This window comes from Lepus europaeus, chromosome 16 (assembly GCF_033115175.1).
Source record: "Lepus europaeus isolate LE1 chromosome 16, mLepTim1.pri, whole genome shotgun sequence".
Classification (NCBI taxonomy): Eukaryota; Metazoa; Chordata; class Mammalia; order Lagomorpha; family Leporidae; genus Lepus; species Lepus europaeus.
The window spans coordinates 53018594-53162772 of NC_084842.1; the positions used below are offsets into that span (position 1 = coordinate 53018594).

General features: G+C 36.4%; 1 protein-coding gene across 2 annotated transcripts; it reads left to right on the forward strand.

Annotated features, from left to right (window-relative positions):
* Positions 1-547: 547 nt before the first annotated feature.
* GABRG1 (gamma-aminobutyric acid type A receptor subunit gamma1) lies at positions 548-80104 on the forward strand. Of its 2 annotated transcripts, none has more exons than XM_062213024.1 (9): positions 548-651; positions 24386-24534; positions 39400-39467; positions 54973-55193; positions 59825-59907; positions 62562-62699; positions 62790-62942; positions 68176-68387; positions 79835-80104. In XM_062213024.1, exons 1-9 carry the CDS (start codon positions 548-550, stop codon positions 80102-80104), a joined length of 1398 nt encoding a protein of 465 aa, XP_062069008.1. The 2 variants fall into 2 exon arrangements, with proteins under 2 accessions (XP_062069008.1, XP_062069009.1); XM_062213025.1 differs by having other exon boundaries at positions 68299-68387.
* The last annotated feature ends 64075 nt before the right edge of the window (positions 80105-144179 follow it).

Below are 144179 nucleotides of genomic sequence, written 5' to 3' on the forward strand. Positions count from 1 at the left end.
TGCAGAGAAATGAGGCGCCGCCCCATCCCCACAAATTGACAGCGACGGTCAACCAAGATGAGCGGAATCCGCAAGTCCAGGGAAAACCGAGTGGGCACTCTCTGCTTCCCGAGGGTCTGTCGGAATCCGAACGTGGGAACGGACACGGACGGTGGTCCCCACCCTACGCCGAGGGGCGCGCGGGCTGGGAGGGGCTCCGCCTTTCCAGGGAGGGCGTCCGTCCGGGCCCCTCCAAAGCGTCCCCGCCGCGGCGACGGGAAGAGGTTTGTTTTTCTTTCAGAAACCCGGAGCCCTTTTCCCTACTGGGCTCTGTTTCTAGTAGGGGAAGCTCCGCCCCTCGGAGCCGCCGATTGGCCCCGCTCTTTTTAAGATAATCTATGCCTGCATCCGCTCGCTCCGATTGGCTGTCCCGCTCCGCCGCTGCGGGAGTCGTGTCCACCTGGTGAGGAGGTGCAGCGCGGTCCCGCACTCGCCTGGCCGCCGAGGGCTGCGAGGGAAAGTCCTGGCTGTGAGGACAGAGCTCCGCCGCTCCGAGAAAGCCATCCCGATGGGGTTCTGCAAAGCCTTCCTCTCCTCCCGGTTTCTTCTGTGGAGTCATAGTAGAGGGGTGAGGTTGATGTTCTTGTTACTGACCCTGCATTTGGGGAGCTGGTGAGTACATTCAAGGACACGAAACTATTCTTTGCTGATTACCCTCTCCCCCCCCACCCCCTTTATTTCTCCTTCTTTAAAAAAAAAAAAAAAAGCTGTCCAAGTTCAGTAGTTCGCATTGCCCAGCAACATGTGCGATTTGTACCGTCATTCTGTCTTCTGGTTAGATGCATTTACTCAGATAAAATGGAATTGGCTTAATATTGAAGCATCAGGATTAGTTCAGTTTTTTTTTTTCTTCTTTACTTGTAAAGGCTCAGTTACTGGAAGGGGACGAGGAAGAGTAGAGATGACTTTGCTACTAAATTTAGTGAATAGATGTCATTGATGAACTTTCTGGATGGTTCTACATTCAGAAACTTGTTGTCACACAGTGATACATAATGATGCTTTTCTGTATACTAACATGGCTTTTATCTTATTTTGTTTGCTTTGTAACTTTTTGGAAAAAATGTCTTATATCAAGAAAAGATATGGCTTTAAAAATATGTAACATGAAATTGTGTAATATATAAATAAGAAATAAGCATGCATGTTTTAATTGAAACAGCTTTCAATGGTTTTACTTTGTTTGGCTCTTCACAAGTAATCAAGAAGTGTGTGGTGATATGAATGTTTTATGGGAGAGAGAGAGAGAGAGAGAGAGAGAGAGAGAGTTATCCCAATCCTCCAATTGAGCAGGGACAGGATGTAATAGCTTTCAATAAACTTTGGAATCATTTTGATACAAAAATAAATTGTTCAAGTATCATACCTGTATTGTGTGGTAGTAGGTGAAAAGAATTACAGTATGTTGATTAAGGCATATTCACAATAAAGGTTTGTTGCACACTACTCATATCATACAATATATTTTAAATGAATATATATTTAATTATATTTTGTATTATGTAATCCTGCTTAGAACTTGAGCAAAGCAAAATCACTATAAAGATAGAAATATGTCTTTGTAAGTACTTACATCATTGCTAAAATAAATGATTATAATTTTAGCATATAACCAGAGTGAATTTTTTTTGCCATTACCACCAGATGGAACAAGTATATTTTCTCTCACAAAATAGAGATTGGCTTGTAATGTGCTAAGTAATTGACTAGTTAGAAAATTTTTGACATAGTGTTTTGAGGTTCTTTTTTAGTTTTACATTTAGAGTTTATGTATCTTTTTCGTTGAAAATGTTCTGAATGGGCACAAACATACTACTGCTGGTTGAATTATTCCACATAGATGAATATATGACTCTATATGTGTGTATATATATATGTATGTATGATATCAATGGCTTAGGCTTTGAATATATTATAAAGCCTTGTAAAAGATATTTATATAGAACATCTACCTTCTTAATAGTTCAAAAGTAACAACTGATTTACCCAGTTGTTTTCTGAAATAAGCTGTATGTACTTTTACCTTTACAAGTTTCTCTTTCAATGAAATAGGAAAGATGCATAGTAAACAGCACATTGTCTACCCAAAGATACATTTGTTTTAAATTGGAGATGTTTTATTTTTAGAGATATTTAGGTTATGACTATTGTCACTGGCTCCAGAACTCTCATCATGCTACTCAAAGTTAAAGAGCTGTATGGTACTGTAGATGGAGCCCAGGTTTAATAGTCTGGAGACATGAGCTCATGTGTCAAGATCCTTAACTTCTCTGAATCCAGTTTCTTTACTTAAGAAATGAAAAGTTGCAGTAAATGACTTCTTGAGGTTTCATATTCAATACATCTAAGATTTGAACTGAAACATAAAATAACTCTGATATTTGCTTCCCCGGTGTTTCTTAGTAGTTTTCACAAAGAAAATTCCATTGTGGATGCCATGTGTTTTTTTTTTTTTTTTAATTTAGCATTCTGTGTGCATGGGTGGGATGTTATACAGTTAAAAGTGATAAATAATTCATTTTATCATGGAGATATAGATACTCTGGATTATTCTGGCCACAGAATTAATACATATTGGAAAGTGCACTTGCATGTTGCTGTTATAATAGGTTTAGGGCCTCAGTAAAAGAGATTATTTATTTACTTTTTAAAGTAGCTGCAATTGCAGTGAACTTTTCATCCTTTTGATATGTATTTGAAGATAATTGATGTCAACATGCACTAGTCCTGTATAATCATATTTCCCACCCATTTTCCCTTTGGAGGAACAAATGTAAACCAATCATGGCTGGTTCTGTTTGTGAGACCTTTTCTATCTTATACTTGTTTCCAAAAGAAATATTTAAAGTTATCTTGGTTTTACCAATTTGGAAACTATTGCTTCTTATATCTAATCAGAGGGGATGTCTTGTTTGCTTATTAGTTTCCATCAAGAGGATGAAGGAGAGACACAGTATTCATTTTTCATTACTAGACTAAGAAAACTTGTCCTGTTATAACTGAAAGATGTAACCATGGTTCCCATGTTTCATTCTTCAGGAGACTCTACAGCATCTCCACAAGTTGTAAAAAAATATCTTCAACTTGATTCAACTTCCTTTAATGTTGAAAAATAGCTAATTATAGTTAGGCTTTTGAGACAATTGAAAAGATGATTTGACATTTTAGCTGTTCTAAAAGTAATCTACTACAAGCTTTGACTAAGAAGCTGTATTTTGAGAAATCTCAAGAAAAATAATTTTTTTCTAATTTTTAAGCAGTGATAATATAATTTAACATTTAGTTGCTTATATGGAAATATTCAAATACATTTATTTTGCAACATATTTTATTTTCAAGTAATCTCACTAATGTCTTTAGAGAGAGTAGAAGTGAATGAATGATATTTATTCACATGTCTAAATTTTTGGCTGAATTTTTAAATAAAATGCTGCTGTTAACATGAAAACTCAAGAAAAAATAACCCTGTAATGGTGCTCCAAGATAATTACATAGAAAATAAATGAAGGACAAAAATATTTTGACGCTCAGGTTCAAATATCATAATTGCTAAATTCCCTATGTATAGGGTGTTTTAGTTTATGAAAACAAGAAATCCCCTTTGTCAATTCCATTCCATTCTGTACTATGCCACACATATTTGGCTTAACAACAAAAGGAAATGTCTGACATATCATTCAAGTACTGAATATATTAGTCTAATATATGTATTTATATACATGTGTTCCATATGCATGTGTGTATATATGTCTATATATATGCATATGTGTATATATGTATATATATATATACATATGAGAGTGTGTTTGCATGTATTTAAAACATGTCTAATATGATAAGGAATGTGGGGGCCCAAAGGTGAGGACATAAGGAAAGGTAGGGAACTCAAGAATGACTGTGAGCTCTTGAGAAAATGATTATCAACATATGATAAATGACTGGCATGAGAGAAGGGGTATATGTGGTCATAAATTGAATGAGCAGGCTCCAGGGGAATAATTCACAGATGGGAGGGAGCCAAATGAGACTCCTGGGCTTTCCCATCAGGTCCAATTTAGTTTCAGTTCCTCTGTTTCCAACTAGAGTGATATCAGGCATGTATATGTATGTAAATACCTAATATATACATACATATATATATATATATATGGTAAAGAGGCCTCATGTTTGAAAAATAAAGATGTCATCAACATTTCCAAATGTTTTCAAGACCAAGAAAGAAAATTTGTGCAAGTAATCTAGTACTTAATTTTTTGTCTGCAAAGAAAGAATGGCAGTTATTCTATGGAGTTACAATGAATGTGGTATTATTTATCCTACTTAAAGTGGTTTTAGCTATATCAAGCTGTGTATTATTAGATTCCTTTTGTATTTGTGAGATATTATTTTTCTATTTAACAAATATTTAATGAACTTTTACTCTGTGCTACACCTTGTACAATATTCTGGGTTTACTGTGGTGAATAGATTAGATATGACTATTAGCCATATGAAGTTATACTCACTTCTAAAAACTTAGGTTTATGATACTAATCAAACAAAAAATCTTTTTATCAGAATAAATAAATACACCTTCAGAATTTCAAGTATAAAGAGTTATCTAAATTTTTGAAGATAAAATATACTGATGGAATATATAGTATGAAGGAAAAAGAACTAAAGAGTCATCAAAGTTTGCATTAGCAACACCAGAAAACTGTGAGGGAAAATATTAGCAAAATTCTGATGCACAATATTCAGTCTGGGTGATTGTACATAGCCAAAATATCAATCAAGGATTCAGAGAGTGACATTTAGATACTGGTATTCTCTCCCTTTCACAAATTGAAGAAGTTGGGCACAGAAGTTTTATAGGAACTTATTACTGGTCATGTTGTTTGTAAGGGCTAAATTCAACACTCAAATCCGTGTGATCTATGCTGAGAGCCTGAATTTTTACTACCAAATCACAGACAATGAGTGCAATAACGTGAATGCAAGTAACATGAATACAGATGAAGAAAATACAAAAGAAGAGGAGCAGTGAAGGAGAACAGGAGGTAATAGGAGTAGGAAGGGAAGGGAAAGAAAGAGGATGAGATAGTGGCTAATTCATAGATGCAAAGTATGCAGAAAATTCTGTACCTATTATAAACTTTCTGGAATAATGTGTGCAGTTCTGGATTATTTCAGGGAAAACTTTGACCTACCACTTGATCTAGGAGCAGCCTCATAAATAAACTAAAAGCAAGAATTTTTAGTTTAGACAAGTTTTATTGAGGAATTGGATAGTTACCTTATCTTTAATGATGCTACATAAAATCATAGTTTAATATATTGTACATTTATGTAGCAGATAAACAATACCAAACAATACCAAATAGTGAAAGTTACAGGAAGGCAGATTTTCTTCTATCATAAAAGCTCCTTAACAATATAATGGATTCATTATCAATAAACCTATTCAAGAAGAAGCTTCTGAGAATGTTCTTGTACTCAGTAGGAGGTAGATGACATTAATGCATTTTTACATTTTTTTCTTCATCTTAAAATCCAAAACTCTAAGTATGGAAATAATTTAGCTGAACGAAATTTTATGTTTTAAGAAACAGATTTAGCTATTTTTTTAAAAAATATTTATTTATTTATTTGAAAAGCAGAGTTACAGGGAGAGGAGAGACACAAAGAGAGAGAGAACTCTTCACTCCTCCAAATGGTCACAATGGCTGGGATTGGAACAGGCCAAAGCCAGAGCCAAGCACTTTTTCCAACTCTTCCTAGTGGGTGTCAGAGGCCCAAGTACTTGGCCATCTGCTGCTGTTTTTCGGGTACATCAGCAGGGAGCTGGATCTGAAGTGGGCAGCCGGACTTGAACTGGTACTTGCAGGTGGTTTATCCAAACCGTCTCTCTCGCCTCTCCACCTTTCCTAGCCCCTCGTGTTATAATTCTGTGATCAGACTGAGATTTTTTTTTAAAAAAAGTAATTTCCTTTCAAAACTCTCTCAAAATTGCACTTGTTTGACTACTGAAATGAGCAGGATCAGTGCCATGGTATAGAGAGTCTCTGGTGAAGCAGTTCCCCAGGATTTTCCTGCTTTCACTTTGGCTTCAAAACATTTTTCTAAACATATTTTATCATTCTTTGGCCTTTCAGAAGATTAACAAGTATAATAACACTTTGAACATCCCCAAAAAGTGCCGTCATGAACTTGGCTTTTCACAAGTCTATATTTGCTTTGACAGGGCCACTTTTACCTCTTGACAGCCACTGGTTTGATTGTGGTTTATCTTCAGGATCTGACTGGTAAAGCCATCTTTCACCTCCTGTTACGATTCTTCTATAAAATACTTCAAGAACTTGATCTCACTTGCTGAAAACCGGTGAAAGCTCTGTTGTTGCTTGCAGCTGATTCAGGTGCAACAATTTTGGCACCCATTGAGTGTGGTATTTGCTTTAATTTTTCAGTCAAAGGGATGTAAGTTGAATTTACTGAGATGTCTAAAAGTTGACTACTCTTTCTTTTGTTATTGTCAGTCCTTTTCAATGAGAGTATGAACATAATGCACTCCTCACAAATGGATGTAGACAGTCCACTATTGCAAGGCTTCGTTTTCAACATCTTCTTATCTCAAAATAAGTTGCCTGTTTGTAAACTGCTGACTTCTATAGTACATTGTCCTCATACACTTTTTAAATATAGTTTATAGATAAAATTCTACAAACAGTGATACTTCCCTCCCTCCCTCCCTCCCTCCCTCCCTCCCTTATCTCCCTTCCTCTCTTACTTCATTTCCTGCTTTCTTTTCTTTCTTTCTCTTTCTTCCTTTTGTTCTTTCTTCCTCTCTTTCTTTCTTTCTTTCTTTATTTTTCTCTTTCTCTCTTTCTCTCTGCCTTTAATTTTTGAGATAACATACTTGTAATTTACATTATAGTCAAAGATTTATTGCTCCAAAAAATAAATAAATAAATAAATAAATAAACAGTTCAATAAGTGAAAAGTTAAAAGATCATGGTTCAGTAGGAATATAGACAATGACTATAAATGATAATCAAATGTAAATGTTCATTTCACTCGTATAAAATAAATTTGAAAAATAATCATAGATCATTAAAACTATAGAGTAATCATTCTTAACCATTTGTTTGACAAATATACATATGACATTTGACCAAACTATATTTGCAACAATACTGGTACACATAGGCATTTCCTTCTTTTTTGTTTTTGTTTATTCAATTTTTCTTTTTTAAAAAATTTAGCTTTCACATATAAGGGAGAACACATGGCATTTGCCTTTCTGTGTCCAGCTTATTTCACTCACATGATGTCCTCTGGTTGCATCCATTTTGATGCAAAAGGTAGAATTTCATTATTTTTCATAGCTGAATAATATTCCATTTATATATATATATGTATATCCTGTTTTATATATACATGTATACATATATATTATGCATTTAACTGAATATGAACACCTTGTTTGAATCCACATTTTGACTATGGTTAACAGTGCTTCTATAAACATGGTGGTGCAGTTAACTCTTCAATACACTGTGTTCATGTCTTTTGGATATGTACCCAGGAGTGGGATTGTTGGGTCAAATGGCAAGTCTATTTGTGGTTCACTTTTTTTTAAAAATTTTATTTATTTATTTGAGAGGTAGAGTTACAGACAGTGAGAAGTAGAGTCAGAGAGAGAGATCTTCTGTCTGTTGGTTCACTCCCCAAATGGCCACAATGGCTAGAGATGTGCCGATCTGAAGTCAGGAGCCAGGAGTTTCTTCTGGGTCTCCCATGAGGTGTAGGGACCCAAGGACCTGGGCCATCTTCTACTACTTTCTCAGGCCACAATAGAGAGCTGGATTGGAAGAGGAGCAGCCAGGACTAGAACTGGCGCCCATATGGGAAGCCAGTGCTGTAGGCAGAGGATTAACCTACTGTACCATGGCCCCTGTTTGTGGCTTTCAAAGACATCTCCATACTGTTTCCCACAGTGATTTCACTAATTCACATTTCCATCCGTGGTATATTAGAATCCCCCTTTCTCCACATTGTGGCCAGCATTTGTTAGTTTCTGTCTTTTGGATAATAACCCTCTCCACCACCCCTAAACTTTTCATAAAGCATGAAAGATTTTACCATTGCTTCAGCATCCATTTGATGTTTGTTGTTGCTTCAATTTTAACAGAATTCATCTTCTGACAGACACTCTTTAGACTGATGTCTTTTTCTTAGTGCCTCAAAACAGACCCTGTTCAGGGGCAAACATTTGGTGCAGTGTTTAACACATTAGGTGGAACTCCAGCATCCCATATAAATGCCTTGTTCAAGTCCCAGCTCCTCCGCTTCTGATCCAGCTTCTTGCTACTCTGCGTCTTGGGAAGCAGAAGGTGATGGCTCAAGTACCTGAATCCCAGTCACCCATATGGGAGACTCGCACTGAGTTCTGGACTTCTGAATTAAGCCTGGCCCAGTCACAGCTACTACGGGCATTTAAAGAATGAGTCAGCAGGTGGAAGCTATCTGTCTGTCTTTCTCTAGCTTTGTCTGGCTGCCTTTCAAACAAACTGAAGATGAATAAATAAAAACTTGAGGGCCAGCGCCGTGGGACAATAGGCTAATCATCCGCCTGCGGTGCCGGCACACCGGGTTCTAGTCCCTGTCGGGGCGCCGGATTCTGTCCCAGGAGAAGCACCTGGCTCCTGGCTTCGGATCAGCTCGGTGCGCTGGCTGCAGCGTGCCAGATGTAGTGGCCACTGTGGGGGTGAACCAATGGAAAAGGAAGACCTTTCTCTCTGTCTCTCACTGTTCACTCTGCCTGTCAAAAAAAAAAAAAAAAATCTTGAAAAAGAAGATCCTGTTCCAATATGCTATAACAATTTATTATGAGTGTATTTTGGTGCAAAAAATTTGAAACAGCATAATTGTCATATGTGAATTTTCCATGAATTTTTGAGGATCTCTTGATTATACTGGGTGCAAAGAATAGAGGAGTTAAGAGTTCATATTCCCAGTGAAATTTAATTCTGACAGTTTGTATTGAGATGGTTCACTGATATAAATAGAGATAATAAATTACTGTAATTACCAGTTAGAATTCCAAGTGAAGTGGACACACTAAGAAGGCTACTACCAGTGTAACTATGATGAAATATTATATACTGTCAGCTGTCATAGGCATAAATTCAGTTCAATTTTAACGAAGGATAGAGACAGATGGGTGACATTACTGTGGCCAGATCTACGGGTTCATAACTTGATAGACCTCTCGAAATTTGCTTTATCTGATTATCTAACAAGTGGCATTAGGATAGCAATAAACTAAAAAAAAAAAAAAAACTGATATAATTTAGTTTAATAGTGAAATTCTGAAATATGTGTATCCTTTCCTTCCAGAAACAGTGAATTCAAGATGTAACATTCCTCCCTTTTTTAGACAAATATTGAATGACAGAGAAGTAATAGAAACTGCATATAGAAGTAATCTTTTTTTTTTAGATTTATTTATTTCTTTGAAAATCAGAGTTACACAAACAGAGGAGAGGCAGAGAGAGAGAGAGAGAGAGAGAGAGAGAGAGATAGAGATCTTCCATCTGATGGTTCACTCCCCAGTTGGCCACAACAGCCGGAGCTGTGCCAATCTGAAGGCAGGAGCTTCTTCTGGGTCTCCCACATGGGTACAAGGGCCCAAGGACTTGGGCCACGTTCTACTGCTTTCCAGACCATAGCAGAGAGGTGAATCAGAAGTGGAGCAGCTGGGTCTCAAACCAGGGCCTATATGGGATGCTGGCGCCTCAGGCCAGGGCGTTAACCTGCTGTGCCACAGTGCTGGCCTCAGAAGTAATCTTAACATTCTTGGCTCTGTACCTTTTAGCTGGGATGGGAAGAACAAAAGACTGTACTTAAAATATAGTGGGCTTGATATGAATACTTTAAAATTGGTATGATCAGGTTTATTATTTTCCTCATATGGCTTTAGAACTGTTAGAATTCTGACCACCAACTTAATCTTTGAATATATATATATATATATATATATATATATATATATATATATAGGATTATCACTCTGAGTTTGTACAAACAGGAATTTCTTAAATGTTGGCACACTATGCACCTCTTAGTCATCACAGATGAGTGTAATTATCAGAATAATCTTTCAGTGTTGTTTGTAGACAACATGTGTCTTGAGAAAAGGAGCACCTTTTCCACAAAATAACCATGTTGAACAGTGTGCTCACACACACATGCACACACACACGCACAACACAGACTGTATTAAATTTAAGTGTAACTCAAACATCTACATTCTACAAAGTGATTTTTTACTGTCAGACTATCTTATGAGTACATATTTGTTCCTGTATTTCCTTAGTAACAATTCTTTTTGAGAAACTTCAAGCTGGCATAACTGAAATAGAGTAGAAAGAATGCTTGGTTGTTTTGTTGTCCTCATTTGTATTCTCTCCCATGTGAAGTGAATGGTTCAAGAGAATTCTGTCAATGAAAATATTTCACTCTTATTTTAAGTTGCCAAGACTTAGTATTTTTTAAGAAAAAAACTATATGCTTCTGTATTTAAAATTGATCATTATCATTTTCTCTTCAATTTTTAGTTCTTTTAATATGTTTTCTAATTCAATAAGTTTAAATATGATGCCTCCACTTTGCCAAAAGGTTTAGCAACCTTGAAGAATTTATCTGGTGCATCAAAGCATCATAGACTTAGCCAATGTGAATGTCATGAAGGGTTATATTGTTTCTAAATCTAATTTATGTTCTGTCAGGCTCTATGGTTATAAACTGGAGCAACAGATATGTTGGTGCTCATTTTAAGATGCTCTCCACTCAATAGCCATTTTCTAAGTAGAGTAAAATGAAAATTATGGTGTTTTTCCTCTTCGTCCAAAAAAAATACTCACATGGAATTAGCTTTGTCTCTCTGCCATATTGATTACAGATTATAACAATGAAAGGATGATAGTAAAGAATTCCAGGAGAAGACTTTTCCAGTAATTTGGGTCTTCCTGATGAGTTTTACCTGTGCCTCTTACTACTAGTAATAATTTTGGCAAATCACTTAGACTTTTCAGAAAATTTCACATTCATGTATAAAATTAGATCACAAAGACTGACTTTCAGAATATATGTTCCTTTACTCACATGTACGGCAAATAATAGTTAAGTGCTCATTTTGTGCCAGGCATTCTTCAGGGCATCAGCAAACAAACCAGACAAGAACACCCATACTGCTGAATAGTAGCTGGGAGTAGCACAATGTGTTCAGACCTCTAGTACAAACCTTTGCTTTTAAGATCCTGGGTGGCAGGAACAAAACATTTGATCATCACCTCTTGCCTCTCAGGGTGTGCATTTGCAAAGAAGCTTGACTGGAAGTGATGCTGGGACTCCAACTCAGGCACTCTGCTATGGGATTAAAGTATCCCAAGTGACATTTTAACTGTTGTACCAAAATTCACACTTAAAATTATTTGAAAACAAAATAAACTCACTCTTTCACCAGGTGGATTCAACTCTGGTCTCCTGATTTTGGCCTGGTCCAATTCTTGCTGTGGTGTGCATTTGGGGAGTGAGCAAGCAGAAGAAAGATCTCATGTCTCTTTCTGTGTTTCTCTCTCTCCTTTCCTCTTCCTTTGGCTCTTTCTCCCTGCCTTCCAAATAAATAAGTGAGTAAATAAAAATTTTAAATAAAAGAAGTAAAAATAAAAAAAACTTTGAGAGCAGAAATTACCCTTTTAGCTTGTACTTGATTGATGCCTGTTTGGACCTTGGTTATGTAAAGTGACCATGAGAAAGAATTGAACAAAATTGTTTTCCACTCAAGTAACTGAGCAAGTCATCTTTACTCATGAAGAGATTTATTAATACTTAATTTGAATATATATGGCAAAATCTTACCGCATTTACAGAACAGAAACGAAGAAATTGACATGGTGGCAGGCTCAGGGTGCTAATTTCCCAGCTTAAGAAATGCATATGAAAATATAAAATTTACTTCCTCCTGTGATCTAAAGATTTCCCCAATGTGTGTTCTTTTTATTGTTTTTTCATTTTTGCTTTTTACTATTTTCTGCAACTATTTCCAGCAACTGAAAAAATTTTTGTCTTCCTAATACTACTTCTGATACATGTTTAAATATTTGATAAATAGAATATGCAGGAAATCTTTGGATCCACCTTTCCAACTTTTTAAGACTTGTACCCTTACAGCATAGATATCTATCTATCATATTTCAAAAACATTCTACAAATATAAAATTAAATATTTATTTTCTTATCAATATCACCTATTATAACTGAGTTATATCACTACTTGTAGAATATATATTTTATAATAGACAGAGAATAATTAATGAATGGAAAAAGAAAATATAGTTTGTATATTTAATGCATTATTATTCAGCCATAAATGGAAAGAAATTCTTACATTTGCAGCAAAATGAATGAAATTTGAGTTCATTATGTTAAGTGAAATAAGCGAGACAAAGATAATAAAATTGCATGTTCTTTTTCATAGTGGAGATTTTAAAAATTTGATGTGAATTTAGAATAGTGATTACTAGAGGCTGGGAAGGGGGAGATGAAGGAGAGTAGTCAGAGGTTAGTTGTGGGTAGTAAAACAGTGTGATACAAATAAGTTCTAGTGTTTCACAACATAGTGGGGTAACTGTAGCACACATTAAAAAATTATATTGTGTATGAAGGACTGGAATAGAGGCATGGTACGCTGCAAACATAAAGAGAAAATAGGGAAATAGAAATGCTAATTGCCTGATTTGTTCAGTTTACACTATATGAATATATCAAAATATTGCGTTGTATCCCTTAAAGTGTACAAAATTTCATGTAAATTGAATGATAATAGAAATAAAAATATAATCTGTCAAAATTATAGAATATTTTCAGGTCAAATCTTTTTAGTAGATATATTGTTCAATCATAAGATTTGTAGTACATAAGATTCTTATGCTATAATGCAGCTTATTAATAATATATCTAGAGAATATACATTAAAATATGACATGATTGCTGGTCTCTCAAGAGATAACATCAAGGGGCTTGCCATTTCCATTTAATGACCTTAAACTTCATAATTCTGCATGAAAACAGCTGTGTGACCCTAATGAAATCATTTGTATTTTTAGAATTCCAGGATTCTAATTTATTGTGTCAGGAGTAGACTGTGAAGCCTCTAAAATGCACTTCTTTCAAATATCCTGTGTTGCTCAAAATGCTTAGGTTGAGGATGGATCATATAAAGAATGTAGAGCCCTTGGAGATATTATATATATAGCAAATTATGGAAATAAAGAAACTTATCATGAATTTCATTCTTATTTATTATTTATTTGAGAAACAGAAATATACACAGAGTCCAGTCCCATCTACTTGTTCACTCCTCATATGCCTGCAGAGGCTGGGTTAATTTTTAACTCAATACAAGTCTCCCATTGGGGTGGCAGGAACTCAATTACTTGAGCTACCACCTCTGTCTCCCAGGGTCTACACTGGCAGGAAGCTGTCATCAGGAGCTGGAGCTGGGAATCCAGTCCAGGCATTCTGAAGTGGAGTGTCAATGTATTAACTACTAGGCTGAAACCTACTCCTTGACTCATAAATAAAATTATGTAAAATACAAATTTTGAAGCTGTAACTACATGTTTTGTTCCATTATACACATTGCTTTTTTCTCAAATAAGTACATGATTCTTAGGGGAATACCAAAGCAGTCCAGCCAATTGTATTCAATATTAAAATTATAAGAATATAAAATACCTCAATTAATAAAATAACAAGAATAATGGTTATAGTCATGATTTCCAAACATGATTATTTACTTATTTTCTAAATGTAAAAGGCAAGAATTCAGATTCCTTGATTAAATATAGCTACATATTATTTGGTGTTTTGAATTGATTAATTGATTCACTTATTAAAATTTTTGTAAGCAGTACTTATTTCTAAAGAGAAAACTATGATGGCTCAAGTGATAAAAATAAAGGATAATTAAATTTGATATTTACTTTTTAAGAAACAACATGGAAATCTGTGAGGATATAATAATTAACTAGGCTAAATGTGGAAGTGGAAGTAGTAGTCAAAAACTATTTATTACATTCATTACTCAGTTTTATATATATATATATATGTATATATATTCAGTGCAAGTAGCAACAATTGTGCTTTTTGCCTCCAATGAAGCATATAAATGACTTTCCCAGTGCATTCTGCCTGCAATTAAAATATTTTTCTTTCAAATTATGAGAAAAACATTTATCGATACCAATATCAATATCAGTATCAGCATCAGCATTTAGTCACATTCCTCAAGCAACTCATTATTATGTCCTGGGTTTTATTTGCTTTCTGAACAGATTAATGGAATAGATTCCTTTATGTGTCAGAACCAGGGCATTTAAAGCCATCTTTATGTGAACTATATACAGGGTGACTATGTAATTTATCATTCAAAGTAGGACATTTTGTAAATGAAGATTGCTAACAAAAGTTGTTCCAGGACAACAGGTGTACATGAGGACTGTCCTAGGCAAATCTTAATGAATATTTACCCTATGCATGATAAACAGTTAACATTAATTGAGTTGCTATAGGCATTTTTTGCTCTAGTAATAAAGATGATTCATGGCATAGCAAGCTTTGTCTTTACTTAAATTATCTCTTACTTATTACTTTAAAAGCCTCATTTTTAAAAGGTTTATTTGTTTATTTGAAAGGGAGAGTTACAGAGAGAGAGGGATCTTCCATCTACTGGTATATTCCCCAAATGGCCTCAATAGCAGGACTGGGCTAGGCCGAAACCAGGAGCCAGGAGCTTCATCTTAGTCTCCCAGGGGACGAAGCACTTGGACCATCTTCTGCTGGATCAGAAGTGGAGCAGATGGGACTAGACCTGGTGTCCGTATGGTATGCCCCTTGTCACAGTTAATGGCCTATCCACTGTGCCACAATGTAGGTCCCAAACTCTCATTATTAAAAAGAGTAATAAGCAATTAAAGTACCTTTTCACATACCATAATTTCTAAAGATTTATTTATTTATTTGAAAGGCAGAGTTACACACACACACACACACACAGAGTGAGACAGAGAGAGAGAGAGAGAGAGAGAGAGAGAGAGATCGTCTACCTGGTGGTTCACATCCCAAATGGCTACAACAGCTGGGGCTGAGGCAAGCCAAAGCTAGGAACTGGGAACTTCATCCAGGCCTCCCATGTGGGTGCAAGGCCAAGCTCTTGGGCTATCTTCTGATGCTTTCCTAGGAGCATTAGCAGGGAGCCAGATTGGAACTGGAGCAGGTGGGATTCAACACAGTGCCCATATGGGACTTGAAATGGCACCCATATGGCATGCTGGTGCCACAAGTGGGGGCTTAGCATTCTGCACCACTGTGCCAACACCCACAAAATTTTTCTTAACAATGTATAATGCTGTGCCTCCCCTCATAAAAGATCCCATTTTATTTAGTTTTTATGATTAGAAATTTATTTCAGAGCACTACCAAGTATATAAGAAAAGGTAGTTCAATTTTAGGTAGTTATTCCTGCCAAATTAACTGCTTTTCATGTATTTATATTACAAAATTTATACAGGAAGACTGCAGGACATTATTATTATAAAGAACAAATAAATTCTCAGTAGCCTCACTGGTGTAGAATATTGATTGTGTACATTATGCTGTTTCTCTATCAAATCCTTTAAGCTTTTTTATTTTTATTTTTTTATTTTTATTTTTTGACAGGCAGAGTGGACAGTGAGAGAGAGACAGAGAGAAAGGTCTTCCTTTTGCTGTTGGTTCACCCTCCAATGGCCACCGCGGTAGCGCGCTGCGGCCGGCGCATCGCGCTGATCCGATGGCAGGAGCCAGGTGCTTCTCTTGGTCTCCCATGGGCTGCAGGGCCCAAGGACTTGGGCCATCCTCCACTGCACTCCCTGGCCACAGCAGAGAGCTGGCCTGGAAGAGGGGCAACCGGGACAGAATTCGGTGCCCCGACCGGGACTAGAACCCGGTGTGCCGGCGCCGCTAGGTGGAGGATTAACCTATTGAGCCGCGGCGCCGGCTTTCCTTTAAGCTTTTTATATATAAATGTTGATGGAAGTAAACTGTTAAATGCTATTTTTCATATAATATTAAATTCTGAACATAATTTTGTGATTTTATAGAATTCATGACCATCAGTAGACTGGATATAAACATCTAATTATGTGAATATATCATTTTATAAGGTATCCTTTGTTTAAAATTATGCTCTCATAGATAATATTGTGATATACAATTTGTGTATGAGGCTTTTTTTCTGCATCATCCACTTAGTTTTGTCCTTTATCATAAAATAAAAACATTAGATCAGGAATATACTTTGCATTTCTAGGACTTAATGCATTTCAGGACATATGGAGTATCCTTTATAAATAAATTAAAACATCTTTTGGAGACTGAGAAACCATTAGAAACTCTTCTTCACCAAAGAGTGTGTGGTATCCTGAAATTGTCATCAAACATTGTGATGATGGCAAGATTATAACTAAGCTTCCTGGTCATGAACAATCCAAATATTCTTCCTCATTACACACCATAAGTATTGTTATGTCCCAACAAAGCAAGCAATCAAAATTCAACCATCCTGTATTATTCATTAAAGACAAAATGAGATGGTACTAGGGAAACTGCAAAGGAAAGAGCAAATATGTCTTCTAATTAAATCTGTTTTGTTTTCAATACAGGCTTTGTTACTTAATAGTTGTGTATCCTTGAAATTCTAAATTTTTCTTAATTGTAAAATAAGTATGTTAGTTTTTATTGCATGTGACTGTGGGTAAATGATAACAACATGGGAATGGAACCTAACACATGGTCTTGATACTTGCTAGGCATTTGTGATTCATTACATGTATTCAGTCCCTAAAGATAAGAAGGAAATCATCAACCATTATAATAAACAATTAACAGCATTTATAATCAAGGTTTTAACTACATTTCCACAAAGGTTAGAATGATACTTACTTGAATTATATAAAAGAAGTTCTGAGCATGAATTTATAATTTTTTTCTTTTTTCTTTTTTTTTTAGGCTTCTTTTTTTTAAACTTTTATTTCATGAATATAAATTTCCAAAGTACAGCTTATGGATTACAATGGCTTCCCCCCCACCCATAACTTCCCTCCCACCCGCAACCCTCCCCTTTCCTGCTCCCTCTCCCCTTCCATTCACATCAAGATTCATTTTCAATTCTCTGTATATACAGAAGATCAGTTTAGTATATATTAAGTAAAGATTTCAACAGTTTGCCCTCACATAGCAACACCAAGTGAAAAATACTGTTGGAGTACTAGTTATAGCATTAAATCACAATGTACAGCACATTAAGGACAGAGATCCTACATGATTTTTTTAAGAATTGATTAATTTTCACTTTCCTGACTGTTTCTTTTGAAGTACAGAAACTTCTCAATTTGATGCAATCCCAAATGTTAATTTTGGTTTTGATGCCTGTGCTCCTGGGGTCTTTTCCAAGAAGTCTTTGCCTGTACCTATATCTTGCAGGGTTTCTCCAGTGCTCTCTAATAATTTGATGGTTTCAGGTCATAGATTTAAGTCTTTAATCCACGTTGAGTGAATTTTTGTGTAAGGTGAAAGGTATGGGTCTTGCTTCAAGCTTCTGCACATGGAAATCCAATTATTATTATCCATTTATTGAATAGACTGTCCTTATTCCAGGGATTAGTTTTGGATCTTTGATCAAATATAAGTTGGCTGTAGATGTCTGGATTGATTTCTGGTGTTTCTATTCTGTTCCATTGGTCTATCCATCTGTTTCTGTACCAGTACCATGCTGTTTTGATGACAACTGCCCTGTAGTATGCCCTGAAATCTGGGATTGTGATACCTCCGGCTTTGTTTTTGTTGTACAAGATTGCTTTGGCTATTCGAGGTCTTCTGTGTCTCCATATGAATTTCAGCATCATTTTTTCCAGATCTGAGAAGAATGTCTTCGGTATCTTGATTGGTATTGCATTGAATGTATAAATTGTTCTTGGGAGAATAGACATTTTGATGATATTGATTCTTCCGATCCATGAGCATGGAAGATTTCTCCATTTTTTGGTATCCTCTTCTATTTCTTTCTTTAAGGTTTTGTAGTTTTCATCGTAGAGATCTTTAACGTCCTTGGTTAAGTTTATTCCAAGGTATTTGATTGTTTTTGTAGCTATTGTGAATGGGATAGATCTTAGAAGTTCTTCCTCAGCCGTGGCATTGCCTGTGTATACAAAGGCTGTTGATTTTTGTGGATTGATTTTATATCCTGCTACTTTGCCAAACTCTTCGATGAGTTCCAGTAGTCTCTTAGTAGAGTTCTTTGGGTCCCCTAAATAAAGAATTATATCATCTGCAAAGAGGGATAGTTTGAGTTCTTCCTTCCCGATTTGTATCCCTTTAATTTCTTTTTCTTGCCTAATAGCTCTGGCTAAAACTTCCAGAACTATATTGAATAGCAGTGGTGAGAGTGGGCATCCCTGTCTGGTAGCAGATCTCAGCCGAAATGCTTCCAACTTTTCCCCATTCAATAGGATGTTGGCCGTGGGTTTTTCATATATTGCTTTGATTGGGTTGAGGAATGTTCCTTCCATACCCAGTTTGCTTAGAGTTTTCATCATGAAAGGGTGTTGTATTTTATCAAATGCTTTCTCTGTGTCTGTTGAGAGAATCATATGGTTTTTCTTCTGCAGTCTGTTAATGTAGTGTATTACGTTGATTGTTTTGCGGACATTGAACCATCCTTGCATACCAGGGATAAATCCCACTTGGTCTGGGTGGATGATCTTTCTGATGTGTTGTTGCATTCTATTGGCCAGAATTTTATTGAGGATTTTTGCATCTATGTTCATCAGGGATATTGATCTGTAATTCTCTTTCAATGCTGCATCTTTCTCCGGCTTAGGAATTTTCTATGCAATTTCCAATTTAACACCAAGTTTTTTTTTTTCATTTTCAATTATCTTTATATACAGAAGATTGATTCAGTATTTACTAAGTAAAGATTTCATCAGTTTGCACCCACACAGAAACACAAGGTGTAAAAATACTGTTTCAGTACTAGTTATAGCATTATTTCACATTGGACAACACATTAAGGACAGATCCCACATGAGACGTAAGTACACAGTGACTCCTGTTGTTGATTTAACAATTTGACACTCTTGTTTATGGTATCAGTAATCTCCCTAGGCTCTAGTCATGAGTTGCCAAGGCTATGGAAGCCTTTAGGGTTCGTCGACTTCGATCTTATTCTGACAGGGTCATAGTCAAAGTGGAAGTTCTCTCCTCCCTTCAGAGAAAGTTACCTCCTTCTTTGATGGCCCCGTTCTTTCCACTGGGATCTCACTCGCAGAGATCTTTCATTTAGGTCTTCCTTTTTTTTTTTTTTTTTTTTTCCCAGAGTGTCTTGGCTTTCCATGCCTAAAATACTCTCATGGGCTCTTCAGCCAGATCCGAATGCCTTAAGGGCTGATTCTGAGGCCAGAGTGTTATTTAGGACATCTGCCATTCTATGAGTCTGCTGTGTCTCCCACTTGCCATGTTGGATCATTCTTTCCCTTTTTGGTTCTATCAGTTAGTATTAGCAGACACTAGTCTTGTTTGTGTGATCCCTTTTACTCTTAGACCTATCAGTGTGATCAATTGTGAACTGAAGATGATCACTGGGACTAGAGAGATGGCATTGGTACATGCCTCCTTGATGGGATTGAATTGGAATCCCCTGGCACATTTCTAACTCCACCATTTGAGGCAAGTCCGATTGAGCATGCCCCAAATTGTATATCTCCTCCCTCTCTCTTTCCCACTCTTATATTTAACAGGGAGAATTTATACATTTTTGAAGTATTATTTAAGAAAAAGTATCCCTGGTTCCCAAAATGAATAGTAACCCCCAAACTGTAAAAGTTACAAAAATCTGTTACATTTCTTGAAGACATGAGGATGGCAGGTGCACTGTTAATCCTATGTTTTAAAATGACAAGTATTTTGAATCACCAAATATTACCAATATTTAAGTAATTAATGAATATTCTTAAGGCAATTCAGATAGCTTAGAGGTAAGATGTAGACATATTAACTGTAATGAAATTTCCTTTCTGTTATTGGCAAAAATGAGGAAAGATATCACTGTAATATTACTGAAGCTGATTTTTGTATTACTTCTGTGCTACTGGGAAAAGGAAGTAACATTCACGATGAGTATGTGGTTTTGGATTAACAAGATGTTGCTACCAGAAAAGGATGGAAATAAAAGCTTTTATTTTTCATGGGAACTTTCATTTCAGTGTAGTCATATCTCAAGAAAAGATCAACTGCTTGTGTGTACCTGGTACCTGTTGACTTCTCTTACATCATTTCCCTCTGTGTAACAATGAAGGAGCATGGGCTCTGGAGGCTGAGTTATCCTCTGTCTGTTCTAGAGGAATTTGTTGATGTTGTGAGACAACCACATTCTATTTACTCAAAGTATGCCTTCATTTGAAGAGGCTAAAGCTGTTTAGGCATTTATTAAGACTCTATGTTTAATCGGGGTGACAGTCGTGGAAGGAACAGATGACATTTTGGAGTAGTGGAACTACAGTAGGTGTTATTTAACATCTCTCAATTTGTTTTCTTGAACACTAAATGAAAATGTAAAAACGGAACGAAGGCTGTCAACTGAGATACATTAGATTATGGTGTGATAGAAAACTACTCCTTAGGCCAGCGCTGTGATGCAGTGGGTTAACACTCTGGCCTGAAGTGCCGGCATCCCATATGGGTGCCAGTTCCATTCCTGGATGCTCCACTTCGATCCAGCTCTCTGCTATGGCCTGGGAAAGCAGTAGAAGATGGCCCACATGCTTGGGCCCCTGCACCCATGTGGGAGACCCAGAAGAAGCTCCTGGCTCCTGGCTCCGGATTGGCACTCCTCTGGCCATTGCCCCCAATTGGGGAGTGAAGCAGTGGGTGGAAGACCTCTCTCTCTCTCTCTCTCTGCCTCTCCTCTATGTAACTCTGACTTTAAAATAAATAAATATTTAAAAAAAAAAAAAAAAAACTACTGCTACGTCTTTCTTGCCCATTGTATCCAAGCTGTGGCTCTGCCGTGTCACCTTCACTGCAGGAGTGAAGAAATTGAATAGCCTTGGTTTGAGTATGGCTGATCTTCTGGTGGAAGGATAAGAGACACGGTAAACTTTATTGATACTAAACCTTTGCTTGGTAGTGACACAACTAAATTTTATATTCTATTTATCAAAAGCAATCACAGGACCATGACGGAGGTCAACAGGACAGGGCTGTATAATTTTCAGGCAGGAAGGAGTTGCAGGTCACATGACCAAGTTAGACATTAATGGGGTAAGAAGCAATGGAAAAGAGGGAAAATGTTGAAAAATAGCAATGAAGTCATTATCTGTGAATAATACAACTACCAATAGGACTTTGTAAAGATGGAGTGAGATAGTATATTCTTTAAAAGTTAAGTTTTCATGTACAATGGTAATGTCCACTGTAGAAAAAAAGAGAGGGGATACATTTACCAAGATGTTTAGATCCAAAGCAAAAGATATCTAAATGGATAGTTTACAACGATCAAGTAAAGAGCTATTTACTCCATGAAAGAGCACATCTCTGATATATATATATATATATATATATATATATATATTTTTTTTTTTTTTTTCCTCAATGTTAGTGCTTACTCTTTGGAAACATTTTTACACTGGAAACAGAGATTTACTAAACTAGCTAGGATATGTTGCTAAGAGTAGAATGCTCTTACTCAAATGAAGATGAGGTTACTTATGGTTAATAATGAGAACTTTGTTATTTTGATGAATTGTAGATGGGCATCTGTATTTCTCCATGTTTCTAAGACAGATTGGTCTGATTTTTTTGTGCTTGTTAAACACATGGGTGCAGAAAACAGCTAGGAAGCCAGAGGTCACCATTAATTTTGCTGATAAACAGGTTTGTGCTTTGGCTATTTACCTATGGCCTTCTCAGTTAAAAAAAAAATAAATAAAGGCAGGGGTTATTTGATCAATCAAATCTCATTTCTAGTTGAAAATTTGATACTTATGTTCTTGCTGCTCCTCCCAGCAATAAATGGATCAGTGAATCACCCATTCATGTTTTGATGAATCACAAAATCATTCTTAAAATAAAATGCCTGGGTTCTTTGAACTCAAAAAGAATGAGCACAGGAGTGTACAATACTTTCTCCTTTTTTATTCAAAACTTTCCTCACTTGTCTTTTCTTAACTATTCTCTACACATGAATTTTCATACATTTTTTACAAGATTGTTACAATTTTCCAGTACTTATTGACCTTTTAATTTTTATTTTTGGACTTTGTGATTTAGGATCATCATAGGTGGTTATATAGATTGTTTGCAAATCTAGGGGGCAATATTAAAAATTTTTTAAGTAGGTAAATAATTTAATAATACAACACCCAAATTTCTTTAAACACATTTCTTTAACAATACTTTTTTCTTTGGAGTACACATCTAAAATGGTACAAATTGAGTCATGAATTAAAAAATAGAGAATGAAAAAAACCCTCCTGGCTGAGGTTTCCAGTCCTTACTTCCACAGCCTCAGACAGTTTCTGTTGAGGATATTTAGGTAAGCCTTTAATGGACAATTTGCAAAGACCCCAAACCAGAAGGGCTGCTCTGCTGAGCTCCTGGGGCGGTAGATGCTAAAGCAATCTATGTCCTACAGGAAACCAGTCCCATTTGTTGTTTTGTTTCCATCCAGGCCCATGCATAGGAAGCACCACTAGGTGGCTACTGATTAGTAAAGAACGGAGAGAAAACTCAAGTTGAAAAATGGTTTTCTCTTAAACAGCAAGTAGAAAGCAGCTCCCAGGTCCACTCCTGGCCCTGTGCCAGCATCTTCTTGCTTCTAACACTGGGGCTAAGAGCTTACGGTGAGGCCTCCGAGATAGCAAAAAAGTTAAGGAAACCAGAGTTCCTGCAACGTTTCCATTCTGCCAGGAGGGAGAGAGAAACAGGCAAGGAATGCTACTGCTGTGTTAGCCTCTGGCTTCCAGCACCCCACCTGCCTCAGAACACTTTTTATTGCGAGACTCTGCTGGTCTCGGAGCAACATGCTCCAGTGGTTATGAGAATGACCTCCTACACACATGCCAAAGAGTAGCGGCCCTTCTGCAAGCCTGCGGGGATCAGACTAACGGGGTTGGGTGATGGTTTTGGTTGATATAAACATGCAGTTGGCAGAGTTTAATAAGGTGCTTCTATGTCTTATTGCTTATAAAGTCACTCTCCACGTACAGTAACATTACAAGTCACGGAGGACCTGTACCAAAAGTAGGTGTCTCCTTGCTGGGGACAAGTGGCAGGGAGTTACAGACCCAGAGGTAAGCTGCTGGCAAGTCAGCCTGTGGGCAGAAGCCTGGGAGTCTTTCTAATTCTGACAGGGGAGACTATCACCCTCCAGTTCTGTCCCTCAGTTACAGCCAGCAAACAACGACTTCTCTTGGCTTTGGCACTCTGTTCCCTGGAAGGGTTCCCCATCGGTGGAGGCAGAGAGGACAGTGGGTAGTTTAGAGACTATGCTTTTCCTTTCTTTTCTTTTTTAAAGATTTATTTATTTATTTGGAAGTCAGAGTTACACACAGAGGGAAGGAGAGGCAGAGGGAGAGAGGACTTCCATCTTCTGGTTCACTCCCCAATTGGCTGCAATGGCCAGAGCTGCGCCAGTCCGGAACCAGGAGCCAGGAGCTTCCTCTGGGTCTCCAACATAGGTGCAGGGAGGGGTCCAAGGACTTGGACCATCTTCTACTGCTTTCCCAGGCCATAGCAGAGAGCTGGATTGGAAGTGGAGCAGCCAGGAGTGGAACTGGTGCTCATATGGGATGCCAGCACTGCAGGTGGCGGCTTTACTGGTACGCCACAGCACCGGTCCCACATATTTTCAATCCATAATTTGTATGAATTTTAATCTGTATGAGTTGTGGGGATAGTAGAAAATTATTTTTTTAAATTTTTCCTCTTGTAATTCCTGCAGTTAATATTTAAATTTGGGGGATTATACTATTAGGAACGTTCATATGATATGCTGAAAACATTGTCTTACTGAAGGTAACATTTCTGGAATGATTTATTTCAATTTCATCACTCTTTTTTGCCATTATAATGAATTTAAACTATCTATCTATCTATCTATATATGCATATATATACACACACACACACACACACACACATATATATATATATATATATTAGTAGTTCAGCTTTCAGTCATCCAAATTTTTCTTTTAATTATTTAGTGTTGATAAAGCAGATGATGAAGATGATGAGGATTTAACAGTGAACAAAACTTGGGTCTTGGCACCAAAAATCCATGAAGGAGATATTACACAAATTCTCAACTCATTGCTTCAAGGCTATGACAACAAACTACGTCCAGATATAGGAGGTAAGTTTTACTTATTGTGAAATTTTGCTTATTATGAAAAATATCTTCACTAATGCTTTTTTAATCATTCATTTCATATTATTTGAGTATCTGAAGTAAATGAAAGACCTTTCTGGTCTTGAAGATTATTAGTATGAATTGGCACTGTATTTGAGAAATTCATGATCTGAGGTGAGCAAAAGCAACATCTAAGCATATTTAATATACTTATTTTATAAGTGCTACGATAAGAGGTGCAGCAAGAGAGTTTTGTTAAATTGTTTAAAATGTTGAGAATTATGATATAATACTGGAAAAGTAAATAGGACTTCTAGTTGTGTGCCAATTGTGCACTGTTTATAATCTTGATAGTACAATTCATGTAGAAAATCAACTTTGTTCTTCAAGATAATTACTCTCCGTCCTTTGCATTTATGTATATATTTTATAAAATAGTAAATTTTCTGTATGACTCTTTAAAACAAGCAAACATAAATAAGCAGAAATTTTCATTGACATTACTTATATATGTATCTATAGTCAATATATGGAGATTGATATGTTTGCCATGTTTAATTTTTATGACATCAAAATCATGAACATCATATATTCCTATTAAAATGCTTAAATTTTATTAAGATTTTCCATAAAGAAAAATTGTAAATGTGTTTTAGATTTACTTCTGTAGATTTGAATTATTTGATATAAGAGTAGAAGAATTTTTTTAAGTTATATTCCAATTTAGAAGGAATGGATAAGATCTGGTGTTCTATAGCACTGTGGGGTAATTATAGTTCACAATAAAATATTATATATTTTATAAAGCAATAGAATAATAGTGGTCAAAGGCGACAAACATAATGATAAGGAGCTGAAAATATTAAGTACTCTGAATTTTTTAAAAACTTATTTTGATAGAGTTAGACGTGAAAGAGAGAGACAGAGAGAAAGGTCTTCCTTCCATTGGTTCACTCTCCAAATGGCTGCAATGGCTGGAGCTGCGCCAATCCGAAGCCAGGAACCAGGTGCTTCCTCCTGGTCTCCCGTGCTGGTGCAGGCACCCAAGAACTTGGACCATCTTCCACTGCCCTCCAGGGCCACAGCAGAGAGCTGGACTGGAAGAGGAGCAACCGGGACTAGAACCCAGCGCCTATATGGGATGCAGGCACTGCAGGTGGAGGATTAACCAAGTGAGCCACGGTGCCAGTCCCTCTGATTTGATTTTTACATATTGTATACAAATATTGAAATATTACATTCATATTATAAAATAATTCAATACTAGAAAAATTGAAAATTTAGATTAAATCTCTTACAAAGTTTAATCATACCATACTGACAACAGAATACAAAGTTTGAATTTACTTATATCTGATTATAAGCACTATAATTTCCCATCAAAAAGCAAACTCTAAGTAAACAAGACTGAATTTTTAATTTTAATTATTTTAAATAAGGAAAAAGTAGTATACATTTTAACTCAGAAATGAGAAGAGAGGGAAAACATAATTTATTGGTATACGTTAGCATAATATTGATTCCAAAAACTAAAAAAAGTCATTACAGAAAATAAAATAACCATTCAACATCTCTCCAGGACATATATATTCTAAATATTATAAAATAACTACTACCAAGTTGGACACAGTGGTATTTTTAGGGGTTACTGTGTTAGAATCAAGTGGCATTTGTGAAATAGCTAGAAGTTTAGTTTAAATTGCAAAAGTTACTCAATGTTATTTGTAGAATATTAAGCAGACTAATGACCAAAATATAATCTATATGATAACAATAATTTTAGAATCAGAGCTTTTTCTCCTGTTGTCATTCCTGTTATTAGTAATACATTGCTTCACTTATAAATCAATCTTAAAGGGATTTTCCAATTTTATTTATACTGTCTTGGAGTCAAATTTTCACTTTGTTAGTGAATAGTTGAATTGAATAGTTTATCTGCATTGAATTGTTTATCTTAGATTTCATTGTTTGGTGTATTGTCTCAATCAATTTTCCTAAGGTTTCATTTCTTATTTTCATAATTGTTTGAAGCATTGAGTTTCAAAATAAATTTTAGGCTTATAAAATAGGATCTGCACATGGAATTCTCACTAACCCTTACATCTTGCAAAGCAACTACTGATGCAATACTATTAATTAATCCCCAAGCCTTTCTTTATTAGTGACTCACTAATGGCCTTCTGTTTCTCATTTAAAAGTCCAACCAAGAACACACATTCCTTTTTGTCTTCATGTCTCCTCCAGTCTGCTATAATTTCTCAAGTTGTAAGGAGTGTTTGAACAATGACTTTCAATTTGAGCTTTTCTGATGTTTGTGCTGTTATGGTGAGGCTATACATTTAGTAAAAATACCACAGGGCTGATATTGTGTCTTTTCAGTGTATTAGAGCAGAAGGTACAGAGTGTTATTGCTTATTTATTTATTTCCTGTGGTTTTAACTTTGATAATGTGACTAACTAGAATTTCTTCTAATTTTCTCCTCCATAAGGTTATTGGTTTTTCATTTTTGAATAATGGCTATGTTGTGAGGAGATGTTGAGACTATGCATATATTTGTCACCACACTCGAGCATTTCTCTAGTATCCATCAAAGCTCCTTACCTCTGACAGTTATTACCCTTCTGCTTGTCAGATGATGAGTCAGTATTACCATCATTCATTTGACAGATATTAATTGAAATTCTAGCATAAGGAGTAGCTGTAGGAGGGTATTTCAAAAGTTTATATAGAATAGAATTAAAATATATTCATTTTGGTGCAAAATATTTTTGAAATCCATGCATAGTTTTTACATAATACTAATTTCTCATGAAATTTTTGAAGACTGCTCATATTATCCCAACCCTTCAAGTCTCCATTTATTTTAGCAATTTACTATGTATCTATCATATATATACCTATGAAAGCAAATTAACAAATGATATATTCATGTTCTTTTTGTCTTTAGCTTCGCTGTATGTGATCAAAATATTGTTCCCCAAAGTTACCTAAGTTAGTTCTTATACACCCCCTTCTCTCCAGGGTAATTTTTTCTTTATTTTTGATACAGTGTATTTTAAGTATTTCTGATTATGTTCTACCCTGAGCTCAATCCATTTTCTGGTTATTTTTGATAATTTATTTTTGCAACTATTAGATTATTAAAAACAAACATATAATCAGTGGAATGTTTCTTTTCTAACTTGCCTTCTACCTTGTTCACACTCTCATGATAAACTAAAGTCATTGACTTCTGCTTAATTCTTGTGTATTTACTTGCAGAATGGAGAAGATTTTTTTTCTTACTCTTTAACTTATATGGAACATAGTCTACTTTAAATATTATTTTATGTTTTGGTATTTTTCACATAGATCTTCCATATTCTTTTTTAACATATGCATTATAATCCACTGTGAAATTATGTCATAATTTAGTCAGGCAATCGTATATGTATGGTTGTTTCCAGTATTTTTCAAATATGAACAATGAAGCAATGCATAGTTGTGGGCATATATATATGTATATATATATATATATAATATACACACATATAGCATTCATGTTATTGAATGTTTAATTCATAGTAAATTTCTATACATTCAATTGTTGAATCAAAACATATGTACATATGTACTTTGCTCAACAGTGATTGACAAATTTCCACTCCAAAATGGGTATGCAATTTTAATTCCTAACAATAATATATGAAAGTTCTAACTTCCCTATAGTCTGAATAATGGGTTATAGTCTCATGACTTTTAGTTTTGTCCATCCTGATAGCTCAGAAATGGTGTATAATTACTATATTAATTTTTGTTTAATTATAAGTGCTTCAGAATGTTTGTCATGAGCTTGAGGGTCAATTTAAAACCATTTGTGAGAATTTTCTGTTTTTACTAGAGGATATTAAAGTCTTTATCCCTCTATTTTTAAACTTCTTTTGGAACATTTATTTGAGAAGTTGTGAAACAGAGGTGAGGGGCGCAGCAGCGAGGACTTGGTTGGTTGAATGCAGGAGTTTGAAAATCCACCATGGGAGGCAGAAGCTCAGTTCTTTGAGCCACCATGTCTTCTTCCCAGGGTCTGCACCAGAGGAACCTAGAGTCAGGAGCTGGAGTCAGGTATCAAATCCAGGCACTCAGATATGAGATATAAGATGCTGTTATTTTAACTCCTAGGCTAAGCACCTGTCACAAGAGAATTTTATATACAAAAGATTGTAGAAGGCTCAATAGTACCCTGCAAAAATATATGCCCATGTTCTCATCCCAGAATCTCTGCATGTGACCATATTTGGAAAGACGGTCATGCTGGAATTTCTCTGTGATCCTAAATCCAATGATAAGGTTTCTCATAGAAGAGGAGAGATGGACAGAAACAGACAGAACGAGAAGAAATAGATGACAAATGATGAAAGATGAAGGCGGCCCCTTAAGATGAGGGATACTGGTAGCCACCAGCAGCTGGAATAGACAAGAAAAGATTCTCCTCTGGAGCCTCCTAGGAGTGTAGCCTGTTGACACTTTGATTTTGGATTTCTAGCAGCCAGAACTGAGAGAGAATAAACTGATGCTCTTTGAAGCCAAATTGATGGTAATTTTCTTGCCCCATGAATGTTTACTTCTGGTACTTGTGTGATTTTAGTTTTGGTGTTTGGGTCCCTGACCCATTCGGAAATTTTTCCTGTGTGTGGTGTAAAGTGTAGATCTAATTTTACCTTTTCAAATATTTATTATGTAGACTCAGTATCATTTTTTAAAATGTCAATATTTCCCTCTGCTATGTGAGACATCAACTTTGTCATACTTTACATTTTTTGTGTATTTAGTTATTTCTGGTGTTTCTCTTTCATTATCTCGTCCATTTCTGTATTTATGTACCACTACATTATATTAATGGTAATGATTCAATTGAGACGATAGCATTTATGCTAATGTCTTATAAAGTTAATCTCATCCCATAGCTTGATTTGTTTTTTATTCTTTTCCTTGTTTTTGTTGTCATTCTTGTGTTTTTATATTACTACATGGTCTTTATTTTCAGCAAGTTTAGCCTAATGAACAAAGCTAGTCTAGTATAGTGCTGATGAACAATGTAGTCTAGTCTACTATTGAATAGTAGTGGAGATAGTGGGCAACTCCCCCGTTATGAATCTTCGAGGAAGTGGCTTTAGTGTTTTCTTCATATGTGTACTCACCTCAAAAAATTACTCTTCAATCTTCCTAAGATTTTTTTTAAATAAGGAAATGGTGTTGGAACAAAACTCATTGTTATTTATCCTAGAATTGTGTGAAATACACAAATTAACTTGGGGAGAACTAACAATGAGAAGTTTAACACAAGAACAGGAACTGTACTTCCATTTTTCAAATTAATTGTGTGTCTTTCTTCTCTGAGATACTATATCATATACACCTAGATGATCATATTTCTTCTTACCAACTCATATGTACCTAACTGATGTCTCATATGGAACAATATTCACCAGTAGTCTAGTCGAGTATTGAATAGTAGTGGAGGTAGTGGGTAACTCCCCCTATTGTGAATCTTAGAGGAAGTGGCTTTAGTGTTTTTTCATATGTGTACTCACCTCAAAAAATTACTCCTTAATCTCCCTAATTTTTTTTTTAAATCAGGAAATGATGTTGGAATTTGAAAAAGGCTCTTTCCACATTTTTGGAAATAATCTAGGTTTTTTTTTTCCCATTTGGATCTATTAATATTGTATATAACATTAATTGACCACTACTTGCATTCCTAGCAAGACCACACAGTCATCATACATGATATACTTTACATTGTATTGGATTCTACTTGAAAGTTTATTGTTTAACATTTGCAGTTGTGTGTGTGTGTGTGTGTGAATGAGTGATATTAATCTATCATTAATTTTTAAGGTTTAATTATTTAAAAGGAAGAGTGACAGAGAAAGAAAGAGAGAGAGATTTTCCATCCACTGACTTACTCCCCAAACACCAGCAAAGCCAGGGCTGGTCCATGTTGAAGCCAGGAGCCAGGAACAGCATCTGAGTCTCCATTGTGGGTAGCAGAGATCTGGGTCTACCTTGTTGATGGTCATCATCTGGTGCCTTCCAGGCATATTAGCAGGAAAGTTCGCAGCAGCTTTCAGCTCAGACACTCTGCTGTGGGATATAGATGTAATAACCAGCAGGCCAAATGTTGCTCCTTCATTGGTATTTCAGATTTTTTTTTTGTACTTGCTTCATGAAAGGGAGTTATTCTTCATTCTGAAAGGTCTAAGAATGTCGGTGGTATTATTCTTTTAAAGGTTTCATAAATCCTGTGGTGAAACTATCCCAAGATGTATAGTTTTTGGAATCATTAATCACTTCCTTTTCTTTTTTTTAACTTTTATTTAGTAAATATAAATTTCCAAAGTACAGTTTATGGATTACAATGGCTTTTTCCATCCCCATAACTTCCCTCCCACTCGCACTCCTCCCATCTCCCGCTCCCTCTCCCATTCCATTCACATCAAGATTCATTTTCAATTCTCTTTATATACAGAAGATCGATTTAGTATATATTAAGTAAAGATTTCATCAGTTTGCACCCACACAGAACATAAAGTGTAAAATACTGTTTCAGTACTAGTTACAGCATTAATTCACATTGGACAACACATTAAGGACAAAGATCCCACATGAGGAGTAAGTACACAGTGACTCCTGTTGTTGACTTAACAATTTGACACTCTTGTTTATGGCGTCAGTAATCTCCACCTTTTCTTATGAAAATTTGATCATGCTTTCTGCTTCTGAAAGGGTCAATTTTGGTAGTTAAAAATGTCACTATTAACTAGGTTTTGAAGTTTATTTGCAAAATTTTCTAAGCAGTTGCTTAGAATTAAATGACCAGAAAATAGTTTCAATGATGACTTCCCCTTTTGTTATTTCTTATTTTATATTCTATATTACAGAATCACTGCTCTTTTCTTAAAAAAGTCAAATAAAACAAGCAGAATGACCTCTATTTTTTATTTGTATTAAAAATGGTTTTATTTTATTGTAAAGGCAGCGAGAGGGAGGGAGAGAGGGATGAAGAGAGAGAGAGAGAAAGAGCGAGCTCTTTTGTCTGCAGGTTCACTTCCCCAAAATGTCCATGACAGCCAGGGCTGGGCCAGGAGCCTGTAACTGCACCTTGCTTTCCCACACAGTGGCAGGAATCTAAGTCCTTTAGCCATCCCAGGTTGTGTATTCACAGGAAGCTGGATCTGAAATGGAGCAGTGACTCCAACCAGGATCTCCACGTGGGAAATAGGCTTCCAAAGCAAGGTCTTGACTGCTGCACCAACCACCTCAGCCCACTTTTCTAAGTTTTCAATAGTCTTCCACTCCCAGATCGTCCTGCTTTTCAGTTTCATTTATTGATGATGTCTACTATTTTCCCATCCCTACCTCATAGATTTCTATCTTGTCTTTCTTTTAACCTTCATTATATTGTGTTTTGCTTTCTTTGTTTTCTTTCCTTGGCTGAGAATTTATTGATTTCTTCCACTCTTTAATTTTCAGTGTTACTTGCCGTGTCTCCCTTCTACCCTTGTAAATGTTGCCCCCTGAGGGAACCGCATAGCTATTTGGCAGGTAGATATTTTAAATGTTATGTTTTCAGAATTGTGACTGAGCACTGAACATGCGATTTTATTTGTCACATTTAAGACTTTCTGCTTAAATTGTTTTCGTTTGTTATCAAGATTGCTACTCCTGCCTTCATACTGTTTCTGTTTGCCTGGTATTCCTTTATCTACCCAGTTAATTTTTGTCTTTGTGAATTTATGTCTCTCATATGTAGCATATTAATGGATGTTGTCTTATAAGACAAAATGAAAACAATCTTTTAATGTATAAGTTAATTCCTTTGTTATTATCCATCAGATTTACAGGCTTATTCTCAACTGTCAGGAATTTCCCGCCGGCAGAGGTCGCTAGGCGCAAGTACTTGGGGAATCACCCACTGCCTACCCAGACTTATTAGCAGGAAGCTGGATTGGAATTGGAATAGCCTGAACACAATGTGGCACTCTGATCTGGGATGCTGGTATTGCAAGCAGCAGCTTAACTGCCTGCACCACAATTGCTGACTTCGGCACAGCTTTCTCCATGACAGTCTGACTTTTCTCCATCTCATTTATATTCTCTTAATTTTCCCCTTGTATCATTAACATTTTGGTATATTGATTGTTGGTTATCTTGTAGTTTTTACTTATTATTTCAGTTCTGTCCTAAGTTTATTCAATCATCTATCCATTTTTTCTTGTTTGTGTAGAAGGGAGAGGGTCTTAGGATAGGTGCAAATCTCTTTTATTTTCTGAATTTCTGAATAAACATAATTTTTCTTATTTCTAAATGTATATTAGAATATATTTAGCTGATTGGAGTATTTTCTTAGCTTTTTTTTCTTCTATTTAATGTTTTTCTCTGTGGGAATTTTCCACCTTTGATTTGTAGGATCTTGATTTCTCATTTCTTCAGTAACTGTTTTGTCTTATTTACTTCATGGTTTCTGAGCATTTTACAAGCTACTTAGTTCGTTGATATCCTTGTATATCATGATAGCAAAGCCCAGATACATTGAACAGATTCATGGGCAGCAATGGTTTATATTTGTTTTGTGGTGAGGGAGGAATTGTATGACATCCAACTTATTGGTTACATTGTAATTAGAGGAGCAAACCATTGCCCCCTTTACTTCTTTTTGCCTTTTACTATTCAACTTCCAAAGTACATTTTTTTTCTCCTTATGGTGATTTCCTTCGAACAAGAATGTCTTGTTTTAAATACTGCTTTTTCACATGATGTAGCCTTGTAGGTCCCTCTTTTCTCACATCTTCTGCTCCAGGGATACATTTTTAAATATTTGCCAATTGATGGCATGCTTATCCTTTCTAAAGGTCCCTTTAGGTCCACAATTAGCCCATCAGTGAGTCTGCCCTCTCTACCACACAGTGTATCTCGCTCTGCTGTATTCATCAGACACTGATGCTGTGGAGTAGAGGTGACACAGTGCTTAAGAGATTTCTTACCAGGAGGTGGTGTTTTGTGGGAGTTTGTTTTGTTTTACATCTTTACTACTATTTTGCAGCCACTGGACCAATCTCTGTATTCAAGTAATACTGAAGACATGATTTTTGAACACTTCTATTTTTCCTTTTTTGTTGTTGCATGCATTTTGGAGGTGATAGTAAAAGGTGGAGATATAGGAAAAAGAAATAGGTTCCTTAAGCATAGCTGTAGCCATTCACAGTTTATTCCTTTGTCATTACTTTTTGTAATTTTTGTAATTAATTTTTGTAGTTAAATGAACATTAGTTAATTTTTAAAAAAATGGACTATATTCTAGATCCACATTTGTTGTTGACACCTAGTTTACTTCCATTCTCCTGAGAACAGGCACATCCCATTGTCATGAAGGAGTAAACATTGTAGGACTTCCCCTTCTCCTAAGGCACTTCCCTTCTCCATTGGAGATGTGACACTTTTTCCTTGGTGGTCCAGACGTTCCCTGCATAGCTGATATCTGTCTGCGCAATTTTAGATGCATAGCAACTGTTTATATTCATTTTGTCCCCATAACCACACACATGTGCACAATTTAGGAATTAGCAAATGCCTTGAGGGTAAATTGCATGCAGAATATCCTCCCGTTTCTTTTATTCTGAAAAAGCCTTAGCTGTCATGACAGTCATTAAGTGAAATTTTGTCTCTGCAGCCCAATGAGACAGTTGCAAGCTGTGATAACATTCTTAAGCTTTCCTTCATGGGTGGCGTTTAAATTTTAAATCAATCTATTAGATAAATATAGCATTTATGTTAATAAGATCAAGATTCCATTTTAATTATTTTCTCAATTTTATTAACTTGTAACTTTATTTTCGTTCTTGCTTATTTTGAAAAATATTATAAAATCATCATGATTTCTTTCTGATCCACAGATTATTTTTAAATGCTGTTATCTAATTTATAAATATTTTAGGATTATTCAAGATATATTTAATTGTTATTGATTTATATTTTAACATGGTTGTGGTCATAGAATATTCATATAAATTTCAATCTTACATAAGCATGAAACAACCATATAAATTGGAACATGATGTTGATGTATTAATACAAGGGATTTCTCAGCCCCAAGTTTCTGTTGTCCCAAGAATGTATTTAAATGATTAGACTTAAAAATAATCATCATTTTTTTTTAGTTTATTTAAAAGACAGAGTTACAGAGAGAGAGAGGGAGAGACAGAGAGAGATATACCTTCCATCCACTGGTTCACTCCACAAATTACTGCAACAAGCAGGAATAGGCCAGGCTGAAGCCAGGAGCCAGGAGCTTCTTCTGGGTCTCCCACACGGGTGCAGAGGCCCCAAAACATGAGCCAGCAATGCTGCCTTCCTAGGCTTATTGGCAGGGAAACTGAATTGGAAGTGGAACAGCCAGTGTTCAAACCAGAGCTCATATGTGATGCTGGTGCTGCAGGTGGGGCCTAAACTGCTGCACCACAGCATTTGTTCCTCATCATGTATTTTTTTCAGAAACAATCATCAGACCTTTTTTCTACATGGACAAACTCTACAAAATATATAAAATAAAAATGTAAACCTACAAAATCTCTTTCAGAAAATAGAGAAGGATAGATTCTCAACTTTTTTTTTACTATCCTAGCATGATGTTAAAAACTGTATACTCTGGGACATTATCAGAAATAAAATTATTGACTCATGTCTCTCCTAAAAGTATCAATTGAATGCCAGAATTGATGCCTCAGAGGAATCAGCAGACAAGACATGACTCCTTAAGGGAACTTTCAGAATAGTTTCATAGAGCTCTGAACACAGCTTTGTTGTTATTATCATTGAAAGGCAAAGACATAGGAAGAAAGATAAACAGAGAGGAAGATTTCATACCCACTGCCTCACTCCCCAGATGTCGGCAATGGCCATGGTTGGCAAGGCTGAATCCAGGGGCCCAGAAGTCATTCAGATTCTCCCACGTGGGAGGCAGGTACCCAAGACCTTAAGCCATCACCTACTCCTTCCCAGGGTGCATGTTAACAGGAAGTTGGAGCCAGGACTTGAAGCTGAATACTCCAGAGAGGATGTGAGCATCCTGATACAGCTTTATAAAAATAAATCTGTATGTGGGCAAGGACTAGAAGAGAGGCACATCAGTCGGTATATAGAACCCCTCAGGCTGTGTAATTGCTTTCTTTCTTGGATTGTACCTATATCCTTTACAATGATATACTTGGTTTCATAAGATGTTTTGATTGAAATAAAATTCACATACTAAAATATAAAGTAAAACAAAGGCTGTGTGTGAAAACTACAGTATCCACATCAAAGAGACTTTTTCTCTTTCTTATTCTTTTCTTAAATATTCCAATTCTGGAAAAACAAGAGCCTTTAAAGCTTACTTCTTGGAACTAAAATTATTAATTTCTCTGAATTAATTTTAATATGCAAAATGACCAAAAGCTACATAATATGATGCATATTTCTTAGAACAGACTATTCAAGGAAGCATGGTCAGGATCGATTATGAAAAAAATTAAAATCAATTTTTCTTTATATTTTCTGATTCAGAATTTAATTACCTACCTGTGGAGCTGGCTTCCCTCAGTTTTTGCATTTGCCACCTGGAAACGGAAAGTGGAAGCCTTCATTGATTTCATTGCTTTATTCTTTCAACCTTTTTCCTTCATCTTTGCTGGTTGTTCTTGAAGTTACCCTGAATCTCCTTTTTCTATATACTCACCCCCACACTGGGAGTGTATGTACTTGTATTCTTGGGAGCAACTTAGACCAAATTGAATCACAGCACAAAATGAGTTCTTGCAAAAATAATCCAGTGTCATCTTTGCTTGCCTTCCATATCTAAGAAATGTAATTTGCTGTGGCAGTACATGGTTTTCTCATCCATTGTTACACTATTGCAGAGGAAGGGATCTTTGATCTCTGTGTGTATTGGTGAATTAAACATAGTCTGTGCCCACTTTCAAGACATCATTTAATAAGCCTCAAATGACAATTCCATTTTAGTTTAATTTTTCTGACTTTGAATTCAAATATTCTGTTTGCCTTTTTGAACATCAGTATTATCCTTGAAGTGAACAAACTTTGGACTCCAAAAATCACTGTGCTGTAAAAGAGTACTTAACCTATGAAGCCTGTTTTTTAAGTAATTTTCCATATGTATTGCAAATAGCATGAATCAATTAGAGGCAATGAGTCACTATTAAGGAACATTGTCAATCTGTTGTTTTCCTCATAACTATACATGCATACAATCACTAGCTGTAGTTTCAAAATATGAACTATTTCAGTTTACTTTAAGGATTAGTCTTTCTTGTGTTTTTGGGCTGTAGATGAAAGGACAAGGTCAAACATTGACATCCCAGAGTTATTGAATGGGATACAAAATAAGTCAGAGATTTATAATTTGTAAATACATATTTCACAATTATTTAGTGTCTCCTTTATCCAAGGCACCACACTACATTGGACTTACTGATAGAGTTCTTCTTTGCTCCATCCAAGGCACACTTGCTGTATGTTGATCAGAAACACCTGAGTGCTTTAACGCCGTGCAACTTGTAACCTACTGCCACAGCTCCAGCTTTAACATTTTTTAATTCATCTCATAATTGACTAAAAAATGTTGATATCAGTTAACTATGATAGGTTAATCATATCTAAAATTTCCTACATTGTCAAAGTGAAAAGAGTGGCTATAAATAACGAAGTCTAATGTCCAGTACCAAATATCATGCAACATAAGTAGGCATTTGGTATTTGTTGAAATGCTAGTTTAAATGAAAACAAAACAAAAAAAAAAAAAACAAAAAAACTAATCACCCAAGAGTGGCACATCCCTTATACCTACTATAATTGCTTATAACTTGTAATAATATACCAACAAATTGACTAATAAACTTATCTCATTGTTAATTGACTTTCAAAAATATTTTTAAGTCTAGCTATGATTAGTTTTATCATATGCTAATTATTAGCTAAGAGTCATAGCTAGTCAGAAATAAACAGCAAGCCATTAAAGTGAATCATCTCAGAGGTCAGGAGCTTATGTTAAATTGCAAAACCTTTTATATATCATAAGACCTACTTAAGATACTGAATTGTTGGCTAGTATCTCAGATTAGCTTTTCGCATTTGGTATGGATCCTCAAACTTAACAGTTTTGCATACTGAAAATATTTCTAAGAAATTTATTTTTCTACTTTAGAAAACATGTATACCATATTATAAAAGTTGTTCTTGATGAAAAACAAATTCTGTAAATATTATGCATTTTCCTAAGTGTATGCTTTTTAATTGCAAGGGTGAAAATAAACATTGTATAGATACTCTAATGAAAAATGCTTTAAGTGTTCTATTGAAGTGTGGTAGCCTGGGGTATCTGCCAGGCTAGGACAGGACAGGGAGGCTGGGGCTGGAGAGATACTCAACCAGGAAGACATGGCCGCTATGTGTGAGGGAGAGGGAAACTGAACTAGGTCAATCACTTCTGAATGTCAGGAGTGATAAGCACTAGGCCTGAAAGGAGAGGTAGATTAAGTTTCCAAAGAATTGAAAAAATGTGATGAAAACTATCCTACAGTAACAGAAAATTTACAACCTACATGGTGATTTTTCTGCTTTATATCATTTGTTTAGTTCCTATATTATTTCCTCTTAAGTTTATTTATTTCAGAAAGAGCAAAGGAGAAAGAGAGAGAGAGAGAGAGAGAGAGAGAGAGAGAGAGAGAAAGAATCTTCCATCTTCTGATTTCTGATTTATTCCACAAATGCTGAAAAAGCCAGGACTTGGGCATGCTAAAGTAAGGAGCCAAGAACTCCATCGAGGTCTCCCACATGGATGTTAGGGACTCAAGTACTTGGCCATTACTCACTGCCTTCTCAGGCACAATAGCAAGAAGTTGGATTGGAAGCTGAGCAGCTGGGATTCCAACCAGCCCTCTGATAGTAGCTTAACCCATTGTACCACAGTGCTGGCCCCACTACATAATTTCTTGTGAGAGACACCACCAATTTTCTTACTCATTTTTTTATCCTCCTTGCGTAACTTGGAAACCCTTTACTCTGTGCCTATTCCTCAGTATTTTCTCTCTCTCTCTCACACACACACTCACACATACACATATGTGAATCTTTTACATCTTAATTGATAGGGGGATGGGGTAGATAGGAGAAACTATTTGAAAATGTGCTTATAGAAATCAGAAAGCTATACATTATGTGATTTAATTTTCATACTACTTCAAGTTCTAGTGTGTGCAGCAACTGGATCATACTTGCTTACAATTGCCATTTATGATATATTGTCCCACCTTTGCTTTCAGTGATTTCACTTAGTTATCTTTAAATCAGCCCTTGTGAGAGTATTTATAACATGAAACTAACAAAAGCTGCAGGTCAGGACTTCTTCCCACTTGTCTAAGAGCAGACTTGTTAAATATTTATTAGCACACTACTGATTAGCAGTAAATTTATTATATATTATTTAGGATCTGAAATCAACTCCACTCCTAAAATTCTGTAACTATTTCTGAACCAACCATCTAGCATATTTTTATTGAATAAACGACCTTAATCTTAATGGATAATTTTAATACTTATAGGTTGTGTTGGAAGTTTTTTGTTAAAATGTTAATGTTTTCTTATTGACTAATTTATAAACTGAAAAGCTCTTTGGGGTTTTACAATAAATCATGTTTTTGCACTTCACAATGGGAAAGGCTTTATGATTGAAATGACAAAATAATATGTGTCATTAAGATTTATTTAAAACTAAAATTTACTCAAAACTATCTCTGATCTAATTCTTGACCATTCTTTGTGTTGGTATTTTACAGTGAGGCCCACAGTAATTGAAACCGATGTTTATGTAAATAGCATTGGACCAGTTGATCCCATAAATATGGTGAGTAAGGAATATTAAAATATGGAGATCGCAAACATACACTTTCAGAATGAAATGAATATGACAGTACTTGCTGATAGCTAATTTTTAAAGAATTCAGATCAACATGGGAAATTATTATGTGCCAGGTGCTAGCAATGGGGGATAAAATATTCCTTATCATCTAAGAATTTTTAGCCCATTTTTACGATGTACTATGTTTGCAAGCACTATGTCAAAGAATTTTTAAAAAATTGCTACCCAATCCATTAAGAATAAGTCCCTGAAAATATCTGGGAACAGGATATCCACAGGTTTGATTGGGAAAGAATCAGTGAGGGAAAGGAGCTTTCTGGCGGAGAAAGCGGCATGAACAAAAACATAGAGCAATGGAGCAATCTGACATGACTGGGACAACTTCAGCAAATTCATATCACTGGTGTAAAGTGCAGGCTCAGGAATTGAGGCCAAAGGTGTCCTTAAGGGCCTTTTAAGGCAAGTCTTGTAAAAAACTATAATAGGAAGCATAAATGTAGTTTAATGAATTGTATCCTTTTGAATAAGAGAAATAACTGGAAACTTGTCATTAAGAGAGTCTCATAGATGAGTTTATTTCTTCAATGCATCACTCTTAACAGTATAGGAGATGAATGCAAGAGGCCAAGTTCAGGGCTAGGGATATCAGTTAAGTTGGTGCATTAGTCTGGGCAGTAGGTATCTAAGGTTTTATAGAGTGCAGTAGCAATTGGACTGGAGTAGCACATTTAAAAATTTCTTTTTAGAATTTGGTGGCTCATTAATTGTACATTGGGCGACTTTAAGATATAAAGAAATGTTTTCAGGTAGGATGATCTTACAAAGATAGAGAATATGGGCATATGTGCCCCCAGTGCTAATGGTGCATTCGGAAGGAGCTGTTCTGCAGCACTTCGTCTTATTTGCCTACTTTTCAGGTATGAGGCTAGGACTGGGTAACAGATTACTATTAGAAGAGTGACATAATCTCTTAACCACAATACTTCACTCCCTTAAACCTAGAAGCCATCATAGCATATCTAACAGTTGCTTGTGTCTGCTTATTCTTATGGTATTACTTTAGACCCAACTTTTCTCTTACTCAATGTGCTGTTTTTATGACTGTCATTAACTTTCACAGCTGTCTGCACTGATTAATGTAGTAAAAGCATTTTAGCTGTACCAGAACTGACATCTCTTTTACCTTAATGCAAATGAATATAAACTGGCTTTGGATAAATTAAATGTGAGAGGATGGGGGATGTCTTGATGGACTGGCTAGAAGTCAGTCTTAAATGAGAAGCTTGGGGAGATCTGGGTTAAAGCCAATTTTTTTGTCAGGAATTAGCTAAATTCTTTGCAACTGGAAAATAAAGGTATAAAAAAAAGCCTTAAAGTGATGAAAGGAGAAATAAAGAATGAATATCAAACATGTGCATTTAAGGACTTGAATGAGGAAGTTGAGTTAGTAAATGAAACAGCAAGTTTGCCAAGAAATAGGAAGATAAAAAAGTGTCATAGAAACAAAAGGAAAAGAAAATTTCAATGAAATTTCAGTATTAGCTGTGTCGAAAACAAATTCCTACAGCAACCACTGGAGTTTTGTAAAGAGAAAGCATTTTATATACTTGTGAGCAATAATGTCAAGTTTTAATATGAAAATAGGAGATCTCATATATTAATACATCACTAAAATGTTAATTTTTCTCTTCAGGAAAATCTTATAATCTTCAGATTTTTTAAAAAATGGGAACAGGAGTGGGAGGGGGATTAGAAAGTCAAATGAAGATTTATTTACTTATTTATTTATTTATGACTCAGAAAGCAAGCTTCCATGCACTGGTTCATTCCACAAATGCCCATATGGCTTGTGCTAGGACAGCAAGGGACAAAGGCTGAGAACTTTATCTCAGTCTGAAAACTTATGCCAGGAACCCATTTGCTGTCTCTGTATTAGTAGAAAGTTGCACTTAGGAATCAAATCAAGGAATCGAACCCGGGTACTTCTGTGTGGAATATTTTAGTTTTAATTGCTAAGCTATATACGTACTTTAATTTTTAAGTAAATAATACCTACAGAAGATAAGTCTGTTTGAAAATATGGAAAAGTCTCTGTTTTTTAAAATCCTGTATTTTTGTTTGGGGCTTTGTTTCCAGTTTGCATGAAGTCATTAAATGCAAAATATGGTCATTAAAATAATGAGAAGGGGAATTCAATCCTGTATTAGTATTCTAGAAACACAGTGACATGTTGGCTACCAAGAAATTTCTGTGATAATCTTCGTGTTTAAAAGATTCATAGTATTAAAGATTTAGTTTTCCCTATGGAGTAAATTACATACTGGTAACCTTGGACAGTGATAGTTGTAAAAAACTCTAATTAAATGAAATTGCTATTGATAATAATGACGTTAAAACACTCTGTGGAATACATAATATCACTTATTAAAGGGAAGCATTGTCATACTAGGGATTAATGAGAAGCAGCTTATGTAGAAGACTTTAACTAAACTATGAATGAAAATTAGAATTCCCTTTTCATAAAATGTGCAAAATTGCTTGGACTGTGAGTGTAATCAAGCAAGCAAACTTTGGTATAATTAAGCAAGCAAGAGCATAGCTTCTTCCTCTACTTAAGTACTAACACAATCTAAGTTACTGGAAGGAAGACAATTAAATATAGTGGTTTAATTTTTCTTTTTAAGTTAGCTAAAGTTTACTTTGCCAAAAAGTGGATGTTTCTTTTTAAACTTGGCTATATAAAATACCACTTCTATAGATCAATGATAACCTCTGAGACAACATCATTCTACATTGAGATATGTCTTTATCATTTTCAGGATTAGATTCAAGATTTCAATCTTGAGTATTTGATACTCAAAAATTGAGTATTTGATAATTTGATAAATAAATAAATACATTGGTCAATAAATAGAATATTTCCATAGTGTGCATTTCTAGAATTTACAGATATGCTAATAATGGCTGGAATAAAGTACAGGAAGTTGGAGAGAGATTGCTCAATTTTGAGTGCTCTGATTAAAATGATCTTAATTGCAAGTAGAAAAACATATGCAATCAGAATTAAAGGCAAGGTATCATTGATATATGTTATTAGGTGAGAATTAAAGTACTTTCTTAAAATTTAAATCTTAATCTCTTAAATGTTCTGGTTTGAGGAAGCTTTTGTGTGTGTGTGTATGTGTGTGTGTATTTTAAGGACATGTCTCATGATAGTGTCTGACCCACTAAATATTCAAATGTCATATCAAATCTTTGAATTAAGTCAGTCTCAGTAAGACCTATAGGAAATCCAAGATGATACTGTGGATGTCTAACAGGAGCCCACAACACAAGATTATTAAACAAACACATTATTATTAACTTCAGGTATAATTTAGATCTAGATTTACTTGTAAGGACTGGTCCACCCTTATTTGGTCTAATACTAAGACATTAAAAATAAAGAACTTTAAAAGTAAAAGACAAGAAAAATGACTTATAAAAACTGCTCAAGAATAAAATTTCAGTACACATTTGCCTAGAAATTTATAGAATTCTAGTTGTGAAAGAGGTACGTCACATAGTTCTAAAACATGGTTCTTAATCTAGAAATATTCTTCCTGCTTACCATTGTGATTGGTCTTGGTAATGGAGACAGGGCTGAGAAACACGGGCACTAACCATTACAGGACAATGTAAAAAGAAGTGGAGAGCCAGCTGAGTTGTGCTTCAAGATAACTGCCTGTTGCAGAGAACTGCAAGTGGTGAGTGGTGCACAGAGAAGATTAAGTAAATTTAGTGAGGGGCAGCATGCATGGTTTCTAGGGAGCACAGAAATATTTAACAAAACTTCCCCATTTCAGACACATTTTAACAGAAAGGAAAAATCCATTGCCCCCTACAAAGGAAAAAGAAACCATTTTAAACAAAATATTTATGGAACTACAAAAGCAATAAGCATTACTATTCAATAAAAATGGACGAAAGGATTTTCTCAGTGATCCATTTTTTTCACACTCATTTAAGTGGAATGGCTGAGTATCAAACAAGTACTTGGGCAGGAGGAAGACAAAAAGTTGTAGTTAAACATGACATGGTTTTCAGGTTGTTTGTTTTATCTTGTTTCATCAGGATCATTTTGCTAATAAACTCTTTAGTCATATAGCTTGTGTTTAACACTAGAAATACAATGAGAGAGCTGGTGTTCACAGAGAAGTTTCTTTCTCCCTGTATTTCTTTAGTTATACTAGCATTTCTTCAACTGGATCATTCTGGCTCTACTATTTGAGAGGTTTACACTCTCTGTCCCTGCCCCTTCCTCACTCCCTCTCACGTTCTGCTTATATTGCTTCTGTACTTAGTGAGATAAAGCCTTAGACATACTTTTAAATATCAAAGAAACCCTTTTTATTTATTTTTCTGTATTAACAAGAATCAGTCACTCCTTGTCAGATACACTAACTTGAGGAATTATGAAAGTGAAAGCCTGGAAAAGCAGATATCTTATTTTCCTACCCAGATAACAGATCTAGCTGTTATTGAAGGGAAGAAGGGGAAGTGTTTTACTCTTCCTGGATGTGACCAATTGTTGTTCTTGAAGAAATGCCTTTATATTTGGAAAAAACAAATATTGTCTTGATTTGTACAATACTTTGAAGTTTGTCTCCATAGTTTTAATTTTCTTGCTTCTGCATGAGAATTAAAAACTTTTGGGGTCATAAGATACTACAAAATCTATTTTTTCACAAATCTTAAAACAATATAAGCCTGTTATTTTTGATTCAACACTAGCAAAGATGCAATTAAAAAGTAGGAATAGATGCAATATTTTTTATTCTCTGTGTTCTTGGGTCCAGGGTATTCATATTGGTCCATAAAGCAGTTCACATTTTTAGCATTAGAATGTTAAATTAACCTCCAAATCTCTAAAAATATTAAAGCAATCTTATTTCTTGATTTAAATAAACCCTTTTTTGTGTTTACAATGGTGACCCTAATATAATTTTTTCTAAATATTCCATAGTCTGTTTTCTAGTTAGAAATGAATGAGAAATTCAGAAATTTAATTTAGGCTGCAAAAAGTAAAATGTCCTAGAGGAGTGGGTGTATGACACAATAGTTAAATTCCTAGGAAACTGCCTCCAATGTACAAGTGCCTAGTTTGGAGTCCCAGCTCCATTCTCCATTCCAGCTTCCTGCTAATGTGCCCTCTGGGAGGGTTCAAGCAATTTGATAGCTGTCACCCATGTAGGAGACCTATATTGATCTCCCAACATTTTTCTTCAGCCTGATTTGGTAGACATTTAGGGAGTGAACCAATGGATAGGAGCTCTGTCAATTTATGTCTGTCCTTCTTTCTGACTTTCAAATAAATAAATGAATTTTTAAAAATAAACTAAACTTTAAAATCTAAAATAAAATATTATAGAATCTAATTATCTGTCGATTACTATTGTTACTACAATTTTCATAACTTTTTTTGGAAGATTTATTTATTTATTTGAAAGTCTGAGTTACACAGAGAGGTGAGGCAGAGAGAAAGAGAGAGGTTTTCCATCTGATGGTTCACTCCCCAATTGGCCTCAATGGCTGGAGCTGCGCCCATCCAAAGCCGGGAGCCAGGAGCCTCCTCTGGGTCTCCCACACAGGTGCAGGGGCCCAAGCACTTAGGCCATCTTCTACTGCTTTCCCAGGCCATAGCAGAGAGCTGTTTCGGAAGTGGAGCAGCTGGGACTAGAACCAGCGTCCATATGGGATGCCAGTGCTTCAGGCCAGGGAGTTAACCCACTGCACCACAGCGCTGGCCCCTTCATTACTTTATATACATAATTTTATGATATTCTGTATTATTACACATACCCTTTTATATCACTGCATCTTTCCACTTGTTATATCAAGAATGCCATTTTCTTTAACTACAATTAAAAATCATCAAATGTTGCATAATATTAAGAGTTGATTAGTATCATAATATATTTAATAATCCATTATTTTACAATTGGGATGTTTCCTATTTACTGTGATCAAGAAAAATGCTATCATTATATCCTTTCAGCTACCTAATTATTTCTGTATGATATGGGTTCACACACCAGAGATCTCTACTTGATCTCTATCAGATTTTAAATATAGTTGTGTCTATTTTGAATTTTTCCTAATAAGATGACTGAAAGCTTTATGGATTAACAGATATAGAATTTGTACAATGAGCCATTTATTGCCTGGTAACCATGTCAGACATATTTTGCCAATGAGAACATGTAGATGACTCAGTCAGCACCATCTTCTAATAAGTTACAGAATTAGAGCTGTTCAATGACTTCCTCTCTTGGATCCAAACCATGTTCAATGCAGTACACATAACTTCTCAAATGTCTCATGATGTAGACATTTGATATACTCAGCATGTTCTGGAATGTCTTTAAAAATATGTATATAATTAAAAGGCAATATCTTATCCCTTATTTAATGTTTTATTTATTTCTTTAATTTTAAGGTTTATTTTTTATTTATTTGAAAGAGTTACAGAGAGAGGTAGAGACAGAGAGCGAGGTCTTCCATCAGTGGATTCACTCCCCATATGGCTGCAATGGCCAGAGCTGCACTGATCCAAAGCCAGGAGCCAGGAGCTTCTTCCAGGTCTCCCACGAGGGTGCAGGGGCCCAAGCACTTGGGCCATCTTCTACTGCTTTCCCTGGCCATAGCAGGGAGCTGGCTGGGAAGAGGAGCAGCCAGGATTAGAACCAGCGCCCATATGGGATGCCAGCGTTTTGGGCCAGGGCTTTAACCCATTGTGCCATAGCGCCAGCCCCTAATGTTTTATTTTTGTATGTGAAAAAGTTGTACATAATTAACTAGCTTTAGGAGTCTTGACTTTTGACATTTTGTTATAACAAACATTCTGACAAATTGCTATAATGGAAATTGTGCAAATTGGTTAATAAATCTTGGATTTTCTGGTGGAGTCCCCAGCTCTGTGTTGTACAAAATATGATCCAAACTACTGAGATAAGAAAGTAATTCTGAACTTGATGTAGACACATATCCACCTACAAACAAATGTCCACCTACAAAAAAATTCTTTATTTTGTGCATTAGTAATAGGGATAAGAATCTATGAACTTGTATTAATATAAATAATCCTAAGCATTAGCTATGCAAATTCTTTCTAAATGCATTATTTCCAAATATAGTGGCCTGTCTTGCTTAGATAGACAGCGTAATTCAGACAGTAAGATATACATTTTTAATTGTACACTGAAATTACTATTGCAGAAATACTTTTCCCACTCAGCTCTTAGGACAAGTAATCCAACTACCTAACACTGAACCAATACATGCCAAATGTTGCACATAAAGATGGAAAACATGATTGCCTGTTAGTGTTCACTAGGAAGCTGAGCCCTCACTTGAATATCAATTATCCAATGTACAGAAGTAGTTACCATGATTTTAATTGAGTGTGAAACATAATGTGAGGGTATAATTGAAATATATGTGTATGTTTGCTCTTATTCTGTGCTTCTGGCTGAAGAAGCATGTTCTAAGCAGGCTTCATTCATTCATTCATTCATTCAGATATTCCACAGTGACAACAAGGATATACATGCCATTAAAACAGAACACGGTGATAAAAGCAGAAAGGAAATAAGTGACACAAACTAGTAACTGAAATTTTCTCTACTGTATATGGGTGAAATGGCCATTTTTCTATTCAGTTATTGTTTATAGCTATTGTCTGCATTCCCATTAAACTAGGGTTTTCTTAATTATAATTTTATGTTTCATATGAATGAACTGTGCTATAGGGAAGAAGTTAAAATTCAGGATATATGTTCAAAATCTGGTACATGTTATATGATCTTGGAAAGTTTGCTTCCTTGTACTTTAATTATAATGGTAGAAATGAGGATTGGATAAGAAGATAAAGTTTGAAAATCTAAAAATAATTATTGGACAAAAACAATTTGATGCACTCTGGAAAGCAAATAAAAATGTTGCAAGGGTATTACCTTTATTTATTCTCTGCTTAAAAGAGACTACTAAGTGTGTAGGTATTGTGATGCAGTTGGTTAAACTGCCACCCAGAACACCCACATCCTCTGTCAGAATGCTTGGACTTGAATCTTGCTCTGCTTTGTATCCAGATTCCTGTTAAGGTACATCCCAGGAGGCATAAGATGATGGCTCTAGTTGGGTCCTTGACACCTAAATGGAAAACCCAGTTGGAGTTCCAGCTTCCTGGATATGACCTGATCCATTTACTGATGTCTCTCGCATTTGGGGAGTAAACCAGTAGAAGGAAGATTCTCTCTCTCTCTCTCTCCAAAATAGATAAATTTGGATCAGCATTATAGGGCCAAGCTTGTAAAACCATGGCCTATGATGCCAGCATGCTGCTCATCATAGGGCAGCAGGTCTGATAGAGCTCCTCAGGGCCAGCCTGGGGAGCTCAGGGGTCGAGCGGGATGATGAGCGTCAGTGGCAAAGGAACCACACCAGAGCCAGGAGATCAGTCAACGCCCAGGGCACAGCAGGGTTCTCAACTTTATTGGGAGGGGGAAAAGCCTTTATAGGCACAGAAAGGGGGCTGTCCAGTGCACAAGAGAACTGAGCCAACCAGCTGAAAGGTAAGGCAGGACACAATCCAGGCACACCCTCAAGGGCCTATCCCAGCCGAGGACACATATTGTTCACGAATACGGAAGTTTCCTGTCAGGCTAGGTACCTCCCCTGGGGGCCATCTTGGATTGTTGAAAACGCTGAGTCACTGGGATGCGGAAGTGCAGCAAACTCAAGTGAAGGCTTAGCAACTTTGTTTCCTTTTCGATTGGAGCCCCTCCCTGCACCAGCATCCCATAACTGATGTCTTGGTTGCTTCACTTCCAAACCAGCTTCCTTCTAATGGCCTGGGAAAAGTAGAAGATGTCCAAATGCTTGGGCCTATGCCACCCATGTGGGAGCTGAAAGAAGCTACTGGCTCTTGGCTTTGGCATGGCACCCATTTGACCTTGCAGCCAACTGGGGAGTGAAACAGCAGATAGAAAATCTTCCTCCTCCCGAGTCTCTGCCTGTCTCTCTGCAACTCTTTCAAAAAAATAAATAGATCTTTAAAAATAAATAAATAACCATTAAAGAATGAATGATCACTATGTGTGTATGTGTGTGTGTATGAATATATGATTTATTTTATTCACTTGAAAGGCAGAGTTGGAGGGGTGGGGAGAAGACAGACACACACCGAGAGAGAGAGACAGACAGACAGACAGACAGAGAGGGAGAGAGAGAGAGCATCTTCCATTGACTGGTTCACTCGTCAAATTACTGCAATGGCCAGGGTTGGACCAGATTAAAGCCAAGAGCTTCATCCAGGTCTCCCACTTGTGTACAGAGGCCCAAGCACTTGGACCATCTTCTGTTGCTTTTCCAAGTGCATTAGCAGGGAGCTGGACCAGAATGAAGCGTCCAGTACTCAAACTGATACCCTTAGGGGATGCTGGCATTGCAGGCAATGGCTTTATCCATTAGACAATGATACCAGCCCCCTGAATATAAATTTGAATTTACTTAAATAATGATCTATGAAAATATTTTTAATTTAGTATTAGAGGTAGGCTCAGAGTAAATTTCACATGATTTTGGATAAATGCTTCTAAAATATTTCATGGATATATGCTACTCAATATAAACTAGTATAGTAAAATACATGTGTCGGGTTGTTAGATATTAAATAAAAATACATTATCTTAATTATATAAAAATTTTCAAATATTGGTTTTTTCCTAAAAATGCTTTAAGTCAATATTAAATTGTAGCGAATTGGTAGTAAGTTTAAAATAAGTTTAAAATGTAAGATCAACACACATATCTCAGTTTAGTGATTCACTACACATCCAAAAACTGGTATATCTATTTATATTGATGTGTTCATTTTTTTCATTATTTACTCTCTTGAAACTTTTCTTAAAACCTCTATATCTTCAGTGAAGATTGCTTCTTTTCAGATTTCATGCTTATTCAGATCAACTCAGAGTTCAGGGAAACAGAAAGAGAGAAGAGCCTATCAATAGTGAAATTTTAATTTATTACATTCACTCCATTGAAAAGCAGGGAGCAAACTTCACTAAATTACAATCAAATAGAGCAAAGTGAAAAGAGTATAGAGACACAGAAAACATGAGGGTGCAATATATATTTTTTGTAACATAGTAATTAATCTCTCCCACTCTCTTGCCTAAAAAAGAAACACATGGATAACTTTTATTAAAGTTTATGACTCCATGATGTCCATTCCTATTATTATCATTCTGTGATGGTTAATTTTGTGTGGCGAGTGGACTATGCTATAACATTACATGGATATTTTCCCAGGCACAAGCCCACATGTTGCTGTGGAAGTATTTTTAGGATATGATTAACATTTATATCAGATTTTGAATAAAGCAAATTGTTCTTATCCCATGAAGTGAAAACACAGAAGATTGAGATTACTTGAGGGAGAAAGGATTCTGTCTCTATGCTACCTGGTAACTCAACATCGGCTCTTTCCTGGATCTCCAGTTGCCAATCTGCTGCACATATTTTTCCCTTCCTAGACCCAACAATACTGCCACAAATCAATACCCCCAAATAATTTTATAATCCATCTGCCATCACCATTATCATCAGTGTATCATCTGTCACCAATCTCTGCATCCATTTTACTCCTTATGTTTCTCTAGAGAACCCTAGCTAACACATGTTCATAAAGGCAGCTCCCACAACAGATCTCAGCTTACTTACTTTATAAACAAGGAAGCTGACCTTATCCTTTTTATTGACTGGTAGTGTAACCTCCTTAAAGATTGTAATTCACTTTTTTCTTGGTATTTTTTCTAGAATTTGGATACAGTGTGATTATACTATTTGATGTTTTACTCTTAAAATTGTATGTAGAATATTACAGAATATATATCTGGTAAGAATTGCACAAATAAGCATGATGCAGAAAATTAACAAATGAAGTTTTAGGATTTCAGTTTATCTTCCGTAGTATTTTCTAGCTGAAAATAATCTCTATTATTTCTATTTCTCTTGATTAATACTTCTCATAAGTCTTATTAGTTTCCATCTTTCATTCAGTATATATCCATATATTAACCCTCCATTTAAATTTTTGAAAACACAGTATAATAAAAAAGCAACAGTAACAATGGAAAATATTTGCTACAAAAGTTAACCAGTAAATACACATAATGTTATGTGTCTTTGTTCATATACATCCATAGACATAAAAATAAGATAGAGTCCAAAGTATTTGAAGCTGAATCAGGATTATTTGATATTTTTCAAACCACTTTTAGTATACTGCTGGATGACTTGAATAATTTAAAAAGCTGACATAAACTATTTGTTCCTTATTTTTTTCCATTTGAAAAATAGAATAACAACACTTTTTAACTTACTATTGTGATAGAATCAAGAAGCTGATGCTCTTACAATGATTGAGAAAATCCATTAACTTTTACCAGTAAAGCTATTTGTGCTGTGGGTTAGCTAGATGTGTATCTGTTCTCTGCATGTCATAGCTCTGGAACCTGAGTGATTTTCAACCATGATTTGGGTCACCATACTATTTTGGCCATGATTAGATTATTTAGAAGATTAAAGCCAAGCATTTCAGGATCAACCAAACGTCATGATAAAATTATGTTTGCATTAATTTCTTATATAGGCCTTGTATTTTGTGTGAAGTTTCTCATATTACCAGAATGATAGTAATATTGAGCTAATCAGTGATTTTAAAATGTAATGAAATAATTAATATTGATTTATAGAGTACTTTAACGTTAGATGCAATACATATTTGTAAATCTGTTATTGCAATAGTGAAGCCATTCTACATACTTTCATTAATATGGTTTCATGAGTTAAGTTAGAAATCAAGATGGGATGGCGTTTATTTATTAGGATATTTGATCAGTTATTTGCAAGGATGTATAGTAAATCTAATTAGGTAGATTGCATCTCAATTGTTAATGGTCTATTTGCTATTTCAACATGTTAATCTTAGAATATAAAGTACTTCTTGTTCTGAGTGAAGGGATGTTCCATTTCATATTTTCTTTGCTTATGTAATATTCAGATAGTTATAACCTTTAAATAGGAACATCAAGTACAAGAGCACTGTTTGGTCATTTTCTGGAAATGATACTAATACAAATGAGTGGATGAAATTGAGCTTTTCAATTAATATTAAATAACACAGATTAAATGGCCTTCTTAGTGAGGCATTTTTAAGGGTTAGCAACATAGAAGGGCTTGAGAGGATTAGACGCAACAATGAGTTTGGGAAGGACAGATTTTCAAATCTTGTATTCTATATCTTTTTATATCTAAGAATGAGAAGACAGTTGCATTAGATATCCTAAGTAAACTCTTCCATCTGCTAAGAAGCATCAACAGCTGCTTACAACACACCTCACTTAGACAAAGCAGTTCTCAATTACCACCAGTGATGCCCTGTTAGGAATACTGGAGCAAAGTATACCCTTATAATTGTTGAATTTTAGCCAACCACTACCTGGCTGGTATCTTAAGTAGATTTTGTTGCCAATCCCACAAAGAAAGTGCATAATCATGGCAAAAAAATTGATTAAACACTCTTTCTAGGCTATACCGAAAAATGAGAAATGGACCTCATTTATATTTACATTTATTAACCAAAATCAGAAAACATGTCATTAGTTTAGGTTGTACTGTTGGACTCTAAAAGTTTAATCATTTATGTGAGGTGAAAAGGCTTCTTGGATATGATAATATATCATAATTAATTCAAAATATAAGTTATCTGGTCTGAGAAGTAAGATTAAATAAAGATTAAAGATATATTCAAGGAAATTGCCCAAGAATTTTTCACATGGTTCAAGGAGGAGATTTACTGATGATGTTATATGTAAGTCTATTTGTTCTCCTAAATGCATTCCATGTTGTGTACCAATCAATAAATGTTATACAATAAGATTACCAAGCAGCCACAGCGTAAGTATGCTTAGTTATTATGCATTAGGTATTGTGATTTGTATTATTCATTAGCTTTCATTATAAACAAAGTACATTGGCAAGATTATGGCTATCAAATGAGGCTGCAAATGGACTTTCTGCCTATATCCCACTTTCTGCTCATAACTTGCCTTTCCATATTAAGTTACAAAAATTACAATTTTAATCTTCTGTCTCTACACTTGTAACTCTGGAGAGGCAACAAAGACTTTGGTAAGAGTCACAATGTATTTTTGCACATAAAGACTTCATGTTTTCAAACATGAATTCATGAAAAACAATGACTGACATACAATAGATATTAAATATAAAAGATTATTGCATGATCATATATTACATTACTATATGTAAAATCATCTATATTTATCTATCTCTCATCTGTCTGTCTCTCTGAATTCCTTTATATTCAATTACGTAATATTTGGTTTGTTGCTGAATTTTAACTAATCAATTCTAAAATTGCAACAGTGTTCATTCGAGATAGTTAAAATTTCCCTTTCAATTTTCTTCTATATCCCCTTAACAAATTATAAGTATTCCACCTACAAACCAGGATTTTTGTTCCAACTTACCCTTTAATAAGTTAATTCCTGGTCTGTTTACTTATTAGTCCTCATGGTATTGTTTTCAGTTCCCAATTATACTTCTATTTCTTTTTTAATTAAGATTTTATTTAATGAATGCAAATTTCTTAGGTACAGCTTTAGGAATATAGCTGGTCTTCCACCCATACCCGCCCTCCCACCCCTATTCCTGTCCCACCTCCTACTCCCTCTCCCATCCCATTCTTCATTAAGATTCATTTTTAATTATCTTTATATACAGAAGACCAACTCTATACTAAGTAAAGATTTCAACATTTTGCACACACATAGATGTAAAGTACTGTTTGAAGACAACTTTTACAGCTAATTCTCATAGTGCAACTCATTAAGGACAGAGGTCCTACATGGGGAGCAATGCGTAGTGATTCCTGTTGTTGATTTAACAATTGACACTCTTATTTATGACATCAGTAATCACCCGAGGCTCATGTCAGGAGCTGACAAGGCTATGGAAGCCTTTTTAGTCCACAAACTCCATCAGCATTAGGCAGGGACATAAGCAAAGTGGAAGTTCTTTCCTTCCTTCGGAGAAGAGTACATGCTTCTTTGATGGCCCCTTCTTTCCACTGGGATCTTGCTCACTGAGATCCTTCATGTAGGCCATTTTTTTGTGACAGTGTCCTGGCTTTCCATGCCTGAAATGCCCTCATGGGCTTTTCATCCAGATCCAAATTCTTTAAGGGCTGATTCTGAGATCAGAGTGCTGTTTAGGATATTTGTCATTATAGGAGTCTGCTTTTTCCTTAAGGTAAATTGGGTAATTGCTAATAAAAGCAAGCAGTGACTGTTTCCTGTCAAAAAAATTTACATAACACCTTGTATTTTTCAATTTATTTCCTCCTTCAACATCAAAGTTTCGGATATACGCGCAAACACACACACACACACACACACATGCATGTTTTCATTTCCCTTCCTATATGGTACTGATTATTACTGCATTATTACTCATTTACTTAATGAAATAAATTTGACATTTCATGGAAGACATTTTTTTAGGATCCAAAGTTAGCTCACACTTGATTACCTATTTCACAGTCATGCGACTTCCCATTTAAAGTATTTGATCACGGACAAGTTCTGAGCTTGGAATCCATTGGGTCTCATTATGACTACCAGTCTGTGTGTTAGTTCTGGATATGGGCTTAGGATCCATCTTCCTGTGGCTTGGCTCACTTTTCCTAACAGCTGATCATTAGCTCTGTGATATGGTACAGGGATTACTTGACCTCTTTATTACTCCATACATGTTACTGAAAATCATAACTATAGTAGTATATATTTCATAGGGTTATAATATGAATTTAATTACATGATATAGGTAAACCATTTAATACAATGTTTGGCATGACTTAATTTCTCAATAGGCTTGTATATGATTGCTTTAAAAATTTAAGAACAGTGGACTTAATAATTACAACTGCTTTTTCAGGAAAAGGACAATGGCTGTTAGATAATTTGGGAGGTATTGTATCTTGACTCAGCACTTGTGTTTTTTTGTAATTTAAGCACTGAATAAATATCACAAATTTTAAAATAATTGCTTTGCTAATATTAAAATAGTTTACTTTTGTATTTAATTTACATTTGCTGCCTATGTATATAATAAAGCCTTGAATAAAATGAAAAAAAAGAAAATCACAGTGATAGGCAACAATTATTTGAAATAATGAATTTTATTTTATATATTTATGTAAATATTTAAAAACAGTGGTTAAAATAATGGCATTTTCTCCCTCACAAAGACTGTGTTTAAATGATATTTACTTGCAGGAACTTCACAATATAAATATTTTAACTTCTGAGGAAAGCATCTAAAAGAGTGGCTTTACTAATATATTATTACCCTTTTTATATTTTAGGAGTACACAATTGATATAATATTTGCCCAAACATGGTTTGACAGTCGCTTAAAGTTCAATAGTACCATGAAAGTGCTTATGCTTAATAGTAATATGGTTGGAAAAATTTGGATTCCTGACACATTCTTCCGAAATTCTAGAAAATCTGATGCTCACTGGATAACAACTCCTAATCGTCTGCTTCGAATTTGGAATGATGGTCGAGTTCTATATACATTAAGGTAAACTTTTTAATTTTATTTTTAATTTTTTTTAAAGATTCATTTTATCAATTTGAAAAATAGAGTTACAGAGAGAGGTAGAGACACAGAGAGAGGTAGGTCTTCCATCGCTGGTTCATTCTCCAGATGGTCGCAATGGCCGGGGCCATGCCAATCACAAGCCAGGAGCCAAGAGCCTCCTCTGGGTCTCCCACGAAGGTGCATGGGCCCAAGTACCTGGGCCATCCTCCATGGCTATCCCAGGCCATAGCAGAGAGCCGAATGGGAAGAGGAGCAGCCGGAACTAGAACCTGTGCCTACATGGTATGCGGTGCTTCAGGCTAGGACATTAAACCACTGCGCCATAGCGCCAGCCTCGGTTATTTATTTTTTAATTTGTAGTTCTCTAATTTACTTTCAGTACTAACATTTGATCAGCTCATAAATTTTCCTTTTTCTTTTTTAAAATTTTATTTTATTTATGCAAGTTTTTTTTCTTTTTTTCATTTTTTAACTTTTATTTAATAAATATAAATTTCCAAAGTACAACTTTTGGATTACAGTGGCTTTTTCTCCCCATAACCACCCTCCCACCCACAACCATCCCATCTCCCACTCTCTCTCCCATCCCATTCTTCATCAAGATTCATTTCAATTATCTTTATATACAGAAGATCAATTTAGTATATACTAAGTAAAGGTTTCAACAGTTTGCACCCACACAGATACACAAAGTATAAAGTACTGTTTGAGTACTAGTTATACTGTTAATTCACATAGTACAACACATTAAGGTCAGAGATCCTACATGGGGAGTAAGTGCACAGTGACTCCTGTTGTTGATTTAACAATTGACACTCTTGTTTATGGCATCAGTAATCACCTGAGGCTCTTGTCATGAGTTGCCAAGGCTATGGAAGCCTTTTGAGTTCACCAACTCTGATCTTATTTAGACAAGGCCATAGTCAAAATTGAAGTTCTCTCCTCTCTTCAGAGAAAGGGAGCTCCTACTTTGATGGCCCGTTCTTTCCACTGGGATCTCACTCACAGAGATCTTTCATTTAGATTGTTTCTTTGTTTGTTTGTTTGTTTGTTTGTTTTTGCCAGAGTGTCTTGGCTTTCTATGCCTGAAATATTCTCATGGGCTTTATAGCCAGATCCGAATGCATGAAAGGCTGATTCTGAGGCCAGAGTGCTGTTTAGGATATCTGCCATTCTACGAGTCTACTGTGTATCCTGCTTCTCATGATGGAATGTTCTCTCCTTTTTAATTTTATCAGTTAGTATTAGCAGACACTGGTCTTGTTTATGTGATCCCTTTGACTCTTAGACCTATCATTATGATCAATTGTGAACTAAAACTGATCACTTTGACTAGTGAGATGGCATTGGTACATGCCACCTTGATGGGATTGAATTGGAATCCCCTGGCACCTTTCTAACTCTACCATTAGGGGTAAGTCCGGGAAAGCATGTGCCAAACTAGACATCGCCTCCCTCTCTTATTCCCACTCTTATATTTAACAGGGATCACTTTTCAATTAAATGTAAATACCTAAGAATAATTGTGTGTTAATTATAAAGTTCAACCAATGGTATTAAGTAGAACAAAAAAATACTAAAAGCAATAAAGTAGTAATTTGTTCCTCGACAGTCAGGACAAGGGCTGATCCAGTCATTGTTTCTCATAGTGTCCCTTTCACTTCAACATGTTTCCTTTTAGGTGCACAGTTATCTGTCACCAATCAGGGAGAACATATGATATTTGTCCCTTGGGGACTGGCTTATTTCACTCAGCAGGATGTTTTCCAGATTCCTCCATTTTGTTACAAATGACCAGATTTCATTTTTTTTTTAGTATTTTATACAGTACATATCCCATAATTTCTTTATCCAGTCTACTGTTGCTGGGCATTTGGGTTGATTCCAGGTCTTAGCTAGTGCAAATTGAGCTGCAATAAACATATAGGTGAAGACAGCTCTTTTATTTGCTCATTTAATTTCCTTTGGGTAAATTCCAAGGAGTGGGATGGCTGGGTTGTATTCAGGTTTCTGAGGATTCTCTAAATTGACTTCCATAGTGGTTTTACCAGTTTGCATTCCCACCAACAGTGGGTTAGTGTCCCTTTTTCCCCACATCCTTGCCAGCATCTGTTGTTGGTAGATTTCTGTATGTAAGCCATTCTAACTGGGGTGAGGTGAAACCTCATTGTGGTTTTGATTTGCATTTCCCTGATTGCTAGTGATCCTGAACATTTTTTCCTGTGTCTGTTGGCCATTTGGATTTCCTCTTTTGAAAAATGTCTATTGAGGTCCTTGGCACAACTCTTAAGTAGTTGTTTTGTTGTTGTTGTTGTGGAGTTTCTTGATCTCTTTGTAGATTCTGGTTTTTAATCCTTTATCGGTTGCATAGTTTGCAAATATATTTTCCCATTGCAAGTTTTCATATATACAGATTTAGGAACATAGAGACACTTCCTACTCAACCCTTCCTCCCACCTAGGCTCCCTCCCTCTTGTATTCTCACTCTAAATTTTTACAAAGATCTTTTTTCAGTATACCTAAGAATTATATAGTTAACAATATTCTAAGTAAAAAGTTTCAATACTGTTCCTCAACAAAAGATAAAAGGGTTGTAAACAATCATCAATCTCAAAATGTCTATTTCAATCCAATACATTACATTTCAGGTACTGTATTAGTTACATTGGATCAGGGAAAAGATATGATATCTGTATTTTGGGAACTGGCTTATTTCACAAGATATAATGGTTTCTAATTGTGTCCTTATTGTTTCAAAAAACAGGATTTCATTTTCTTTTTATAGCTGAGTAGTATTCCACAATGCATATACCATAATTTCTTTGTCCACTCAACAGCTAATGAACATCTGGTTTGATCCCACATTGTAGCTGTTGTGAATTGTGAAGCAATGAACACGGGGGTACAGATAACCCTTTCATATGCTGATATCTTTTGATTTGGGTAAATTCCCAGGAGTAGGATGGGTAAATCATATGGCAGGTCTATATTCAGGTTTCTGAGGTATCTCCAATACTATTTTCCACAGTGACTACACGAGTACATTCTTACCAACAGTGGAGCAGAGTAACTTTTCCCCCACATCATCTCCAGCATCTTTCATTTGTTGATTTCTGTATAGGAGCCATTCTAACTGGAGTGAGGTGAAACCTCATTGTGCTTTTGATTAGATTTGCATTTTCCTTATGGCTAGTGATTTTGAGCATTTTTTCCAGTGTCTGTTAGTCATTTGAATTTCCTCTCTTGAAAAATGCCCGTTCAGATCCTTTGTCCATTTCTTCATCAGATTGTTTGTTTTGTTGTTGTTGAATTTCTTGAGCTCTTTATAGATTCTGGATGCTAACCCTTTATCAGTTGCATAGTTTGCATATATTTTCTCCTATTCTGCCAGTTGCCAGGTTTTCTGTATGAGTCCATCTGGTTATATTTTGTAATGCTTGGATTTTCAAAAGTGATGTGAAACATCTCTATGAAATTATAAATGCCCACGGTTAACTTTATTAACTAATTTCCTTGGACATACCTGCTTTTTAAGAATTATTCATGATGGAAAAATGTATAAGGATAAGAAAAAAATAACGATACTTGACTATCTATAAATTGTTAATCTTGTAGGTGTGCTCATGTGTGCATGTATAAGTTTGCTGAGATCCTGAAGTATGAGCTTAAAATGCAAATGTAGGGGGTGAGTGTTTAGTGCAGCACTTTCATAGCACTCAGGATGCCTGAATCCCAGAATCTAGCTTCTTTTTAATGTGCACCCCAGGATGCAGCAGGTGATGGATCAAATACTTAGGTTCCTGCCACTCATGTGGAAGATGCAAATTGAGTTTCTGGATATTGGAGCATTTTGAAGGGTGATCCAGTGGATAGAAGATCTCTCCTTTTCCATTCATCCTTCTGTCTTTATATCTGACTTTCAAATCAATAAAAAATTAGTTAATAATTTCCATGTAAGTATAGGGATATTATGGAACTGTATACAAAGCAACTTAAATCGCTGGTGAAGAAAAATTAGAATTTTCTTACTCACTTATGACTATTATAATAGTATCATTTCAGACCTTGAGACTTTAGGATTATTACCATATTCTAATATTATATATTAGTCCTTTATTATAGAACAAAATCACATTTCCAAACTAAATAAGAGGGTTGGGCATTGTGACACAGTGTGTTACACGCCTGGTTGGGATGACCATATAACACATATCATTGTGTCTTATTAGAGAATCAGCTATTGAGTACTTCCAAATTAACGTCCTGCTAATATGCCTGAAAAGCCAACAAATGATGGTGCAAGTATTTGTGTTCCTGCCATCTTCATGAGAGTCCTGGATAGACTTCCTGGCTAAAAACCTTGATCTGATCTACTCCTGGCTATTGCAGGCATTTAGGTTTTAAACCAGTTGTGGATAGGAGATTCTCTCTTTCTCTGTCTCTCTGTCTCTCTGTCTCTCTCTCTCTCTCTCTCTCTCTCTGTCTCCCTCTTGTTTTATGTCACTCTGGCTTTCAAATAAATAAATAAAACCCTTTAAATAAATTATACAAAATATTTTAATGCTTAAAATGTTTATCTTTAATACTTACTTGTTTTTCTTTCTAACTAGGTTGACAATTAATGCAGAATGTTACCTTCAGCTTCATAACTTTCCTATGGATGAACATTCCTGTCCACTTGAATTTTCAAGCTGTAAGTGATAAAAAATTCATAATTTCATAGAATTTTAGCTTCCAACTATCTTTATTTTAAATAGAAAATAAGATAGAATACAGTTTTCAAAAATGTGGATTGTATTCAACTGTCTCAGATAAAAGGATAAAGTAATTACAAATAATGAATTTGCTTCTTACTTTTAGAAGTGGCAATACATATGGTGTGAATACATATTTTATTAAATAATTCTGTATATGTTTTGTCGTTTTCAAATGTTCTGTTGTTTTTGATTAAGTAGACTACTGAAGAAAAATTTATAGTCAAATGCTTTTACATAAGCAAGAATAAAAAGTTGATTCAAATAATATCCATTTTTCTAAAAGTATGATTTAACTTTATTACATTGGATTTTAAAATATGTTTCAAATATTTATTTAGTGGAAACTATTTACTACATGAATATCACATATTTGAGAAGACTTAATGAGTCAGAAAAGGCAAGGTAGAAATAAGTTTATTTAATTATAAAAAGCAACAAAAGAAAAGTGGTTAGTGCTAAACAGTTTGAGTACAAAGACCAAATGCTTTCTTTCAAGGAAAGAGTTATAGTCTTTTTGTAGTAATATTAATTACATTTTATCTTTATTAATACATTAATCCTCATATATTTTTGTAAAATATTTTTCTATAAACCTAATTAAGAAAGTCTTACAAACATATAAAATAATATTTAAATTTTTCCTTATATTTGCAAATTATCTACTGCTGTTTTACTCTCAAAATTCTACTTTATCAGAGTCCATTCTTAATTACTTATTTGTAAGGATTACCATAGTTCTTCACTTGCTAAATTCCCATATATTTGTGAGTTCAATTTATTAATTATTTTATTGAATTTTCTTAATGATTTTTCTCATAAAAACATCCTTTATTTGTGTATTTATTTGAAAGTCAGAGTTACAGAGGGAAAGGGAGACACACTCACAGGTCTTCCATCTACTGCTTCACACCTCAAATGGTGGTAAGGACCAGAGTTGGACCAGACCAGAGCCAAGAGCCAGAAGCTTCGTTTTGATCTACAATGAGGGTGCCAGAGGCCCAAGGACTTGGCCCATCCTCCGCTGTTTTTCCCAGGCGACCTGCAGGGAGTTGGATGGGGAGTGAAACAACTGGAACTCAAACCCATTCCCATATGGGTTTCTGGCATTGCAGGGATAGCTTTAGACACAATGACACAACACCAGCACTAAAATATTATTTTATATTAATATCTTATATATCACTGTGTTAGGAGTTTTAAAATTAACATATCAAAGAATAAAACAAATTACAAAAATTAATTAATAGGAAACCTGGAAGAATAGATGATATGAAAACAGGATAAAGTAGCAGTTACTATACTTCTGACTGCCACTCTTAAGTCTTGTGACATTCTTATAATCTGCTTTGTGAGTACATTTGAGTACCTGTGACAATCATTGTTAATTTTTCTGGTATTCTGTAAGAGTACGGTAGAGAATTAAGCCTGTTTCACAAAATATGTATGCAAGATTTTGTTGCACTCTCAATAAGTCAGTAACATGAGATTCACAATGGCTACATATTTAACTAGCTGTGTTTGTTGTTCTGACTCTCCTATAAATGATGACTACAGCCTCTATGGTTGCAAGGAATAAGAACTATGAGTAAGCTAGGTGGGTAGAGATCTAGAGAGTAAAAGAAAAATGATGGAGAAAAAAGAGAGGGAAAACAGATTCTTAAATAGGTCAACACAGATAACTAACTAGTTCTGTTGCAGAAAAGAGATCTTAGTTCAACTTGATACCTTATTTTGGAAATTTCTTAAGTTGACTAGTGAGTTCAGCTTCCCTAATATAATAGAGCAATCTTTATGTTTTGCTACTAAAATACTCTCAGAGAAAGATAAATGATCACAAACAAGAAGGAATTTTCAACCACAAAATTTCACATAAAAAGTTAAAAGTGGGCCGGCGCCGTGGCTTAACAGGCTAATCCTCCACCTTGCGGCTCCGGCACACTGGGTTCTAGTCTCGGTTGGGGTGCCAGATTCTATCCCGGTTGCCCCTCTACCAGGCCAGCTCTTTGCTATGGCCCGGGAATGCAGTGGAGGATGGCCCAAGTGCTTGGGCCCTGCACCCGCATGGGAGACCAAGAAAAGCACCTGGCTCCTGGCTTTGGATCAATGAGATGTGCTGGCCACAGCGGCCATTGGAGGGTGAACCAACGACAAAAAGGAAGACCTTTCTCTCTGTCTCTCTCTCACTATCCACTCTGCCTGTAAAAAAAAAAAAAAAAAAGTTAAAAGCCTGCAAATCAGATTTGCAGCCAATTATGACCTCAGAATATTTGCAAAATGGTAACTTCTACATGTGGCTTTGACAGCCTTGTGGGGTAGAAGCCTAATAAAACATAATCTGTACATGAGGCTGGGTTATAAAAGACTAGACACTTGGGGTCACATGAAGTAGTGTCCTCTACCCCCAATACACATACAGTCACTACAGGCTAAAATAAAGTTGCCTCTGAAATCAGCCTATCAAGGTAAAATAATTGTGATATGATTATCCTTTATATTATGGATATATAGTTTATGCAGGGCCTTCTATATTTTTTGTGCCTTATAATGAAACTTTCTAGCTAGACACTTTTTATTTTAATTTCTTTTCTAGATGGATATCCTAAAAATGAAATTGAGTATAAGTGGAAAAAACCCTCTGTGGAAGTGGCTGATCCTAAATACTGGCGATTATATCAATTTGCATTTGTAGGGTTACGGAACTCAACTGAAATCTCACACACAATCTCTGGTAAGACAAAACAAGGAAGCAATGAATGATAGTAGCATATGTTTTTGTATATTTTATAACCAGAATAAAACATATGTTTTTTTCTTCTAGGGGATTATGTTATCATGACAATTTTTTTTGACCTGAGCAGGCGGATGGGATATTTCACTATTCAGACCTACATTCCGTGTATTCTGACAGTTGTTCTTTCTTGGGTGTCTTTTTGGATCAATAAAGATGCAGTACCTGCAAGAACATCACTGGGTATGATATGCAATGCTATGCTATAGTATTAGAGGATATTTAAATGCATTTTACTGTGGTCAAAGTTTGTAGTCACCCTTACTAGAGTTATTTCCCTAGGCTGCAATCAGATAAAAATGGACAGGTACGTTAGTACAATACCGTTTTGAAATGAATATATAAAAAATAATGAGAAAATATAATTATAAAGAAATTGACATTTTAGAAAATTTCTTATTTCTCCTGCTAACACAGATCAAGGGAAGCCTAGGTGCACAGTGAGAATTAATACGTTAAAATCAACATAGTCTCTGAATTGTATTTGGATCAATATTTTCTTTTTATTTGTTTGAGATTTATTTTATTATTCATTTGACAAGCAGGGTTATGGAGGTTGGGGGGAGATGTGAAGAGGAGACAGACAGAAAAAGGTTTTCCGCCTGCTGGTTCACTCTCCAAATGGCCATGAACATGAAGGCTGGGATAGGCTGAAGCCAAGTGCCAGGAACTCCAGCTGTGTCTCTCCTTTGAGTAGTAGGTTCCCAAGTATTTGGACCATCTTCTGCTGCCTTCCCAGGTGCATTAACAGGGAACTGAATGAGAAGCAGAGCAGCTGGGATTGGCACTGGCACTCATACGGATGCCAGCATCGCAGGTGGCAGCTTAACCCGCTATGACACAAAGATGGTCCCAAAATTTTCAATATCTTTTAATCAATACTTTACTTTTTGCTTTAGCTAAATCACTCATAATCAGCATTAATTTACTAGTGTCTGTTTGCATGGCTTTGCAATCCTGACTCATAACTTTGCAAATGAACAGTCAACTTTTCTAAAGGACTGGTAATTGGAAAGAATAAGAAGCTCCATGGGATTTCATGTTTAAAGATTTGTTTTATTTATTTGAAATGCAGAGTTACAGAGAGGCAGAGAGAGAGAGAGAGAATCTTCCATCCACTGGTTCATTCCCCAAATGGTTGCAATGGCCGGAGCTGGGCTGATCCGAAGCCAGAACCCAGGAGTTTCTTCCAGGTCTCCCACGTGGGTGCAGGGGCCCAAGGACTTGGGCCATCTTTTGCTGCTTTCCCAGGAACATTATCAGGGAACTAGATAGGAAGTAGAGCAGCTGGGACTTGAACCAGTGCCCATATGGGATGCTAGCACTGCAGGTGGCAGCTTTACCCACCACGCCAGAGCACCAGCCCTGCTCATAGGTTTTGTTATCTATAAAATATATAATTGGCCTGTGAATATTTGAGAATTGCTCGTACAATCCTATTGATTAAAAGGTTAATTTATAATTCATGTTTGATATAATAGATTTTTGCTCTCTTTCTCTAGTGATCTATTGCAGTAATCAAATCATATAAGAAAATAAGTGGCTAATTAATGCACATTTGTTTAACAAATTATAATCTGCATTCTTATGTTGATATACAAAGAAAACTTGTTAATCAACTGATTCATCCTTAAAATCAATGTAAGACACAAGTCACACTGCTGATAATTGCATCTTATAAAAATGAAGGAAGCTGAGATCATTTCTATTTTCAACTACAAGGAGGTTTTTATGTAGTTTCTGTGATAGATGGTAAATAATTCCATTTAATAAATGTAGTGAAATCCAGATCACGTAATAACAAAGATCAAACATGAGGCATGTAACTCTATACTTGGAAATATAGTTTCTTTGGGAGACTAAATGGAAATATTAATATAACTCATGCACAAAATCTACTAATACTTCAGAATTTTTTCTTGAAAATATTTTAAATTATTTTATGTTCAAGGCACATGAATTACTTTGGGCTTTAGGTTTGCTGCTGTGAGTATAACTTAAATATTTTATTTATTCTTATTTTCATTTGCATATTTTTCCCCAAAGAAAATTTGAATGCATTATTTCTGTCATTGGGTTTGTAGAAAGCTATTTGCTAGAGTGTCATAAAATTGTGAAATTGTTTCTTTGCTTGAATTCATCTTTTTCAATATTAGCATATCCCATCACAAAGATAAGCACAGCAAGATTTTACTGTAAGATTCTCTCTCTCTCTCTCTCTCTCTCTCTCTCTCTCGAACTGCTTTTCAAATAAGTAAATAAATCTTGAGGAAAACCCTGGAAGATATCTTACAATCTCAGATACTACATAGTTAGACAATCAAGAATTTTAAAGTATATTTTAACAAACATTTGTCAGATATTTCCTATAGAACAAGCACTGTTCTTGGTGCTGCAGTGTTAACAAGTGAACCAACATTAAGAAATGTTCATGGTATTAAAATTTTTTTAGTGGGGAAATCATGAGATGTGCAAATATTAAAGCAGCTACTAAAATTTTAGTGTGATAAAGGCAATGAAGAGGAAATGGTACGAGTGGTTAGAGGAGAGTGGGTAGATGTTTATGGTGTTTGTTACTGCATATGCATAGATCTCTCCAGAGACGACTTTTGAGCAGTGATCTTAAGTATCTAAAGAGCTGGTGGATATTTTGTAGAAAGGTACTCCAAACAGGGAGAACCACAGGTTCTTAAGAGAGACTATCTGCTAGGCTATCCCTGATGTTAAGATAATGTTGTAGTTAAGCTGATTGAAAAAATTAGAAAAGAGATTGAGTAAGTGGCCAGTTGTCAGATCATGTCACTCTTACTGAGTCATTTTAAGGACATTGAATTTTATTCCAAAAGTGCTGGGAGTCTATTGTAGGATTTTAAGCAGGAGAAGCGATAGAGAAAAGAATTATGTTTTTTGAGATGTTTTGTGATTCTCTAAACATCCCAAATGTTTTCCTGTTATTGTGGACCTAAGATATTTTCCTGAAATTGACTCTGCTCTTCTCAAACTAATCAGTGACAATAACTACTAACTTGAAAAGGTAACCGAAAACCAAGTTCTACTGTAGTTTTTGTTTCCACATAAAAAACAAATATAATATCATGTTCCTAAGATAAAATTTAACACAAGTATTAATAATAAAATAAAACCACATATTTTTTCAAGATTTTCAATGTAATAATGGAATATAATTGTGGAAGGAATATCTTTGGAAATATATTTTTGTATAACTGTGGAAATACTGTAATTCACTTTTTTTAAAAAAGTGTGCAGACTGAGAAAATTTAGAGAGACATGCATTCAATAAAATTATTCATTATTTACTAAATATGAAGCCTCTAATATATATATGTACATATATGCTTATTTTAAAATATTTGAAACAGCAATAATGGGAGAAGTAACAACCCTGCAACCATAATTGAGGATTTTAATACTCCTTCTTCTTTTATTGTTAAAACTGCATAAAAATCATTTAAAAATGTAGAAAAGCTTATGAAATGACCAACTTCTTGACTTACATGATGACTATAGAACTCTACACCTAACTTCAGAATACAAAATATTTGTACCTTCATGGAGAGTATTAACCAAGATCTCAATAAAATAAAAATTAACCAAGATCTCAATAAATCAAAAGACTAAGATTTTTCAGAGTGTATTTCTAGGAAAAACTGAAATCCATTAAAAGTTAAGAAAAGTGACTTAACTAATAATGACAAATTTGGAAATTAAGAAAAAGACCTTTCAGATAACCCTTGGGTCAAAAAAGAATTAAAGGGAAGTTAAACAATATTTCAAATTGAATTTTGATAAGAACATACATAAGATAACATAGGAGGGTTTGTGAAAAAGTAGAATTAAAATATATGCTTATTTTAATGCAGTTTTTTTTGGAAATGCATGCATAGTTTTTCCTAATACTTGTTTTCTATCAACTTTTTAAAGACTCCTGTTACGAATATCTGTATACTGTAGCTAAGTGCTACTTACAGGAAAAATATAGCTTTAAAGTGTTAGTATCAATAACCGAAGTATCCACATTCAGAACAAATAAGTAAATTAAATACCTTTTGTATCTATTCATCTCAGGAATCAAGCAAGATATTCCTATGTCAGTTGTATAATGACAGGCAGAGAGGAGTTAAGAAAGTTCTAGAAGATGACAAAGCTGGAGGTGGTAGAGTCAGAGACTTCGCTTCTACAATCCCAAATCCATCACATCCATGTCATCTTTAACTTTTGTCAGTGCCGAGGTGAGGGCGTGTGAAAGGAATGGTTAGGGAAGATTGCAGTGGAGACCTGGTGGCAAGAGGTGGCTAGTGCTTCACCACACCACAGAGACCCTGCTGCTGCAGGGCTTTTTTATTCACTTATTTGTTCATAATAGGTGTTGATGTACAGATTTTAGAAAAATTTGAAAGCATTTTGCATTGTATTTAGTACTTTTTTGAGAATAAACGATTATACTCATGTGGCCATTGTAGTGGTAAAACAAATGGGAACTGAGTCCATCGAGGTTAGAAGAAATGCAGCATGTACAACTAGGACTCACTCTACCTAAGAACACTGCTAAGAATCACTGGTCACTGGTGAAGACATGCAGACATGTCCAAGGATGCAAAGAGATATGGCTCTGGGGCATGTCCTGAATATAGATGCTGAATTCTTAAAAATATAGATTTCTATTCTGCTATGCCTGTAGTCTTTACTTGAGTTTTGAGTTAAAAAACATAGATCAAGACATCAGATAAGAATTTATTAATTTTCGTTAATCAACTGTGTATGACAGAAAACATCAAATTACTATTGCTTCGGTTGGAGGAAGAATATTCATTTCCCCAGTTGAAGTCTGGAGATTGGTAGTCCAACTGTATACGGAAAAATGCAGTATGAAGGATTCAGTCTTCTATCTTTCTGCTCTCATGTGGGTGACTTTGATTCCCAGGATTGTCTAATGGTCTAACATGGTGGTTAGTGTTCTGGCTTTGGATTCTAGCAGAAAGTAATGAGGAGGAGGGAAAGAAGGCCACCACCTCTCTTTAATGGCATCTGTTCGACATTGCTTATGCTCTTAGTTCCCCTTGGGTGTCTGCGTATGGGCACAGACACCTGCAGGGAAGGAAGCTAACAAAAGTATTTCTTCCGCACAACTATGCGTCAGCTAAAATTTATTATGTTATTACTGTGAAGGGTTGATATTGGGAATCAATTTGCAATCCACAGTATTGAAAATAATTAAAATTCTCACAGATACAAAGAACACATTGAGCATAATGTAGCTGTAGTAACCGGTGGTTCTTTCTTATGGGTCTAGAAACCATATCATTTTGTTTCAGTTGTTTACATATGCACACAATAATGCCTAATCTGCTGGAAGAACAAGAGTAGTGTATTTGTTTTTTTCTCTCTCTCTTCTTAGGTATCACTACAGTTCTGACCATGACAACCCTGAGTACAATCGCCAGGAAATCTTTACCAAAGGTTTCTTATGTGACTGCGATGGATCTCTTTGTTTCTGTTTGTTTCATTTTTGTTTTTGCAGCTTTGATGGAATATGGAACCTTGCATTATTTTACCAGCAACAGAAAAGCAAAGACGACTAGAGAAAAAAAGCTAAAAAACAAGGCCTCGGTAATATTAAAATATCACTAGTATTTCATAAAGCAATTTACTTAGAAGTACTATTTTGAATATTCATGCAGTATTTGCTTAGAATAACAGAAATGCTTGAGGCAACGTGACTAATGATGAATACAGTTACAGAGAAAGTGGAGAACCTAGCACTGACAAACAGGAACAGTGTATTTGTATTTCCCAAATTTCCTGTATTGGATGTTTCTTATAAAGAGTGGTTCTTGTGCTCTGAAAATTTTCACAAGTAATAGATTCTTTGTACCTAAAATATTAAGATTTTATTTAATTCTATTTTGTGTTTGCATTTGTAACTATTTGTGTGGACTTCTAACCATTTGTGGCCCACAAAATTAACTACTTTTAGAGACACATGTCCCTCTTTAATGTTAGAATCCAACTGTGTTTGGACTTCAAAGCTATAAAATTCTTTTTTAGACTTTATGTTTGCATATTCCCCTACTCTCTTTTCCATGTTGTACAGATATCTACCTTAATTTATATCACATCAAGTTTATGTAATAACATGTATTCCACTGATCGTAGTACACTTAATATTGGATGATTGCTGATTCTTTTTATAGTATCAGTTATAACAAACTGAAGTAGCATTTAAGACTTACTGAATGATCCAGTGTTCTTATGAGTGTTTTACAAGCATGATTTCATTTAAGTTCAGAGCAATTGTGTATATACAAGTTCAGCAGTTTTCACAAGAACGGACTTGGTAAGTGAAGGATCCAGGACTTAAACATGTGTCACTTTTGGTGCAGTAAGGTGGGCATTTAATCCTCCAAAATAAACACCAAAAATCTTTATATTGCTAGTTCCTATCAATGCTTTCTGAGCAAATTTGTTCCAAAAGTTCATATAAATGAGACATGTATGCAACATCTTTGTACGGGTAGGTAGGTTATAAGCTTACTGTACTGTATATATAATGAGTTGTGGAGTTTTCCACATTAACCAACTTTATAAATTATATGACGAAGTGCTCTTCCCTCCTCCTCTTCTTTTGTGCTTTTTGAGTTTTCAGTACTAACGATACTTTGTGAAAAATCTCGACCAGTAATCACACCTGATTTTTCATTAGTTTATTCATAGTACATTGCCATCCTTTTAAATTATATTTAACTTTTCATGCTATATTCCAAATACTAAATACTAGCATATTTTGCTTTCATATTCCCACAATATTTCAAGAAAGCAGATCACATTGCTTGAGTACAAACTTGAGTACAAATTTGAAAATTTGCATTGTATAATCTGCCTGTAACTCTCAACTCTTCAGCATTTTAGCTTATCCATAGAACATATCACAAACCCTGAATAGACAAGGAATCAGAGGGCAATGATGCCAATTGTCCTTTTTTTTTTTTTTTTTTTGACAGGCAGAGTGGACAGTGAGAGAGAGAGACAGACAGAAAGGTCTTCCTTTGCTGTTGGTTCATCCTCCAATGGCCGCCACTGTTGGCACACTGCGACCGGCGCACCGTGCTGATCCGATGGCAGGAGCCAGGTGCTTCTCCTGGTCTCCCATGGGGTGCAGGGCCCAAGCACTTGGGCCATCCTCCACTGCACTCCCTGGCCACAGCAGAGAGCTGGCCTGGAAGAGGGGCAAGCGGGATAGGATCGGTGCCCCGACCGGGACTAGAACCCGGTGTGCCGGCGCCGCAAGGCAGAGGATTAGCCTTGTGAGCCGCGGTGCCGGCCTCAATTGTCCTTTTTAAAGATTTTATTTATTTATTTGAGAAGTAGAGCTACAGAGAGTGAGTGAGAAAGAGCGAGAGAGAGAGAAAAAAGAGAGAGAGAGAGAGAGATCTTCCATCTGCTAGTTCACTCCCCAAATGACAGTAGCTGGAGCCAGGAAAATTCAAAGCCAAGAGCCAGGAGCTTCTGGATCTCCCACACAGGTGAAGGCGCCCAAGCACTTGGGCCATCTTCCACTGCTTTCCCAGGCCATAGTAGAGAGCTGGATTGGAAGTGGAGCAGCTGTGACATGAACTGGCGCCTATATGGGATGCTGGCACCACAGGCGGAGGCTTAGCCTACTACACCACAACTCCAGCTGCAATGATGTCAACTTTAGTATCCATTGCTTAATTTTTAAAGTGAAAAATGAAGAATTTCTGCTATTTTCCCTTAGTCAAAGCCAAGCATCTAGTCTGGATTTTCCATTTCATCATTTCCCACATTCACCTATGTATAACCTCTCCCTATAAAACATTACTTACAGAAATTCTAATTGGAAATTTTTATAATAAGAATAATTAACATTAAGAGCCAGGCATTATACAATCTCCCATAGATTCCCTAATTTCATTCTAAGAATATATTATGTATATTTTATAGTTATATTATCTAAGGACCAAAAAGTAGCTAGTGTAGACCTTCAGCTGGCTTTGGGTTCGGGATCAGGCACTCTCAAGCACATTTTCAATGGCAGACGTATTCAGGGGAGCTGAGACTCAGGAGTGGCAGGTTTAAATGTGCGCTGGTACTCGGTCATTCATTCTCCAAATACTCACTGTGGACTTTCCCATCTAGAGACTCTTCCAGTAAATTTAGGAAACTTAAAGAATATATTTGTTAAGGTTTTATTCATTTTAAGGTTTAATTATGTATTTGAAAAGCAGAGCATTGGTGGGGGAGGGGTTGGATGGCAAGAATGCTTAGGTTTTAAAATTTAGCATCAAGCCCAGGATGAAAAATACTAAAGATGCAAAAAATAAGAAATAAAAATTAAATGAAAGCTTTGAACTACTACATGAAATAAGCAGCAGTTCAATTTACGTATTATAATTGACAACCCCAGTGCCAAATATATATATTTTTGCAATTATCTGAAGTTCCATAGTATTTTTTCTTTGTTCAACTATGTGCTTTTTGAGTTTTCAATACTAATGACACTTTGTGTGGAAAATCTCCATCAGTAATCATAGCTCATTTCATACCTGGCTCAGTGTTCTGGCATACCGTTCTGTATTGAGGTAAATCAGAATATACTTTTATGAAGAACAGACAGCTCTCCTTGCTGTTGGCTCATATCTCCTACGTAAGTGTTTTGTGGAATCCGCATTTTCCTTTTGTCCCAGTCAAGACAAGCATATGTGCAACTTAAACCCAGAGATGGGCAGCATGTTGCCATTACACGGCTTTGTTTTGTTGTGATTATTATCCCTCCCCACTCACACCTCCCCTCCTCTCTGCATGTTTCTCCCTCCTTCCTTCTCCACACTTTCTGTAATAGCCTCACAAGTATGAGTAGCTTTATATATAAATTTCTTTTCTTTTCTTCTCTGAATTGTGTATGGCAACAATCAGGATGGTTTTGTGCCTGAGTGAATGCTGATAGAGGAGAACCACACACCGATAAACTTTGGAGTGGAGTCCTTTATTGCCAGGGATAGGCAGTGGAGAGTGGGCTCGTATCCCAAAGAACTCTCGATCTGAAGCTCAAAACAACAGAGTTTATAAAGGCAAAAGCCACAAGGAGTGGAGGGGGAATACATAGTTCCTGGGATGGGGGGAATACATGGTTACTAGTATCAGATTAACATAAGGCCTGTGCGAAACTAATGTCGTTTTTTACAATCTTGGCAATACAATCTTGACAAGCTTCTTTTCAACACCATGTATCAACCGAAGTCAGATGTGGGACATAGACAAATTACAATCTTAATATTAATCCAGGTGGAGCCTATCTGTTTTAAGTTTGAGTGATCATGCTAGGGAGTTTCTACATTAAAATTATCACCAAGTAAGAATATGATTCAATTATATTTATATCAACTATTTTCATGAATATCTAAGATCCTTTATGAAAAAGGTAAAACATACCGAAGAAGGCCTACAGTAATACACCAGCCATTGGTAACTGAAAGGTAGTTCAAGTTTAAACTTGGATACTCAGTTATATGCTATTAGAAATCTCAGGAATGTCTGTGATATTTACATCAAGAGTCTGATATATCCACTGGAGAAATAGAGCTTATTGATTTTAGGCTTTCAATGAAGTAAAATGTAAAATGAATGAAATATATTGTATCCACTTTGAACAAGGTACTTTGGGAGTAAAATGAGAATTATATTCTCTGTATTCAGGTATCATTAAATGCAGTCGTGGAAAAGTGCATTAGATACACAAACAAAAGATAATAAAATACAATGTAATAACAATCCAAAATAAAAACAAACAAGATGGCTCTGAAGGAACTAACAATCGCATAGGTACTTTCTGATACTTTTTCAAAAGTAGAATATTTTTCTACAATTAATATAAATGAAATATAAAATACTCTATATGTTATGCTATCATAAAATGTATATTTAAATGCTGTGTTCTTGTTGAAACAAAGCCTTGCCTTTTTGGCCTATCCCTATTATCTGAGACAGTCTTGAGCTACCATGTAATATGGTCTGGAAACATTAGCTTAACCGTACATGGTATTGAAAAGAAGCTTGTGTCAAAGTGTATCACAGTAGACTGAGGGACTTACATTCATTTCAAGTGTATATAATTGATTCAAAGATTAATCAAGACTCTTTCAGTTGGAACAGTCTATGGAGCTTTCAGTAGGAGGGAAAGCCTGAGGGTGTGTTATCTGGAAGCCACAGAGCTATATTGGTGGTGGTATCTTTACACCTTCAGAGGAGCATCTCAAAGCCATTGTCACAACTGATATGACATGATTATGCTATCTGTTGAAAGCATCCTGTTATCCACAGAATCTTTACAATTATTTAAATAACCTTCTTTCTGAACTTCATATTTCACCAGTATCATATAATCCCTTCTGGGAGCTTTGCCAAATACCATTACAGCAAAGAATCTTTCTAATTTGTGAAATTGTGGATTGATGCAGGTTTTCATTATTCTAGCATTTTGCAAGGCAGATGAATGTTTATTCATATAGATAAACACTGCCTGAAAAGAGATATTTTCTTTACAGAGAAGGGGCTGCGGTGTGAACATTGGGATTAAAAAAAAATCTTCCCACATACTATTTCCACCTCAGTACCTGGGTTCCAACTCTCAGTAATATATTACTTCATGAGGCATTTTTAAGGATTCATTTATTTGAAAGGCAGAGTGACAGAGAGAAACAGCGAGAGAGAAAGAGAGAGAGAGAGAGAGAGAGAGAGAGAGAGAGAGAGAGAGAGAATCTTCTATGTGATGATGCTGTCCCCAAATGGCCACAACTGCCAGATCTGGGACACAGCAGTTTTAGGAATGAACAACCTGTCAGCTTCTTTCTTCCCAATGCACAGTATTTAAGTTGCAGTTGAAAGAGTTGCAGTTGATCTGGAGTAGACATTTAATTAATGCCATTGTACATTCTCTTTATCATTATCAATCTTTGTAACTAACAGAGGAAAGCATCTCCAGAGCTTCACTTTTTAAAATTTATTTTATTTGTTTGAAAAACAGAGTCATAGAATAAGATACACACACACATACACACACACACAGAGAGAGAGAGGGAGAAACTTCCATCTACTGGTTCACTCTCCAGATAGTCACAACAACCAAAGCTGGGCCAGACCAAAGCCAGAAGCCAGAAGCCAGGAGCTTCTTCAGGGTCTCCCACATGGGTACAGGGACCCAGGCCCTTGGACCATCTTCCACTGCTTTCCCAGGTGCATTAGCAGGGAGCTGGATTGGAAGTGGAGCAGCCAGTCTTGAACAGGCACCAACAGGAGATGCTAGCATCCCAGGCCATGGTTTTACCCCCTACATCACAATGATGGCCCCATTTCTAGAGCTTTAATGGAAAAAAACAGCTTCCACATTCAAGTTTCCATTTCCTGAGCCTTTCTGAGACCCAATTTCCGTGTTTCTACTTTATCCATTCGCCTATCTTCATCTATTCTTTGACTTTCAGGAATTCTTCAGAAATTCTGACAAGCTGACTGAACTTTCCTCTTTACCAAGGTCCACCACGTGTCTGTACTTTAACACTGATGAAGATTTTGTACTTTTTTGAAAATCCCAACTGATACTTGAGCAGGATATTGTATAAGAGGAGTGAAGAAAACTTGTACTTACAATGGCATTCTCACTGCAACATTTCAGAAAGGATGGAAGGAAGGAAGAGAGAGGGAGGGAGGAAGTATTATTGCATTCTTAGAGTTGTATCTATGAAATACATTGAATTTGTTCTATTTGTTTTCATATCACATTAACATCAGAATTGGGAATTTTATTGTAATTATCATGCATTTTCTGTGACCCTGAGAATCTAGTATATTAATAAATTCTTTGAATAAGAAATGGGAAGTTAGTAATAAAATATCAGTCATAATTTCATAACATTAATAAAATCACCTACTTATGTATTATATTCAAATTAATAATATTTAACAATTATATTAGTGAATGGCATGAATAGTAATTATATTACTTAAATACATACTTACATATAATCAGTTTATGTTGAATTCTGATTTATTTACCATTTAATATTTATTTGCACTGGTAAGTCTAGGTGCTTAACATATATTTTCTTTATTGAACTATATCATTAATGTAGATGTACTACAGTACTTAATGTATAACTAGAAAAATATGTATCTACTTAGTAGTTTTTTGAATGATAAACTATTAGCCTTTTAAATAGTAAAATAGGTATAATCTCAAACTATATCACTATAATTAGAATATTCGATTCAATTATGTTGCTTTTTTGTATATTAGAGTAACTATTTTTATTTTCCAATGTCTGCTCATTGGGAGGGCAGCAGGTTCTACACTTTAGCATTATAAGGCAAATAGAATAGCTGCATTTCAGAGAGATAAAGGTTGGCATGTATAAACCCTTCGATTAATCTGCAGTTTTCAGGTCAGAGATATGTGTGTTAACAATATTTTACTTTACTGATATTGTGTCAGTTCTTTTGCTGTTTTTCTCAGCATATATAAAGTCTTCTTCTGTACACATCCATCACTCATTGAAGTGTAGCTTCTTTCAATTTATGAATTTGAGTTTTTGGGAAAGGATGGTGGGCAGCAAGAACCTGCAAAATTGCCCACATAAAATTGCACTGAAATAGAAGTTCTCCATGAAATTAACCAACAGAGATTCGTCCATTTTTAAAGTGAACCACTCACACTTTTTTCCATTCTTATGGGCTTTAATGTTTCCTAACATCTATCAGGGACAATTGATTCCTTCTCACAAACACACCATATTTCCACTTATGGCATTATTTAGAGATACGTGAATTGTGTTTTCTGCCATACAACGTTAAAATTGCAACTAAAACATATTTTAATCATGATAAATCTAATTATCATATGAGCATATACTATTAAAATACTAAATGACAGGGAGATGGATACCAATTAGTGTCATGTTTAACATAATTTCAATGTTCCACTAACATTTCGGTATCTCTTGAAGTATTGCCAGGTATCCTCAACAGATCTGTTCTTAACATTTAATAATAGATTGCCTTTTCTTTTTATGATACATCCAGACAGCTGTAGTCGTGAATTTGTTTTATGCATTGCTCCTTATTTTCTAACTACACATTTTGTATGGATATTGTGTCCAGAATGATATTTTTATCTTTGTAAAATATCAGTATATGTGATTAACTCTTTTTTTATATCTACTGAACTTTAAATATTTAATAGCTTAGATCCTACCATTCCTTTTGGAACAAAAATTAGCTCCAAATTTCAAGAAAATTTTTTTTGTGTATTTTTTTTTTTTTTGACAGGAAGAATGGACAATGAGAGAGAGAGAGAGAGAAAGGTCTTCCTTTTGCCGTTGGTTCACCCTCCAATGGCCATCGCAGCTGGCGCGCTGCAGCCGGCGCATCACGCTGATCCGAAGCCAGGAGCCAGGTGCTTCTCCTGGTCTCCCATGGGGTGCAGGGCCCAAGCACTTGGGCCATCCTCCACTGCCTTCCCCGGCCATAGCAGAGAGCTGGCCTGGAAGAGGGGCAACCGGGACACAATCCGGCGCCCCGACCAGAACCAGAACCAGGTGTGCCGGCACTGCAGGTGGAGGATTAGCCTATTGAGCCGCGGCGCCTGCCTGTGTATTGTTTTTATATTTTCTTTCTTTTAAGATTTATTTATTTATTTGAAAGGCAGAGTTACAAAAAGGCAGAGGCAGAGAGAGAGAGAGAGAGAGAGAGAGAGAGAGAGAGAGAGAGAAAGTCTTCCATTCTCTGGTTCACTCCCCAAATGGCTGCAACAGATAGAGTTGTGCCAATCTGAAGCCAGGAGCCAGGAGCTTCTTTTGAGTCTCCTATGGAGGTGAAGGGGCCCAAGCACCTGGGACATCTTCTCCTGCTTTCCCAGGCCATTGCAGAGAGCTGGATGGAAAAAGGAGCAGCTGGGACTAGAACCGGCGCCCTTATGGCATGCTGGCAACACAGGCATAGACTTAACCCACTGTGCCACAGTGCTGCCCCTGTTTTTATATTTTTAAGAAAATATTTAATCTTCATGGTTTTCATACTTACGTTTTTCCAAAATTTAGGGTGAGAAATTAATAAAAATTTACAGTAGAATGAATTTAAGACCAGATTAAAATTATAGTTAGCTTTTGGATAATAAGACCCCCAATTATAATGTTACAACAGTTACATGTTTAGATGGCCCTTGAAAATTATAAAAGTTCTGAAGAAAAAAAGATAATCAAAACTGTAATCCTCTCTTCATTTATATTCCACTTGACATTTCATTTAGATTCTTTTTTTTTTATTATTTTAATTTGTAAAGCAAAGTTACAGAGAGGGAGAGACAGAGAGAGGTCTTCCATCTGCTGCTTCACTCTCCAAAAATCCACAATGGCTGGAGCTGTGATAATCCAAAGCCAGGAGCCTGGAGCTTCTTCTGTGTCTCCCACGGGTGTGCAGGAACCCAAGCACTTGGTCCATCTTCCAATGCTTTCCAAGGCTGTAGCAGAGACCTGGATTGGAAGTGGAATAGCCAGGACTCGAACCAGTGTTCAAATGGGATGCTGGCACTGCAGGCAGCAGCTTTAACCTCTATGCCACAGTGCTGGCCCCCAGATTAATTAATTTTTTGAATATTTATTTTATGTATTTGAAAGGTAGAGTCGCAGAGAGAAGGAAAGACAGAGGTCTTCCATCTGCTGGTCCACTCCCAAAATGACTACAACACCTGGGACTGGGCTACGCCAAGCCAGGAGCTAGAAACTTTGGGTTTCTCACATGGGTAGCAGAGGCCCAATAACTTGGGCCATCCTCTGCTACTTTCCCAAGCTCATTAACAGGGACCTGGATTGGAAGTGGAGCATCCGGGACACAAACCTGTGCCCGTATGGGATACTAGTGCAGCAGACAGTGGCTTAACCTGCTGTGCAGCGATGCCGGCCCTTAGATTCATTAATTTTTGGCAGCAGTTTGATGAGATCCAGATGCTTGTATGCGGTTACTGTTTAGTTTGATGGACTCTTCGTTTTAGCATGTCTTTTATAATTAGTTGAGATAGATCCTAGTCAGAACTCATCAGTAATGGTGACAATAACAATAGCAGTGATAATAAATATTGCCCATTGGCAGGTGAATATGTAATGTTTGTCAAATATTTTACTTAGTGCACTATGTGCATCATCTAGTTTAGTCATTGAATGAATCTACAGTGCTGTTATTGTGATTTGTGTAATCAGAAGACACAAAGGCAAAAGAGCAGTCATATTTCCTGTTCAAGCTGGAAACTTTTCTGGGCAAAGCTACAAATACACCCCAAGCTTGTCTGACTCTGAAGTGCTTGCTTTAATGTTCTATAGTATGCTAACCTGGAATGATTTATAATACTTTCAAAAATTCTGTTATTTAAGTATTATGCAGAACCTGGCATCACAAAAAGTTAATTTAATATGTGTCCCAAATAATCTTGATAATATTAACTTGTTATTACCATGCAGTATGGGACACTATCATTTTATATTGTTATAAAATTTACTTATCATAATTGCCACAGAAAAAGGTGCTAATTTTAATCCATATCTGAGAAGAGTTAAGTCAGTAGGATGAGCATAATTTTGAACACCAGTTGTTCTCAAATATGAGGCTATAACTCCTATATAGCCTGTCTCTCAAATATGATGCCTTTCACTTATCCACTACTCGAGACACCATGTTGTTCTTGTCTACTCACAGTATCTCAAACTTTGCATTATCAAAGTGTCTTCTTTTCGGCCAGTGCCACGGCTCAATAGGCTAATCCTCTGCCTTGTGGCGCCGGCACACCGGGTTCTAGTCCCGGTCGGGGCACCGATCCTATCCCGGTTGCCCCTCTTCCAGGCCAGCTCTCTGCTGAGGCCAGGGAGTGCAGTGGAGGATGGCCCAACTGCTTGGGCCGTGCACCCCATGGGAGACCAGGAGAAGCACCTGGCTCCTGCCGTGGGATCAGCGCGGTGTGCCGGCCACAGTGCGCCAGCCGCGGCGACCATTGGAGGGTGAACCAACGGCAAAGGAAGACCTTTCTCTCTGTCTCTCTCTCTCACTGTCCACTCTGCCTGTCCAAAAAAAAAAAGTGTCTTCTTTTCTAATTTTTTTAAATATTTTATTCATTTTATTTGAGAGTTAGAGTTATAGACAGTGAGTGCGAGAACCAGAGAGAAAGGTCTTCCTTCTGTTGGTTCAGTCCCCAAATGGCCATACCGGCTGGAGCTGTGTCAATCTGAAGCCAGGAGCCAGGAGTTTCTTCCTGGTCTCCCATGTGGGTGTCGGGGCCCAAGGACTTTGGCCATCTTCTACTACTTTCCCATTCCATAGCAAAGAGCTGGATTGGAAGTGGAGCAGCTGAGATTCGAACCGGAGCCCACATGGGATACCAGCTCCTCAGGTGGAGGATTAACTTACTGCGTCACAGCGCTGGCCCCCTCTATATATTCTTATTACTACCAAGACACATAAATAATATAACATAGTGAATGTATTTACAACAAATTTACAACAAATGTATTACAACAAATGAATGTATTTATAATATTGTAAATGTTTTCATGTTAAGTATCATAGGAATGTAAGAGTACTTCAAAAGGTTTATGGGAAATGGAATTAAAGATAAGCTATTTTTTGCCAAAATTTTTGATACTTGTGATGGTTTCTTCAAAATCCACATTTCCCATGAACTTTCTAAAGACTCTGCAGATAAAATTTATTTCCATTTTAGGGCTAGATCATGGCTGACAAAATTTTGATGGGCCAGCTTTCTAAAGGTATAAAGTATGTTTTATTTTTCAGAAACATTTATTTTCTACATCATCTTTGGTACAAAAAATGTGTTATGTGTTACAAAGTAAATTATGATCTAAAAACATGTTAGAATTGAAAATACTTGATTTTTGGAAATCAATATTATGTTTATTACTTAATAGTTTCTTAGAGTTTGCCTTGAAGAGGAAAACTGATCTTTATGGAAACTATGTAAGTTCTAAACCTCTCATTATTTTGCTCAGATGTCCTCTGGTCTCCACCCTGGATCCACTCTGATTCCAATGAGCAGTATTTCTCTGCCTCAAGGAGAGGATGAGTACGGATATCAGTGTTTGGAGGGCAAAGATTGTGCCAGCTTCTTCTGCTGCTTCGAAGACTGCAGAACAGGGTCGTGGCGGGAAGGCAGAATACACATACGAATTGCCAAAATTGACTCCTATTCGCGAATATTTTTTCCAACAGCTTTCGCCCTGTTCAATCTGGTTTATTGGGTTGGTTATCTTTACTTATGAGTTCCACTTAATAGGCAAAATCATAAGTCTGAATAAAATCTGTTATAATCTGTAGAACTTCAGCGAAAGGAAATTTAAATTTAAAATATAGGGAAACCATTGGGAAAAGTTTGAGTATTATTGTAACTGTTTTACAGTGTTAATTGGCAATTAAAATAGTAGCTTTTAGATGAATTAAAATTATGTGAATCAGATCAGTTGTACAATTCTTTACATTAAAATACTACTATATATTACCATAATCTTAATTTTTCCTTATTTTACTTATTTCTTATTAGGGTTTTTGAATTTATAAGTTTTTTCATTCATATTTTAATGATGAGATGGTTTTAATATGATTTTCATTTAAATATGATTTGGTACTGTTTTTAAAGGGAAACTAATGCCTAATATTTACATGATAATTTTTGTCTTAGAAATGATTGCTAATTTGATTTTTCTGGCTTTTTATTTTTTCTACTGTTTGGAACATGGTTAGTTAAAAACTTAAAGCTGTGATTTCCTTGGATTTATTTCAAAGATGATTTCTTCCCGTGAGAAATTATTTTTAAGTTCTGAATTTAGTGTTGTTTTTTTTTTTTGTAATTTATAATCATGTTAACTTATGGAGTACAAAGTAATATTATGTTTTCTGAATACAATGTGGAATAATCACATCAAGCCTTTTAAGAATTATAAAAGACAAATGAAATAGCCAAGTTTTATCTTCTACTTTGGTCCATTTCCTGATATCCAATTAGACATATCTCTAGATACATCTAGTCTTATGGTTTTTTTCAAACTTACACAGAAACTAATCAAGTCATTTCTTTTCAATGCAAAATGAAAAAAATCAGGAAAATCTTACGTTTGACCATTTTATTCTGTATCTCTTAGCATTTATGAAGGATAAAGAGGTTAATGTGTAAATATTGCAGTCTACCAACTCTGAGATTAAATGTGGAGGGAAATTATCAATTTCTCTTTATGCTCCACAAGATTGTTACAGCCCTTAGCAAAAACATAAAGAAACAGTCTTTTTATTTACTCACTATGGTTAAAGAATTATGTGGTAAATTCAGTAGCAATTCTTATTGAGCATATGGACTTAAATATTTACTATTAGCATTTTTCAGGCCAAAAATATTTAGGAAACAATTTTAGTTCGGTGTTACATTCTTCTCTTCCGACTTCTAAGTGCTGGTTTAAGACAGGTGTAAAACAGTGTTTTAAATTTTTATGATATTTTCTTTTCTAGAAAATTTGGAACAGTCCCCAAAATCATGATTACAGTAATTTTTTATCAGAGTCATCTTTGCTTGTTGGGATTGGGAAAGGAGAGTTCTCCAAATTCCTAGACAGGAACAAATAAAGTAGAGATCAAGTCTCACTATGGGTACAGTTTATCAGTTAATACTTTGAGTTTCTAAAATGTCTGTTTTGTTAGAAGGAGATTTAAATTTAGGCTCCAGCCATCACATTTCTGTAAGTTATTTGATCTATCTCATGTTCATAAGAACTCCACAGTCATTCACCATCAATATTGTGGAGAAGCACTAAAAATGTTATCTATAGATAACCTTTAAAAAATGCTTCCACAGCCAAGAGCAATTATGATCAGGGATTTATGATTAATCTTAAGGTTTCAGGAGACCTATGCATTTGACATTCCAGTTTTTAATGTGATATCCCACATGATTAGTGAACATCAAACTGAGGATTTAGAATGGTTATTCTGATATTTGGGGGATGTGAAAGGGTTTTTTTTTTCTGTATGTTATAAATATGTTTCATTATACGTTCCTAGCTAAATATGAATTTTTCACTTTTTATAAAACTTAAAAAAATAAGTAGGAATTGAATAATAGTGCCCATATCCACCAAAATGTCTTTTGGATGGAGAGTCAAATTAAACTTTGGTTATGTATATAGGCACTTAAAGATTATTCATGAATTGATTTTTATACATGGAGTATCAATGGATACTCACATGATGAACATGCATATAGATATTAATGGAAAACGAAATACCTATGAAGAATAAAATACTTCAATAAAATGTATTACAGTTATTTTTGTGTTTTAAGCTATAACTTGCTCGTTGTCACAGGGCAGTTTTGAGGTTGGGGCTCTTTCAATTGGTTCCATACATGACTATATTCTAAAATACTGGGAGATGCTTTAAATAGTCTTGACTTTTTCTCACTAGTGTTTCATTAGTTAACTTGACTTTTGAGTGTTGACAACGTTTATGAGTGGCAACAAAGCTGATAAAAATATGAAAGATGATTTTCTATATATTGATACATATATTCTTTGTAAATATCATAAAGGCAACATTTTGTCATCAAAACCAAGGATGTTTTGAACACTTCAGTATACAGATCAGAAAGGGAAGTGTACAAATTTTGTTTCTAAAAATAATAATGAAATGATAAAAATGCATTGACCTTTTTTAAACAAATCAAATAAAATTTATTGTCAAAGGGGTTGCAGTCCAATTACTGTTTGCTTCTTCATTCAAATATTAGTTTTGCCATCTTGAAGAAGGTTTTTTAACCCTCCTTTTATTCCAACTCAGTTATTTCTTAATTTATTGGATTCACTGAGGCTTCTGTTTCCTTGGTGTTTTAAATGTTTTTAACACAAAAAAGATGGGTATAAAGGCTAGGAAGGCTAACTGAAGCATAAGAATTTAGCATCATTTGCAAAAATGTTACATTCTTATACATCCATCCCCTAAATATATGGCCAGGATGTAGAAGTTCTGAGAATGTGAAATGTCATGTCATGGACATGATTTTATTCTTTTGGATTAGCAATGACATGGTAGTATTTTACTTATTCTCGAATTTTATGGACAATATTTGACTTATTGAAGATTCTTATAATGCTAAATATTGTGTTTAAAAAGAAGGTACTTACAATTATCTGAAATTCAGTATAGGAATGGAAAGATCCCCCCAGGAAATGTAACCAAATACAAAGTTTTGATATAAATAGGGTTCAACAAATTGATACATTTTACTTTAGGTTAAAAACAAATGTCATTTAGGAGTTTTTAAAACAGGTCAATTTTAGGTCCACACAGTTTATGTATATAAATATCGAGGACTATATCAGGGTTTCTTTTTCTTTCTTCAGTGTGTTCCCTTTGTCTGACATCAACGTATAGCCATAAAATAGACTTTATTTTTCCTAAAGCACAAAATTGAGGGTCTCTTTCTTACCAATAACTCAGCATCAAAAAGAATGGCTTATAGCACTGTCATCTTAAGGTGATCATATTTGTTTTTTTTAATTAAATTTTATTTAATGAGTATAAATTTCCAAAGTACAGCTTATGGGTTACAATGGCTTCCCCCCTCCCATAACTTCCCTCCCGCCCGCGACCCTCCCTTTTCCCACTCCCTTTCCCCTTCCATTCACATAAAGATTCATTTTCAATTCTCTTTATATACAGAAGATACGTTTAGTATATATTAGGTAAAGATTTCAACAGTTTGCCCATATAGCAACATAAAGTGAAAAAACTACCATTGGAGTACTAATTATAGCATTAAATAACAATGTACAGCACATTAAAGACAGAGATCCTACATAATATTTTTTAAAATTAATTAATTTTCTATGCCATTTCCAATTTAACACCAGGTTGTTTTTTTTCATTTCCAATTCTCTTTATATACAGAAGATCAATTCAGTATATAATTAGTAAAGATCTCATCAGTTTGTACCCACACAGAAACACAAAGTATAAAAATACTGTTTCAGTACTAGTTATAGCATCACTTCACATTAGACAACACATTAAGGACAGATCCCACATGGGGTGTAAGTACACAGTGACTCCTGTTGCTGACTTAACAATTTGACACTCCTGTTCATGGCGTCAGTAATCTCCCTAGGCTCTAGTCATGAGTTGCCAGGGCTATGGAAGCCTTTAGAGTTCGCTGACTTTTATCTTATTCCTTTCTCCGAAGGGAGGAGAGAACTTCCACTTTGACTATGACCCTATCGGAATAAGGTGATCATATTTGTAAACGTGAAATTGTATTTTGAGTCTATATATTGTGACAAAATGCATCTTGTAGTTTGATTATACAAAAATAGAACTTTAGTCCTAAGATTTGTTTGACTGACATTGAAATTAACAATCAGAAGTTGAACACACACAATCTTTAAAAAAATACATCAAATTATCAAAGTTGTATACCAGCGCCTATTTTTCGTGCCCACAAAATTTCCTCTAGAGAGATAGCACATTTGCATTTATTTCATCTGTTTTAACACTGGAGTAGAACTGACACAACAGATACTCAGTGATTAAAATCTAGCCCACTAGAAACATTTTTTAAATAGTTGCTAACCAAGCTATTCTTTGCCATCATGAAATTTTGTCCAGCTTGTTAGTTTTCTCTAACTCCATGCAAATATAGAGATCAGATATACTTTGTATTACTTTCCTATTTGTCATCTTTTGTTTTTGTTTTGTTTGTTTTACTGCTCTAGAGACCTTTAACAGGCCTCTGTAAAGTTCCAAACCAATTATAAAGTCTTTATCAAAGACAGCCCAAAAAGTAAATTTTATGTTTGCATTTTAGAAGTGGAGTGACCTAATTCAAATAATTACATATACTTTCTATGTAGACAGTTCTGTTCTAAATACAATAGTCTATAAAGATGAACTCTCAAGGAACATATAATATAGTAATAGAGATGAATAGGATTGGCTTTACAATTAAGTGAAGAGGATGACTCCAGGAAGGTTTCCTTACAGGTGGGAGCTTGATAGTTTAATTCATTGAAGTTGAGTGAAAAGATAAACATTTCCAGGATGGGGAGTCAACAGCCTGCTTAAAGAAAAGAAAGCCTGTGTTCTGTTTCAACTGGAGGTTAAGATTCATGTAGAGACAATGAGAGGTGAACCTAGAAAGACAGACAGAGCCCTTTGATAGAGTGGCAAGAACATGAATTTCAGAGGACTGGGTGGTATCAGGAACTCCTGAAGACTTCACAGACACACTTGAGGACAAAAGAGCCATTATTAAAATTGCAGAAGTTTCCTCTCTTTTGTGTGTGATCTCTGGAGTAAGCAAAGCTAGCTGGGAAGCTGCTATAAACAGGAGGCTAGGTGGCTGAAGATCATTACTCTGATGACCCAAGTCTGCAGTGAAGCGGGAGGAAAGGCAGACCTGAACAAGAAAGAAAAGGGGCAGGTATTCAGCTGTGATCCACAAGCAGCACTAACTGAGTGGTGTCATTGGTGTCAGTCAGTGGAATGGGAACTATATTGAATAAGACCTGTCTGTGTGTGAATAGACCCTAAAATACTACCAGACAATTCTGGATATTTTGTAATCTTGCTTGACACTGAATTTTAATCAAATGTTTATTTTCTCTATTGATCTATACTTTTGCCTTATTATTTGGAATAACCCCCCAAAGTGATGTTCATAATGTGATCTTATAATTCTTTTCCAAAAATTTGTTCCTCATTGAAAGACCTTCCTCTGCTATCTTTCTAACACAGAAACAAGCATATGTATATATATTTATTGAAAAGGAAGAAGAGAGTAGAATTTTGAATATAAATAGGCACTGTGGGACCAGATTAATAAGGAAGTTAATATTTGATCATAAAGACTGTAATATCTGGTATGTAGTAAAGCAGAAAGATATAATTAGCAGACTTAAGACATGGTTTACCTAAATGGAAATAGTTTGGGTCTCCATAAATCACTGTTATGGCACTTATTTGCACCCATTTAGTTTATGTAATCACTTTGTTTAATAAAGTTTTATGGCTTGTGATTATAATGTCTCTTGTTATGTTTCTGATTCATCATCTTGAGAAACATTTGTAAATGTGTGGCAAAAGTATCTCAATTTTCAAAGTATTCTGTACTGTTATTATCCTGAGTACAAAGTAAATGAATAACATGTTACAAAATAAAGGTTACATTCTCTTAAAATGTATGTTTTTGTTACTTTTTTTATAGGTAACTCATTTTATTTTAGTGTATAGGATCATGACTTTGGCAATGATGTTTCCAATTTATAATATTTAAGTTTGGGGATTAAAAATTAATTTATCAGTTTCTTCTCTATGTAGAGGGAGATTTTAAAGTGAATGAAACTGTGAAAGGTTAGGAAAAGAGATCACTACTATTTATGCATGATCTTTCACTGCCAAAACAATGACTGTATTGATTAGCCTAAAAGGATTCTCGCCAAACTTTGCCAGGAAACCTCAGAACCGTGGCTCAAACTGTTGCCAATTGCCCTTCTCAGGATGAGAATAGCCCTAAAGCTTAGGCCCTATGAGATGCTCTATGGAAGACCTTTTCTCACCTCTGACATCCTCTTTGATTCAGAGGTGCAAGATCAAATAAAGTACATTATCAACTTAGGCCAGATACAAAAGGCTCTGGCAAAGTATGGCAACAAGGTCCTTCTGGGGCCAGACCCTGAGGCTCATGAGCAGCCTGTCTCCCCAGGGGACTTGGTCTTATTAAAGACCTGGAAGGAAAGGTCTCCCTCAGACCAGTTACAGCCCCAGTGGAAGGGGCCCTACCGAGTACTGCTGAGCACTCCTATGTCAGTAAAATGACAGGGAGTTCCAAGCTGGGTACATTTGTCAAGGATTAAACCTCTACCACTTGAGTCTCCACAGGTGGATCCAACAGATACATCGGCTTATTCCTGTGAGCCAATTGAAGATCTAAAATACCTCTTCAAAAGGCAGAAAGGTAAGTAGAACTCTTGTCCTAGCCATGTCAAAATGCTGCAATTCAGTGTCCACCTGATGTAAATACCTCTCTTGGTCCTTTCTGGGTGCTATTATTGGCAGAAGGACCCCTTGGTGGGTTCCTCAGCAATAAAGAGTGTCGGAGGCCACCCGACAAACCACATGGAAACACGCAGCACTCAGTCAATTCATCACCACGTTTATTGCCTCATCGCGTTCCAGGCCAAAGTAGGGGGCCCGGCGAGAGGGACTGAAGGCAGTCTCCCTGAAGAAACTCTTCAGCCTCCAGCCCCGAGCACACAGAAAGACACGGTTATATACCCCAAACCCCATACAGAAAACATTCATTGTGTGCAATCATGCATAGCACAGGAATAGAGCAAGTTTACAAAGTAGCAATGATCAGGGTACAAGCTCTGCAGATAGAGCAAAGAACATCATAAACCTTCATCAGAAGTCACATCCTGCCTGCAGGAATATGGGACGAAAAGTCTTGGAAACAGGATTAGATAAGGGACAGCCTCAGCCTGCTGCATCTCATGTCGGGCCAGGGCCACTGGCCCCGACAAAAGAGTGACAGCCCAGAGAAGTTTTACAAAACTGACTTTAAGAATCTGACCTTAGCTATGGGTAATCTGGCCTACACTTCAAGACAGCTTCTGCAGCAGGCTCTGATTTCAGTAGACTCCCTGTCCAGGGTAATTATGGACAATAGATAGGCCTTAGAGTTCATGTTAATAGAACAAGGGGGCATGTGTGCAGTGCTCAGCGGGATCTGTCACCTTTACTCAAATAATAGTATGTTCACAGAAGAGGACATCAAAGCCCTCTATGCTCAAGCTAAATGGTTTTATAGTCTGCGTAGGGGTAATCTCCCACCACCTACTGTCTGGGAGATGACTAGACATGTTGTTGTTGTTGTTGTTTTTTTCTATTTTAAGGGGCACACCAGTTGTACTTGGGGCTATCCCAATCTTGCTCATGGTGATTGACAAACTTTTATGTTTCAGAACCCAGCAGCTTCTGAGAATAATGATGACCATGCAGGGGACACGGAGGATGGCGGTGACTGAAAGAACCCCAGCTCGTGAAGCGAACTCATTAGATGAAATAGGCGGAGACATCCAGACCGAGAACAGGCAGGGTCTGTGCCCCTAATAAGCAGGAAGCAGCTAAAGAAGATGGTGACTTGACACCCATCAACATCCCCTTAAAATTAAGGTCTGGAGTCTCTGAGTGGGGAATGAAGTAGGCAGGCATACAGGCAAAAATTGATTAGATTTGTGAGCTGGGAGACTATTCCTTCGCCATGCCCCTGTGTGACCTTACACTCTACCTGATACCCTCATCATGCCCCCATGTGACATCAGGCTCTACCTGACCATACCTGAGCGCCCACCTGCCCACAAGCCACTCCCCTGTGGAAAATATATAAAAAGGCAGGGAGTATCGCAAAACGCTCTCTGCCTCTGCTTTGCTGCTGGTGATAAGCGGTGGATAGCAGCTCAAGGTGCGTGCTGCACATGGCTTTTGGCCTGCTCTCTGTTTGGTATGGACGCTACCCTAGTTTCCAGACTTTCCCCTCTCTCCAACCTGAACTAAAGTCCTCACTTTGCTAGCTACCTCTCGCACTAAATAAAAACCTAAAACATACCATGCTGCCTCATTTATCTGTGCTGGTGTTTAGAATTCTTCTCTAAATATTAGGCAAGAACCCTCTTAGGCTTACTAACATCGGGGATTTATTAGTAAGCATATGGTGAAATCATATGGCACCCCAGATTCCAATAGCACATGTGGCATCCCAGATAGCAATTCTGGGGAACTTTAAGGGGCCAAATTTTGGTATAAATTTTAGGGGGTCATGTCCGATTTCGTAACGATTAGAGATTCCATGCCAATCAGAAATGCTAGATATTCATCTGCAGTTGAAATCAATATTTAATGGTCAGAGTTGATACCCAGACCATTCCAAATATTTCATGTTATGAAAACATCTTCTTTCACTTGAGGAAATAGTTACCAAAATCAGAAAACAAGGTATTTTCCTCACTCACTCTTTCTCCTTCTCTGCCATCACAATATGATGCTATATATTAAGGCAGCTAGTGTGTAATGGGGCCAAAGACAGTGAGAGGTTTTAAAGCAAATTATGTGCAATGGAATGAGGAAGCAATCTTGAAAGTGGAACTCAGCCTCTTGTCTGTGACCCCCAGCCCAATGTATCCTCGCTTGTCTTTTATCAAAAGGAATCTCTGAATGGAGGGAGTGATACAGGTGGCCCTAGTAGACTGAAGGAGTCATTTGCTTCTCCAGTATATAAGAATCCTAGTGATTCTTGTCAGGAGGGGTTGAAAAATTATGACAAAAGCAGTAGTTCCTAAGGGCAAAGCCATATGCATTTGTTTGTGTTGTCCATGTCTGCTTTTTGATTTAAAGAGAGTTGAGTAGCTGCAACAGAAACTAAGTGGCCTGGAAGCCCTAGAAACTTACTGCCTGACATTTTACAGAAAACAGTTGGACAACTCATGTTTCAGAATAAATTAACTCTGCTAATTAAAAATCACATTTTAAAAAAGCTTTTGCTTAATTTTAAAAAGTTACTTTAAATAGACTGATATTCTAATTGAGAAAGATTTTTTGTGCAGGTGATGTTCATTTCTCTGCATTGTACTTCATAATCTTAACTTTTTCCAAAGAGAAACTAATTAAAACTATGCCTCTTATTTTAAATCTGTAAAAAAAATATTTTGAGTCTGTTTAATTAATGAAAATACATGCATCTTCATAATTATTTCAATGTTATTTGAAGTGGATAAAGTAGGTTAATCTACAGAGAAGTTGCTGTCACCACTAAAATTGACACAGGGTGTTTTAAATAATACTGAAGTGGTAAATGCAAATATTAAAGTAATTTTAATAACTTTTCCCTTGAGACATAAAGAAATATGTTTCCTCATTAAAACTGTGTCAATATAGAATCTTGCTTTTAACAACATTTTTCACAGCACTAAAATCTAAGCAGTACTTTATGAATAATTTCATCGGAATAAATGTTTAATTCACCTTGCACATTACTCATGTCCTTTACTCTGTACTTCAGTATGTGCATTTCAATTATTAAAATTTGCATTTCAAGTAGAAACAAAGAGTATTTTGTTAAACACTGCATGCTTAATAAATAAAATAGGTCTTCTTTAAAATAATTCTGTAGAATATGAAATCTTAGTGACAATATAGTCTATGCATACCTTATGTCATGTATCTGAATATTGATTGAAGTCTCTACTACACTTTTCATATATTCACAGTAAGACTTGAAGTTTAATTTTCAATTAATGTTTACCTTTCAAATCATTGTGCTAAATTGTCTATTTCTGACTTCTTTATTTAAAAGATCACTATCATAATAAAATTTGAAACTTTCATTAGTATTTAATAAATAATGTCTATTATTTTCCTTTACGAACATTTTATATTAATGATCTCTGGTGCATTAACAAAGCATATGGACTATAAGGGAGGGGGCTGATATTAAGCACTTCATTTGATGAAAAAGAAAAGAGTGAGCCAGAGAGCTTGGGTGAGCTATACAACATTACAAAATGCCACCTTCAAGCTTTGCTTATAAAATCTAGGTTTTCTACATACACCCCAGGATTTAAGGCTTACGATAAAAGTATTCAGCCATTTATACTGCGCGCATGGTCCCTCCTGTCTTCCCTGACTCTGTCTTCTCAAGGTTGGGAAAGGAAGGTCTCCCACTCCAAGGTGTTCTTAACTGTCTTTCAGTCACAAGTCTAGAGGAAGAACAATGGTATATACAAAACACAACAAAGGGTTAGAAAAGCCCTCCAAGGATCTTTCAGAATCCTGCAAGTGATCACAAAAGGAGATGGGAATAAAGGGTGAGCAAGGAGGAAGAAGTCCCAGGAAACTATGAAAAAATGGCAAAAGGACCCCTGACAGCAACTGTGTTCTTCATCAGCCAAAGGAGATACAGCTGCAGGCAGTGTGGGGCCGCCCTGCTGGAGGCAAGCTGTGGAACAAACACCACAGTGCCATCACTGCTCTCTTGCTCTTCCAAACCCTCTTTGCCCCTTCCTCTCTCTGTTCTGCTTCTGCTCTCCATGGTGGAAAGGAAGGCAGTCATTGATCTAGCTCAGACAGGTCACTTTTCTTAGACACAGAGCAAAGGGAAGAGGGTAGAGACATGATTTGCAGAGGAAATTGGGAATACCTGGAGAGAAATTCAAGAACACTTTTGGGGTTCAAAGTTGACTGAAATGAGGGGGCCAGTGCTGTGGCATAGTAGGCTAAGCGTCTGCCTATGGTGCTGGCATCCCATATCAGTGCCAGTTCCTGTTCTGCCTGCTCCTCTTTAGACCCAGCTCTCTGCTATGACCTGGGAAAGCAGTGGAAAATGGCCCAAGTGCTTGTGTCCCTGCACCAGCGTGGGAGACCCAGAGGAAGTTCCTGGCATCGGCCCAACTCCAGTCACAAGTGAACCAGCAGATGGAAGATCTTTTTCTATGTCTCTCTGTAACCTTTCTCAAATAAATAAATAAAATCTTCTTAAAAATTGACTAAAGTGTGCACACTTTATGGTACATACTTACCGTGTTCCTACTTAAAACAAAACAAAGCAGAAACAAAAAATTGAGAACACCCTGCCTCATGTTGCAGGGTCAATAACCACAGCTGGGCCTGGACACAATATGGAACTTGACTTGTGCACCCAAGGAGCTTTTTCTCTGTCTCTGAAGCTCTGTCAAGAATACTTTTTGGCAAATTGGGTGAAGTAAGCTTCTACACATAGATTTGTTCTAAGGAAAGAAAGCTAATTTACTAGATTTCTTAAGCTGACATTTGTTGTGAGAATTCCAATTGGGATACGTGCTTTGTTTTTTTTTGTTTGTTTGTTTGTTTTTTCCATTGTACACCACTTTTTCTAGACAATGTGATTAGAGGGAGACAAGGTGGACTGACAAATGCAAGGTCTTCCCGGATCCTCCTTTCTTTCTAAGATTATAGCTATAACACATGTGATGTAGAATTCAATGAAAAATAATAATCAGAAAAATATGACAATCTAATCCATGCCATATTGAGGAAACATATTCATACATAGGGAACAACTTAATTCAGGCTTAACTGATAAGAAAGTAAATTGAGACATAAAAGATTATTAGGGTCAGAAATTTGCAGGGGTCAGCACTATAACGTGGTGGGCTGGGCCACTGCCTGTAGCATCAGGATCCCATATGGGTGCCAGTTCATGCTCTGGTTGCTCCTCTTCTGATCCAGCTCTCTGCTATGGCCTGGAAAAGCAGCAGTGTATGCCCAAGTGCTTGGGCTCCTACACCCATGTGGGAGACCCAGAAGTTCCTGGCTCTTGGCTTTGGATCAGCTCAGCTCCGACCATTGCAGCCATCTGGGGAGTGAACTGGTAGATGGAAGACCTTTCTCTTTGTATCTTCCTCTGTCTGTAACTCTGCCTATCAAATCAATCTATCTATCTATCTATCTATCTATCTATATATATATATATAATTTGCAAAACAGTTAAGACACCATGTGGGGCACCAGCTTCCCATAATACAATGCTTAGGTTCAAGTCCTGACTCTGCTCTCATTCCAGATTCCTGGGAGGAATCATGTAATGGCTTAAATACTTGGATCACTGCCACCACATGGGAGACCTGGACTGAGTTCAACCTAGGCCCTGCTGCTGTAGGCATTTGGAAGAATGAACCAGCAGGTGGAAAATCTCTTTCTGCTCTTTACCTTTCAGTAAATATAAATTATTAATTAATTTTTAAAAAGATGATTATGAATTGGCTATGTAAGAGATGGTTGTAGAAAGTAAGAGAATAGAGTATAAAAAGTTGATGATTATCTTATTTTAGGACTCTTTCCTCCTCTTAGTTCAGTGTCTTAAAAATCAGACTTTATTACTTTGGAACGTGTGTCTGAACAATCTGTAATATTTTCTATGGAAAACTACTTTAAAACTGTATTTTTCCTTAGCAAAAGATTCTGACAATATGTTGCATAGTGGTCTTGAACTCTTGACAGTATCCATCACCCACAATCACTTCTCCACTACACACGCTCAGACTTTCTGAATGCCTCGACCAAGGCTTCACCAGGGAGCACTTAGCAAACTACACACGCTGCATTTCGCATTCTTAAAAAGAAATATGGACTCATTGCAGTTTTTCAATAGTCTTGACTATATATTAAAGAAAATCCTAATGAAAGCAACTAATTTCACTTAAAATTAAAACAATTAATATTACTTATCTAGTAGTTACTTTTTTGTGTTTAGATAATCAAACACTGAAGACAAAGTCTTCTTTTTAAGTTGATTAATTTGAAAGGCAGATTAACAGAGAGAGAGAGAGAGAGATAGATAGAGAGAGATAGAGAGAGAGAGAGATGGAGAAATCTTCCACTCACTGGTTCACTCTCCAAGTGGCTGCAACAGGCAACAGCAGGGTCTGAATCAGGCCTAAGCCAGGAGCCAGGAACTCCATGCTGGTCTTCCACAAGCACTTGGGTAGTATTTTGCTGCTTTCCCAGGTGTATCGGTAGGAGTTGCAGAGAAAGCAGAGTGGTTGGAACTTAAACTGGGGCTCCAATATGGGATGTGGTGTCAAAGTTGGCAGTTGTCCCATAGCACTGGCCCCTAAATTATTTCTTGAAAGATCAATTTTTCCTTCCATCAAATCATTGCCTGATGGATACTGTTTTAAGCTTAATATATCTTAGAAGATAATTGCACAATCTTATAGTTTTTACACACCACTTGACACTAAACCAGAAACTGGCACATTTGATAGGACAGTTTATGGGTGGTTTTAGAATTATTAACATGACTATGAGTTTTGCTTCAAGAATTGATGAAATGTAGGGCTGGCATTGTGGTGCAGTGGTTTAAGCCACTGCCTAAAACACTGGCATCCTATATGGTTGTTTTGTGTCCTTGCCCTACTTCCAGTCTGGCTCCCTGCTAATGGTCTGGTAAATCAGCAGAAGATGGTCCAAGTGCTTGAGCCCTGCCATCCATGTGGGAAACCTCAATGAAGCGCCTCGCTCCTTGACTTCTGTAAGGCCCATCCCCAGCCATTGTGAACATTTGGGGAGTGAATGAACAGATGGAAGATATCTACCCCCTCCGTGTGTCTTTCAAATAAATAAATGGAAAATATTTTCATAAAAAAGTTTTTAATTTTGATTAATTTTAATTAATCAAAAAAACTTTTTGATGCAACTCACTTCTTATTTTGAGGTATATTTGTTCAGCTTTTCCTATGGAGGCACATACACACAAATGAGAGAATCATTGATTCTTATAATTACTACAGAGAAAAACCTCTCTCTCTCTCTCTGCCTCTCCTTCTCCCTCTGTGTAATTCTGACTTTCAAATAAATAAATAAATAAATCTTAAAAAAATTCATGCATGCATATTGTAAGAATTTCCAGAGACTTTAACAAATTTTTTTTCTTATATGGATTTCACTGTTGCATTAAAAAATGAATGTGCATCTGGTTTATACTATTTTGATGAGGTTTAAAATATGTTGGGGGGAGTAAAATGTGTTTACCATATGCTCCAGCCTTAGTTCATTGATTGGTTTATTGAGCCATGCTGACTTCCTAGTATGAAGCTGATTCATTTTGTGATTCATCGTAAGATAAGCTAATAGGAAGTTAAAATGATTTTTCTGCTGCTCTGAGAATGTATGTCTCCTAATGATCTTTAAATGGCATGGTTTTCAACCATGACCTGCACTTCCTAAATCTATCAAGATGAAAATTAAAATAGCATTTAAACTAAAATGATAAGTTCAATGAAGTAAAGATTTCCCTGCTCTTTGAAAGATACATGAATCCCATTATAATTCTAGAGTTCCATTAATTTACCTAACTAGATGCATGGTAGGTAATATTTTCCATAAACGGTTTCAACAATATTTTTCAATTCATATGTTCTTAAAATGTTGATGTACAACTTAATACTTTATCCCTTTTAGTATTTTTTTGTTCTACTTAATACTATTGGTTGAACTCTGTAATTAACACACAATTATTCTTAGGTGTTTAAATTTAACTGAAAAGTGATCCCTGTAAATATAAGAGTGGGAATAAGAGAGGGAGGAGATGTACAGAATGGCACATGCTTTCCCGGACTTACCCCTAATGGTAGAGTTAGAAATGTGCCAGGGGATTCCAATTCAATCCCATCAAGGTGGCATGTACCAATGCCATCTCACGAGTCAAAGTGATCAGTTTCAGTTAGTAACTGATCATAATGATAGGATTAAGTGTCAAAGGAATCACATAAACAAAACTAGTGTCTGCTAATACTAACTGATAGAATAAAAAAGGGAGATAACGATCCAACATGGGAAGCAGGATACACAGCAGAATGGCAGAAGTCCTAAACAGCAATCTGGCCTCAGAATCAGCCTTTCAGGCATTCGGATCTGGTTAAAAAGCCCATGAGAGTATTTTAGGCATGGAAAGCCAAGACACTCTGGCAAAAAACAAACAAACAAACAACAACAACAACAACAAAAGACCAACAACCTAAATGAAAGATCTCTGCGAGTGAGATCCCAGTAGAAAGAATGGGCCATCAAAGAAATAGGTACCTTTCTCTGAAGGGAGGAGAGAACTTCCAATTTGACTATGGCCTTGTCTAAATAAGATCTGAGTTGGCGAACTCAAAAGGCTTCCATAGCCTTGGCAACTCATGACAAGAGCCTAGGGAGATTACTGACGCCATAAACAAGAGTATCAATTGTTAAGTCAACAACAGGAGTCACTGTGCACTTACTCCTCATGTAGGATCTCTGTCCTTAATGTGTTGTCCAATGTGAATTAATGCTATAACTAGTACTCAAACAGTATTTTACACTTTATGTTCTGGTGTGGGTGCAACAAACTGTTGAAATCTTTACTTAGTATATACTAAATTGATCTTCTGTATATAAAGAGAATTGAAAGTGAATCTTGATGTGAATGGAATGGGAGAGGGGGTGGGAGATGGGAGGGTTGCAGGTCGGAGGGAATTTATGGGGGGGGGGAATCCATTGTAATCCATAAGCTGTACTTTGGAAATTTATATTTGCTAAATAAAATTTATATTTGCTAAATAAAAGTTTAAAAAAATCACTTTAACTTTCTTCCCATTAAAGGATCAAGAATTAGTTATTTATTTATAATTCAGATAGGATTAGGAGTCCAGTGAAAGTAATGTTATGAGCCCTCCAAAGTTAGAACATCAAAGGTAACACCCTGTTCCCTGATTTTCTCGTGACATTCGGTCCTGTGACCTAGCCAGTATACTTTGAGGAAGCCCAACACAATCCATGTAGAAAAAATCACAGGGATACATAATGTGTAGGTATGTTTAGTTATTAGAATAGCTAAGGCCCCCGTTGCAATCAGCTACTCAACACATAATTGAACATTCTTCCGGATAATTCCTACTCTCAGGCACTGAAATGCCCCTGGCCTGCCGATAGTTCCTGGTAAGGGCCCAGACGTGGCGGAAGCAAGACAAACCATCCCCATTGTGCCATTGTCAAATTCTTGATTTAAATAAACAGCCTATTAATGGTATTATCTGAGGCATTAAGTTTTGGGTAACTTTTTAAACAGAAATAGTAATTCCATAGTTTTTCTTCTTTAGAAGTTAAGAACTCTGGGTGATAAAACCCAGGATTCCTCATTTAATGCCATAGCCTATACATTTCTACTATGCTTCTCATTATGCTGAATAAACACAAGCTTCATGGAAGTTCCCTGAGTTCAGTGAATTGTAGCAAATTAATGGGAACTCAAGTAACAGGTAACAGGATCCTTGATGAACAACTGATAGATTAAAAGTGTAGGTGACAGCCTAGTCTCTGCAAATGGTCTCTGAAGTGTGTGTGTGTGGGGGGGGGGGAGGGTCTCTTGGGACTGAGCCTTTAACCTGTTGCATCTAACCAGACAGATAGAATCAGAATTGGAATAAAGTAGAATGCAGGAGGCTGGTGTCCACACCAAATGAGAAGAGACATCTGAGAATGCTTTGTAATATTACACAATAGAAACAAGACAATATGAAGTATTCCAGATTCATACTTTGCCGAAGATGGCGGAATAGGCAGGGAGCACACTATTAGTCCGGGGGGAGAGAAAGTTTAATATAAGTGGAGATACTGCAGGGTCAAGGAAGAGTAGGGGATGAAACAGCAGAGGAAACTCTTCCGGAACTAGTGATTCACAGTGGACCTGCGTGGAGAGTGTGGGAGCCCAAGTTCGGGACACCAGCGGCAGACTCAACACACCAGCGCTGGAACGCAAGGTGAGCCGAACCTCAATAGCCCGAGATACCAGCGGGCAAGCGGAAAGAGGAGGCTAGAGGGAACGAGGCTTGAAACTCCGTGGGGAAAAGTTCACCAGGCTAACTAGAAGGGAGATAGGAAAAAAATAAAAAAAGTGACCGATACAGACACGAGTTTCTCTCTCTCCGCTCACCTCTCAAAGACGAGCAAGACAGAGCAGGCGCCATTTTGGACATACGTCATAAGCAGGGCGACCTCAGGTCTGCACCAGCCCTGAGCCTAGCAGAAAAACCTGACTCTGGGGGGAGGGGTGAAATAACAGAAGATTAGCATCTAACTTGGCAACCCAGTGGGAGACTGCAGGAGAATTGGAGCCCACACTGAGGGCAGCAGAGATTCCCTGTGTGGTCCTTGGGAAAGAGCTTCTGATCTCTGGCTCCTGTGGGTATATCATTTGCCTGCTAACTACCTCCAATTACGTTCAGCTGTGCGGAATTACTTCCCTTTTAAATCAAAAAAAGAAAGAGAGATTTACCACACCTAACCTGGGAGTGTCATCTTTGACACACCCTCAACCCTGAGGAACCAAACACAGCTCTCAGTCCACACTCATCTCAAGCCTCTAAGGCTCCACTGAAAGCAGACAGTCCACTTAATATAGAGCCATAGTGTAACAAGAAAAAACACCACAGTGAAGAAACCAAATATCTCCAACATTCCAAACAACATACGAAACCATTTTCTAAAACAAACAAAAAAATCAGGGGAAAAAGACATGAGACTTGAAGAAATTCATCAATGAATTATTTAAATATATTTAAAGGAACTGAATAGAAATAAATTTTGAAAGCATGAAAAGCAGAACTAAGGAAGCTATAGCCCTGCTGCATTAGTGTGTGAAGACAATATATTCTTTTCTTTTTAATTTATTTGACAAGTAGAGTTATAGACAGAGAGAGAGAGACAGAGAAAAAGGTCTTCCTTCCGTTGGTTCACTCTCCAAATGGCCGTGGCGGCCAGCGCTGTGCAGATCCGAAACCAGGAGCCAGGTGCTTCTTCCTGGTCTCCCATGCAGGTGCAGTGGCCCAAGCACCTGGGCCATCCTCCACTGCCTTCCCGGGCCACAGCAGAGAGCTGGACTGGAAGAGGAGCAACCGGGACTAGAACCCGGCACCCGTTTAGGATGCCAGCGCCGCAGGCAGAGGATTAACCAAGTGAGCCATGGCGCTGGGCCCGACAATATATTCTTACGTAAAATAATAGCAAATATAATTCAGCAAACATACTTCCATACTTGACAGAAAATACTATTCACTGCGTATCACCATATCTTCTGAAGCGGTCAGCCAAGGACATTGTGGTCAGCAATAGTACCTAACAGACATTAAAAAATGTACATTCAAAGAGCATTTTCTTGAGACTAGATTTCCATTTCCACACTCTGAGTATTTACTATGATATCTCATACACGTAATAATTTGAAACAAGATTATCAGCAAAATTAATTAGAAAATATTAGGGTAATAAGTATGCTCATATATAAATAAGCTTTTAATATTTTAAGGAGTGCCTGGCGCTGTGGCATAACTGGTAGTCACTCACTGCCTGCAGTGCTGGCATCCCATATGCATACCAGTTGGAATCCCAGTTGCTCAGCTTCGGACCCAGCTCTCTGCTATGGCCTTCACAAGCAGTAGAGGATGGCTCAAGTCCTTGGGCCCCTGTACCCATGTGGGAGACCCAGAGGAAGCTCCTGGCTCCTGGCTTCGGATCAGTGCAGCGCTGGCCGTAGCAGCCATTTGGGGAGTGAACCAGCGGATGGAAGACCTCTTTCTCTACCTCTCCTCTCTCTGTGTAACTCTGACTTTCAAGTAAATAAATAAACCTTTAAAAAAAGAAAAAATGTGTCTGCTTTATTTATTTAGAAAGCAGAGAGGGTATGTGCAGGAGGGAGAGAAACAGAGATAGATAAATATTTCCATCTGCTGGTTCACTCCCCAAATGCTTCCAACAGCCAGCGCTGACTAGTCTGAAGCCAGGTCTCAATGTGGGTGGCAGAGACCCAGCCACTTGAGTCACAACTTCTGACTCCAAGACTCCAATCCAGACATTCCAATATGAGATGCAGTTGTCCTATGCAGTCTCGTAAACAGTACACCAATACACTGTATCATTTTAAAACCAAATCCAGGAAACATAAATTTTTGCCACCTCAGTCCTGATGCATTACCTTTCTTTATATAACAGGAAAGCAATAATTTGGGTATACGAAGGCTTGAAATACAGTGTGACAAACTTTACTATATGACCAGAGCTGCATTCATTACATATATCTACTAGGGAAAATTATATGCCAGGCTTGGATGATTAAAGAGTAGTTGAAGATGTAGAAATTCAAGGTACCATCTGTAACATAATTATTGCTAAAGGCCATGCTCACTGTTGTCTTACACAAACTAAAACTCCCAGAAACTCTTTACATACCCTAGATAGGCATCTTATTTCCTTTGTTAGATATGATAGAAAAGTTTTAGCCAATGCTTTTTTTAAATTTATTTTATTTGAAAGGCAGAGTTATGGGGCGGGGTGGTGGAGAGAGATAGAGATAGAGATAGAGAGAGATAGAGATAGAGATAGAGATAGAGATAGAGATAGAGATAGAGATAGAAATAGAGATCGAGATCCCATCTGCTTGTTTGCTTCCCAAATAATTGCAACAGCCAGAAGTAGGCCAGCCAAATGTCAGAAGCCCAAAATTCAACTCAATTATCCCACATAGGCGGCAAGAACTCAGTTCCTTGAGCCTTCACCTGCTGGCTCTCAGGGTACACACTAAAAGGAAGCTGGAATTGCAAATGGAGCTGGGACTCAAACCCAGGCATTCCCATATGGGTTGTGGCTATCCCAAGCAGCATCGTAACCACTTTGCCACTGCCTGTTCCAAGGAATGAGGAAATTCTGATAACCAGGTAGAAATAAGATGTATCCTCCCCTTGTGGGAAAAGAACACCCATTTCTAGAAGGGACAACAGAGCCAAGCAGTAGTGTACAAAACGAGAGGGCGAGATGAGTCTTAGGCTGACCTTTCTCCATCGCCACTAGAAATAGCAAGAGGCTGCAAATTCCTTCAGATTCTATTAAAATCCTCACTCTGATTTTTCATGTAGTAACATAGAAAAACCAAACACCATACTGTCTTCATGCCTTGTTACACTGTACACACATGGAACAAAGAGCTGGAAACCCGAATTTGAGGAAGGCACCCTCTCTAGCCAGGGCGACAGGCCTCTCATTTTGCTTTGATGAAAGATCCCTGGACCAAGGGGAAAGCATCTCGCAAATGTGAATGAAATCCCTCTGGTATGAAATGTGTGCATAAGCCAGGAAGAGGCCGTTTTCATGTGGTTTGGGTTTCTGATGAAAATTTCACACTGCTCTAGCTTGTTCCTTTCCCCTAGGAACTGTCACAAATGAGCCTGTGTGAAGCAGATCCCAGCAGACATTTCAGTTTATTAGCTTTCCTTTCTTCCCGTTATGGCTGCTTTTTATCTTTCTCTTTCAAATTCACACAGCCCGGTCCCTCATAGCTATGTGTATGTCAAAGTTTTATTGCTCTTCTCACTGAAAGCCCGTGGTAAGGGGCTCCTTTTACTGTAATAAATCTGCCCAGCACTCTGGGGTGAATATTTTCCATCCAAATGGTAACTTGTGTCCAGTTATTCAACATTTTTATTTGCTTGAAAACCAAAGCGAAGAGCAGAGAAATTAAGTGGAATTGACTTTTCCCTTCTTGACTGTCCTGCATGAGTTGAGGCTGCCATTTCTTTCCTGGTTAATAAAACCTACCCAAGTGGTAGCATTGGCTTCAGATTCACTTTCTTCAAGCCCGTCGCCATATCCATGAACACCTACTCATTCAAAAATGCACTCTTCATGCTGAAAAATCCTGATGTGGTTTCCACGGCCTTAAAATAACTTCTTGCTTTCCATTCATTGTGAGTGATCTGGCCACTCCTAGCCATCCAGCTTGAGCTCTTCTTGACTTTGGTTCTTTTGGGCTATCCTCCAGCCTTATTGACCTCACCGTGTTCTTAACAAGCTGCAGAGCTTCCTAAGTGTCCAACCATTGCTCTACATGGCACATTCCCTTCCTTTCAAATCTACCTCCCACAGACTACGTTAGAACTGCCACTAACAATACCTCTTATCTATCAGTATTCTCTTCATTATCTGCATGCTCTCCTCCCAAAATGCTAATTGGTGAGTATAATTATGTAATGTAGTTTTATTTTTAAAGATTTATTTTATTTATTTGAAACACAGAGTTACAGAGAGAGGTAGAGACAGAGAGAGGTCTTCCATTCGCTGGTTCATTCTCCAGATGGCCTCAATGATCAGAGCTGTGCTGATCCAAAGCCAGGAGCCAGGAGCTTCTTCTGGGTCTCCCACGTTAGGTACAAGGGCCCAAGGACTTGGGCCATCTTCCACTGCTTTCCCAGGCCATAGCAGAGAGCAGGATTGGAAGTGGAGCAGCCGGGACTCAAACTGGCACCCCTATGGGATGTTGCACTGCAGGCAGCAGCTTTAACCTGTTGTGCCATAGCGCTGACTATAATGTAGTTTTTTAAAGTGTGCTTTTTCCAGTAGACTGTAAGCTCCACTGGGGTCGGGTTTTATCTGTTCTTGCTAACTGCTCTGACCTTTCAGTAAGCAGTGTCTAGCACATAATGGACTCAAAATATCTGTTTATTGAACAAAATAGATACTGGAAGTTGATTTTCCTACTTTTTACCACTATCTTGCATAGTACAATCTCACTTGAATTTTTTGTAATGCCACAAAGACAATTTGAGCATATTTATTTTCCTCATGCTTGTTCTTTGACTACCTCTTCAGCACTCTTCAGCCTACCACAATAACAGTTTGTGGAAATATCTGCTTTCTAAAGTGCCAACTTATCTCTGCCTGTGTTCCTTCACCTCTACTCAATCCAGTCAAACAATGTTCATGGATAGCCACCTCTAAAAGCCTTTATTGTTTATAAGTTCCCTGTGCTTGTACTGTACTATTATTGTGCTTAGCAACACACTTCCAAGATGAATTCCCTACGTGTTTGGCAAACAATTTAAAAATAATACATTCTATATTTGCTTATATACCTATTATCTTAATTACTCAAAACCTCACAGAATTAGGGATGTGAATGCCTGTGTAATAAAAAACAAAGCTGCATACTTGTCTAGTCAGATAATCAATATTTCCCCTTCTTTGAAATTGCTTTATTAATGAAGCCTGGAGATCCTTTTATTTTCTCATAAAATACACTATAGATTATTATAATATGGTCACCCTGCTATGCTGTGTAACATGAGCAACTTACTCCTTTGATCTAACTTGGATTTGATACTCATTCTCCAAATCCTCACTATCTTCCCTCACCCGCCAGCATCTCTCAACCTCTAGTAATTGCTATTCTGTTTTCATATTAGTTTTAGTTCCCATGTTTAATGAAGAATGTCTTTCTGTGTCTGACATATTTCACATACAATGTCCTCCAGTTCCATTCCATTCATTTTGCTGCAAATGACAGGATTTCATTCTTTTTGCAGCTGACTAATGTTTCATTGTACATATATATATAATATTTTGTTCATTTATGTGATGATAAACACATGGTTTATTCTAGGCTATTGTGAATAGAACTGCAATAAATCTAGTAGAGCAGGTATCTCTTTGACATAGTGATTATATTTCTTGGATATACATCAATGTATTCAAATGTAGGATTGCTTCATGACATGGAATTTCTATTTCTGGGTTTCTATAAGGAATCTCCATACCACTTTCCATAGTTGTTATACTAAACTATTAGTATGTAAAAATTTTCCATTCTCCACATCTTAGCCAGCATTTGTTACTTTAATCTTTTCTATTAAAATATATGTATTCTAATGAAGGTGAGGTGGTATTTCATTGTACTTTTTTTTATTTATATTTCTCTGATGGCTGTTTGTACCGAAAATTGTTTCATTATTTGTTGGCTGTTTGTACTTCTTCTTCTGATAAGTGCTTATGCAGGTCTTTTGTTTTTTTCTTAATTGTTCTTTTCTTAATTATGTGGTTATTGTTGAATTTTGAGATTTCTTTTATACTCTGGATATTAACCCATTGTCAGATAAATAGCTTGCAAATATTTTCTCCAGTTATTTTTGATGTCTCTTCATTCTGTTGATTATTTCCATTATTTTACAGAAGTTTATGAATTTAATATAATCTCTTCTATCTAGTTTTTGTTGTTGTTGCTGACTGTACTTTTGTGATCTTACCCAAAAAATCATTTTATTTCTTTGTTTTCAAATTACCTCTAACTGTACTTTTGTGTATTTCTCTTGACCTTTTGTTTATGTGTGTCTTTGATTTTCTTATTTTATCTAAAAGTCAACATTTTACATATTCTACATTGTATTCTTTTATAAAGTAATAATTCATCATAAGAATAGTTCTTTCTATATTTCAAAAAATACACTTTATGGTCATCAATGAAGGATGTACTTTTCTCTGAAGGAGGTGAGAACTTCCACTTTGCTTATTGCTTTGTCTAAATACAGAAGAAGTTTGTGGATTCAAAAGGCTTCCATAACATAAGAAGCTCATGTCAAGAGCCTTAGGGGATCAATGATGTCATATATCCAAGAGCATTAATTGTTAAATTAACAATAAGAGTCACTGTACACTAACTTCCTATGCAAGACCTCTGTCTTCAAAGAGTTGGATTATGAGAGTTAGTAGTAAAACTTGTTCTCAAAGATTTACTTCATTTTAGTGTAATAGGTGGAGAATATTCTTAAATCTCATAAGTTATAGTTATGTCTCAGTGCTCACAAAAGGCATATCATTCTTGGGTTCTTCTTCAAAGTTAATTAAGTTAATTAAAATATATATGTATATATATATATAATTAAACCTCAGAAAGGTTTACTTTTATTGAATTTAGAAGTTTTTTATCTTTATTGTAAATGTAGTCCTTCTGTTGTTCTGTTGCATAGTAGGATAACAATAGTTAACAATAGCTTATTATAGTTTTCTAAATAGCTAGAACAAAAACTTTTGAATTTTCACACTACAAAGATATTTTGAATATATGAAGCAATGGATGCTAATTATCCTAATTTGATCATTAAAATGTATGCATGTATTGAAATATTAAACTGTATGCCATAAATATGTACAATTATTGCTTGTCAATAAATCAAATAATCTAAAAATATACTTTAGTAATTGGAATTAAATTAATATATTTAAAAATCACTTTTGCATTTTTATAGTTCACAGTAACTTAATATTATATGCTTGTGTTTATAATACTAAGTTATATAATAGAAAGTTATGGTATATAAACATGATCTTTAGGCTTAAGGATTTTTAACCAAAAAGCAACATTTGTATACAATTTTATTCTTAGATAAAATTATAAAAAAAACTTTATGAAAAAAGAAAAATAAGACTGAAGAAACAAAACCATATGTTTATCTCAATAGACACAGAGAAGGCATTTGATAAAATAAAAGAAGGAACTTTCTTCAACATAATCAAGGCAATTTATGACAAACCCATTGCCAGCATCCTATTGAATGGGGAAAAGCTGGAACCATTCCTCCTTTGATCGGAACTAGACGAGAATGCCCACTCTCAACATTCCTATTTAATATAGTCCTGAAAGTTTTAGCCAGGGCCATTAGGAAAAAAAAATCAAAAGGGATACAAATTGAAAAGGAAGAAATCAAATTATTTGCAGATGATATGATCCTATAGAAAGAGAATCTGAAAGACTCCACTGAGAAACTATTGGAATTTATAAAAGAGTTTGACAAAGTGGCAGGATAAAAAAATCAACACACAAAAATCAGTAGCTTTTGTGTACACAAAAAATGTCATGGCTGAGAACTTCAAAGCTCAATCCCATTTACAATAGCTCCATAAAGAATTAAGTATCTTGGAAAAAATTTAACCAAGTATGTCAAAGACCTCTTTGATGAAAACTACAACACACTAAAGAAAGAAATAGAAGACATCTAAAAATGAAAAAAGCTTCCGGGTTCATGGATTGGAAGAATTAACATCATCAAAATATCCATACTACCAAAAACATTTTACACAATCAATGTAATCCCAAAGAAAATATCAATGACATTCTTTGCAGATCTAGAAAAAATGATGCTAATATTCATATGGAGACACAAGAGACCATGAGTAGCTAAAGTAATCCTATACAACAAAAACAATGCAGGAGACAACACAAGACCTGATTTCAAGACGTATTACACAATATGATACTGATACTGGCACAAAAACAGACTTGTAGACCAATGGAACAGAATAGAAACTCCAGAAATCAATCTATACATCTACAACCAACTTATTTTTGATAAAGGAGCTAAAATAAATCTTTAGAGCAAGGACAGTCTCTTTAACAAATGGTTCTGGGGAAACTGCATCTCCACATCAGAAGTATCAATCTAGACTCCTACCTTACACTTTACACAAAAATCCACTCAAAATGTGTCAACGACCTACACCTACAACTCAATACCATCAAATTATTAGAGAATGTTGGGGGAACTCTGCAAGACATTGGCATCAGCAAAGACTTCTTGCAAAGACCCCAGAAGTACAGGCAATCTATGCCAAAATTAATAAATGGGATTATATCAAGCTGAGAAGCTTCTGCACTGTAAAAGAAACACTCAGCAAGTGATGATGCAACCAACATAATGGGAGAAAATATTTACAAATTATGCAACTGATAAAGGGTTAGCATCCAGAATCTATAAAGAGCACAAGAAATTCAATAACAATAAAACAAACAATCCAGTTGAGAAATGGGTAAAGGACTTGTACAGGTATTTTTCGAGAGAGTAAATTAAAATGGCCAACAGACACTTAAACAAATGCTCAGGATCACCAGCCATCAGGGAAATGCAAATCAAAACCACAATGAGGTTTCCATTCACTCCAGTTAGAATGGCTGCAATATGAAAATCAACAAACAACAAATGCTGGTGAGGATGTGGGGAAAAATGTACGCTGGTCCACTGTGAGTGGAAATGTAAACTGATGAAGCCACTGCGGAAGTTTGCAGTTACCTCAGACATTTGAATGCAAACCTGCCATAAGAACCAGCCATCTCACTGGTGGGAATTTACTCAAACCAGAAGAAATCAGCATCTGAAAGAGTTTTCTGTACCTCCATGTTCATTGCAGCACAATTAAGAATAGCTAAGATATGGAATCAACCCAGATGTTCTGAATAGAGAAATTACATTATATATACAGTATGAAGTACTATTCAGCTATTAAAAAATGAAATCCAATCTATTACAACATAATGGATGCAACCGGAAACCATTATATTTAGTGAAATAAGCCAGTCCCCAAAAGACAGATATATTGTTTTCCTTGATCCAAGGTAATTAATAGAGTACTTGAAATGTAATGTATTAGAGTAAAACAAACTTTTTGAGATTTGATGATTTTTTACAGCCTTTATCTCTTCTGTAGAAAAAGTTTTTTTTTTTTTCTTTTCATGCTATTTGTTGAATTCTTTTACTTAGTGTAGAGTTAACTATACAACCATTAAGTAAACTGAAAATAGGACTTTGTAAAACTTAAGAATGGGAAAATGAGAGTAAGAGGAATAAGAGTTGGAGCATGGACAGGAAGTAGGGTGGGGGGAAATGTTACTATGTTCCTAAAACTGTATATATGAAATACATGAAACTTGTACAACTTTAATAAAGTTTTAAAAAATGAAAAAAAATATTTTTTTCTCTTGACAAATAGTGCCAAATTTATTTTCCAAATTGGGTATTAGAAATTTATATTTCCTGTAAAATTAGTCTTGAATTTCCTTTTCAATCTAAACTCCCTGAACACTATGGTCTTACAATGCCCCATATCTATGTTACTATGCATATTGAAACTTAGTTTTCATATGCCTTTCTTTGTTTACCAATTAGATGTATCTTTTCCATGAAAAACGTTTTCTGCTTTTTCAATTAACTGCTTACGCTCTTCTCCACTAATCTCTTTTAAATATTTCAAATGCATTTGTGAGAAAAACATTGTCATAGTTATTGCAAATATTTGTCCTATTTTAATCTTTCTAATGCCTTTTTTATTATTTTTGACAGGTAGAGTTAGACAGTGAGAGAGAGACAGAGAGAAGGGTCTTCCTTCAATTGGTTAACCCCCCAAATGGCCGCTACGGCCGGTGAACTGCACCCATCCGAAGCCAGGAGCCAGGGGCTTCCTCCTGGTCTCCCATGTGGGTGCAGGGGCCCAAGCATTTGGGCCATCCTCCACTGCCTTCCCGGGCCACAGCAGAGAGCTGGACATGAAGAGGAGCAACTGGGACAGAATCCGGCACCCCAACCAGGACTAGAACCCGGGGTGCCAGCGCCACAGGCAGAGGATTAGCCTAATGAATTATTTGGGGTGCTTATTGAATATTTTAATTTTTCTGTGCATTTTACCTGCTTTAATATACTTACTTCTCATATCATAATTATCCAATTATGTACTATTATTCTTACTTTAATATAAGGAAGCTAATGCACAGGAGAGAAAAGCAGAGTGAGAGTCCTAACCTAAGTATCTGCTGTCAGAGCTCTTTGGCAGTATAACATGCTGTGTCTTAGTATTTAAATTATTAAGAACATGTGCTTATTTGAATAAAAGATTTACTCTGTTATCATTCTTGGTAATATTCAAAAAAATTAATTCTTTTCAAGAAGAAAAGAAGTAAACTATGCAGTGCCACATATTTAGGATGTTATACAGTACAATGAAGGATAAGATATATGTAAGTTCCAATTCTGATCTCTCCCAACTGATCCCAAATGCCATCCACAATTGATGAGAATTCAGATGTCTGCCATCTTTTAGATAACCATAGAAAAGCAAAAATGTTTCATCAGATATTGGGAATATGAATAAGCTCTTCTAAATTCACTGTGTACTCCAGTTTAATAAATACATCTCGATTTGAAAAAATAAAACTAATTTTTGACTTGTTGAAATTTCATTTGACTTTTATTCTGTCAGAAACGGATTTCAAAAATGTCAACCATGTACATTTTTGAAATGTCATTATTCATAAATATTGGAGTATTATCCTCTGACTTCCCATGAGTTTTCTGAAAAATGACTTGCCATCTTGAGATAGAAAATAGTGTGTAAACATCAAACAGTATGATTTATTAGGCAATATGGCAGCAGAGTAATTTAAAATGTGCATTAGATAAATAAGTCATGCATAATATAAGACTTCTAGAAAGAATATTTATACGTGAGACAAAGGCACTAAAATTATTGTTATCTTAAAGGATACTATTTACAGGCCTCTAAATAAAAAGAAAAAAAAAGAAAACTCCATCCTAAGTAGAAAAAAAGGCAACTTTGATAAAACAAGCAAAGTTCATTAAACAATCCATCAGGAAACTAAGGTTTCATTGGTTTTCCTCTGATGGACATTGTGTTTTGTGAACAGAGCAGAAGTTATAAGAAGATCTCATTCTGAAACATCAACCCACAGCCCTGATTAGAGCTTCTACAGAGTGAACAGTTAGATTGACAAATTTCAGGGAATACTCATAGGAAACTGCAAACATCTCCTCCATTCTTATCAAGAATATAATTCCCAGTAACCACAGCTACTATCACCTTTAACTTTTTGCTGTCATACTTTATTATAAGTCATAAATATTTTATCTCATGCATTATATGGCACCTTAGTATGTACTAATAATCATATATAAGATATAATGAGCATTCGACTGTAGATCAGTTTTCCACGTGGCCTTGGACCACCTCGGTCCTTTTCCTTTTTTACTTGATGTTCTCAAGAATAACTAGAGAGGGGCTGGCACTGCTGGCATAGTGGGTAAAGTTGCCGCCTGTAGTGCCCGCATCTCATATGCGCACCGATTTGAGTCCCAGGTGCTGAGTTTTCTATACAGCTCTCTGCTATGGCCTGGGAAAGCAGTGGAAGATGGCCCAAGTCCTTAGGCCCCTGCCCCCATGTGGGCGACCCAAGGGAAGCTTCTGGCTCCTGGCTTCAGATTGGCACAGCTCTGGCCACTGTGGCCATCAGGGAATGGGCCAGCAGATGAAAGATTTCTCTCTGTCTGTCTGCCTTTGCCTCTCTTTCACTCTGCCTTCCAAAGAAATAAATAAGTCTTTAAGAAAAAAGAAGAATTTTAGAATGTGGTGGGAATACAACAACATGAGATAAAGGGAACTGGTTAGAACAGAACTAGCACTGCTCCTGCCCTGTCTAAAAACATGATGTCCTTTCACACTTCATCAGCACAGTGCACATCACCTGAGACATGAAACCAGGTGGAGCTGCTTTTCAGTGTCCTTCCTAGCCTTACACATAGGACACACCAGGTGAGATTTCTCCCATCTTTGGGAGCTTTCCTGAGCCTTGAAGTTCGGGTTCACAGTGACCCCTAGGCTTACTTGCCCCTTGCCGTCTCTCTTTAAGTAATACGTAGGCTTCATGTGGCTTAATGGGGTCGTGGATGTTGATGGTTGGGGAGGGGAGGAGAGGGGGAAGTTCTACCTCAATGAAGGTGGACAAGTTGGTAACCAGGACCCTGTGAACCTGCTTCATGTAATCCTGGACTCAATCATCTCATAGCAATGCTCTGGACAGGTGACGTTACTGTCCACTAACACAGTACTGACAATATGTCCAGAAAAGTTTCTGTTCACTATAAACTTCAATATTTCCATAAAAATCATCACTATTATATAGAGGGTTTCTGATACATGGTGATTTGACTTACTAATTGTTTGACCTCACAGTGGTGTAAAAGTCACAGACATGCAGTAGAAACCTTACTTCATTTTGAGTTTTGACCTTTTTGGAGTCTAGAAATATTGAGATGGGGATGTCAGGTGCTGGATGGGCTACTGGACAGTTAACTAGGCCAGCTGGAAGGCAGTTAAGTCAGTTAACTGCACTTAGCTTTTATCAAACCTACATTAGATTGTAATCCCTGCCTTCTGATTAGATGTTATTCTGCTCCTCTCGATTGGTTAAATGGAACTTTCATTTTCAGAAAGGGGTCAATCAGAGAGCACCACTTCATGTTGATAAAGGACAAACACTGGCAAGTTTCTCCGGCAACTCCTCCCTGAAGTCCTCCTTCTGATTCCTGCAGTAAGAGGTTTCTCACTTTCAATAAATCTTGCTTCGCTCACTGTCCCAGGCCACATGGCCCTCATTCTCAACCTCCCACAATATGCCATACAATCCTCTTTCAAGATTCTAGACGGTGGCAGAGGCCTCAGTCCCAAGGCCACCATGGGACCAACCAGGGAAACAAGGGATACCCTATGGTGTGCTCTGTTTATAAATAAGCATGTTTAGTAGGTTAAGGGTATTAAATGCATTATTAGCTTTCGATCTACAGTTGGTTTTTGTGGACCTACTGCCTTCATAAGTCGGGAAGCACCTGTGTTTAAATTCATCATTGCTATTACTACATTTTTTATTACCTGGTATATTTGGTATTAACTGACACAAGATTTATGAAATGAAATTTCAAAACCATTTTTGTATTTTCAATAAATAGTAAGTAATATAAAGAGATTAATATTGACATATACATATTGCAAAATAACTATTGCGTGTTATTGAAGTTCCTTTTAGTGGGAAGAATGTTTGACGTTTTATCTTCTTCAAGTATTGGGGGCAGTGATCATTTTTATTTGAAAAAAATGCTGATTTATATAATTGGAAATCAAGATACAAGATATATATTGCCACACGTTTTGCTTTAAAAGACGAAAGATTATACAATCTGAAGAGAAACCAGATTATTACATGCTTTGTTTTAATAACAAGCAGAGTACAATGGGGTTACTGATCTTTGGTAACTGAAGATAAATTGGCAAACAAGTTTACAATCATATTAAAATGCAGACACTAAACAAGAGATCAGTAAGTGAATCAAGCAGGTAGGCAGAGAGGAGTGGCCTGGGAGTCACAGTCTAAGGGACTTTCAGGATGAGGTCCCAGAATGTTACATTCACAGATGTGCAATAAAGGAGGTTTTGGCTGATTCACACCCACTGCATACCTAAGTGGACTGACTAGATAGGTAGCACCTGCCATAAGAATCTCTAAGCTCGTATGGAGGAGTTCTGAGATTGAATCACACTGAGGTCACAGTAAGGTCCTCTACCCCACGGAGAAGACAATGATGAGGGCTGAGTTATTATGGCTTCCAACAAATTCAGGGTCAAGTGAGGACATGTTCAAGTTGCTATGGCAGAAATCTTATGATGCTGTCACTTTCTTTGCATAGTTGGCAGACTGGAGGAAATGGGAGCAACTCAGTACAGGCCTGCAGCCTCCATTTATGCACAGATAATGAGCTTAAAACAAAAGAAAAAGAAAATGCTTATTCTATTTATTGCATCCAAAAGCTTTTAAAATGCCACCAGGGTAATTTTCATCTTTCTTCCTGGAGCCAGAAAGGATCAGTATTTGAGTATTTGTCAGGGATCATTAACTGGGCAGTGCAGTATAGGCAGAAGAGACATAGATCATCAGGCAACACAATTAGACTTCGTATTTGTTAAGTAGGAACACTGGTTCCCTACAAGAGGACAATCTTTCCAATAAGAAAAAAAAATTCCAATGATAGTAAATATTTCTGTTTATAACATCTGCTCATTAGCTTTACAAACATAATATCAATTAAGTGAATTTAATGTTTATAGATGCTAGTGTTAAAGCACTGTTAAGAAATAGTAGATACTTATATATTCTAGAAAACTGAGTTGAATTTCCCATTCCCTTTCTAGAAACCAGAACAAATAACTTATTTTGTATTTAAAATTTTCTCATGTACATAAGAGAGTATCTCAGAAATTTCATGGAAAAAAGGAATTAAAAGGCAAATTTGATCAAGAAAATTTGAAATTCATGTATATTATTTACATAATTGACAACTTCTTGCATGTTTGGCGAAATTGAACTACACTGAAATTTGATGAAGTGTCTATATATTATTTCCTACGTGTTTTAAGGTATCATTCCCTAGATTCACTCATCTCTTGGCTCCAGCAGGTATTGATTTTAGGTTCCCTCCAGATACCAAATTCCATGAATGCTTATGTCCATGGTATAGCATAGGGAGTATTTCCATAAAACACGTGTAAACTCTCCTGTATATTGCAAATCATCTCTAGATTATTTCTATGTATATATTATAATTCCTATTGCAATGTAAATGTTATGTAAATACTTGTTATACTATCTTGTTTAGGAAATAATTACAAGAAAAACATCTGTACATGTTTAGTAGTGATGCATTCTTCTTTCTGAATATTTGTTATCTAAAGTTAGTTGAATTTGCAGGTGCAGAACCCATGGATATGGAAGGTTGATACGAATTTTCTATTAAGGATTTTTTGACAAAAATAGTGTCCTAAGAAAACTGTGCCACAATGTCTAGAAAAGGGCTATTTATGTTAAAATGATACAATGGTTTATTTTTTTAAGTGGATTTATTTTATTTGAAAGGCAGAGTTAAAAAGAGTGATAAGCAGAGGCAGAGAGAGAGAGGAATGGGGAGTAGAATCTTTCATCTACTGGTTCACTCACCAAATGGCTACAGTGGCCAGGGCTGGGTCAGGCCAAAGCCAGGAACTGGAACTTCATCTCGCTTCTCATGTGGGGGGCAGAAACCTAAGCCCTTGGGCAATCCTTTGTTGCACCTTACCAGGGAGCAGGATTGAAGTAGAGCTGTTGGGGCTTGAACTTGGTGCTCATATAGGATGCTGGTATCACCGGCAACAGTTTAACTCATTATGCCACAATGCCATTTCCATAGTTTTGTAGTTTTGTTTTTATTTCAATTGTAGATAGTTCATTTCATTGTGCCATTCTACTCATTGATAATTTTTGTAGCATTATTAGTCTTTACAAGTAATTTACCTTGTATTTTATTTCATTTATTTCTCTGTTGTATACTTTTTAATTTCATCCCATCTTTAATACTCATAGATTCTTACTTTCAAATATCATCAAGGAAATATATGAATCCTTTAGAAAATATATAATATTGTTGGGTGCATGTATACATTTTAAATGCATATTAAAACAAAAAGCAGACATTTGTTATATTTGTTCAGCTACCAATATGTGCTAATTACTCCTCAAAGTATTTTTCATATATTAACTCATTTAACCATTACAGCAATTTCTTAGTGTTGGTACTGTTATTTTCTTCATTTAGAGATGAGGGAATTGAGGCATAGGGAGGTTACAAGGTTTTCCTAAAATTACACAGCTAGTAAGAGGTCACATCTAGAAAATTTGGATCCAGAATCTAAAGGCTTTGATCTGTATATTTATATTTATAGTGACATTATATAGAGCTGCTTCCAAATCCTATCTTTTTACTTGACCTTGTGTTTTTAAAATCTATTCAGGTTCATTTACATATTATCCTCACTTCTGATTGTTACTGTTGCATATCATTCTGTAATATATATTCACAGCATTTTACTTAACTGTTCTCTTAATTAGAGTCACAGGAAATTAATTAGAGTGCAGGAAAGTTCTTTGGGTGGCCTTCAACTCATCCAGTACTCTCCTCTTGCTCATTTTTTAGTTATCAAAATTAATTGGATATTTTATTGAGAATAAAACACCTTCATATAAAGTAGAATAGGCCAAAATAAGTCAGGCTTTGTTTCTGTTGGTCAGAATGTCCATCAGTGTTAAGTTCTGTCTGTCATGTACTTCTTGGGTATAAATTCTTCAACTATGATGTATGTAGGGTACATGCAGATAAGAATCCACCTTGGACAACTTTCGTCAACCTTATGAGATAAACTCATCAGGAGTCTAGACTGCTGTTGTGTTATGCTGCCTATCTGTGAATAAGAAATCCTTTTCATTAAACGTGTGTGTGTGTGTGTGTGTTCTGTCTCGCCATATATCAGCAAGTAATACATATGTAGTCCAATATGCAATGAACTGAAATAGTAATCAGTGCACAATGATCCTGGTTCACTAGATTTATATTATTTCCAACTTTCTCCTTCAAATTAAACATTTTGCATCAACATTCTGCAAATTCCTTTTTAGCCCATTTGTATGTTTGGATGAGAAAGCAATTTTGGGATAATTCAATATAAGCACATTTAATTTTACCATATCCAGATGAAGTGCTCTTCAAAACACCTGCACTTGTTTTCATTCCCATTAAGAAATCATAAAGGCTACCACTTTGTCACAAAATTCTCAGTTCTTGATGTTTATTTTGTTTGCTATCCTATCTGAAGATATCACTGTGCTCTTAATTTTCTGTCTTCTAGTTACTAGTAGTCTTACTTATCACTTCATACAGCTTTAGCCAATGGGAATTAATTTTCTGTAAGTTGACTATTCATCATTTTGTTCTTTTTTCTATTATGTGTAATAGATTTAATATTGATTTGAAATAGCTTCTTCATCATTATACATATTCATGTTTAATCTTTTTAAAACTACTTAAGTTCCCTTTTATTTTTTTGCAGTGTTAGCTAGTCTATTTATAATCACAGACAAATTTCAAGCAGTTTTACTAATGGAGATAAAGAAATTTGGGAAAATTTTAATAAACATAAGTTATCAAAACTGAAACAAAATGAATAATGAAAAAACAGCTAGCTTACAATACCATGTTCTTGAAATTAGATTAATATGCTACATCAAAAATACAGTTAACCATAGCAGTCCAGTAAAGTAAATATTTTTATCCTCATTTTAATGATGACCAGACTATCAAGTAGATAGCTAGCTGCAATATTACATAGGCGAGGTATGATGCAGTGAGAAGTACATCTTCATTTTCATCTGAACAGGTGATTCTGATGAATTAAACCCTTTACTAACATTTCAGGAAAGACTAAATCCTGTATTTATCAGAATGCATGACTATTTTCCTATGTACAAAGAGGAAAAGAGTATTTATCAAAGTCTAAGTAAGAAAGATTTTTCAGTGCCTCATATATTCTGGATTTAATCATCGTCAGATGAATAATTTGCAAGCAATTTCTATGGTCCTGCTGCTTTTCTCTCTCTCACTCTCTCTCTCTCTCCCTCTCTCTCTCTTTTGACAGGCAGAGTGGACAGTGAGAGAGAGACAGAGAGAAAGGTCTTCCTTTACCGTTGGTTCACCCTCCAATGGCCGCTGCGGCCAGTGCACCGCGCTGATCCGAAGCCAGGAGCCAGGTGCTTCTCCTAGTCTCCCATGAGGGTGCAGGGCCCAAGTACTTGGGCCATCCTCCACTGCCATCCTTGGCCATAGCAGAGAGCTGGACTGGAAGAGGGGCAACTGGGACAGAATCCGGTGCTCCGACCGGGACTAGAACCTGGAGTGCCGGTGCCTCAGGTGGAGGATTAGCCTATTGAGCCATGGCGCCGACCCCTGCTGCTTTTCTTTCCCTGTTGTTTCTCTTGCTATACAAAAGCTTTTCTATTTGATACACTTCCACATGTTTGCTTTTGCTTTTGTGGCCTTTGAGGAGTGAACCAGTAGATGTAAGATTTCTCTCCGTGTCTCTCCCTCTGTCTCTGTAACTGCCTTTCAAATAAATAAATAAATCTTAACAAACAACAACAACAAAGGGACATGGAAATGACTAGTACTCAAGTGCCACCCTAAGATCTCCCTGCTAGTGTGTTCAGTGGGGCACTACCCTCAAACTTAATAAAAGACAATGCCAACTTTGATGGGGGGGCAGCAGCTCTTCCTTCCTCATGGAGATAGGTTGCAGACACTCACATCTAAGTGTGTACTGTCTTTTTATAAATCTGTTTTCCTGTACAATTTATGTCTTTCCCTTGAATTCTTTCATGTTTGGAGGGAAGAGCCTGAAGCAGTCCCAGTCAGGGGCCCCATTGTCCGCAATGCTCTGACATCAGGTGTCTCCTTTAATGCTTGGGATCTATGTGTAATTAATTTCTGCTTAATAGAACAAAAATTCATAAAAAACATAAAACATGATACACACCAGTTTGTCTCTCATTTCATTTCTACACATTAAAAAATACAAAAATTATTTTTAAAACCTGGAATAGATTATGTATTTTCTAAAAAATGAAATTTTGGTATAAAACAATTATGCCTATGAGCACATAGTTACCACAGCAAAACTCTTGTCTGCCAAGTATAATTTCTTATGACCTCTCCAAAGAGTGCAAAATCAGTGTATTATGTCACATACAGAGAACCATTAAGGAAGATAAGGTCCTGCTCTGCAGGAGTTTACACACTAATAAGAAAGGTGGATTCATTAGCATTCTAAACACTGTTCTGGTTAGAAAATCTCTTATGCATTCATTATCTCCTTTGATCTTCATTGCAACTCATGAAGGAGGCCTTAAGTTTAATTCTTACCGTCCAGATAAGGAAATTGAGGCTTGGAAAGGTTAATTAATTTGTCCAAATTTACACTCAATGAGAGGCTGAAACCAGAACTTCCTTCCACTTCTCATTCTGGGTTCAGTCCACAGCAATTACTGAGTACAATAATAGGAGCACTACTGTTTAAAATATAGACTCAATATTTCCATTAGAAGTCTCTCAGTATGTTGTGGGAGAGGTGGGTTCTAAATTCCTATTCCAGGCCCTTGCCTTTTACCTGGAGAAGCATTCTAAGTACAGGCACAAATATGGGGCACATGATGATAAAGTTTATTTAAACAGTGAAGAAAACATCACACACACACACACAGACATACACACACACACGTGGGCACTGTTGAGAAATACAGGGGGCCAGGAAAGGAAAAGGATGGGGAAAGGAAGTACAGACTTGGTGCCTCAGACCCTGTCTGGTCCTAGTCTGCAGGGAGAGAGAGGGAGCTTCCAGTTGCTGGCTTCTCAGGAGGTTGGAAAGGGGAGTTGTTATGTTGCGCCTCCCCCAAGGTCCCAGGTGAAGGGACATACATCCTGGGAAAGGGGTTATTTGATTGACAGATGGGTGGATAGGATTACATAGGGCTGGAGAGGTATGGCTTCCAGCTTGTGGCCCTAATCTAGCTACCTGCCTTATCCCATATCAAGTATACAAGGGGGTTTTGACTTAAGCCACTTCCTTAGACACCAAAATCTGCAAATGCTCCATTCACATATATGAAATGATGTAGTATTTATATGTAACCTATGTTTATCCTCTCTTACGTTAAATCATCTCTAGGTTATTTATAATTCCTAATACACTATAAATCTTATATAAATAATTGTACATGTTATACCATATAATCATGTTATACTGCATTGTTTAGGGAATAAAAAGAGAAAAATCTGAATGTGTTTAATAAAGATGAAATTTTTTTCAAATGTTTTCTCTCTGTAGTTGGTTGTATCCAGAATATGGGACCTGTATATAGTGTTGACAGTTAAGAGAAAATGAGACATAAATCAATAAAGAAACTAGTGTTTATTTGGGCTTACATTGATATGCAATCCAGGGAAACACAAAACTTAGATAGTCTTGAATTTGTGCTCTGAGATTTTAGATATTTCAAACAGGTTTCAAAGGTAAAGGCTATAATTACATCAATTGTTTGCCAAGAATTTAGATTAATGCAGGCAGGTACAAGTGTACCATCCTTGTATAAAAGAAGTTGTTGATGCAGTGGCCAAATTGCTGTTTGTAGATGCTGGTGCTGTGGTGCAGCAGGTTAAAGCCCCGGCCTGCAGTGCTGGCATCCCACATGGATGCCTGTTCCAGTCCTGGCTGCTCCACTTCCGATCCAGCTCTCTGTTTTGGCCTGGGAAAGCAGTGGGGTATGGTGCAAGTCCTTGGGCCCCTGCACCCATGTGGGAGGCTCAGAGGAGGCTCCTGGCTCCTGGCTTTGGATTGGCTCAGCTCTAGCCACTGTGGTCATTTGAGGAGTGAGTCAGTGGATGGAAGACCTCTCTCTCTCTCTCTCTCTCTGGCACTATCTCTCTGTATAACTCTACCTTTCAAATAAATAAATATTTTAAAAACATGAATTGCTGCTTTTGAAGCCCACATCTCATATCAGAATGCCTGCTTGTAGTCTCAGCTCCTCTGCTTCTGCACAAGCTTGCTTTTGGTGTGCATCCTAGGAGGCAGCAGATGATGGCGAAAGTACTTAGTTCTGGGACACTCATGTAAATGACTTTGATTGAATTCTGGTCTTCTGGCTTTGGCCTGGTCATACCCCATCTGTTGTAGACATTTCAGAGATGAACAAGAGGTGAACAAGCAGATGGAAGATCTTTGTCTTTCAAATAAAAGGAAAATAAAAACTAAAGAAGTTGTATAACACAGCTCTCAGGAAGCAAGGCTCCTGGAGAAAGGACAAGAAAAAGAAATCCCTGGAAAGGAAGGAGCTATGGAGCAAGAAGACCCTTATGGCTATCTAAAGGATGAGAATATCCATAATGAAAACCATAGTTCTCAGCACATAACACACACACTGTAGAGAGTTTTGGGCTTGGCAGTGTTACAACATGTGTTGGGAAAGAAAGATACATCTACACAAGGCAAAACATTCTCTAATGTGTATGTGTATGTAAGCAGTGCCAAGACTCCGATATCATTCTACCCTAAAATATGGAGGTGCCTCAGTCTGTTTTGCCTTTTGATTTTTTAAGATTTTTACAATAGGAGAGTTGATTTTATTAACCAATTAGCCAACATTTTACTAAAAAGAATTCTGATTCATTTGCAAAACTCAATTGAAGAATGTAACAGAAAACACTTGTTTAATCCGTATTCTCGTGAAACACATCCTGATTTTTATTAGGGTCTTTACCTATTCCTTGACTTAGGGTTTGTAGTAGACATTTTAATGACCTGCTAAATACTGAGGACTTTTAGTTCTGTATGACCAACCCCAGTTTCCATTTGTCTGCATCTACAAGTAATCTTCAAGAGACAGACTTCAGGCTCTTGAAACTATTCTGTACTCATGTACTGAAAGTCCAGAGTTCATGTTTCCCTATAGCAAATAGTGTAGTGCAGGAGTAAATTACCCCCACAAGAAAATCTTTTGATATACTTTGCCCAATCCATAACCTTCCTCTGCTTTCTTTTGTTCCTATCTTTTTTTTTCTTTTTCCTGAGAACACTGCCTTATTCACTCACATAGCATTCCTTTTCTAAGACTACTTCTGGGGCATGTGACTTATGAAAGAAGTGGGTGACCTAAGTCAATTAGAGCCTCATATTCATCTGCAATAAGCTTGTGTTTAGTATCGGTATAGAATGTAAAGCAATGCAACAATAAGCTGTCTCTGAGCATCCCATGAGAGAGAATATTGCCCTTTTATAACAGAAAGGAAGATGAAGGAATACAAAGAACTGATTTCCTGGGCTAGCACTGTGGCATAGCAGGCTAAGCCTCTGCCTCCAGTGCTGGCATCCTGTATGGGTGCTGGTTCATGTCCCTGCTGTTACTCTTCCAATCCAGTTCTATGCTTATGGCCAGGAAAGGCAGGTGGCCAAAGTGCTTGATCCCCCACACTCAAGTGGTAGACCCAGAAGAAGCTCCAGGCTCCTGGATTTAAATTGGATTAGCTCAGCTCTAGGCATTGCAGCCAGTCGGGAAGTGAACCAGCACATGGAAGACCTTTCTCTCTGTCTCTCCCTCTCTCTATCACCCTACCTCACAAATAAGTAAATAAATTAAATCTTTAAAAGAAAAAATTTTGATTTTCTACAGCTAGTTTTTACTGCTTGTTGGAGAACAGAGACAAAGCCTGAAGAAGAGTCAGGTAGAGTCACGAAGTCAGGAGAAGACAGATGCTAAGGGCATAATTCAAGTCTGTGCATCAGTCTGTGCCTGAAGGCAGCCCTTTCTCTGAGAGCCTCAGCTACATGAACCGAGAACAACTTGCTTTTTGCTCATGCAGGTTGGCTAAATTCCCCCAAAGAATAAAAAAAATACTGCTGATTAACAGAGAAAACTGATTGATTCTTCAATGAATATAAAGACATATTGAGTCTTCATTCAATGTACTCAAATTTTAGGAATATGTACTTCAAATAGGAAGCATTGATAGATGCTATCATCTGTCATTTTCTTGACTGGTTACTGATTATACATCCTGTCAGTGAATTTGGTAGTGTCAAAAACTAAGGTGGGTAAATGATGGAGAATAAAAGAATAATCACACAAGGGTTGTATTTCTCAGTTGGCTATAGCTACATAAAAGTGCACCCCATTGTTCCATACGAGGACCATTTTCTGAAACATTCCAGGTGTTGTAGAAAGTTTCTTGATTTCTTTTCTCCCACTTGCTAGGTTCACTCAGAAGAGCTCCTTATACCCATAGTTCTAGGTGTTGTCATCCAGTCTTACTGGGTGTGAACTTTCCACAAAATCTGAGCTAAAAGTAAGAAAGTCAACCTCTAAAAGGCTCATTTGTGCCTTATATCTCAGAGGCAATAGGGAAAGCCACGACAGAAGGAAATTTGTAACTAAAATTTTAAGCTGAACTGTTACGTATCAATCAGTGAACAAGATGGCAGAATAGGAGCGCTAGCCTTGGGATACAGCTGGCCAAGCAGGTGGATTACCACTAGCATATGAATCTCATCACAAGGTCCCTGATGTCAAGGAAACTTCTTCATAAGATCAAGGCAACCTGAATGAAGACAATGTCGTAGCATCTTCTTGGAAGCTCATCATAGCATAAAGAGGAAAGTAATGGGTGAGGAAATCTGGTGAGTTGCATCCACAAGGGCCAACACATAGCACAATAATTTTCCAACTCTGAACATTGCCTTTGAACTATAATGACATTTAACATTTTTGTTAACCAGCACATATTCTAATCAAAGTATTTTCTGAAGATGGCATTCTCTGATGGAGGCCAGTTCATTGCAAATCAGTTGGCAAAGAGATTATCTATATCAGGAAACAGAACTCTTTGATACCTGGATGAATTCATTGCAGAAAAATACTGCCTGGAATACTCTTTCAGTGTGTAAGAGTTTGTACAATGATATAATCTCTACCAATAAGCATTGATGTAATCCTTAGGGGACCAATGATGAGCATTTTTTAAAAAGTCATCTAAGAATGAATTTCAAGCAAGCAAAGGACTTTTGACAATTGTTGTCTTGCATTTTCTTAAAAAAATAATATCAAGAAGAGAAAAAAAGAAATTGACAACTGTCTCCCTTAAGTCAATTTTGATATAATTATAGTACTGGAACATTATTTATTGGAACTGTCAAACCCATCTCTTTCAAAGAATTAGGCTTTTCTTGAGAGAGAAAAGAAGCCATCAAAACTCTGCTGAGGAGTGTTAAGGAATAACTTACTTTTCTTCATGTAACTGTAAAGAAACACAAACGATTAACCATTAGTCTACATATCTGTCTTTATCATTAATTCACTGATATCTTGTAGATTTCTTGTTAGTTGAAGCCTGCAGTTTGCCTGAGTAATTCAGAAGAAATTCCTTCCTAGTAGGACAAAATATGATATTTCAATTGATCAGCAGAATAAACACTGATTTTTAAAGAAATATTTTGGTAACACATAGAAGTGTTTCAGAATTGCTATGAATTCTGAGTTTTGATTTACATCAGAATCTGGAAGTGCAAACGTTTCAGAAATATAAACTGAATTTAACTGACATATATAATAAATCAAATTTTGTGGCTGAAGTTATACTTTGTCTTTCAGCATCCAACTCTGTTCTTCTCTTTAGCAACAAAACCATTAAATATTAGCAAAGCAGTCTAGTCTAGTCTTCTCTGGTAGGTGTGGCCACCTTACTAAGTTCAGCTCATGGAATGTTAACAAAAGTATATATCCATCTTCCAAAATTTGTCCTTGAAAGAAGGAAAAATACTCTCCACTTCCCTCTTCCTCCCTCCTCCTCCCAGTAGTAAGCCATTTTGGGAAGAATAGGCTGTAGAAGAGATAGTAGTGCTCACCAAACATTCCATGAATTCCCAACATATCCCAGGCCCACAGAGTTAGCGAAGGCCAAATAACTACTTTTTCAGGATAAACTGTGAGTTAAAGTGTTTTCCTAGCTTAGCAGTGGAAAGATCAGATGCCAATCTAGTTTCTCTGATTTTCTGCAATGGTGACCAGGAAAGGCTCATATTCCATTTAATGGTGCCTAGAGATGGTAGAGTCATTATCATCCTATATTCCTGAGTGACTTTGTAGAGCAAAATCTTTTGCTGAAAATATGCTATAAAGTAAATAGACAACAGACATCTCTTTTATTAAACTTTTTGAGTATAAGGGTTAATTTGTCAACATAAAATAATTTATACTGGGGACAGGCATTTGTTACTTTGATTGTCACCATTTGGAGTGCCCACATCCATATAGGGTTTCTTTTTTTTTTTCCATTTATTAAACTTTTATTTAATGAATACAAATTTCCAAAGTACAGCTTATGGGTTACAATGGCTTCCCCCCTCCCATAACTTCCCTCCCACCCGCAACCCTCCCCTTTCCCGCTCCCTCTCCCCTTCCATTCACATCAAGATTCATTTTCAATTCTCTTTATATACAGAAGATCAGTTCAGTATATATTAGGTAACGATTTCAACAGTTTGCCCCCATATAGCAACACAAAATGAAAAAAATACTGTTGGAGTACTAGTTATAGTATTAAATAACAGTGTACAGCACATTAAAGACAGATATTCTACATAATATTTTTTTAAAAATTAATTAATTTTCTATGCCATTTCCAATTTAACACCAGGTTTTTTTTTTCATTTCCAATTATCTTTATATACAGAAGATCGATTCAGTATATAATTAGTAAAGATCTCATCAGTTTGTACCCACGCAGAAACACAAAGTGTAAAAATACTGTTTCAGTACTAGTTATAGCATCACTGCACATTAGACAACACATTAAAGACAGTTCCCACATGGGATGTAAGTACACAGTGACTCCTGTTGCTGACTTAACAATTTGACACTCCTGTTCATGGCGTCAGTAATCTCCCTAGGCTCTAGTCATGAGTTGCCAGGGCTATGGAAGCCTTTAGAGTTCGCTGACTTTGGTCTTATTCCAATAGGGTCATAGTCAAAGTGGAAGTTCTCTCCTGCCTTCGGAGAAAGGTACCTCCTTCTTTGATGGCCCCATTCTTTCCACTGGGATCTCACTCACAGAGATCTTTCATTTAGGTCTTCTTCTTTTTTTTCTTTTCCATGGTGTCTTGGGTTTCAATTACAGCTCTGCTTCTGACCCAGTTTCCTAGTAATGCACACCCTTGGAGGCAATCACTGACAGTTAAAGTATTTGGGTCCGAGCCACCCATATGTAATACCTGGATTGAGTTCCATGCTCCTCACTTCCTCCTGGTCCAGCCCTGCCTATTATAGGCATTTACAGGGTGAATCAGTAGATGGAAGACCTCTCTCTTTCTTTCTATCTCTCTGTTTTTCAAAAAAGTTTTAAAAATAAATAACTTTTAAAAATCTAGTCATAATCAAATTAGAAAATTCACTTTTAAAAATAGTTTATTCTCATAAATGAATGGATAAAGGCAACATCTTATGTCAGGAGAGCACAAAGTTTGAAGTAATGTGAGCCTTCAGCACTTTGGAGCTTCCATATTGTTTTGAGACCTTCTTATATAATTTGGTAGTAGAAAAATAAAGATATTCCTTGTTTAAGCTCCTTTTATGGCTTTATACTTGTATATGAATTTCCAAGTAAACCCAAAAGTTATTTACTTAATTTGTGTTTAAATCTTTGATGCTTACAATTTCTAAAATAAGAATTATGATTACTAACAAAAAAGAATTAAAGTACTATTTGTTAGGTATTTTAAAAACAACTCTTTTAAAATCTCTTTGGTTAACAGGTTGTGAAAATACCATATTTTAAGATTACTTCATTTTTAAAATTAACATAGGTGTGTGTGTAACTGCTAATATGCATCATGAGATTAAATTATGTGAAATTGTCATCTATACAAGTGCAAAATGATTTAATATCAGCAATGCTATATATCCCAACCTAATACCTATATTATCTCCCTTGGTAATAATTATCCTTATTTAAAATTCAGAGCAATTATCACTTCCACCTAGGACCTTCCCAAATCCATTACCTTTTCTTTTCTGTGACTAATTTCAGCTCCACATTATCTCCTTTATGCTACCACAGTAAATGGTATATTTCTCTATTAAACTTTTATCTTAGGCATTCTTATTTCTCAGTATTTCATCAACTTTTTCAAGATTGTGCTTTTCATTTTAGTAGTTCCAGCCCTTTAAAACATTAATAACCATTTATTGAACCATTACTACTTTCTAGGAATTACATTGAGACATTTATGTGCATTATTTCTTTAATCTTTAGAATTGTATTAGGTGGATGATTTATAGATGAATAAAGACATTGAATTATTGTAAGGAAGGTAGCTTGCTGAAAAAGCATGTAGGCAACAAATAGCCAAGGCAAGATTCAAAACCAGTTTTTAGTCATTCTAGAGCCCTGGTTGTAGTCCTAATACTATGCTTGCATTCTTTGTGTGTTAATAGACATTTGGTTAAATCAAACATTGTTCCATTGTTTATTTTCTATTTATTTCTTCATTTTTTCCTTTGCTCTGCTTTTCCTCTTTCTTTCTTCCTCCCTTTTTAAAATCCTGTCCTCCCTCTTACTCTCTTTCTCTTCCTTCTTTGCTCTTTCCTTGTTTCTTTTTGTGTTTTTGCTCTTTCTCTCATTTTTCTCTTTCTGGAATGTAGGCACTCTGTATTCAGGATCAGAAGTCTGTAGGATTGCTGTATTTTTCTTCCACTATATGACAGTAGATCTGTACAAGAAATCATGAGCTCCCTGTACTTGCATGAAATCTCCCATTACTGCTGTAGCCATAATTTCATATCTGGGAAATTACTTTTTGAAAACAACACATTCATTCTGGAGGATTGTTGTGCAGACAGGTCTAAGGGTGGGATCAATTTCCTGTTTATTGCCCTTTTCTCTTCATTTAGTACAGGTGCCTGAGCTGCTCTTTGCCGTGTCCCTGCATTCCAAGTAGCTTGATAGCCAGTCCCTTGTACTGTGAAAGTTTGTAACTGGGCAGGGGATTTGTTTCTGGGTATGTTCACAGGGTGGGTATGTTCACAGGGTGGGTATGAAACATATGGCAAGGTGAACAGAAAAATTCTATGCTAGTATTCTATTGCCACTTCTGATGTAATTTTGAAATGTGAACCTAATTAAATATGCAATAAATGCTTGAGTTATAGGAGTAAAAAGCACAATCTTAGAAAAAGTGATGTATCACAGAAATAAACAGAATGCATGTGATGAAGTTTTAATAGAGGAATGTACCATTTACAATGATAACAGAAAAGAGATAATGTGGAAATGAATTTAGTCACAGAGAAAAAAAGGTAAGGGTTTTGGGAATGTCCTGGGAGGAAGTGATAATTGCTCTGAGTTTTAAATAAGGATGGTTATTAGCTAGGGAGATCATAATGCAAATACTATGTTGGGATGTATAGCAGTGGTGATTAAATCATTTTACACTTGTAAAAATGGCACTTTCACATTATTTAACCTCACATATGTGTTACATGAGTTGTATAATTATTAATTTACTTAATTTTAATATCATGATAGTAGCTGAATAATATAATTTTGAATTGTAAGAGGAAACAGGCATAGCAAGGGTAGCATATTCTCCAGAGTAACTCTATTGAATAGAAAATGCAGGATTTAGAGTCAGGCAATATGACTCCAGCAGGCATTCTCTTAGCAACAGCACTGATTTTAGCCAAGACAGTAAGAACAGTCCTTCCCTCTTTAAGAACAGATGATTCTGTTTACATAGACATTTAAATCTTTTACATTCCAGCATTCCTGTTACCTTAGAGCCCACTTTTTTTAAAAAGGTAATATTTATTCAAAATATTCATTCACAAAGGTCTGTATCTTAATGACCTCTAGGTTACAATGTCGGCAAAGAGATAAATGTCAGGATGTTTAAAATTTGGGAGCTACAAAGCAAATTGTTCTAAATTGACTCAATGTTTTCCCAAAGATTAACTTAAAAGTGTGTTTTAGTGTCAATTTATATATTTATTTTGATGCATGTTGCATATATAACCACAACCAGAATGTTAGTAAGATTTCTTAAATACTACATTAACTCATTTACAGAAAGAAAACAATTTTAAGGTCTTACAAACATGTATAAAACAAAATCCATTGAGTCGGCGCAGTGGCATAGAGGGTAAAGCTACCACCTGCACTACCATCATCCCATATGTATACCCTCTTGAGACCCAGCTGCTTCTCTTCCAATCCAGCTCTCTGCTATGGCCTGGGAAGACAGTAGAAGATGGCGCAAGTCCTTGGGCTCCTGCACTCATGTGGGAGACTCTGAGGAGGCTCCAGGCTTCTGGCTTTGGATCGGCACAGCTCCAGCCATTGCAGCCAATTGAGGAGTGAGCCAGCAGATGGAAGACCTCTCTCTCTCTCTGCTTCTCCTTCTCTCTCTCTGTGTAACTCTTACTTTCAAATAAATAAATAAATCTTTAAAAAAATCCAAAGGAAAACACAGTCTTAAACTTCCTTAAGACTTAATCTTGTAATCTTATAAACCACTAGTTTTACTATGAGATTTACAACCTAATTTTTGAAATGTTAATGCAAATGTTTACATATCATATAAATAAAATAAAAATTTTGAGCTAGAAGTTTTTGGAATGAGTTGTTAAGTCTAAAATGTTTCAATTTGATGTTTTTTGGGTACCTATTATGTGCAGAACCAGCTCAATGTAAGTGAAAACTCATTCATCAAGGGATACCTTTTTGTTCAACTTTCTTATTGTTTCTGGCCTTTAAAAAGACAATGCATATTTAAAAAAGAAGTCACCAAAATTGATTGCCATTATCCAATTAAGTAAACAAGTTTTATTAAATTTTGATGTTTTACTTGTTGATATTTGTTGTAAGTTTATACAGTTTTAAGTTAAACAGGAAAATTGAGTAAAGGGTATATGTTTTATGGTTTTTACTAAAATATAATTATGAATGTAATAAGGGCAAAAGTCACACTATGCCACGCTAATTGTTTATAGTACTAACACCATTCATTCACAGATAATTCCTATGCTTTTATTCATATCTAGAAATGGAGTAACAAAAATTCATAGTAAGATTCTAATTATTTTCTCCAATTCTTATTTCATCTTCATTAATGTGCTGAGGAGAATGGCTTTTTTACTCAATTTGGAGAAAAAGAATTATATTGAATTTGTTCCTAAAACCTTTTTCTAATGTAAATGACTTATAAATTCTTACTAGATGCTCCTTTTCTAATCCACATAGTTTGTTTGTAGTGTGTGTGTATTTTCTTATCCTAAGATCAGTTTGGTACAGGCTGTCCACACACCCAAGATTTGTGGAGGCTCCTCATTCACCTATACTTCTCTGGAAAGGTGCGGCCAAGGCAGGTTCACACAGTGCTAAGTCGGGGAGACAGCACAAACATTCTGCCTCCTCACAGTAATCATGTGTGCAATACACACCTCCAAGTACAAAGTGAGAACGTGTTCCCTAAGTAAGGAATAGCTTCCCTTTCCATAATTTTTCCTATCCCAGAGTTACTTTTCCCAGAAAAATTCCTCCCAGGAATTTGACTAACAAGGAAATCATGGGCAAAAGCAGTGAGTTTCCGATGTGATTTTTTTTTTCTTTTAATCTTATTGAATTCCTCTGAGAATATAACACCTATTGAGTATCACCATTAATATGAAAATTCTGTGCCTTGCTAGTATAAGCTTGTGAATAAAATGAACTTGATTCACCCATTGAATGAAATGGATTGAATTCCCTTAAGTTTATTCTTCAGCCTGGGTGCAGCACTTACATCAATTTTGCTATTCATTGCTTAGTTATTCAACATATCAGCACATATTTATGAAGTTACTGCTGTTTGTTAGGAACTGTGCCAGCAGCTGTATGTATAGTGGTAAATCAGAGTGTTGTACTTACTGAATGGTGCTATCAGTGCAGTCACCTATTCAAAGACCTTTATGGTTTAGGTTGAGTGACCAGGTCACTCCTCTCATTGGTGCACCTGTCTCTTACAGTGCAAAATAATGTGCCAGGAAATGTTCCCTTAGGCTGAGGGAAAAGCAGCTCTTTAGAGATGTTTATAAGAATGTGTTTTTCTTTTATAATTCCTTTATAAATTCCCCTTATTTTGAAGGTACTCTTAAGAGATTAAGTTGGAATAATCAAGAGTACTATACTCTCAAAAAGAATAAATAAAAAATCTGTGATATTTTCGTCTATAAAAAAAAATCAGTGAATTTAGTCCCTTGGCAATGTTTGCATCACTGATGTTTGAGAAAACTTGGATTATGCACCAGAAAATTGGATAATGTGGGAGAAAGAAGCCTCCATGTTCAGACAAAAAGTAGAAAGTATAGATATTAAAAACACATACTCCTTGACACCACAATGCTACTTCTAGCAATTTACTCTAAAGATATGCTTTCATCTGTGCACAAAGATATATGTTCAAGATTTTTGTTGCAGCATTTCTGTAACACAAAGTAAAATAAGATACAGCTCTGTTCTCAGAGGATTGGCTGAAATAATTATGGAACGTCCTTAGGTTGCAATGTCCTATAACCTTTGAGTAACATGAATTAGAGTGCTATATAATGGCAAGAAAAGAGGTGGCCGGCGCCGTGGCTCACTAGGCTAATCCTCCGCCTTGCGGCGCCAGCACACCGGATTCTAGTCCCAGTCGGGGCACCGTATTCTGTCCCAGTTGCCCCTCTTCCAGGCCAGCTCTGCTGTGGCCCGGGAGGGCAGTGGAGGATGGCCCAAGTGCTTGGGCCCTGCACCCCATGGGAGACCAGGAGAAGCACCTGGCTCCTGCCATCGGATCAGCGCAGTGTGCCGGCCGCAGCGCACAGGCCGCGGCGGCCATTGGAGGGTGAACCAACGGCAAAGGAAGACCTTTCTCTCTGTCTCTCTCTCTCTCACTGTCCACTCTGCCTGTCAAAAAAAAAAAAAAAAGAGGTAATAGTGTTAGTACTTTTAAAGGTATTACAAGACAGTATTGTGGTATATATTTAAGGAATTATCTGTATATACTTGTACTTAATTACATGCACAATGGATGGTATCCATTATCAATAGGTCTATTTGGGATTGAGATTATGTGGGAAATTGTCATTTTTACTTCATAAGCTTATGTAATTATTTGAATGTTTAATAACAATGACCATGTAACTTCAAATAAGTTACTTTCTTTTCTCTTGATTAGATGGGATTCTGCTTATTGTTCTTTGAATTTGCTCAAAAACCTGAAATCCTGTCTCCTGGCTCAAGATCTCTAACTGTGCCTCAGTGACTGCATGCAGACTGAAGGAACTGCTTCTCCTAACCACAAGGGGCATATGCGAGGTTAAGTAAAACAAAATTATGATCATTAAATTTGGGTTTAGAACACAAATTCTAAGTCTAAATTTTATCATTTAACAAAGTGTGTATTTTTTATAATATATGAATATTTTTGGTTTGTAAATTTTTCATTTATATAAGATAGGAATAAAATATCTACTCTTTGATTTTTAAAGTTTGTCATTCATTTATTTTTATTTTATCTGGAAGGTAAAGAGACAGACAGAGATCTTCCAAATGTCCACAAGAGGCAGGGCTAGGCCAGGCCAAAACCAGGAATCTAAAACTCCTCCAGGTTTCCATGTCATTGGCAGGGACACAAGTGGCAGAGTCATACTCTCTGACGCCCCGGGGTATGCATTAGCAGGAAGCTGAATCAGAAGTGGAGGAGCTGGGACTAAAGCAAGGCACTCCTGCATCGAATGTGGGTGTCCCAAACAGTGATATAACCACTGCACCAAATGCTTAACCCTAAAGCTCACTTAATTTTGTTGGAAATTTAAGAGCATTGTTCTTTCCTTGGTTTTGTGTTGCTGTAACATATCTCATAATGGATAATTTGTGAAGAAATGCTTTTATTTTTCACATAATTTCAATGGCTCAGATGTCCAAAATCAACTTGCAGGCATCCGGCGAGGGCTATCTTACTGCATCTTAATAACATGGTTGAGAGTATCACACAGCAAGAACAAGGGGCTTTGTATGCTCAGGTCTGTCTTCTAATAAAGCTCCTGATGCCATCATGCAGACCCTGCCCTCATGATGTCACTAACCCTAATTACTTCCCCAGTGTCCCATCTCCAATCTCACACTTGGGGAAGCACATTCAAATCATAACAGACAGTTAACACGAAGTTATTTGAAAAAACAAAAAGTTCATTTCAAATAAGTTATGGGTTCAATAATCAAAAGTGTGTGTAGGGAAATCAGAAGTTAAATTTGGTCTTTGCAATCAGACGGGGTCTACCACTTTTCAACTCTGAAATCTTGCACTTTTCCTAACCTTTCAAAATGTACCTTCTCCATTAGGAAAATGGTAAGAATCATACTCATGTGGTTTTGTGATGTTTCCATGACATTATGGATGAAATATGTTCAGCAATAAGTCTGGAAGTCGGTGTAGACACCAAGTAAATGGGAGCTGGGATTTTATCCTTCTGGAGAAACGTGTGCATTACAACTGGATAGAGGTGTTTTTTTAATATTGCCGGAACCTCATACATTTTAAATGTAACACCAAAGTTAAACCTGAAATCCTTTCATGTGTTAGAGAATATCTTGGTTTGTGTTATTATACAAGAATATCACAGACTGCGTAATTCATAATGAACAGTAACTTGTTTGGATAATGGTTGTACAGAATGAGAAGTCCAAGATTTGGGTCCCAATTCTTGCTTCATCATAACGTGGTGGAAGTTATTAAATGGGTGGGTAATTATACATTACAGACAGCAGAAGAGGGCTAGAATTACTTTGACAACAAACCCACTCTCTGCAACACACCATGCCTAAAGTAATTACTCCTGCATGAGGGCTCTGCTCTCATGACCCAATCACCACTTAAAGTTTCCCCTCTGTACATTGTTCACTGGAGATGGAATTTCTAACACAGAACTTTAAGAGACACAATGAAACCATAGTATCCTGCCTATGATCCGAAATTCATGTCCTTTAATGTGTAAAATTCTACCTTATCTTAATAGCCCCAAAAGTCTTAACCTACTCCAGCATCAACTCAAAAGTTCAGCAACTACAGTACTATTTATCATCTACATCAGATATAAGACTCAAGACCTGATTAATCTTAAGTCATATTCCCTTTCAGCTGGTAGCCTGTGAAATCCAAAGAAGTCATCTACCTTCAAAGTACAATGGTGGAACAGGCCTATTTCAAAATGGAGAAAGAAGCAAGAAGAAATAGATAACCCGAGTAAGTACAAAACCCAACAGGGTAAATAACATTAAACCGTAAGTCTTCAAATAATCTTTCATTCCATTTGCTGCTTCCTGAACTTACTGGAGGCTGGGGGTGGGAGCAGATTCCTAAAACACTGAAAATAGTTCCCATCACCCCCAATCCCACATGACTTTGTTGGACTCAGTTCACACAATTGCTCTTACAGATTTGAGTCTCATTCCTGCAGCTCTCCCAGGCTGATAGCACACACTGATAGCTCTGGGCTTTTGGCATTACACTAATAGACACTCTCTGTGGTGACCCTACCTTTCCAGTGCATTATTGCCTAGGACCCCTGATGTGTGTGACAAGCTCTGAGATGTAAATAGAAGTCTCGGTGGCCCTAGAGCTCATGCACTCTGTCTTCAGGGCACACCATGAGGATGCACCCGTGATTACTGTTTGTGCCCTCTGGAATGATGAGTAGAGTCACACTTGAGCTCACTTGATGCAAGGCTGAAGCCACCATGCAGTGCTGTGCTGGAATGTTGGGAGCAGAGACTTGAGCTGAGGCAGGACAGTGAACACTGAGGTCCTACAGCTGTCTGTCTGGAAACTCTGCTCTCAAGGTTCAAGCTTCTCACAGAGACATCCAACATACATCAGTCTTGTTCTCTCACTGTCTGGTAGCTAAACAACCTGTGATTTACTTTCCTAAAATCACTTTTTTGCTACTTACATAAGCAGTCTGTGAATTTTCCAAATATTTACATTCTACTTTTTCTTTAATCATAAATTCAATCTTTAATTTTTTATTCTCTCATTTTACTGCAAATGACTCAAAGAAGCAATGCAGCACCTTGAATGCTTTGCTGCTTAGATATCTTTCCTATTACACAGCCTAGTTTATCATCAGTAAGACCTGCTTTCCAAAACGTCCTAGAACATAGACACAATTCTGCCAAGTTCTTTGCAACTTTGCAGTAAGGATGGCCTTTATACCAGTTTCCAATACTTCGTTTCTCATTAGATTGGTCTTGGATGTCCATTGTTTACCTGCATTCTGATCTTGACACTTAAGTCATTACAAATTCCAGACTTTCCCTCCATTTCTTGTCTTCTTTTGACCCCTGATTAGAATTATCCTTTTTTTTTTTTTTTTTTGACAGGCAGAGTGGACAGTGAGAGAGAGAGACAGAGAGAAAGGTCTTCCTTTTGCCATTGGTTCACCCTCCAATGGCTTCCGCGGCTGGCGCGATGCGACCGGCACACCGTGCTGATAGGATGGCAGGAGCCAGGTGCTTCTCCTTGTCTCCCATGCGGGTGCAGGGCCCAAGCACTTGGGCCATCCTTCACTGCACTCCCTGGCCACAGCAGAGAGCTGGCCTGGAAGGGGGGCAACCGGGACAGAATCGGTGCCCCGACTGGAACTAGAACCCGGTGTGCTGGCGCTGCAAGGCGGAGGATTAGCCTAGTGAGCCACAGCGCTGGCTTAGAATTATCCTTAACACTCCATTTATAGCAAGCTTGTCTTTTTCTAGTTTTAATTCCCAAATTCTCCCTACCTCTATGCATTACCGAATCCCAAAGCTGATTCTATGTTTTTTTGTTTGTTTGTTTGTTACAACTGCCTCACTTCTTGACACTAATTATCTGTCTCATTCACTTCTGTGCTGTGGTAATAGAACAGCACATAGAAATTTATCTAATGGTGGTAAAGGATGGGAAGTTCCAGATCAAGAAACTGCTGAGGAAGGGTCCAAGTTCTTGTCTTTGATGCGTAAAAGAATTTGAGGCTGATACCTAGGAAAGGTTAGTGGCATGGGAGGAGTGTTAGAGGCAACCCTGGAGAAGGATATGGTGACACATTTCCTCTGACTTTTTCTCTGATCCTTGATTGCCCCTTATGTCTGGTGAGGGACCTGCTTGCTGTATCATAGCATGGCATAAGATAGAAGGGCAAAAGACCATGTGCACTTTGGCAAGACAAGGCCATACTTGCTTCTGTGACAACCCCCTACCAGCTATTACAAACTCACTCCTACAGTATAAAATCCACTCCTGTGAGAGTGACATTATTCCATTTATAAGGGCTGTGCCCTTATGACATAATTATTTCTTAGGGTCTCACTGCGAGACACTTCATTGGAGATTATTTTTCAACATGTAGACTTTGTGGAGGACACAATTTAACATGGAGAGAGCTAGGACAGCCTCAGGACACAGAAACTTATGAACAGTGAATGAAAAAAGAAGTTATTTCCATCATTTGAAATTATTTACCATACTGCCACATTCTCAGTCAAAACGAAATGATGGGACATACTGAACGATGCTCTTCTCATCTGTCTAATCAGTGCAGGTTCGTCCATTTGCATGGTGTTAAGCAACAAGCAATCTGGACCACAAGTACTTTGTTGTTGTTCTGAATGACAGATTAATTAGTTCTCTTGTTTTCCTAATTTTCTTTGACCTTAGAGAACACTGTTTCTATTCCACATTTTTTAATCTAATCATCTGAAAGCACATAGTTGATGGGCTACGAATCTATAAATCAGAATTTCTTTAATAGGTAGAGTCTAATTATTGCCACACTTGCTGACAGTGTTAATAAAAATGCAAATATAAACATTCACTACAACAAGCTTGGTCAACTCATTTACTGTGTATTGAGCTCAATTTAAGAGAGTTATTCATGAAGTAGTTATTTTCTTTATTTCTAGTGAACTAAGTTAAAGAAACTATATTTTATTTTAAAGTTTTCTTCAGTTAATGAAGTGTTTATTTATTAAAAAAAACTTCTTGTTTTATAGCAGATGTCTATTGTCATGATTTTTACTTTTGGATTTACCAAGAAAAGAAGTATTTTAAAATGTCTGTACTTGAACAGAATATCAAAATGAAAGGTTTGGTTATTTCAAAAATAACTTAAACTCATAAACTTACATGTCAGATATGTCTGTCTGAGTCATGAAAACCACAGTCACTTAGTAGAAAACAATTAAGCTGTCAATCTAAAAAGACAAATATTAGTTTCTTAACCGAGAGCCATCAAGTATAAAGCCCTAGGACAACAAATTATCATTTTCCTTAGGAACAGATCACAGATGTGCAAGTACACACACACATACATACAAATACATATACATTCCTAAGTATTCCTAAAGAACCTTATGTACACAGACTCCCTTGATTTCTTCACTTTATGAGAAAAACTCTTCTCAACAATTCAGAACAGGTAATCACCTCTTGTTAGTTATTCCATGGAGCTGTAAATTTCCCCTTCTATGATTCTTATTGCATTTTTTTTTTCTTTTTAAAGACTTATTTATTTATTTGAAAGGTGGAGTTATGGAGAGAGAGACAGAGAGAAATCTTCCATCCTCTGACTCACTCTCCAAATGGCCAAAATGACCTGGGCTGGACCAGGCTGAATCCAGGAGCCTGGAGTTTTTCTGGGTCTCCCATGTGGGAGCAAGGGTCCAGGAGCTGGGCCATCCTTTGTTGCTTTCCTGGGAGCATTAGCAGGGAACTGGATAGGAAGCAGAGCAGACAGGAATTGAATAGCTGTCCATATGGGATGCCAGAGCTGCAGGTCATGCTTTAACCCGCTGTACAATAGCACTGCCCCCACATTTTAATTACTGATTGTATGACTACCTTAATCACCAACTGAGAGATGGTTCGATTTTAGTCCTTGTTATATGCTCCAATTTCTACCATAGCATTCCCTGTTACATCCTCCAATTTGTGCTTTAGCTATTGCATTGCACATGATAGATGGTCATCAGGCATCACTATCACAGTTTCATGTTCTACTAGTTGCTTCATTTCATTTTGATTCATCCTTAATATTTCATTTTTGTGCGAAAGATTTTCTATCTTGTCCATTAAGGATTTCTGTAGTTGAAGAATTTGTTTTTGAGAACTTCTTAACATTCTTATCAATTTTTTGAGATCTGCTTCTTGCATTTCTTCTATCTCATCATCTTTATAATCTTGAATTGGGGTGTCTTTTTCATTTGGGGGCATCATAGTGTCTTATTTGTTCTTGTTACCTCAGTTTCTGCATTTGCTTGGCATACTGGAGATATTCTTTGGTTTCTTTGCTGTGGTGCTTTTTCTTGCAATACTATGACTCTAGATTAAGTGGACTGTCTGCTTTTGATGGATCCTTAGAGGCTGTGATGGGTGTGGCCAGAGAGCTCTGTTTGGTTCTTCAGGGTTAAGGGTGTGCCAAAGGTGACTCACCCAGATTGTTCTCTCGCTCACTTGCTCTCTCTGTTTGTTTGTTTGTTTGTTTTTTGAAAGGCAAAGAAATAGAGACAGAGAGCAATATTCCAACTGCTGGTTTACTGGTTATCAGAGCTCGACCAAGACAAAGACAGGAGTCCAGGAAAAGTCAAGTTCTCCCATGTGAGTGTCAAGGATGCAAGTGCTTGAGCCATCACCTACTGTTTCCCAGAGTGACCAGTGTCAGAAAGCTCTAATCAGAAGCGGAACCAGGACTCAAAACCAGGTGTTCCAATAGAATATGAAGGTGTCTCAAGTAGCATCTTCAATGCTATGCCCAATTACAGCCCACTCTATAAGCTTTTTGAAATACTCTTGTATATTTAAATGAATTTCTGAATACTAAGAAGCTATTGATCAATAGCCAGTGTGATTGATATTATCTTGATTTTCTTAGGTTAATGATCAGAAGTACTGACCTAGAAGAAATTCAGAATTTAAAATGCTTTTCCTAGGTTGAATGATATCTTCCAAATTCTTTGTCCACCCAGAATCCAAGAATGTGACTTTATATTTTTTAGCATTTTATTGAAATGCAGCATACATACAAAAGAAATGTACATGTGTACAATTAAATGAGATTTTGTCATCTGATCACTCATAACTGGTACCCAACTAAGAATAAAACATTACTAGAATCCCAAGAGTCCTCACTAATCTCCCTCTCCCCATTATTTTTTTTAATGTGGAAAAGAAGAGTATATTGTCATTTACTTGGTAAGATTAACTTACTCAATATTTATATAGAATGTGACTTAATAAGTAAATGGTGTCTTTGAAGATAGAATTAATGAAGATTGGATCATAAATGATTAGTGTATACCTTACCCCAACAACTAGAATCTTCATCATAAAAGAAAGCAGACAGTGAAAGGGGAGAATTACATGTTAGGAGACAGATGCATCTATATGCTGGCTAGAGAGGCAAGGGATAGATTGTTCCTCAGTGCCTCTGGAAGAAACAAACCTTGCTGACACCTCTGTAGTCTAGAATCATGACCAAATAAACATCTATCCTGATAAGCCACCCATTGTGTTTATTGTAGCAGCTCTAGGCAGCTAATAAAATGCATTACCTTGAGGTGGACAAACTTTCCCTTTAAAGTGCCAGATTAGAAATAGTTTAGACTAAATAATGTCTTTGCTTAATATATTTCTTTGTTTCAGTTTATCAATCTTCAAAAATACATAAAACCCTTCTTAGCTCTGTGGACCACACATAAACAGGCTCTGAACTGGATTTAACCCAGGGAGCATGGTTTGTCTAGCCCTGCCTTATTCTCTGATTGCTTTAGAAGAATACATGGTATGATCAAATGCAAGAATAGAACTATGTGTTCACATTAGGAAATGGAAGAGAGATTGACCAATGTAAACCAACGTGGGTTTAGGAAATTCCTTCTCTTGGTGAAAGTTTTATTCTCTCTCTCTCTCTGTATTCATGTTGGATATTAACATAATGCCAAGTTCAGAGATAAAGCTCAAGAAATGGAAACTATTAATGTTATGTCTATTTTTATTATTACAGTTATTGTCTCATAGGTAAAGAAGTTTGAATGGTTAAAATGGTCAAAGTCGGGTAGTATTATTTTCTTTACCATCTTTTTGTGTTGCTCTCTCTCACACATTGCATATCTCTGTTCAGTGTTTGGCTAAGTAGTTTATGCACAAAGTTCTGTTAAGTTATGGTATTAGGAGATTTCTTAGCCTAATTATGTAACAATTTAAGCAATGTGTTGAGTTATTCAATAAATTTAATTTTTTCTTTTATGTGTCCCTTTTTACTCTTTTGTTTTATAGAGAATTTAAAGTAGACATTCCTTAAGCCTTGAGGCTCTAAATTACATATTTTATTATTTCCAAGTGAAAATATAAGAACAATAAAGAAGAATAAAAGGTTGAGTAAGTGGTCCTCTGTTATAAAGCCATTTGTTGCATCTCAGAGAGGATCAATGGCCCTGGTGATATTGGGATTAGTAATAATCATCGTTTTTATATCTTTACAGAAAATCAACAGTCTCTCCCCTTTCTCCACTTTTTAAAAAAATGTTTATTTATGTATTGATTTGAAATAAGGAGCATCAGAGAGAGAGAAAGAGAGAGAGAGAGAGAGAGAGAGAGAGACAGAAAGAGATATTTCATTGGATGCTTCACTCCCCAGATAGCCACAATAGCTGGGTCTGGGTTGGGGCCAGGTCAAAGTGAGGATGCAGGAACTCTATTTGGATTTCCCACATGTGTGGTAATGCCCCAAGCACATGGACCATCATCTTCTGCCTTCTCAGGAGTATCAGCAAGAAGCTATATGGAAAATGGAGCAGGTAGGACTAGAAGCAGTGCTCCTTCATGAGATACTGGCATTGCAAGCAGTGGCCTAATCAGCTGCACTACAATGCTGGCCCTCTCTTTCCAGTTCTTGAAGACGACACACATCAGAAGCACATGGACATGTTTCCATGAAGTGGAGCTTTATCAGAAGTAGGATAAACAAACTAATTTGGGCCCAGTTCTCCCATTTGCAAGTTGGGATTTACTGAGCTGTATCATTCTTTAACTCTTCTTACCTTTCTATCAAAGTTATTCTGTGAACAAAAGGAAGAGGCCTGCCAAGAATGATTCCTGTTGGCTTGAGTAGTTTGCATCAACATTAGCAGTTTCAGGTTTCATGGGCATTGATGACACAGAATGTTGAGCTGTGGTTTTTGTTTAGAGCCTCCCTCTGCATGTTTCTCTCTAGATGCAGTGGGCTTTTTTCTTGTTAATTATGTCTGCTTAGCTGATCAAATTTGAATGGTTACAAAAATATTAAATCAGCTCTTTTAAGTTACAGGAAAAAAAAGTTTTGAAGTTAACAGATTTTAATCAGAAGTTTCCCATCATTTCATCTTTTCCTTCTTTGCTTTCCTGCAGGAGTTATAGAAAAGAAGCTATCCCTTTCAGTGATAAATATTTTAATCAATCATGTTTCCAAGATTCTTTCTAGATTTTAATTTTTTGCTAAATTTGATGTGGCCTGAAATTATATTAAATACTGACAATATAACTGCTGTTCAAAATAGTTATAAATCACTGAATACAATTTATTTATCTCCATAGCATGCTATTTTTAGTTTCAAAACTCTTCATGCAGATTTGTGTCTAACACCAGTTAAAACAGAGCAAATTGACCAAAGGAATATTTTCTCTACATTTTAATTAGTGTGTTTATTGTTTACCTTCTTTCAAAAGAGATTTAAGATTGCCCTACAGAGGACTTAATCCCTCAGCAATGGAATACATGAATTTATAAAATTGTTATCGAGCCTTGAGCACAAAAACCAATGCATAAAATTTAATATAAATATCAAAACAGGATTCAACAGTGACTTATTTACATGTGCCATGTTTATCCGGTTAAATGTGAGGGAGAAATAAACATTTGAGTCAAAACTGGGAAGAAGTTCCTAATCCAGCATTTTGTCTCTGACAGATTTTCCTCTAAGGCATTCTGTATAGAAATGTCTATCTCTTAGATTTCTTCAGAGGAAATGAGTTTCATAGTATTCTAATCCAATGCTTAAATACCTACAGTGAGAAAATATTGCTTAAGAAAATGTAAAACCCATTCTGCTGTTTTCTTGGCTTAGTTCATTCTCTAACTATAGAGAAACAAGACAAAAATACTGTATTCTTCTCTTGCAGATTCTTGTAATGCCTATATATGCTGTTCATAAGACATAATTCCATCAATTTGTGGGCTCCACGTTGCTTGTGGGACACAGTGATGGATGATCATCTTCTTGCATCGGAAAGAGAGTTTTTCAGAGCCAGGGACATAATTCCAAAATAACCATGAATGCATGCATTAAAAATTACTAAAAAAGTATATAATGAAAAACAAGTATGAACAATATCGTTCTTAAATTCTTTTGTCAAATTCATATACTGCAGTACATATTTCTGCAGTTTTGCAATGTTAACATAACATTTTGATCTATGCGATCATTTTTCACTTGTATACATGTGATTCATTTTCTTTTTCTTATTATTACTTCATACTTATTTCTGTAGATATTTATGTTGTAGGTTTTTCAAAGTTCATAAAAAACATTTGGTCAAGCCTACATTCCCAGAAATTTTCCCACTAACCGTGGCTAACTTCTGTGAAATTTTCAACCGTCAGAGAATTCTATAAGACAAAATGTATATAAGAAATTGATTATTTAAATATTTGTTTATTATATAAGCCTCAGAAAGATGGGAATTCTGAGAAGAAACAGATAAATGGGCATGATTTTCTCACGTAACAGATCATCTTTTTGCTAGGGAATAGATTATAAGACTGCCATCTGGTTAATGAGTGATAAGTGGAGAGGCAAATTAAGAAACAGGAGTCACTGTGTACTTATGTCTCATGTGGGATCTATCCTTAATGGGTTGTCCAATGTGAAGTGATGCTACAACTAGGACTGAAACAGTATTTTTACACTTTGTGTTTCTGTGTGGGTGCAAACTGATGAAATCTTTACTTAGTATATACTGAATCGAATCTTCTGTATATAAAGATAATTGAAAATGAAAAAAAAAAACAACCTGGTGCTAAATTGGAAATTGCATAGAAAATTAATCAATTTTTAAAAAATATCATGTAGGATCTCTGTCTTTAATGTGCTGTACACTGTTCTTAATGCTATAACTAGTACTCCAACAGTATTTTTTCACTTTGTGTTGCTATGTGGGGACAAACTGTTGAAATCTTTACTTAATATATACTAAACTTATCTTCTATATATAAAGAGAATTGAAAATGAATCTTGATGTTAATGGAAGGGGAGAGGGAGCAGGAAAGGGGAGGGTTGCGGGTGGGAGGGAAGTTATGGGGGGGGGCATTGTAATCCATAAGCTGTACATTGGAAATTTATATTCATTAAATAAAAGTTAAAAAAAAGAAACTTAAATCTGGAAGGGCCACTTTTCCCTCCACATATGGTTAACCAGGCATAACATGGTAGAGAAAAACACAAAGAAAATATGCAAATTAAGGACTTTAAAGCCAAAAAGATATGAGATTAAAACATGACATTAACACTTGTCTGTATGGCTTTGCACAAAACAACTAAACACTTTAATTAGCTGAACTCATTATTTTTAAACAAAATATGTTCTCTTAGTTTACTTAAGGATTGGAGATTACCATAACTTGTCTCTCATATATAATTTACTCAATACTTGATAGTTATTAAAGTTAATTTATAATTACTGCAGATATCAGAAATTAAGTATATAATCTAATAATTACTTAAAACTTTACACTCAAATAAAAACACCCCTTTTCTTGGTGCACAAAGTTAGTGCAACTTTGGAAACACGTGTGATACAGGCAAGTGCCACAACCAACAAAGATCTGGTTCTAATGCTTTTTGATTGATCCTCAACAATAAAAGTATTAAGAGAAGAAGAAATTTTGGCTGAATCAATACATTCAGAGTATGATAACCAAAGTAACATTTTGTTCCAGATGTCTTTTGACATGGGATTTAAAATCTCAGGAAAGAGCATTTTTTGGAATTTCTCTTAGATTTTTCTAAAGTGGACCACGTAGTAGAGACCTAAGTTTTTTTGTTTGTTTGTTTGTTTTTTTGTTTTGTTTTTGTTTTTTTTTTCCCCAAGAGAAAAATAGTAACTCTAAACTTGAAGAGAAGTTAGGACTTTTATACTTTACACCTCAGGTAAAAGCCTGAAGGGGAGATTGTTGGTTTGGGGACAGAGCAGAGATGCTGGGCTGAATCCCACTTTGATTAAGCTGAATGAATAAGAAATGGCATAATGCTGTCGACAAAGTAAGAAATCCTGGTGTACATAAAGGATAAAACTTCCATTAGAGGAAACTCTGATGGTGAACCGTAAATTCTGCCTACAATCTTAGTGAACCTGCACAGAGATTCAGGCTATTTTTCTTCTTTTTATCTTTTTTTTTTTTTTTTACTTTTAATTTTTTTACAGACTTGAGAAATAATATGGGCTGGATCTGTTGCGTGTCACTCTTACTCTATATATTATGATTGTCCAGATTTTGTATATGTAATTGTGAGGCAGGTTTTCACTCACATTTTAGCATTACACATTTTATTCCATGTTTCAGTATTTCAATCAGATGAACATCTTTGTAGCCAGCCTTCTGTGAATCTCTCTTCCTCTCTGCCAAGGATGTGTGTTTGTGTATCATAGAATTCCTGTTCTCTGTGGGGGTGAATATAGTGGGGGAAAGCACATGACAAAAGATGGATCAAAACTAAAACTACATGCCCCAGCCCCAACTTACATAAACAACTGGATTTTCTGGTTTCTACTTTCTACAAACCTAAAGAACTTGTTTCGGCAGCTAAAAAGTGATTTCTAGACTTTGGAGTATCACACCCATATTATGACTGGAAAAAGTGGAAATTAGTATTTAGTATCAGGGTCAGATTTTAGAATCCAGGAAATTTCAGGCATACTGCTTCCATGAATGGAAAGATAACACTGCCCTCCAGCAAAGGCTAGCCAACTGTGACCCAAAGGTGCATTCTGACTCAGTACTTGCTTTTTAAATATAATTTTACTGGAATTTTCAGGTTATTTGGAAGACCATCAAATGTTCACATCTCTCCAGACCATATTTGTTTTCAATCTCACCAATCCATGTTTCTAGATATGTCATTAGAAGTAAGATTAGACATTCCAGCTGTGCTATGTTCATAATAAACACAGAGTTTATAATACAGCAAAAATTAAGAACCCTTCTTGATTCACTTTCCCTGAGCATGAATGGATTTTGTTGAAAATCACAGCCAAATTTCTTATATAACTCTCATCAAATGTGGCCTATTTCTCCTAAATAATTACATTTTATAGACGGTGTTTCTATTTGACCTCTGGACCAAGATTGGAGTGACTCACAGGTCACTACAAATACAGCTCTAAAACTAAGGGTAGTGTGGAAAAAAAGCTCATCCATCTTCTTTAGTTCAGAAACCAATGTGCTATGGATTTGTCCTGAGCTAAACCTATAATAATAACAAATTTCTTATTTGCAGTCAGAGCACAAACTTAACAGTCTGTAGCAGTTTGGGCAGATTTCCAGAAAGTCCCTGCCCAGGTGGCACTTTGGATGTAATGTGTCATCCAATAGATCAAGCATTTCTGCCGCACTCTGCTCCTCGGCTGCTATTCTGTGTAACAAGGACCCTAATGCCTTGCTTTCACAATGACACGAAGCCAAGCACCCTCCTAACTACAGATCTTGTTCTGATGTAAGAAGAAAATGGGAGAATTCATGGGGAATTCATTAGTCACTCCAGAATATAAAAATGAGGAAGCTACAAATTCTGTCAAACCTCAGAATACTATCTGGCAGCATTTGCTATTACTTTAATAAGAGAAAAAGAAACCACACGCACACTCATACACACAATTAAGTTGACTGAAACTATTGATTGGCTCTTTTCATATGAAAATCTCATTGTCTGATAATCTGAGTTCCCTAAAACACCTGTTGTTGCAGACTCCATGATGTAAAAGTGGGATATGTCACCATGAATAACGCTCTGTTTAGTAGCTGGGGTTACAGATAGCTGACGGTCTCCAGCTCCTATCCTTTGAAAATCACCTCAGCTTTCAAGCTACAGCCACCCTCTTCTAGAGAAGCACCAGTTAGTTACTATGTAGGTCCTGGGGATCAACAGTGATGATTCAAATAATCGGGTTCATACAGGACATCTGGATTGGGTTCCCAGTTCTTGGCTTTGGCCTGGTTCAGCCTCTGCTGAAAAAAAGAGACAGAAAGGACAGAAAGAAAGAAGGAAGGAAGGAAGGAAGGAAGGAAGGAAGGAAGGAAGGGAGGGAGGAAAGGAGGGAGGGAGGGAAGTAAGGAGGAAGGAAGTGAGAGAGGGAGGAAGGGAGGAAGGGAAGAAGGGAGGGAGGGAGGGAGGGAGGGAGGGAGGGAAGAAGGGAGGAAGGAAGGGAGGGAGGGACAAAGGGAGAGAGTGAAAGACAAAGAAAGGGAATACCATTATATTCTTAGAATTCTACATTGAACTAAAATGAATCCATTCTCTTTGAACTAATAATACATAACATGAAAAAATAAAAATCAAACAAAATAATCTTTAAAATGGTGTTAAATTCCAAACAAATGATTAAAACATGAAATAAAATTGTTTACACACTGTATATATAAACCAATGAGTGCCTTGCCCAGATTATGATTCTTTATGACGATTCTCTATCAGACTCACTTGTGTAAGACTAGGCGCCTTAACCACTGAACACAGGGCTCACTGAAAGACATATTCACAGCCTTATACATTTTCT

Coding starts and splice junctions, on each gene's coding strand:
- GABRG1 (XM_062213024.1), top strand. CDS start 548: ATGGGGTTCTGCAAAGCCTTCCTCTCCTCCCGGTTTCTTCTGTGGAGT. Junction 62,700..62,789: donor AATCTCACACACAATCTCTG/GTAAGACAAAAC, acceptor TTTTTCTTCTAG/GGGATTATGTTATCATGACA. Junction 68,388..79,834: donor AGCTAAAAAACAAGGCCTCG/GTAATATTAAAA, acceptor TATTTTGCTCAG/ATGTCCTCTGGTCTCCACCC.